The sequence below is a fragment of the Phyllostomus discolor genome, chromosome 1 (assembly GCF_004126475.2).
Source record: "Phyllostomus discolor isolate MPI-MPIP mPhyDis1 chromosome 1, mPhyDis1.pri.v3, whole genome shotgun sequence".
NCBI classification, from domain to species: Eukaryota; Metazoa; Chordata; class Mammalia; order Chiroptera; family Phyllostomidae; genus Phyllostomus; species Phyllostomus discolor.
Window position 1 is genome coordinate 211,700,375 of NC_040903.2, and position 141,247 is coordinate 211,841,621.

Sequence of the window (141,247 nt, forward strand, 5' to 3'; positions counted from 1 at the left end):
GGGACATCTTGGCAGGGAGGAGTCCCAGTCCCATACCAGGCCCCCCAGCCCAGTGTCCCAGTGCCAGGAAGAGAAATCCTCGTGACTTCTAGCTGGAAAAAAAACAGCAGAAATTGAGTCAGAGGAAGAAACCTCTTCTTAAAGAGGCAGTTCTTCTTAAAGAACCCACACACAGATTTAGTCAGACCCACTCCCTCGGAGCTCCAGCACCAGGGTCGCAGCTCGAAAGGCACCGGTGGCATACAGGGAGGAACTGAAGAGCCTGGCATCAGGGCAAGAGCTAGGGGACAGGTTTCTGCCGGACAGAAAGGGGAGCAGAGGCCACTGTCCCTTTTCTGAAACTTCCCTCCACAGAGCCTGCAGGTGGGTGCCTTATCTGAGACTCCATCAACCTGACTAATACTGCCCCACCCTAGGGATCCCCTGAGACTCCATCCCACCCAATTTACCAGCCCACCCAAGTTGCTTCCCCATGTGAATGGGTGGTCTTGGCTCAGGCTTCAGAATGTCCTAAATCGTCTCAAACAAGCAACAGCCAGCCTAAGTGAGCCCCCAGCCCACATACCTATTGCTAAGTGGCCTCACACCCAGCACGAGCAGCAGCCAGCCTAGATTCACAGCTTAGCTTTACCTGGGAATCTCCAAGCCCAGCATAAGTAGCAGCCATCTCAGATTGCTTTATAGCTCAGGCAGGGTGGCCCAGCTGAACACAGGTCGGGGCTGATCTTGGTCTGCACCATCCGGGAAACTCCAGGGCCTGCACACCCAGTGGAGGGCTATAGACCATGTCAGAGCACCACTACCCTGCCCCCACACAGCTGATCCTCCACAGAGGATGGAGGTTGGTGGTCAGTGGTCACAGCCAGTCCTTGCAGCTGACTGACCTGGGTAAATCCCCCCCATCAACTTGACAACAGCAATCAAGGCTCAACTACGAGAGCACTTGTAGTTGAGGTACTCAGCCCTCACACTGGGTGCACCTTGGGTACCCAGCTTGGGTGACAGGGGAGGCTGTGCCACTGGACCCTACAGAACACCTGCTACATTAGGCCATACTACCAAGAAACAGAGTCATAGCAGCTGTATCTAATAGATAGAAATCAACACAGGAAGGCTGGCAAATGAGGAGACAAAAAAACATGGCCCAAATGAATGAATAGATCAAAACTCCAGAAAAAGAACTAAACAAAATAGATACAAGCAATCTATCAGATGCCGAGTTCAAAACATTGTTTACAAAGATGCTCAAGGACCTTAGTGAGGACCTCAACAGCATAAAAAAGATCCAGTCAGAAATGAAGGACTCACTAATTAAAAAACAATTTATAGGAAATAACAGTAGAATGCATGAAGCCGAGAATCAAATCAATGATTTGGAACACAAGGAAGCAAAAACAGCCAATCAGAACAATAAGAAGAAAAAATAATTTTAAAAAAATTAGGATAGTGTAAGCAGTCTCTAGGACAACTTCAACAGGTCCAACATTTACATCCTGGGGATGCCAGAGGGAGAAGAGAAAGAGCAAGAAATTGGAATCTATTTAAAAAATAATGAAAGAAAACTTCCCTAATTTGGTGAAGGAAATAGACGTGCAAGCTCAGGAAGCACAAAGAATCCTAAACAAGATAGATGCAAAAAGGCCCATGCCAAAACACATCATAATTAAAATGCCAAAGGTTAAATGTAAGGACAGGGTCTTAAAAGCAGCAAGAGAAAAGCAGTTAGTTACCTACAGGGAAGTTCCCTTAAGGCTGTCAGCTGATTTCTCAAAAGAAACTTTGCAGGCCAGAAGGCATTGGCAAGAAATATTCCAAGTCATGAAAAGCAGGTCTACAGCAAAGATTGCTCTACCCAGCAAAGCTCTCATTTAGAATTGAAGGGCAGATAAAGAGCTTCCCAGACAAAAAGAAACTAAAGTTCATCATCACCAAATCATTATTATATGAAATGTTAAAGGAACTTATTTAAGAAAAAGAAGGTCAAAACTATGAACAATAAAATGGCAATAAATACATATCTATCAACAATTGATTCTGAAAAATAAACTAAGCAAACAAGAACAGAGGCAGAATCATGGATACTGGGAGCATTTTGATGGTTGCCATGTGGGAGGGTGTGTGGGGATTGGGTAGAGAGGGGAGGGGATTAAGAGGCACAAGTAGGTAGTTACAGGATAGCCAAGGGGAAGTAGGGTACAGAATAGGAAATGAATTAGCTGAAGAACTCAATTGCCTGACTCTGGACATGAACAATGGTGTGCGGATTGCCTGAGGGAGTGGGGTATGCTGGGAGGAGGGGGACAAAGGGGAAAATCAGGACAACTGTCATAACATAACCAACAAAATATTTAAAACTAAATACAATAAATAAATAAATAAATGAAGTTAATGTCATGCAAGGGGTCAGGCCTCTTTAGACTTGAGGAAAAAAGTTAACTCCGTAGTTCTTGGCATCTCATCTTTGGGGGTGACTTCTAATTCCATCGTATCCTTCCCCCCTCCTCCCCCGGCCTCAGCAATGATGCCCTCAGGTGTGTTTCACTTAGAACTGAAGGACCCTGACCTTCCAACCGGGTGACACTTTACCAGGGAACGTTACCTAAAACCACCTTCTGCTAGTCCCCAGGACCCTGACGACCCCTCCTACGGGGTTTCAGTGTTTTCTCACTCCTCCAGAGGAAATAAAACGACAGAAAGATTACCATCACGCAGCAACCCTCTCAGTATCGCTGTGTGACTGATTTCCTTCCCCCCTCAACTGAAATAAACCATTTCCCGAATCTTTTTTATTGTTTTTGCTATTACAGTTGTCCCTGCTTTTTTCCCCTTTGCCCACCTCCTACCCCCAGCCCCCACCCTCCCCGCCCTCAGTCAATCCCCGAATCATTGTCCATGTCTGTAGGTCAGCACGAATGTTCTTTGGCTAATTCCTTCCCCACCTTTCATCCTGTCCCCCCCAGCCCCTCTGAGAGCTGTCAGTCTGTTCCCTACAGCCATGTTTCCATTTCTGTCTTGTTTGTTAGTTCATTTTGTTAATTGGACTTAACATACGAGTGAGATCGTGCAGTCTTTGTCTTTCAGCCACTGGCTTATTTCGATCAGCATAACATTCTCCAGGTCTATCTCTGTTGTCACAAAAGGTAGGAGTTCTGTCTTTTTTACTGCTGCCTAGCACTCCGCTGTGTAAAGGTCCCACAGTTTTTTAGCCACTCAGCTGCTGATGGGTCCTTAGGAACTTTCCCATTTCTTAGTATCAGCCTTTTTTTTTTCATTTGGAAAAAAAATACTGTAATCTTAATTCATATTGAATTTTTTAAAGATTTTATTTATTTATTTTTGGAGAGAGAAGGGAGGGAGAAAGAGAGAGAGAAACATCAATGTGTGGTTGCTGGGGGCCGTGGCCTGCAACCCAGATATATGGCCTGACTGGGAATCGAACCTGTGACACTTTGGTTCGCAGCCCGCGCCCAATCCACTGAGCTATGCCAGCCAGGGCTCATATTGAATTTTTATTCAGTAAACAACAATTGGGCAGCATTAGTACTTCTGCTAAACGTATTTCTAAAGAAGCTTGGAATTATAAAATCAAGTTTGCCCAGACTTTTTTAAAGCAGTTAAGCAGAACTGCTATAAGACTTTATCATTGTTTTAAGTAGTCTTACCCATTCCCTCTCTCTACTACATTCACCAACCTGGACAAATGAAACATCCTGTAATTTTCTCTCTCCGCTCTCACGGTCCAGATTTCCTTCCAGCCAGTTCTCTGACCTTTGCCCCCTGTGACATGAACCAAGCAAATGCAATAAGGCAAATGCTCCCTGCTATGGTCTGAATGTTTGTGGCCCCAGAAACTCCTATGCTGAAATCCCAAGGTGACAGCACTGGGAGGTGGGGTGTGCGGGAGGTGGGTGGGTCTTGAGGGTGGAGCCCTCGTGAATGGGATTGGTGCTCCTTGGAGTGGGATGCCTGGGAGCTTGCTCGCCCCTCCCACCATGGGGGGGATGCCGCAAAGACTCAGCAGTCCACCACCCCAAAGAAGGCCGTGACCACACCCTGATCGTGCTCACGCCCTGGGTTTGGACTCCCAAACTCCAGAACGGAGCGCGCTAAGTCCCTGTTGTTATTGCCAGTCCGAGGCATTTTGCTAGAGTGGCCCAAACAGACCAGGCCACTGCCTGTGTGCGACCACTATCTGGGGTCACTTTGACACACGGCAGGTATGAGGCTGCTGGGGCTGCCATGGCAAAACATGACAGGCTGGGCGGTTCAAACGACAGAAAGTCTTTTCTCACGGTTCTGAAGTCCAAGGCCAAGGGGTCCCAGGGGTTTGGTTTCTTCTGGCGCTTCTCTCCTTGGCTCACAGACAGTCACCTTCTTCCTGCGGTTTCACGGGGTCTCTCCACTGCGCACCCACTCCCCTCGTGTCTCCTCTTGTGTGTCCAAATGTCCCTTTTCTTACCGTGTCGCCGCCCACACTGGTTTAGGACCCATCCACGTTTTACCTTAACCACCTCTTTCAAGACCCTGTCTCCAAATAGAGTCACCTTCGGAAGTACTGGGTTAACGCTTCAAATATGAATTTTGTGGGGACACAGTGACACCCATACCACCTTCCAGTGCTTCCGCCATCGGTGGGGGATCAAGATGCCTGCAACTGACCCCTGGAATGCCACCCCGATCTGAACACTGGTGGGAGACACCTTTGTGCTTATTGTCCAATCGGGGTCTTTCCTCTCACCTAACAATTCAGAGGAAAAACAGGGGCTACTCCGTGCAAATCCCCTGGGACCTCTCCAACCTCGAGACTCGCCCCTCTTCATCTCACGAACCATCCTGCTTCTAGGCCAATTTCCCTAACACTGAGATCTGATCGGCCCATTCCGCCGCTCCAAAGCTTCAGCTGCCCCCCATGCAAACTCCCCATTTAGTGTGGCATTCAAGGTGCCCCGCAACCCAGCCTCTGCGTTGGTCTGCGGCCTCCTGTCCTGCTTCCCTGAACTCCTGCCCTCTGTCCCGGCAACACGGATGTCCTCCCGCCGCTGTGAAAACACTCTTCCTTCCAGAGACGGGACAGTTGGGGCCCTTACCAAGCTTCGGCTTGTTAAGGTAGTTATTATACTACTACTGGTACTTGCTGGAAAGCTTTCTCCCCTTTCTCTGTCTGGGGAGCTCCTTGTCCTTCAAGCCTTCCCTCGGACAGCACTTCATCAGCCCACCTTCCCTGACTCCTACTCCCCAAACGGGCTACTGTTCCCCCACTCTGGTGTTTCCATAGCAACCTCACCAGGTGTGACGTTGATCACGTCCATTTGCTGTTCTCTCTGCCTCCCCCGCTTCAGCTCCAGCCACTTCCCCACAAAACAGAGCGCCTCAAGGGCACAAATGGTGGCGCTCGGGTCTTACTGGACTCCGTTTCTCCGAAGGACACACACAGCAAGAATAAAAAAAGAGAGGGAGGGAGGGAGGGAGGCGCGAAAGAAGGAGGACAAAGCCCATGTCTCCATAGGATTCCCTGTGGCTGAAACACATGTTCCCCCGCGTCCAAACCGGGGCCATACGGAAACGGGGCGCCGTTAAAAAGAACATCGGGACAGCACGCGGCAGCGGGGACCGTCCCAGGCAAGCGGGATTCCAGCCAACCCGCACGTCTGTGTTCTGCGACTTGTCTCCTCGGGGCTCCGTGTGCAGACAGCTTGCTGAAAGCGAAGAGTAAATAAGACTCGGCAAGGTGTTAATAGATAATGATGACTTCTGCCCCTGGGAGGTGTGTATTCGTGCTTGGAAAGAGATCCGCAATCACGATTTAACTCCAGAAGGGAAAACCACAGATGGTATTATTTCCAGCGTGAAGAGAGCATGGGGGGTAAGGTGGCTGGGGTGGGGCCATGAGAGAGCAGGGAATCGAAGAAGGAAAGAGATATACTTTAGGTGGAGGGCTTTCTAGACCCTACCCCACCCCATAAAAAACTCCACATCCATAGAAACCCCCTCTGCACATCCCGAAGATGAGTCTTAGGTCTCCCCACCTTTGCTGCTGGTTGACTGATGGCCTGAACTTCAGGTGGTCATGGACCTCAGCAGGGGACTGAGGGAAGGGCAGAGAGTAGGACCAGGATGGGGGGTGGGGCACCCATACGCTGGAGCCAGCAAGGTTCCCAGGATCCCAAAGAGGCGGACAGGCCCGGGCATGGCCCGAAGACAGCCTGTTGGGTAGCACCCAGCAGCAGGCGCGGTTCTTGGTGAGCATCATGACTTCACGTAATCCCCCAGGTGTGATCCAAACTGGAGTTCGATTGATAAGTCAAAGTATTCGGATAATAGCTTTGGGCTCCCGGGAATGAGCTAGAAAAGGTTGAGCAAAGTATCCAAGTCTCAGCCTCATCAGCAGGATTCAGGGCTGCTCTTGAACCTTTGCCTAGGGAGCTGAGGGACAACCAGGAACTTGGGGAGAAGCCCAGAGCCATAGTTTGGGGAAACAAGGCTGGAACATGGAGGAAAACTGCAGATCGGTGGTCAAAGGAGGGCCATCTGACCAGCCATCGAGCTCGGAACATCACCAGTGACAGAGGCTCGGGCAGGGCCCCTCCCACCGCCACCACGCCCGACTCCACCGCGCGGTGGCTTCCCCCAGGACCAGTCTTGCACTTGTGGGGGAGGAAAAAATAATGTTCTTTTTGACTTCTGAGGTTTGGGCCAGGACTCCTCTACTAAAAGACAGATGAACAAGAGAAAAACAAGGATTTCATTGACACACGCAGGACACACCCCGTGGGAGAGATGGAAACGCAAAGTAACTCCAATTGGTGCCTTAGAATCCCAGCTAGGCAGCCTCTTCAAGAAAGAACAATGAACTTGTAGTGAAATGACTGGACCGAGGAAAGCATCTTTAGGCTCCCAGAGTAAGCAAACTTGGAAGGTGGGGGGAGGTATGGATACAAAGCAGGAAACTCAGGGGATAAGGGTTGCTGGCAGATTCCTTTGGCGCTATCTCGGGGCTGGTAAGAACATCTTCTTTCCTCCTAGTGCAGAGAGGGGACCGTTCACAGAATCAGCTACCCGAGCTACACAGAAAGGCAGACGTAGAGAGAGCGCAGGCTGACGGCTGGGGGGTGGGGGTGGGGAAGGGGGCTCGGGGAGGGGTTGAGCAAAACAGGGAAAAGAAGAGAAAGACCTCCTGGACACGAACAGTAGTGTGGTGAGTGCAGGCGGGACGGGGTGGGTGGAGGCAGAAGAGGGAAGACACACAGTGATGGAAGAATTGACATTAAAAAATAAATCATTTTGAAAAAGAAATAAAAAGGAGGGCCAGAGTGCTTGTATTGTGCCTGCTGTTTCTTAAGTGCCTATAATTCAAAATAATCCACAGGCTGAAGCAGCAGCTTGGGGAGGGGGGAACACAGTGTAGGTGGCTTCCCTAGAGCTTGGCGTCTGCAGCGCAGTAGCCAGGGGCACCCAGCTCCGGGCCTCTTGCCCGGGTGGTGTCGCAGTGCCCGCAGTGAGGTGCCGCGTCATGAACCTAGCCTTTCCCCAGCACCTGGAGGGTGGTTTCCCGCCAGCTCCCCAGTGCGGCGCCACAGCGCTGCTCTGTCATCCAGTAAGCTGGGACCTGCCTGCCCTCGGACCACTTCCGGACCTCATCTCAGCCCTCTTTAGAGCTGCAATTACTATATTCTTTCTTTCTTTCTTTTTTAGATTTTATTTATTTATTTTTAGGGAAGGGAGGGAGAGAAACATCAATGTGTGGTTGCCTCTCTCGCATCCCCTGCTGGGGACCCGGGTGCCCACCCAGGTATGTGCCCTGACTGGGAATCGAACCAGTGACCTTGGCTTCACAGTCCAGCGCTCAGTCCACTGAGCCACACCAGCCAGGGTGCAATTTCTGTATTCTTTACGTCTTACTAGTCAGCCTGTTGGGACGTGAGTCCCTGTGGTCGTTAGCCATGCTTTGTTGTAAAGCTTCCCCTTTCGATTCCCCTGTGGCTCCGTGTCCTCCTTGAACCCCGGTTTGTGTCGACCGCAGAGCTGGGCGTGCACCAAAATTCGGGGTGTGGCCGCACGATGTTAGCGTGCCCTGGCCCTCCGTTCATCTTATTCTACCAGTGGGGGCCCTTAAACTGGGTCTGCAGACCCCGAGAAGCCTTTGAGTAGAATTCGTGGCGTTCATGCACCAGGATGAGAGAAAAAAATAAGCCCGTCTTCGCTGTGCCTGAGCTCTAGCTGGAATTCAGCTGTGTCTTCCTCCATCACGTAGGCGGGAGACAGGCACGGAGGGATGAACAGGGCCTGGGACTTTGCCACCAGAAGGGATCACAGATATTTGTGTGTCACATCACAGTGGTAGATAGTGTGACGTTTTGTTTACACTCGTCACGACTTGGGAGTTTAGTTACCACACTGGCTGCCACACTCCTTCTTCATGCAATAAGAAGCATAATGGCAACGGTTTCGCAACAATTTTTAAATGCAAATATTGTTGAGGATACTTTTGAGAATTCGGAGAAAGGCGTCCAGGGCATAGGAAGGTTAAGGGCCCCTGCCCTATAATGAGAGAAGTGTTCGCCGCGCATGTGGGTAGCCCGCTGAAAGCTTAATTTCTCAGCCTCCTTTGTAGGGAACGTGGCCATGTGACCAGGGTTTGTCCAATGAGCTATGAAAAAAAAAATAGGTGCAACTTCTGGGTGAGACTCTTAAAATTAAAGGAAGGTTCCTCCCCTCCTCTTTCCCCCACTTTCCCGGGGCTGGAGAGCTGGAGCCACGTGAGACGAGACGGTAGAAGGAAGTTATGTGTTGAAGACAACAGACCCACGTGGTAGAAAGGACTTGGGTTCCCCACACCTTGGAGCCCCAACTCTTGGGTGAGAAACAGGATCTTGCATCTTGTTTAAATTGCTGGCATTTTGGGGTTTGTCCTGGTAGCGACATCAACTTTCTAATACAAAGAGCCTGTAGAATGTAGAGAGATTCTCAACGCCATTAGAAACGGAATCCAAATTGTCTGCAGGTGAAGCCTGCCCTCTTGGGTAAACTCACTGAGCTGAGGGGGCTGCTCTGGAGAGGGGGCGGGCAGGGGGCTTCCCTTCGGCTCCCCGGGGCAGAGAGCTGGCCCGTGTTTGTCGTGGATTCCAGTGTGTCCCCCTGCCTTGTCGAGGGGTCATTCTGTTCACCCCTTGGCTGGATCATTGGAGCAATTTCCAAGCATGATACGCATAATACTGGATCCAAAAGAAGGAGTTTAAAAGAAAGGATTTAGTGATTTTTATCGTTCCATCCATCCATCCACTCACTCATGTATTCGTTCATTCTTCATCACTGGGCTCCAGAGCACTGCCGTGGTCCGAGGTCCCCCTACAAACTGGGCACCCGATGGCGCAGGAGTCATGGACTCTGCCTTTGGGAAGCTGTCAGGCCAATGAGAGGGCAGGACCCAGAAGCAGACCAGGCGCAGTGACGTTCCCATGCTTTGCAGCGAGTGGCTTGGTGGGCCAACCTGGAGCACACCGAGTTGCAAAGGCTCTGATTTGCGCATGAATGATCTGACACGCAGTACAGCGGTTTCTCTAGTGATCTCTGCTATTCTGCCTCCTATGAAGAAACCTAATGGCAGGACTTCCCTAAAATTTATCTATGAAGAGGAGCACCTGAGAAGAATCACAAAAGATGACCATCCTTGAGATGTATAAGAACAGTAACGAGGGTAGTAACAATAATCAATAACACGGACAGAACGCGTTCAGTGTGTCACGTACTGCGCCAAGCGGTGGATTGTAATCAAACGCCCGAAAATTCCTTCTCCGAGTGTCCCGTCTTGGTTCAAGATGTCACGCGGCCCAGTTAGGGGCCCAGTGCTGGCCATTTCAAAGGTGAACTTGAACTCCCTCTTGTCCTTCTGTTTCTGCCGCTTCCCTGCCCCGGTTCCAATCCTGCTTCTCTTCTGACCGCAGCACAATAGCCTCCTAACCGGTCTCTCCGACCGCTGCGTCCTGATGATTGGTCCCTTGTTTCTGCCCTGCTTCCGAGCTCCGCAGGGCTCCTCAGTGTCTGCAGACCTTTCACCCTGGAGGTCAAGGTCCCGCAGAAGCTGGTCCCTGCTTCTGTAACGTCTCGCCCCGCCGTCTCACGAGGCGTTAGCTGCACCAGGCTGCCCTGTTTCCTAAACCCATGCTGAAATTTCACACCTCTGTGCCGCTGTTCATGCCGTTCCTCTCGCCTGACATGCCCTTCCTCTCTCTCTGTGCCCTAGAAACCCTCCCATTTCTCCGGTGTTGGCCTCCTTCTCTGTGCGGTCATCCCGTTCTCGGACCTGGTTCCCCACGGCCCCAGCCCCTGTGCCCTGCGGCAGATTGAGAGCCTTCTCTTCACAGAGAAGGCACTTTGCAAATGCTTTCATTCCGGCATTTACCGCGGGGCATGGCTCTCACGTGCACACCCTCTCATCGCCGGGTGGCAGTCCCTCAGGGCTCCCCCCGCGCAGCCTGCTACCTGGCCTGCGCCAGGCGAAACTGCTGCACACAAACGACCTTGTGGGTCACAGAACCGTCCCCTCGCACCGTGCCCTTTCCCTGTCTCAACACGGGAGACCCCCAGGGCCCTTCTTACCTGGCCCCTGGATTTCCACTTCTCTCCCCACCTCTCTGACACTTCCCTGAAGTCCTTTCCCTCCTTGACAGCAACGTCACCCTTCTCCAGCGACTGTGGCTTCGTGCAAAGCAGAGTAACTCCGTCCACATCTGAAACCTCGCCCTCTCAGTCGGCGCAGTGTCTGTGACCGGGGAACGTCAGCCCGGGCCGGGGCTGCCTTCCACCTGCGCCACGAGTAGACCCTGAGGGCAGCATCCTTGCGTTAATCATGTCAGATCCCTCCGAGCCTGGCAAACGCTCCGAGCGTGGCGCCCCTTATAGAATCCTGAAGAAGATCCGAGATGAACGTAAACTGAGATCCACACAGGACAAGCCCAGAGGCGGCCGATTCAGAGTCTTTACAGCAGATGGAGCTGTATGTCTCCCTGTGGTCTGCTCGGAGTCTCATCCATCCTGCGGGAGGATTGCCGGCTTGGCAGCTACTCACGATACGTTTTGCTGAAATAGACTGAAAGCCACGCGACCCCACCTGCCCTGTTCATCCTCGTGAGCTCTACATCGTTAGAAAAGGCCGTGAAAAAGTTTCCTTAAAAATCGTGCTGTGGTTAAAATCAATTGGTACAAATAATAGGCTTTATTAAAAGCCAGAGGCAAACCCTCATGGAAACCACGGACTCCGGGTGATATTGAGATATCCGTGGGTGTTCCTTAGTTGTAACAAATGTCCCACTCTGGTGGGAGGTGTTGATGCAGGGGACAGGTTTTTGTGCGGGGGGAGGGCAGAAGGTATGGGGGAATCTCTGTACTTTCCTCTTATTTAATTGTGCCATGAACCTAAAATTGCTCTAAAAATAGTCTTAAAAAAAAAGAGCCAGAGACACAATATCTTCACCACTCCGATACAAGAATTAATTCTGTCCCTTCGTGTCGGTCTCAGTAACTGGGACGTGGCTGCCCAGGGCCAGAGAGGCCTGGAGTGTTGAAATGCTGCAGTCCGTCCAGAACATTCGAAGGCTGTCGGGACCTTCCAAGGGTCAGGGCAGTGGCGCAGAAAAGTCCGCAAGTGAGGAATGTTGGGTAGGAGGGGTTCAGTTCTAAAAACACAACAGTCGAGGCTTTAAGACTCTGTTGTTCAAGAGGCAAAGACACAAGACTGCAATGATGGCCAATCACCAGGAACATGCGCCCTTGGGTTCTTTCTCAGGCACTGTCACGGGCAGATGCTCATTTCAGACCTCAGAGCAGGGCTGTCGGTATTCCCACTTCACATTTGAAGAAACGGAGGCCTGGGAAAGCGAGGGGAGCTCTCCTGTCCCGTTTTCTCCCGGATCCCTGTCTGGGAGCAGCCGGGGCTCCCAGCCCCTGGCCATGTTCTCTGGCTGGGGTGAGCAGGGGGACCCCTTCTGGGGGCAGAGAAGGCGGGGCAATGTGACAGTAAAGGTCTGGTAGCCCCGGGTCCTTCTCCTCTGCTGGGCACCACGGGAATGAATTCATTTTTCCCACCCTTAACCTTCCCGTGGGTGGGATGGCGCTGCCCACCTCCTGGGGTGCTGTGGGGGCTGGGTCATCCTGTACCGGGTCTCTAGCTGAGCGCTGGGGAGGGCAAGCAAGCGATGGTGGCCCATGCACAGCACTTTCTGGCTCCTCCAAGCTCCTCCAGAGGACACAGCTTACCTTAGTCCTGTATGCGTCCCCAACATGTTCCGGATGCGTGTTGCATGCACACGCTGTCTGCATCTGGCCCGCACTGACAGCCCAGACTTAGGCAAGTGCCACGAAGGTGGCTAGTTGCCTGTCCTGCCTACAGGTGGTTCAGTCTGCACAGGGTCGGGTCAAAGGACATCCTTCCTGATTCCCTGGCAGCTGGGGTCAGCGACACGGGTCGGCAATGAGCTGACAGCCAATGTGGTGTGCAGTTCTTCTGGAAGTCTCAGAGGCAGGGGTGGCCTGTTCCCACAGCGAAGCACACGGACGTGTGGTTTGGAGGGACAGACAGATACCAAGCTGCTGGACCAACCCTGGATTTGATGGCCTCTCTCTTCAGAGGCAAAAATGAAACTTTGTGTTTAAGCCATTGCTTTGATGGATTTTTTTTTTTTTTTTTTTGGTCAGAGGCAGCTGAAATTAATCCTAGATGTTACGGGCAATTAATGGAAATGTGAAGATGTCACCCCATTTTCACATCTGAGGTTTTTGTGGCATAATGCCCTGACCAATATAAGACTTAAGCCGTGGCAACCAGGATTAGCCTGCCAGAAGGTCAGTCAACTCAAATCCCTCCAGGGGGTCCCAGCTCACTTAGCGGGGAGGCCAAGCCTACTACGTCCCCACCTGACCTGCCTCCCTTCGCCTCCTCTCCCGCCTCCCCCTCCCCCTCACTGCGTCAGCAACCGGGGGCTCTTCGTCCTCCTTAAAAACACGAGCCATGACCTCAGTGCCTTTGCATCTGCTGCTCCCTCTGCTCGGAAAGCTCTTCCCGGAGAAAGTGGGGTTGTTTGTCCCCGCATCTTTCCAGACTTTAGCCAAACACCTCAGAGACCTTTTCAGACCACTCTGTGAACATCACCTCCCCTCCCCAGTCTAATCTTCCTTCCCTGCCTTTCCTATAGCACGCACTGACACGTATCTGATGCACTGTACGGTTCACTCACTCTGTTTCCGTCTATCTCCCCGCTCCCGGATGTCAGCTCTGCGAGTACAGGGGCTTTGGCTTCACTCGTCACTCTATGTACAGCAGCCACACGGTGCCCGGTGCCTCGCAGACCTGCCGTGCATCTTCGCCGCACCGCCTCTCACTCGCTTTCGGTCCCTTCTTGCCTCGCTCTCGCTGCCCTGAGACCACGCTCACCCCCCAGCTCACCCCCCAGTGATGCCTTGGCACCCAAGCTCGACTTGGGCTCTGTTTTCTGGGGACCTCAGGTGACCACAGGGATTTGCTGTAGGTCACACAGCTGGTAAGAGACCCAGGCACCTGGGCAGGCAGTCTAACTCCAAAGCCATGGTACTTCTTCTTTTTTTGTTTAATTTTATTTATTTATTGGAGAAGGAAGGGAGGGAGAAAGAGAGAGAGAGAAACATCAATGTGGGGTTGCTGGGGGCTGTGGCCTACAACCCAGGCATGTGTTCTGACTGGGAATCGAACCTGCGACGCTTTAGTTTGCAGCCTGTGCTCAATCCACTGAGCTACGCCAGCCAGGTCTCCATGGTACTTCTGCTACTATTATTACTACTGCTGCTACTGCTATTACTAGTGCTAGTACTACTACCACCACCACCACTATTACTATACTATTACTACGACTAATAATTCTGCTATTTCTTCTTGGAGCTTCACATGCAGAGGCTCAAGGCAAGTTAAAAGGTAAAAGAGATTGTTACAATCTCTACGACCAGCTGGTTTCACTTTTACCCTGGCAACAGTCCTCTTTGTCAGGACAAAGAAAAGACAGCGTCCTTTCTGGCTGGCAGAGACACAAACGCACATGGAAATAAAAATTATCAGTGAGGCAGTCGGTTCATGAAATTTATACTCAAAAATTTTCTTAAGAATACATGTAATTTTACAAGACCATTCATCGTAGCACCAAGCCTAAAATTCCTTAATAGAAAACAGTCAGCAAATACTCCAGTTAATTTCCCACAAGTATAAATTATGCAAATAGTCATTTATATCTTCATTTACAGTCATCAATAAATAAGAGTGCACATTCACACCAGGTTTTACAAAGATCCCCTTTTACAAAGCTACAGCTATGTATATACTAAGTAGACAAAATAACCCTTGTACCACAAAATAACATTTCACTGTTTTCAATAGTTCTCTTAGAGCTCTCAGTAAAAAATTTCGCACACTGTCCATTAAGTCTTGCATGGCCTTGAGAGAAACTGTGGCATTAACTCTGATACACACGTTACCGACCTTGAAAAAATAAACACATATTACCATCCAGTACAGTACACCCTGAACAAACCCCTGATTCCACGCTTAGTGACCCATCCCAACCGTGTACAGGAGGGCAAGACCACTTTCCCAATTTCACAGCGTCTTTGGCTGATGTGACCAGCACCAATGCACACGGTGCAGGCAACTATTTCGTGGTGCAGTTTCAAGGGCGAAGGGCTGGTCTCTTCCTCACGGCAAACCTCCCTGACCAGTGCCAGGCCACCCCAGGGACATTCCACACCAACGGGCCAGCCTTTGGCATAAGGGGTCCAATGCTAGACCGCAAAGGGCCTTGGACTCCGAGGGGACTCTCTGTGTCCAGTATTTTGGGTCTGCTTTGGGGGCGGGGTGGGGGGAGGAGGGAAGGAACAAGACGGGAGAGGCAGGCAGGTCCGGTCAATCACCGCTATCTATCCCCACAGCTGCACACCTCGATTTGATGCACTCCCCCCGGGAAGCTGCCCCCGATGCTGGCCGAGGAGCCCGGTTCGGTTCCAGGGGCCCTCGGAAGCAGATCTCCCGCGTTCTACTCCCAGATTCCATCCCCACGCCTCTAACATGCTACCTTTCATGTTACCAAACCTCCCTAGGCACCTTTCTCGGATACAAACGCCGCAAGCAATGCTTTAAGCTTTGGAATTCACTTACAAATACAGAGGTACGTTATTTTAAGCGAATAGGCCACTGACTGAGATTTTATAAAGATAATCTAGGTTGCTAACCTTTGGATTTTTAAAATCTAGGACTTTTCAAAACAGGTCTCCCAACTTCCGGCCCAGAGAGGTGGATTCAAGGCGTCACTGCAGATGAACCACAGCTAGGATGTGGGTCCCTGACGCCTGCGGGCCAGCTCGTCCTCCTCCGGAACAAAGTCAGCTCTCCGGGTTACAGACACGCCCAGTGTCCCCTTTAAAAAGGGTTTCCAACCTTGTGTGACATCTAGGAATCCGGGCTTTGGGGGCTGTCCCTTCTCGTAGCATCATTTGCAGAGAACAGGCTCGTACTGCGTTCTGGTGGGATTACTATAGAAGTGGTTGCTGTTGCGGAAGGAATACACCTACCAAAAGCTTTTCCTATTTGTTTTGTTTTGTTTTTTTGCAACAATGCAAAAATCACCACTTTTAAACTTAAAGGGGAAGTTACGATCCCCATCTCAGACCAGCCAGTCAGGGCTTCATCCAAGCAATCCACGTTCGCGGCCCCACTTCCACTGTGGGATGCCCGGCCCAGTGGAACGGATGTCTTCTGAAAGGGAGTGCCGGACACCCTACTCAGAAGAGCGCCTGCTAGTGGTGGAGCGGGGAGTAGCAGGGGGTGCGGCAGGACGCAGACTTCACTGAAGTCCCTGAAATCATTGATGTTGAACGCTGAGATTTTACTACCACAGGCCCTGCTGAGGCACGTGGTTGCAAATTCGCCACCACGGGCTAAAACAGGAACCTGGGGCCTCCTCCGTCACTGTCACGTGAGTACTAAGGAGCTATTTAAGCAGTCTGGATAGGGGGCTGGGGAGCCAGGTGTGCAGAACCGTGGGGATATTGGATGCACGGCGGGCGGGGAGCTGCAGGGTGCCCTGTGAGGTCTGCCCCCTTCTCACCCCTGAGACTTTCCACCCACCACTTGCCCAGGAGGCCAAAGTCACCGAGAATCAGAAATCTCATTAGGGCACAGCTTTATTTGCTCAGCAGTGCTGTCTAGGGTGAAAACTGGCATCTGAAAAGGAGTCCTGTGTTCCCGGGCCTGCCGCGTCCTCGCCCGTGACCTTGCTCTCTTTCCTTCCTGTGCTCTAGTTTCCGATCCGGGCTAACCACCTCCCGCGATTGTTGTAAGGGTCCGATGACTTAGCGGGCACACGATGGCTTCAACTTCCTCTTGTAAAAGGCGTGCGTTAGATCTGACCCCCAGCAGCTGGCCAGATGAGGGTGGGTCGGGGAGAGGTTCGGAGGGGCCACAGAGAAGGAATGCCAAGAAAGGAGGGGCATTCAAAGCCTGGAGAGGAGGGAAATGGGGACCGAGGAGCTACCGAGCGTTTCACATCCTGTCAAACGTGCCAGGGAGCTCCAGTTCATTCAGCAAACGCACACCGAGTGTCTGCTCCGCACCCAAGATGCTCGGAGAGCTTGACTGGCCCTGATCTCCCAGCTCTCTGGTGACAGAGCCGAGACGCGAACTGAGCTCCGGCTGACTCCCGTGCCTGCCCTCCTTCCTGATCCCACAAGACGTCCTGCAGAAGGAGGAAGTGATCTTTTGAGAAAATGGGTTCAGTTAAAGAGAGCCTGCCAGATGACAGCTGGACGTGACACCCGAGTGGCAGGGAGTTTTAGAAGTTGGCGGAGGGATCAGGGCCAGAGACGGTGGCACCGTGAGTGCATTGAAAGGCCACGTGCTCCCACAGCACAAAATACTGGTTGTTTTTTTCCCTATAAACAAGAATGTTTTCTGGCTTGAAATCACAGCCCCGGGCTGGGAAGAACTGCCACCCTGAGGTGTTTTCTCAAGATCCTCAGAACAAATTGTAAACACGAGTCAGTCCCCCTGGCACCGCGAGGCCTGGCGCTTGCAGGAGTGGGAGGAACCCCTGAGCCGAGGGCCTCTGCCGACTCTCGGAGGAGCCAGAGCTCCGAGTCTCCAGGCCCCGATCCCCGATCGAGCTCCCTCTGAGCCCAGGCCCACGCACAGCGGTGGGGAAGAGACGAGGCCTGAAGACCGCCGTGTCCCTTTGAAACACCAAGAGCAAGGAGGGCCGAGCGCTCATGTGGAGCGTGAAGACATGGCGGCGTCTGATGGGAATGAAGGATTCCGGGTGCAGTTCACACAAAGCCCACGCTTCTCGTGCATCGGGCGCCCCTCCCCGAGTGGCTGGCTGTCGTTCACGCACGCACACGCCCCACGAGAGGCAGGGCGGAGCACAGCGGTGGGGTGCAGCGTCCAGCACAGAGGCCGCGTCATTTCCTGGCTCCCGCACGCTGGCTGACTGTTAAGGCAAACTCTGCAGCGATTTCTAGCAAAGGAGCATGATGTCACCCATGCCAGCTCGCAGCCGTCACCCACCCACCCCAGCACCTGGACCTCGTTGCTGGAGCAGCCCCGCTCTGGAGCTGGACGGGCCAGAGGAGGCACCTGCTCTTTGTGGGGGATCCCAGGGCTTTAAATCTCCCCCGAAGGCAGTTTCGGCGGGGACTGTGCAATGTCGGGGCCGGGAGAGCTCTGTGCCGGCTCCCTGGCCAGAGGGTCACCGAGAGGGTTCTGAGAAGCCATGTCGGCTTGAAGCTTGGACACAGCCCACTTTGGGGGCCTTGGGTGGTAAAGCTGACTGTGGGTGGGTCCCTGGGCAGAGGTCCCCGAGGGAGGTCTCCAAGCAGAGAGGAGCGAGGCCACGTCTCAGAACTCTGGTGGGGTTTCTGGAGACCTTCTGGGCATTTGAGAAAAACTGGGCTCGCATGCAAAGGTTCACAGGACCACAGTCCAACGACGGAACCGCACAGACCCGTTCTTACCCAGAAGCCGTGAGGCACTGTCCTGAGTAACACCCGTTCTCCCCTCGGTCACTCTGGCCTGTGTTTGAGAGGTTCGCCCTGGGCTGCTCTGAGTCCTTGGCCAGAAGCAGAGGGCAGGCGAGCTTCAGGGCTGGGGCTGCAGTTTTGCAGAAAACCTAACTGGGAACCTGGCTGTCCCTCCGAGGGGCACCTACTAGCAGTGTGACTGTCATCTCCACGTCCCGGTCTTGCTTTCTCATTTCTTAAACGAGGCGCTGGGCCCTCACACGGTCCCTGAGGCTATGGAATAATCTGCACTTTTGAGGAGGGACTCCCCAGACGCCTCCAAGTGCTTCTGCCCCGCACCGTTCCACCTGAGAGCAGGTGGGCACTGCACGGAGAAGAGTGGAGGGAACGACGCTGAACCCCAGACAGGGAGACGCACTGTGTGTCCTGGGTGGCTGTCTAGAAGGCAGGGAGGACATCCTTCCCAGTGCCCGGTCCCGGTGGGTCTGGCCAGGAGGGAACGCCCCCCAGCTCCGTCACAGAGGGGCCACCCTGTTGGTTCGCTGGCCAATGGCAGCATGGACTGCTGGTCTCCGAATGCAGTGGGGGTGGCAGAGAAAACCTATGAACTGTATGAGCTTGTGCAGAGGCGGGAGATCTGAAATTTGTGGGGGGAGGGGTGGAAAAAGGGGGTAGAGAATAATTCTTTGCAGTGTGGCATTCAAGAGAGCCTGCGGGTGCTATTTCACCCTCCTGCACGGCATTCTACAAAGGCACCCAGAGGCCGAGGCCCGGCAGGATGGACATCCCCAGTCCCGGTCGGACGCAGGGCAAGTTCACAGACAAGTCCACAGCGCACGGAGCCACCTAACAAAGGGAGGAGAAAGCTCAGATGGGACCTGGGACTCAAGTTGGTGTGTTGAACACGTGGGCTGCTTTCTTCCCGGGTGACGCCCCACGCAGAGAGCAGCAGAGGTATGACGGTCACACAGCTATGAAGACCAAGGGGCGGGAAGGAGGCGGCGGCAGGCGGAAGGTGCCGGGGCAGAGCTGCTGGAGTGAGCAGGGCAGAGGGCTCCTGCAGGGGCGTGTTGTGAGCAGCCTGTGCAGCCGTCCCGCTCCATGGAGGGTCTGGAGGAGGTCCAGCCCAGGGACACCAGGCCCTGCCAGGCGGGAGGAGCTCAGTGAGCCCACATACCCACTCAGATGGGACGGCCTGCCCAGAGCTCAGGTGCCCAGAGCTCAGGAGCCGGGCACTCGGCTGTGCGCTGGGGTCTCCGGGCACCACGGCTCTGCACAAAGGTGCTTGGCTGAGGTGCAACGAGGAGCTAAAATCTCGCCCTTTGCGCTGCTCCTCAAGCCTTGCTCAGGGCTGCGTCTTCCTGGGGGAACGGGCAGTAGGTGCCCTCTGCCAATCAAGCCAAGTGCTTAGAGGTAGCTTCTGCCCGATGTGGGCACCTTTTTCCCTGAGTCATCCACCCGAGGGGACGCCTTCTTTGAAGATGCCTGAGGGCACCGCCCAGGCTGGGAGCAGCCCTGCGTGCGCCCCTCCCTCCCAGGCACGAAGAAGAGGCAGTATCTCTGAAGACACACAGTGAGCCCCGGAGAGGAGGCCTGAAAATACTGCGACACGGGTCCTCCCCTGAAGACTCCGGGTGCGCCCCTGGTGACCCCACAGAAATGCCCAGCACCTGCCACAAAGAGCTTCCCATCCATTCTCAGACGCGTGACCCTTAAAGATGGCCGGGTTCAGGGGATCGCCAGAGGTTTGAGGGAAAATAAACTCATTACATGCAAGTCAGAGGCTAAGACTAGCTGAGAAAGCCGAAACGGGGAGGAAACCAAAGCGCAAGGAGAGCAGAAAGGGGCTCCCCAGAACCCCGCTGTCCCCAACACCCACAGACATGCACGGCCTGCACCCGTGCAATGAGGACAAAGCGCTAGGAAACAGAAACAGGAGGCGAAGGAAAATGATGTGGAAATAAAAAAAGACACGAAACATTCATCGGGTGTATTGAGAAGATAAGATGGAAAGATTATCCCTGGAAGCAGATTAAAAAACAGACGAAAAATAGAGAAGGTGAAACATACTAAAGGGTTCACCAGAGAGGTCCCACAGGGGAGACACAGGTGGTTTGGAGAGAAAGGTGAACAATCCAAGGAAACTGAAGACCTTCCCCAGGAGATTGGCACGGGGCACGCCACCAAGGGGACGCCACCCTAGGGACAGCCCGGAACACTAGCCGTGAGGAGACTGTCCATGGTCCCTGGGCTTGGGAATCAGAGGGTCATCAGAATCTCAACGGCCACGTCGGGGGTGGGGGGATGGGGAGAAGGCATTATATTATTCCCCCCCTCCCCCTGTAATTCTATCCCAAACCACACTTGGGTGAGGGCAGAACAAAGGCATTCTAAGTTATACCAAATCTCAAATTATTTACGATGTTTACTCTCAGGTTCCTTTTCTGAAGGAGTTATTAAAGAATGTGCCACACATTTGATTTGGAAAAAAAAAATCAAATCCAGGGGGAACAAGTGGACAAGAGCCCAGAAGCATGGCGCACCCCGAGGTTCGAGCGTTAAGACGTCCTCACACAGCCGCACAGAGCAGAGGCGCACCGACACCGCAGTGCCCACAAACCATGATGGGGGGCAGGCGGGGTGTGAGCCCCATCTGCCACACTAGCTGGCCAGTGGATGCTTCTGAATTAACTTTGAAGATGAAAGTATGTGCGTGTCACATAGGAATGCACAGGTAAATATTCGAAAGAGCTGAAAGTGTTACTTCCAGAGAGCAAGACTCAGGGGGCTGCTTTTCATTAAAAGCCTCGCAGTGTTTGTTTCATTTTAAACTACGAACATGTATTGCTTGGATGAGAGTCTAAAACAAATTCTTTTTTTTTGAAAAATTATAAGCCACGGGGTGGTGTATCCAGCAGGTTTCTCTATCCACCATTAATATCCAGCTTCTTCCGTAGGAGCCTACACTCAAATGAGACATTTTATTGTTCCCTTACAAAAAAAAAAAAAATCAGTTTGCTGCCAGCCTGAACCAAATGACTTTCCGGCATCTTGCCAGTCGATGGTTTTAAACAATGTTACAAGTTGTACCGGGCGAGAAGAGAAGCCTGCAGAGCTTTTTCTCAACCAAGTCTAGACCCATAAATGAAACGATTAGCGTTTGGGTCAGCTCTTCCCCGGCTCTTTCTAACGGAGGTGCACGCACCCTGCGTGGTGTTGGGGGTTATAAAACATCGCACGTGTAATCTTGATCGTCTGCACCTTTGAGCTTCCCGTGATGCCAGGGCGCTCGCTAATGAGCTCGTTTTCCACGGGACGCCGTGCCCTCCGAGATGGAGCCCCTCCAAGCTCAGCCGGGTTTGCGGAGAGAAGGCGGGCTCTGCAGTCAGTCCAGAGCCGGTCAGGGGCAGGGCGGGGCTGTCGGCACGCACACGGGCTGTGCTAGTGCTCTTGGCCATGCTGCAGTTCTGCAAACTTGAACCTTACTGCTGGAAATAAGGGAGTCCTTGGCTTGCTGAGAGGGGAATGTAATTCCTGGAGCGAGAGCAGCGCCGGCACGTCAGCCAACAAGCTGTCAGAGCTGTCGAGGGTCCCCCGGACGGGGGACGAGCCTCAAGTGAACACAACTTCGTGGGAAAAACGTGAGAACAAAGCGGGGGTGGAAGATTGGCATAAAAACTCTGGTTTTTGGTTTTTTTTTTTTGAAATGAGGCTGTTTTTATCTAGTGATTTTATCTTTTGTTTCCCCCAGGACAGCCATGGGCACAACGGAAGTCCCCTAGATGGGTGAGAACCCTGGACTGGGTGCTCTGTGGCCTGTGCGGCGGATGACCTTGGACGACCCACACTGCCGCTCTGCGTTTGGCTGGACAAGATGCTGTCTGACGGTCCCCTCTGATCTGATAGTGGGTGACTTCATACGTGTCACCTAATTCATGCGCACTGTGGAGAGGATGATGGGAGGAGAAGGCAATGCGCCATCACCGTCCCCATGACCCTCATCTCCACAGGAAACGGGGCGCAGAGGGAGCCCAGGCTGGAAGGCGGAAGGGCTGGTGGGTGCCTCTGTCCACTCACACACCGCCTGCCTGCTCTGGTCCACTCCTCGGGGCGTTTTCCAGAAAGCAAGCGTTTCCAGGTGACCCCCCGTGAGGGACCCCGGAGGATGCCTGAGCTGAGGCTGCGCCCCGAAGCAAGGCGCACACAGCCTTTCCCGGGGCAGGAACCTGCCGGGCCGCGGCCAGCTCTCACTGCAGCCGGACTGGTCCTGAGCCAGCCCCTTCCGCTCTCCTCCTCAGGCTCTGTCTGGGGCTTTGCAGGGCCCGGGGTGGGGGGGTCTTAGGGATCAGCACAGATGCCGCAGGAGCCAGTGATGGAAGCCGGGGGGCTGCCACAGCAAAGCAGAGGGACCCCAGTCTGCCCCGCATCTCCCAGAGCTCCGCTTTGATCTGTCATCAGGACTGGCCCCGCCCCGCCCCAAGACTTCCTTCGAAAGGAGGGTTGCTGTGTGGAAAAGGTCTGAAAGTCCCGCCTTACCCCGATTCAATCAATGCTAAAGTGAATTTAAAATGCGTCCCCCTTTCCCCGCTCAAAACCCCGAAACCGAGGATGAAGAAGCTCACGACACGGCGTTCACTTTCCTGCTTGGATGCGGCCGTTCCCAGATGCTCCCTGCAGCTGGCAGCTGGGCGTCCCTGGCATGTCCCCACCCCACCGCCAGACCACACACGTGCAGGGACACTGGGCACCTTCGCTCACAGGGCCCCTCCTGGAGGAAAACGTGCCAGTTTCCTCCCCAGCAGAGGCGCTGCCGGGGGCATCCACCCTCTTTCCCATCGGGGGGACCCTCAGCGGAGGGGAAAGTAACTCAAGTCCATCCAGGACCTTAAGAACCTGTGTGTGGGATGGGCTGAGACGGGGTTATGGCTAGAAACTAGTAACTGACAGAGCAAGGCACACGAGAACAGAGCCCACCCAAGGGTCCGGCATACCCCTGAGTGCTGAGCACGCAGCCAGAGAGAAAGCATGCTTAAGATTCACGAGAAGAAGAGAAAAAAAAAACATAAAAAAAAAAAGAAAAGCAAGGAGTCCAAGTTTCCTGGGAGATCCTCAACCGTCTGTCGAGGCGCCCTGTCCGGACCCCGAAAGAAAACGAAGTAGAGAGGTCTCCCACCCGGGCAGGGTCCTGTTCTTTTTATTACGCAGACGCGCGCATCAGAGGCGGGTGACGTCCAGCTGTGGGAAGAGCAGCAGGCAGTACACCAGGAGCCAGAGGAAGAGGATGAAGTACACCATGTCCGGCTGCTGCACGAGCTGGGTCAGCGAGTCGCTTTGCAGGCTGGCGCTCTCCTCCTGCACGGTGGCTTCGCCAGAGTGGTTGGCCTTCCTGCAGGGGCGAGACACGGGCAGGGCTGTCACAGGCGGGACCCCGGTGCAGCGGACCCTGCTCGCTCCCCACACGTGAACATTGCCGCCCAGCGGGAGAGCTGAGGGCGGCCCAGGGAGGCGGCCGAGAGACCCCATGTTGCATGTGTAGTCACAAGGTGGGGGGCCGGGGGCCTAGAGGCCCCGTGGGTGCTCACAATACTCAGTTGGTCCCCACGACGTGGAGAGGGAGGGGCTGCTAGCCCATTCCACAGGTGGGCACACTGAGACTCATAGGGCGGTGGACGGGCCTATCCTAGGCCACACAATGACCGTGACAGAGCGGGGCCCTGGCCCAGGTCCCACTCCCAGGCCAGGACAGTGTCCTTGCCACCGAAGTACCCTCCACACGGTTAGATACTGGCCGTTGTGTTATTACTGAGGAACAGAGGGGACTTCCTGTGTCACCCAAAGGACCGGGGAGTTCCCCAGTCACAGAGCGTTTGAAAACAGCCACTAGAAACCAAAACCAAGATAACCACCACCCAGTTCGGTTTCTGGTGGTTAAAACAAGGGCTAGATCTGGTTCTGGTCAGATTCCTCTTCCTTCTTTCATGTCACAGAAGGCAGAGTTAAGGTGACACTCAGCTCCTCTCTGGAGGACAGAGCCCAGGAGGGCGCCCTGGGGTGGTGACAGAGCCCAGGAGGGTGCCCTGTGGTGGCGACCAACCAACCGCAGGGCCGAACTTCCACAAAGGGAAGGGCTGGGGGCGTGCTCTGACTGGGAGGGGCGCTGGGAGCCTCTGCTTGCAGCTGCACTTCTAGAAGCCGAGTGTGAGCTCCTTGGGGTCCCTTGGGACTAGTGATGGAGGTTATGAGTCAAAAACCCCGTCACCCGCAAGTGTCTCCCGACCCGGGGACAGCCCAGGCCCAGAGTGGACCGCATTTCCTCCCTGCTCTAGAAACCGGGGGATTCAGATGCAATGGACAGGATCGCTTTCTTTGCCTTAAAACTATCCTGAAAGAAAATTTAACCTGTGATTTTTATTGCACAGGTAGTAAGTGCCCCCAAACATGGAAAACACGACTGATTGCATTTCTCAACCCTGCAGGCTCAACGTTCAAAGTTTCTATCTCATAAAAGCCGCAAGTGCTCTTTTCCTATGAGTACGTCAAGCCTCATGGAAAATGTGCATGAATGTTTCCATTTGACGGCAGGGGAGGGAAACAGAAATCGCCTCTTTTCAGGAGCCAGAGAGGTGGAATTCGAGGGATCACACTCCTGGGTGTTGGGCACTATTCTGGCAAAGGTTTTCGGTTCCAGTAATTGAAGTCCTTCCAAGCCAATTAAAATCCGTGGCAAATTTAAAAAAAAATCCATAAAATTAAGTGATTGAGTAACGCTAACAGGCATGGGGGCAGGCGAGACTTGTCGATTTTAGGGATTTCTCTGGTTTTCTATGTCCTAAGCAGGCCGGCACCGCAGCGGGCCTGGCCTGGGCCGTCCGGCTCTCCAAGAATCAGAGATACTTTCATAGACTTCCTGGCATGCCTGCCTTCCCTCTTCTTGTCTGCTCTGATGCCATAGAACTGTAAGATCAGCTCAGTGAGCTTCTGAGTTTTGTACCTGCAGTGGCGACAAGGAAGGAACGTGGTGGTCAGGCGGGCGGGGGGGGGGGGGGGGGGGCCGCGGGGGGCACTCAGAACACAGAGCATCACGTGGCTACCTCTCCTGCCTGGCTCTTCCTCGGACAGACAGCTGATACACCCTCCCCCCGCCCTTATTTAAATGCGGTGTGTGGCCCACCCCCATCTCTAAGGGGAGCCATTCTTACTCATTCACATCCACTTTTCCCTCTCACGCATATTCAATTTACACCCATTCTCTCTGAGATGGTTAATTCTTTGCACTAGCTCGGACTCTTAATCTCGCTGTCCACAAAGCACAGCTGGAGAAGAGCCACCTCCCCAAGAAGGTAGGCTGCATAATGAGACAAGAAAGCAGTTTTTGCGAGAAAGCGCACGGAACTCGGAGTAAAGCCACCCACCTGGTTGACATTCGATTTCTCCTGTCATCCTGATCGGCTGCGTTCCGCAATTGAACATAGCTAAACTGATCCTACAGTGAAATTTATAAACAAAACCCCCGCAAACCCAATTAGTAAAGATGGAATCTCTGAAACAGAAAATGAAACAATTTTAAACATACCAAGCCGAGCATGCCACGTTTTCTCAACACTGTAAACATCTAGGACCCAAGTCAAATTGCTAAACGTTACTCCACCCTCTCCCCTGGCCCCCCCCTCCCACCACCCGAACCAGGGGTGTGGACCACAGGGCTTTGGGTCCCAACACAACCAGAGCTAAATTGTTGCAAATGTAGAGCACACCCTCCCCTTCGGTTGCCCCTGTCTTCGAACAGGATCTTTCTGGGTGTGTGCACAGGGGTGGGTGTCTTGGATACATTTTTTTTTGTATAACAAAGAGGCCTTTAGGCTTTAAAATCATCATTTTATTTACATCCCCTATTGCCCAAACTGGACACCCGACTGGACTGTGCCTAACAACAAGATTTCAATTTGCTTGTCTTCCATCCAAAAGTATAGCTGTTGCATGTTAGTCATTTCAAAGCTCTGGGCTGGGGAGGAGGAAGGACGGAAAGGGACTGATTAGCAGGGCAGCGGGGAAGAAGAAATTCACATACTAACCGATTCCAAAGACCTATTGGTATGTCGCCGGACATAAATGCTGGAGTCGCTGTGGCTGGTCCTGAAAGACAGACACACGTTTGGAACCGGTGCCGCCACCGAGAGCTCCTCGTGGCGCAGCAGGCCCATCCCCTCCCGAGGTTTCTGCGTGCGGACTTCCGCAAACCACGCCTCAGGCCCAGCGACAGAAATGAGACATGTTACCCAAGCCATCCATCCATCTGTGGGCTGGAGTGTGCTTACAAACGTTAGGAGGGGTATGAGAGAGACACATGGACCCTCATCAACAAGAAAGCACAGGGAGTTTTAAATAGAGAGACGACCACACATTCTTGAAAGTCACAGGACCGCGCACTGGGAGGGAGTCCCTGTCCCCAAGCATCCCTAAGTCTGGGCACTTGGCGGATGTCCACAGCTGGCTCGGGTCGGACCTGGGCCAAGACCTGGTACCCAGCCCCTTGCCGGGGCTCCGCTCTGTGCACGAGGCTGCTCTCCACTCGTCCGACGCTCGGCTGCACCACCTCATTCATGCACGAGGAGGCTACTGCGACGGCCTTGTCTTTGAGGCAGACGTTCAGTAGTTCTCTGACCTTCTACTGGAGCTGGCTTGCTTAGGACCCAGGCAGACAAGACCCAGCCAGAGGCCTGGGCTGTCATCCTGGCTTCTCGATTCACTGGCAACCTGCCTTAGCCAACGCCTCTGATCGGGTTTCCTCATCTCTGAAATGGTTCATCGTTCCCGCCCCCGCTTCACGGAGCTGGTGGGGACGACAGTGTGATGGAGGTCAAGGTGGCCTCATCTGACTGCTCAACAGGAGAGCTAGGTGTTGGGTGTCACCGTGCCCGGGCAGAGAGACAGGCATCTCGGCTTCCTCCATGGAAACCTCCTGTGTGGCATCCTGGGGTCCAGAAAAAAAGGCATTTGATACAGAAGTTTGTCCCAAACGTTTGCATCGTGGGCAGCCATGGTTTCTCTACCCACTGTTGTTCTGAAAACTTTAGCTTTTCCTTTGTATTGGGCACGCTGCTAATGAATAGTTCCTGAACACCTACTATGCACCAAGTGCTTGGCCAGGCCTAGGGGAAACCTCAGTCCTTGTCCTTGGTCTGAAGTCTGTGGCTGTTTTTGCTGGCTGGTCTCACAGCACAGCAATGAAACGAAATGCACCCACAAGGATACAACCCCTGGTGTGGTGCCCGTCAGAGCTGACTCGGCACACCGAAGGACCCGGAGAGGAAGGGCAGCTCTCCCCGTGTCTGTGAAGTTTCTGGTAAAAAGCACATCCCCATTAGCAGGGGCCTCTGCCCCTTTCCCAGCATGCTCTGTTTCAGGTAGTTTCCCTGTTACAGCACAACCCACAGGAGACTTCTGTAGGTTTTCATTCCGAACTTCATCGTCTCAGCAAGCACTAACGCTATCAAGAGCCTACTGTGTGCCAGACCCTGGGCTAGGTGCCGAGGACCCGGCTCCCCTAGGAGCCAACCACAGACTGAAACCTCACATTCGTTCACGTATTCATTCACCCAAAGAATTTGTCCCGAATGCCAAGTGCAAGGCAGGGGCTGGGCTAAGTGCCAGGGCAATGCTGGTGTGCCCTCCCCGCCTCCAGGGCGCTGGCTCAGCACCTGGGAGGGGAGCGCATGATGAATAATTATGCAAACAATTAGGAAAACTAGTTTTTTGATAAGAGTAGGGACTATGACAACATATAAAGGAGGATTGAAAATAGCCTGGAGGAATCCGAGAAGGCTGCCTGGAGGAAGTGAAAGTGAGGCTGGGACCTGAGGGGGCAAGGCAGGAAACAGCGGGGGGATAGTGGGTCCTCAAAGGGGAAGGGCCTGGGTGAGGGGTGAGCATTCAAGGGTCTCGACTAAGAGCAGGGGACCTGGAACACTGGGGATCAGAGGGGAGGACGACCGAGGGCGAATGGAGGTGCAGCCGGGAGACATACAGGTCACGAGGGCTCCAGCAGGCTGTGGCACAAGGGGCCTTTCTGCCTAGACCGACAGGAAGCCACAGGTGGGGCCTGAGTCAAGGTCCAGCCGGGAAAACGTCCTGGGAAGAGAGGTGTCCAGGGCTCAGTCCCACTCAGTGGCCTGGGGCCAGCACTGGCTGAACCGAGCACGGCCTGCCCACACTGCAGGGAGCCGGAGAGAAGGCCTGGCCCACGGGCGGGGCTCTGGGGTCCTCACACATTCCTACCACTGAGCACACCTGTGCACACCTGCCTGGCATGCAGTTCCCCTGGCTGCACTGCGTCCCCATCACTACAGGAGAGATGGGGGGGGGGGGGTGGCTGCAGGTGGCTGCCGCCTGCTCCATGAGGAGCGGTCAGGGCAAGGTCCACCAGGTCTCTTCCCGCACACGCCGAGATACCGGTCTAGGTTTCCGTCTCCATCCGTGTCTCACCCTCACAGGGACGGGTTTTGCTGCTACTTCCCGATGCGGCATGCAGCCCGGACGCTCCCCTTCCCCCCACATCGCGTTTCTCCTCCCACCCTCACATCCCACAGACATTTGCGGAGCGCCCACAGGGTGCCGGCTGCTTGCCCTGGCCGTTTCTCTCACCTGGAATGCCTTCTCCCCCTCTCCCAGAGCCACACCCCGAGTCCCCTCAGTGCTCCACGCAAAAGGCAGGCCAGCCTCTGGGCAGTCCTGACCCCCTCCCGTCCGGCACCCCCTTTTCTCCCGCTGGCTCTGAGGCCCCGGAGGGTGGCGCTGTGCCCGAATGATGCCGCGGCTGACCTCTTCTCAAGTCCCCGAGTCCAGCAGCCTCCACCACAGAATGGCCACGCACAGGTCACTGAGAACTGACTTGCTCGGGAGCCCCCTGGCAAGTGGCCAGCGGGCCCCCCCCCCCCAGGTTGTGACGAAGTAGGAGACGGCCCCGGGCTATCTGCCCGTAAGTGTTCGCCATCACCTGGAGCTCGGCCAGCTCCACACCAAGACACTAATGTTCGCTGCACAATCACGAGAGGGGCGGGAAGAGGGACTCTGGGAGTCACAGTCAAGGTTGGCAGTGGCCTTCCACTGTGCCTTGCCCCTCCCCACCCAGGCTCCGGGCTAACCTTCTTTTGTGCCCCATTGCTCCGGGCACGGAAGCTGGGCAGAGGGGGGACAGAAAGCCGGGTGCCCACCAGCTCCATCTTGGCTCTCCCCGTCTGGGCTCCTCCCCACGCACTCCCCAAATGCACATCCCAGCCACGTCCCTCTGCAGCCGGTACGGCCCACCCTCCACAGGCAGCGAGGGGTCAGGAAGGGAATGTGGGTGGTGGGGCTCGACAGGGCTGCATCCAAGACCCCCGCTCCGCCACCTCCGGAGCTGAGAGGTGCCCAAGCCCCCTTGTCTGTCATCACGGCGGTGTCCGTGACGATTGATGAGGAAATGCACGGGAGACGCCTGGACATGCAGGGGGTGTACACAGTGACCGCTGTGACGAGGAGTGACAATGGGGAGAGACCAGGGTCTTCTGAGAGGCAGCAGCGTGAAATTTCCCCTGGGACAAATCTGGCCCATCCTGTGGCCGTGGAGTGAGTGACACATCACATGTGCGCTACGAGACTCCTGCAGAGCGGTTCAAGGTCGTTATCCTCCCTGAGATGAATGAGCCATAATATTCAAGTCCAAATTTTATGTGGCGGAGCCGAGAGGTCCCCTCAGCACGGAGGCAGCTCGTCCCTCCCGGTTCTGCGGATGCTCATGACCAGCCAGGTCTGGCTGCCCCCAGCGGTCCCCCAGGGCCGACACAGCCTCCGAGTCTATTGCTCTTCACACCCCACGCCTGCCTACGGTCCAGCCGTTTCTCTGCTCACCACTAGCTCCCACTCGGGGGCACTGGGGGCGAGGAGAGAAGGCCAGATTCCTATCTTCCCGCTGGGCTGCTTCCCCGCAGGCCTGGTGAAGGGGCGGCCGGCTGGGGGGACCCGGGGGTAGGGCTGAGGATGCATTTGTGTTCCCAACTCCGGCAAATGACCACCTTGCCGGATGAACTCTGTGTGGGTCTGTATGAGCCTTCTCACCAGGGTCCCTTTGCTGTCAGCCCGAGCCCTGCCACCCACCAGAAACGGACAGCACGGGGAACCCCGGCCGGGCCTCCCAGGGGAGGGGACAGTGATGAGATACCTGGAAAGGACTCGGTAGTCACCAGCGTCGTCTTCTAGGTCATCTGAGGATCGAACAGTTCCAGGTGCTATAAATATTGAACTTTCTACGTGGTCCACATGTTTCTTTTTCTCCTTTTTTTTACTGCTGATGGCTTCTCCCACGACCTTTTCTTCGGAAGGGTTTGCTAAGTTTTCCGAGTTTGGGGATGTTTCCTGGGCCTGAAGGACAGGACAACCACACTCAAGTCAGCCCTTCACGCTGCGGGGCCGGAGGAGCGGTGCCCCCCAGCTGTGCTCCACTCGGCTCCGCCTCGACTCCAAGGCCCAGCGAGGGCGCCCCTTCTGAAACGGCCTCTCCCGGGAATTCCTTCCGGGGCAGCCTGCCTCGGAAGGGAAGCCCACCCGAACTCCTGCCCCCTGCGCGGAGTTCAGACACTGCAGGCTGGTGGGGTGAAAAGAGACTCTAGCATGAGGCCCTGAGTCTATAGTATCTAGTTTAAAATCCTGCCTGAGCCCTGGCTGGTGTAGCTCAGTGGATTGAGCATGGGCTGCAAACCCAAGCGTCGCAGGTTCGATTCCCAGTCAGGGTACATGCCTGGGTTGCAGGCCATGATACCCAGCAACTGCACATTGATGTTTCTCTCTCTCTGTCTTTCTCCCTCCCTTCCCTCTCTAAAAATAAATAAATAAAATCTTCAAAAAAAAACCCTGTCCGAGCCAGCTATCGGACCTTGAGCGACTGACTTTATCTCTGGTTCTCAGTTTCCTTTTCTGACAAATGGGTATATCAGTCACCAACCTCTCTATGACACCACAGTGTTTCCTATAAAAGACGTCCCTCGCATGGGCAATGAACCCTGGAAGCTGGGGGGGGGGGGGCACAGGGCGCAAAGGTGGCCCCGGAGTCTAGAGAGGTTCAGGCACAGGCAAACATGTAGTTGGTGGGATGGCGCCTCACTGTGCCTCTGGCTGAAGGCGGACTGTGGTGCCTTTCTAGCGTTTATGTGACAAGAGATAATCTTGGACCCCTGTCCACACCAGATGCTCCAAAACCCACCAGCAATGCTCCTGAGTGAGACCAAGAAGTGTGGGAATTGTTGGAGCCGCCTCGCAGTAATTCCTTCCGGGGCCGGAAGAACCCACTCAGCGGGGCCGGGATAAGAGGGTTCCAGTGGCCGGGCCGCGCACCCACGGAACAGGGCTCCGTGCAGACATTAAAATCGCTCTCGGCAGTTTGAACCTCCGGTCCCTCCTCCATCATCAGCGGGATTGTTCTGAGAGGTGAAACGTGGAGGTGACTTTTTTTTTTTAAAGACTACAAGAACTTGCCGTTTTCTAGGCTCTGTTGAAGATATAATATATGTGTTTAAAGGAGGGCCACATGCCAGAGAAATGGTCCATCCGGCGCTGTGTTGTCTGCCTGGAGGCCAGACTCACAGACCTCGCCTGTCATCCAGGCTGTGCCCCCTCCCTCCGCGTCCCCACAGGGATCCAGGCCAGGCTGCCCTCGGGAGCCGATTGCAAGGTGGGCTTGCCAGCAGCAGGCACCTGCTGGGCGGACCGGTGAGAGCCGGAGGCAGCAGATCAGAGCCCAGGGTGCAGAGCACACAGTGCCGCTTCCACACAGCACTGGGGCTGCCTGTGCTCACCCCCAGCTCGGTGTAAGGATGCTGAGCCCCAGGGCTGCCGGCTCCCCTCCCCGCCCCACATCACCTGTCCGAGTGCTGGTGCACAGCCTACTTCTGGAAGGCAGCAGGGAGCGAGATGCCACGTCTGTGATGCTGTCGGCCGAACTCACTCAGCCGGGGAGAGGGACTGGCCCTCTAAGTGGCCACTTCAAGTGACACGGCAGGCTTTCTTCCCACCACCCACTCAGCCCCTTTCTTTTGTCCTAAAGGAGGTTTTTGGCCCATAATGTCCCAGAGAATCATCCCAGTTGCTGTCATGGTCCCCCAACCTGAAGATCCCAAGACCTGAGCTCACTGAGGGACATTTCTGACCCCTGGATCTTGGGTAGAGCTGGCTTCCAACAAGCCTGCAGACAGTGCGTGGGGCGGGAGGTGGGGGGCGGGGCCAGGACTGGGCTCCTCTGGGTGCAGGCAAAAGGGAAAAGCAGCAGGTGGGCCCTGGCCCCTGCAGGACCACCCGGCCCTCCATCCAAAGATGAACACAGAAGTGACTGTCCCCCACCCCAGAGGGCCCAGTGGCCCTGCCACACTTGTCCCCTAGGCTGCTACCGCCTGAGACCTCTGTCCCCAGCAGCTATCCTGGCAGCTTTGCACTGCCATCCAGAGCTAGCAAACCAACCAAAGCGAGCCACCGTGGCTGGCCTGTCTGAACCCTGAGTGTCTCCTAAGGCTGCTCGGACTCCCCTCTCTCCCATAGGCCTCCGGGCTGCCAGCCTTCGCATCGCCCCGAGCACCCTGGGCCTCTCCCTCAGCCCGGCCCTCCACTGCCATGAGCCCGAGCGTCGCCCTTTGCCTTGGAGTCCAAGTCACCCTACCTTCTCCTTACGCCCCCAAATCATCACACAGTACACCTTTGATCCCTACTTTGCAGGCCCTGTCAGGCTGGTCTCTAGGGTCCAAACCTTAATACCCCAATGCTCACCCACTGCCTGGGAGAGCAAATCACAACCCACGAAACCCAGCTAAGCACTAGGGTAGGAAGGATGAAGATTCACTGGCTCCAGAGGAGCTGGGAGGGCTCCTGGGAGGAGGCGCCATTTGCGGGAGGTGTTGAAGGTAGGGAAGCACCTGCTAAGGTGGGGGGAGGCGCTGGGACCAGATCAAGCAAAGCCTGGAGGCAGAGGAGAGGCAGGGTGGCAGGGTAGCCAGGAGCCACGGAGGGAGCTAGTATGGCTGGAGGGGAGGGAGAGAAGGGGAGCCAGGAGGGTCAGGGCCAGGCGGGAGAGGGAAGAGTCTTAGAGGTCACCCTAAGGTGTGTGGACTTTATTCTGGGGATTGGCGTAGGGGAGCGACAGGAGGGGATTTGGGCTTCAGGAGTCACTGCCCGATGGGGCGGGGCTGCACTGGGGGAAAGCCCGGGAAGAGCCAATGGGATGGCGTGAGGGGTGGGAAGGATGAAGATTTATTGGCTCCAGAGGAGCCAGTACGTGCACCCTTTCTGGACCTGGGCGGGGGTCTCCCTCTGAAGGACTCCCTCTGAATTTCTCTGCTGGGCCCCATCCCTTACGTGTGATGCCAAGGCCCCTCCTAGCACAGTTACTGGGCACGTGGCATCGAACGCCAAAGGCAGGTTCTTCTTTTTGTTCAGCTGGCTTTGCACACTGCCTGGCACAGGCGAGACTGAGTGGGCAGGTGGGCGCGCCTGGGGGCCCTGCTCCTCCCAGGCCAGCTCACCCCGGGTGCCTTGTCTGCCCTGCGCCTGCAGGGGCCCCGTCAGCATGGACGGGAACCCTGGATCCCCAGTGTTGCCGTGGGCGTGCTTATTATCAGGGCACCTGCAGCAGGGCCCCGTCCCGCTGCACCCTGATAGCATCACATCAGGCACCCCCACCCTCTCCTGCACACGCCAGTGGCCCCTCTTGAGCTGCTGGGCCAGATGTAATGAGAACCTCAAGTGGCAGGTAAGTACACGTCAGCTGCTTCAGCTCAGAAGTGCGTGTGCCCTCCTTGCCTTATTTACACACTCCCCTTCAAACCACAGGGGCCAAACAGTGACAGTGCCGAACAGGCAAAAGGCCTTTAAAAGTCAAGGCCAGAGCCAGCCGTGAGGTCTCCCTTTGGTTTCCTGGGCTGCAGAAGGAGGCGGGGGCACCCAGCGTGCAGCTGTGGTCACTATGGAAAATGACGGCGGTGTCTGCTATGCTGGACTCCCAGACAAAGCCTCGCGGATCCTCCTGGCAGAGCTGTGGGCAGGGTCAGGGCTGGGGGAGGCCAGCGAGGCACCCGGGGCATGAATTTGAAGGAGCCATCCCTCCCGAGGGCTAGGGCCGCCCTTGCCCGAGCCTCAGCAAGCGCCTCCTTAAATGCGCCACCCCGGACGTCTGGGAGGGACCCTGTTTTACGACGGGAGACGCGGAGCTCAGGGAGGGCAGCACTCCCCACGCCGGGCAACCAAGTACCTGCTGATTCTCCTCGGGGGCACTGTCCTCGGCCTCCCTCTGCTGGTGGTCCTGCTGGGCGGGTGGGGCAGTGGGCTCCGAGGCTGGTTTGGCACCCTCCGCGTCCCTGTCCAGATGGGGTTCCTCGAGGGTGGACGGGGGCTGGTCCTCGCCCGGCCCCACGGAGCCGCAGCTGCTCTCGGACGCCTCGGGCTCCTCCACCCGGGGCCCCAGGTCATACAGGTAGCCCTCTGCCTCTTCGAGGTCCAGCTCTTCGTTTTTCAAATCCTCCGCGCCTTCCGCGTAAGCCTCTAAGACCGCAGCCAGGGGAACCTCGTAATGCGGGTAGTAGAACAGGTCGTGGGGGATGACGGAAATCTTGGAGAGGGGCGGGGAGGGTTTGAAATCCAGGCCTTCCTCGCTGCGCGTCACGAGTGTGTCCAGGCTGACGCGGCTGCAGGGCGGGTTGGAAGGCAGCTCCCTGCGGGGCTCCCGGGGGCTTTCCGCCTCCCCTTCCTCCTCCCCGCGCCGGCGACGCGGGGATTTGCGCTTCGCTTTTTCATGCACCTCCGGCTTTTTGTCCACTGGTACCGCCTCAGGGGCCAAGAAATAGTCTTGGTCTTCTTGTCCAGGGACCTTGTGAGGGTGTTGCTTGCCGGGCTTCCCCAGGGGCTCGTCTGAACCCTCCTGCTGGTGGGCAGCGGTACCCCGTCTTCTCCCCAGTGTCTCAGCGGGCTCCTCCACAAGCTCGCCCTCCTCGGATGTTTTCTCAGGGGGCAAAGGGTCCTCATCGAAAGCCTGGCTGGTGGAGGCAAAATCGGCTAGGTCGCTGTTAAATTTAGAAGCTTTTAATGGTATGCCTTCAAAATAGTCGTCTTTATCCATAGCTTCCACAGTCTGCAGCTCAACCTTGATCTCCAGGGAATCAGCCACAACCGTATCCTCCCTAAGGGGTGAACGGGGTCGACCTCCCGCCCCGGGGCTGGCTGCCCTCTCCGATGATGCCCTGTTCCAGGAGGGAGAACCCTGGGAAGTCGGAGGGTGACCCATCTGACCGTCCTCCAAGGGAACATCATCCAGGGCCTCGTCAGAGGCTGCTTCTGGGACGTTGGGGACTTCCTGTTTTGGCTTTTCCTCAGCGACCTCCAAGACACGTCCATCCTGCCTCGACAACTCCTTTGCCCCCTTGGGGCTCCCTGCAACGCCGGTGTCCTGGCCGTGGAACGTGCCTTTGCTACAGGACGCGTCGTGGTAGGTGTCAGCCTGGAAGTGCACACTCTTCTTGATGGGCAGGTGGTTGGACGCCCGGTTGTCCTTTCTGGATAGGATGGAAGAATCCGAAGACGGCTCACCAAGGTTGCTGGTCTTACCTGGGACGTCTTGGAGGACCCGGTCGATGACCTGGTGGATGACTTTGGTGGCAGTGTCCGACAGCACCTGGCTGGACACGCCGCCCAGGTAGGGTCCTGCCGCGCGCCCAGGCTTGTCACACACAAAGACTTTGGAGGGCGGCGGGTGGCTGGTTTCGTGGTTGACGGTGTAGGCGCGCTCCCCGTCTTCGCTCAGAAACAACACCGTGCTCTCCCGCTCAGAAGGCGCTTCCTTAATGCGGACGAAGGTGGACTCGATGGGGGCTCCTCTGTCCGCATCCACAAAGTCCTCCTGCAGAGGGACACAGGGCAACCCGAGTCAGGTTCGCGGGCAACGGACACTCCCCTCTCCCGGAACAAGACCCAAGGCGGAAAGAGCCGCTTCAGAGCCAACGCTGAGTGTTCTAACTAGGTTGTGGATGGTTGCAGAGGACAAGGGACACTCCCCTCTCCCGGAACAAGACCCAAGGCAGAAAGAGCCACTTCAGAGCCAACGCTGAGTGTTCTAACTAGGTTGTGGATGATTGCAGAAGACTATCATTTCTGCTAAAGTAGGGGTTTTTTTTAAGATTTTATTTATTTATTTTTAGAGAGGGAAGTGGGGGAGAAAGAGAGAGAGAAACATCAATATGTGGTTGCTGGGGGCCGTGGCCTGCAACCCAGGCATGTGCCCTGACTGGGAATTGAACCTGCGACACTTTGGTTCGCAGCCCGCACTCAATCCACTGAGCTACGCCAGCCAGGGCTTCAAAGTAGTTTTAAAATACTATTTTTTTCCAAGCTGTGGATACAAAGAACTCTCGGTGACCTAAACTGTAGAATGAGCCCTTCTCAGGGAGTAGAGATTGTCAGCTACTTCTTCCCTGCGGGCCAGGCCAGTCTGGGGACAGACAGGAGAGCTGGCCCACCCGAGACCGGGAAAGCTCAGCCACCTTGTCGCCGACGGCGTGGGCCGGTGTGACGGAGTGAATCCAAAGGGCCCCAAATGCAAAACCAGATCTCCGTGCAGGCGGATTCCCCCACACGGGCACGTGTGCTGCGTGGAAACGGCCGTGGGCCGGGCTGAAATGCAGGGAGTGGCCTAGGGTCACAGCTGTGGTTGGCTCCCAGTGCGCCAGTGGGCTCGGGGCGGTGGCCTCACCCTCAAATTATTTGAGACCAGAAAGCTGAACTTAAATAAAACTGCAGCATATCCCTTACGGGCTCCCAAGAGGGCCAAAATGATGAGTTCCGCAGTGTAAATCCTTGTTTGGGGGAGCAGTACATTCTCGGGGGTGGGGGTGGGGAATGTTTACTTATACACCAGGTCCAGCATGAAATAAGAACTTTCAAGATCCCAAGACGCAGGGGAATGAGACCCATAGTGAAGAGGAACAACAGTCATTAGGAGAAGACCCAAATAAGACCCAGGGTTAGAACTAGCTAAGAAAGACTCTAAATTAACTATTTAACCGATGCTACAAGAAATACAAAACTAGTTCTTCATGTTGAAGAGAAATGGTCATAGATGGAAGCCAGGATCTGAAGGAGGGAATGAAAAGTACCTGAAATAGTAAATATATGGTCAGTATAAAAGACTGAAAAGTTTTCTTAAAAAGTCTTCTGACTGTCTAGAGCACAACTATAACAATGCATTGGGATTAAAACATATACAGAAGTGAAGTAAATGACAATAATAGCACAGAGGAGTGGAGAAAAGGTGAGTGGAATTAAATGTTTGCATATATAAAAACATAAAATATGCACTTTACTTGAAGCGCTATAACAGGAATTCAGGGTAAACTGAGGTATGTTCAAGATGGGTATTATCATCCCTAGAACAACTACTAAAAAGACAGAATGAGGAGAGGTGGCTACAAAGCTAGTAGCAGAGCTAAAATGGAAACCAAAAAAAAATAATCGAGTAATCCAAAAAAAAAATATTCAGGGAGGAAAGACAAAGAGGTATAACACAGATAGGACCAGTAGAAAACTAATCAAAAGGGTACTTAAATCTCTGTAAGTGAATGAAAACACACTAATTAAATGACACACTAATTCTCATCAGAATGGATAAAAACCAAGACCTGACCATCCACTGTTGATAAGAGATGTGTTTGCTAGCACGCACACAGAGAAGAAAAAGATGAAAAAAGACAAATCACGCAAGCAGCGCGTGAAAGCTGGTGCGGCTAGGTGCCTCTCAGACAAAGTACGCGACAAGGCAGGGAAAGAAACTGCCTAAAAATAAAATCACCGAGTCACCAGGAAGATACAATAGCCCTAAATGTGTATGCATGTACAGCAAAGCTTCAACATACATAACACAAAAACGGACAGAGCTAAGAAGAAAAATAAATCCACAATCATAAGCTGGAGATTTTTGTATGTCTCTCTCACACTCCTTGCTAGGAAAAGCAGAAAAAAATATCAGTGCGCCGACAGAATATGAGAACAGCACATTAACCCACTCGACCTAACTGGTATTTAAAAGATGTCAGTTCTTTCAGTACAGGAGACCCATTCTTTTCGAGCGCATAGGGCACATTTCACCCAAAGAAACCGTATGCTGGGCTGTAAAGCCAGGCAGGGTCTGGAACCCCGACGGCCAAGGCTGAAGGGATGTTTATGGCAATTCACTAAACTCAGCAGCGGAGCCGTTCACGAACGGTTCAGGGGGTGCTGGGACGTAAGCTGGGACTCGTCATCCGGAGTCCCCTTGGGGACGTGTGTGGACTGACCATTCTGCGGTGACACACTGTGTTTGGTGACTCGGGATGACTTTCCCAGGTCTCATCTCTTGCTCCTCACGTCTCATCCCCCTGCCCTACCCGACAGCCCTGGGGAGACCCAAGTGTCGGATTCGCTGAGTCCTGGCTGCGACTCCCACAAATACCGCACGTTTTAGTTTCAGCCTCAACCTGCGTCTTAAGGACTTGAGGCTAATGAAATGCCTGATCCTAGTATCTCTGAAGTTAGTAATGGGCAAGGGACATTACAAAATATTATTATACCATACATTATATTGTATAATGCGCACAATTACACACATTAGTATAGTATACTACATGCTGTATTATTACAAAAATAATAACAACCAGCACCATTTGCTGTGCATCAGCTGTTCTGCCAGGCACGGGGCTAACACCTCATACGGACGTGCATCAGAGAGGTGAAGTAAGCACCTTGAGGTCACACAGCTTCAAGTGGCAGACTGACGTTCCAGCCCATGGAATTTCTGCTTCTGACTTACTGGGAAGTGATCTGTGGCTCAGGGACAGTTGGGACACACACACACACACACACACACACACACGTGTGCATGGCTAGGGGCTGGAATGAAAGCCACACGTGGGTTCAGCTTCAGCCTTTGGAACCACGGAGACCCGGGGTCACACAGCTCTGGAGCTGCTGGCTGTGCGACCTTGGATGGGGCCTGAAGTCTCCGAACACCCGTGTGCTCATCTATAAACGAGGATGATGAGGCGGAGCCAGGTGGGACTGCAGGAGGGGCCGTCAGTTACCTGCCCAGCCTCCAGCTAAGAGAGCAGCGCAGCCCTGTGCCCCTGGGAGCATTAGCTCTTTGTGCTCATGGTTTTGGTCTATTACTTACAACTACTTCAAACTGTAACGTGTTTGCTGACTTGTTCACTGTTCTCTCTATCAGAGCAAAATTACTCACGCTCAGGGGCCTCGTCCACTCAATTAATTGCTGAGACCCCCAAGCCAGCAGGAGGTGTTCAGTAAATTACCAGTGAATTCATAAAGGGCTGTTGATATTGTTGTACTTGTCACCCTTACTATGATCATCTCTGGACTGGGCGGAGAGTCAGTGGAGCCGTGACAACCTCTAAAAGGTCTCAATCTGCTCCAAAAAGAAAAAAAAATCTGTCGCCAAGTACAATCTGAGACTCTGGAAAAGGTGTTTTTGACATCGTCTTCTGTGGTTTTTCAGGCTCTAACAAAGTCTGGTAGATTGCTAAAATGTTCCATCTGCTGTCTACGAAGTTAAGTAAATGATCCATAGGACACGCGAGCATCTTTTATAATCTAAACCAAGTTTGGTGTGGGAAGAGATTTGAGAGAGGGTGGCTGCCTGACTTCCCGTCCCACTGTTGAACGTGATACACGTTGTATATGATTTTGGAATTAAACTGTGGCAAGGCAGCGCTCCCGGGCTTGAGATCAACTTTGGATTATCGCCGCCCCCAGACCACCACGGCCCAGGCCCGGCTCCGTCTGTAGAAATACAGTGTCAGAGTCAAAGGTAACGAAAAGCAACATACGGCTTCCAGCTCCGGGAAATGTTCTAGAAACTGGGCCACGTACGTCACAATAGACTGCTCGTCCGGGGTGTCAACCATGATGTCTGTTGAGAGAGACACAGGCGTTAGAAGGACACACAGACATGCAATCTTTCAGGAGGACCACGGGACGCTGGCCAGTGGAGGGCCCCACAGACCACGGAGGTTTTCTCTTCCTCTGACACGGGAGGAAGTTTAAGCCCAGACGGGGAGGATCCTTTGACTGAAGGTGGATGAACAGAGGGGCCGGGGTGCAGGGTCCAGGACTCATTATTCCTGGGACCACCTGCCCTTCCTCATTGCCAGAGGGAGCCCCACACTGGCTCACCCCACGTGGAAACAAAGATAGCCAAGCGCCTTGAAAAGGTGTCCCTTCCGACTCTGTCACCAGGCTGAGGGGACCTGGTCGCAAAGGCGCCTCACGCAGTGAGATGTTCGCCACAGTGCTGTGTATAAACATGGCTACTTCTGAAACAACCTCGATGCCCACCAGTGGTAGAAGAGCCTAGTGAATTCTGGTATGCCGCAAGATGGACCATTGTGCAGCCCATAAAAATGTATAATGAACACGTTATAGCTATATGCAAATACTTATGTCAAAATTAGAATGTTAAATTAAAAAAAGAGGCTAAAACGATACATACACCGAATAGTCCCGATTATGTAAAAAAAATTGTGATGAAATGCATGGAAAATGCTGGAAGAATGATCTCAGTGGCAGGAGGACAGGAAATGTAAAATGTCTTCATTGGGTCTTTCTGTGTTTTCTAAGTTTTCCGCCTGGACAGCAAGTAGTAGGCACGGGATGGAAATCATTCACAAGGAAGGGACAGAGGGAACCACTGTTACCTTCCGGCTCCAGGAGCCTGGGAATGTGAAGGGCGTCGTGCGCGATGGTGAAGGCCTTCTCCAGGTTCTCCCACATGGAGTCCTCCAGGGCCTGCTTCATGTCCACCAGGCTGGGGTCGATGGCCTTAATCACAGCGAGGAAGGCCAGCCCGCTCTTCCAGCTGCCCGCAAAGTCCTGCACCGCCACGCCATACCTGGGGAGAAGCAGCAGGGCAGCCGCGGGCAGCTTAGTAAAGAGACTCAGTGATGAGGGGTCAGCACGCAGCAGCCTCGTGGGCCTCCGAGTGGGGCTGCGAGCTGCTGATCTCTCGAGGCCGGGTGCCCTGGGCCCCGAGCCCAGGGAGAGCAACACGGAACCATCCCACTTGCATTTCTGGACGAGCAGAAGGAGGAGGTACGCGTCGTACAAGAGGGCAGGACAGGACCTTGTGTTCCCCAATTTCCAAACAGATAAATGAGCAGATCTATACCCTGTTCATCTTATCAGCGATATTCGAAACAGCAAACAGGAAGTGTTGTGCAAGAAAGCAGAGCTGGGGAGTCCCATGTGCACCCCCGGCTGCCCTCTCCGGACTTCCTGCGCCGTGACCTTGGGCAGGCCCTGTACCGCCCTCGGCCTCAGACTCCTCAATGGTTAAACAGGGATGCCCTCGCCGTGACCTCCTGGTGGTGGCTGTGGGGGAGTACCGGCTTGAATCCACAGGAACGACCACGGCAGGTGGACCCCTGTGGGCGGCCCATGGAAGCCCCCCACAAAGTGGGAGGGACAAAGGGGGCTACTCCTGCCAGGCGCCCATTTCCTTTAGAAACCACCCCTGGAGACCTGCCCGTCTCGTCTCTGTGGTCACTGAATTCTCTTACAAACAAACAAACAAAACAAACGAAAAGCCTGTTTTATGTAGAAACCACACTAGACTCCTAAGCAGTTGCAAAAGCAGAGAGCAGCGTGCATTCCCGGCGTGTGTTATCCGAGCTGGGACGCTGGGACGAGACTGTGAATTAAGCCCCAGGCCTCATCGGGTCCCACGAGTTCCTTCTGCACGGGGTGATATACGGACCGTGACACTTTAGCCCAAGCACAGCGTCCCGGAGCCACGGCCACAATGGAGAAGCAGAACTGCTCCATCGCCCCAAAGACACCGCCGCCTCCTCAGTCCCCCTGACGACGCCCTTTCGGCCAATTCCTTCTCAGACAACCTGTCCTGACGGTTGGCGTTCATTGACTCGACCACCGTGTTCCACCCTTCAATCAGACTCCGGAGACCCAGCCTCTCTTCCCTCTTCTTTCCTTATTGGCTCATTCCCATACACTGGGGAGAAGGAATCTGGTATTTGTGAAGCGCTTCTGATGGGCTGGTCCTATCAGACGATGCCAGGCACATTGTTCGTGGGGTCCACATCATTTCATCCTAACTGTGCTGCCAGGCAGCGGATGGTGAGCCGCCAGCTTGCAGACACGGCCGGTGGGGAAAGGGACCCACTGGGATCTCACCCCGTGCGTGCGTGGCATTGCTGAGGTGGCCCTGAGCTGGTGTGGCTCACGCCACTCGGCACATCCCACACGCTGGGAGCCCCCTTGATTTGTACTCAGATCCTCTCAGCAGCTTCCTGCAACCCGGGGTGACTACAGTTTTCTGGGTACAAAGCCTGAGAGATGTACAGCATCCCCCCCTGAGGGGGGTCCAACCAGCAGCCCGTGGGCCTCATGCGGCCCAACACGGAATCATACATTTACTTAAAACATTGTGAGATTTTTTTTTTGGTGATATACGTGTCATAATGTATTTAAAGTGTGGCCCAGGACAACTCTTTTTTTTTCCAGTGTGGCCCAGAGACGCCAGAAGGTGGGACACATCCCTCTACGTGAAAGGGCAGGCTAATACCTTGCATGTCACTGAATAAGTGTTCACGCCCCTTTCCTTCGCCCACTCCAGAACGGTCCTCCCCCCTCTGCTTGGCCAATAGCATGGGGGTCGGGGGTCGGGGGGCAAGGCGCGTGGCTTACTTCCTGGTCTTCCTCTGCACCCACGCCAGCAGGGTCCTGATGGCCTTCCTCTGGTCCTTCACCGACAGCGCCGCGCTCCTCTCCGCGGTGGGCGTGGGCGGGAAGGAGGAGTCTGAGTCCGTGCCCCCCGAGCCGGGGGACAGGCTGGAAGACGGAGAGTTCCTGCTGAGGTTGCCCGTAAGCTCCTTGATCTGCAAGGAAAAAGTCCCTTCAGACCCAGAGCGAACCGCGTCCGACCCCAGGGACCGAGGGGACCCTGACTGGAGGGACAGGCTCGTGCAGAACCGGGTCCCCGGATACGGGGAGACCCCTCCCAGTGGCTGCGTGTCAGGGGACAGGGCAGGGCCCATGGTCGCCTGACCCTTTGGTGGGGCCTGGGGTGCCTGCGAAGACGCCCCACAGCGGGGCGGGGCATCTTTCCCTGGTCTCTCTAGCCCTGGCCGGCCTCTGCGCAGGCGTCTTCCTGACCTGACTCCACCTCCCCCTGTCCCCTCCCGGGCCGTCCCTCCCAGAATGCACCACGTTGTTTCAGGCCCCACTGCCTACGCTCATCCAGGTCCCGCGGCCTGGATGGCACCTTCCATCCTCGCTCAATTCCTGGCTGCCCAGAAGGGGGCGCCCATCACGGAGCACTTGTGAGCAACACAGAAGCTGGGGCCCTGCCCCAGAACCCACAGAATCTGAGTTGGAATCGCATTTCATCACCACCTCCCCATGGTTCGTGCGCACAGTCGAGTCTGAGACGCTCTGGTCTAACGCGCTCCTACTCACCCTTCAAAACCCAGCTCTGCTGTCACTTCCTGCAGAAAGTTTTCCTCACTCCCCTCTCCCCCTGAGGTCATTGCCTTTGCTCAGCGCTCTTAGAACATGCTGCTTATAACTTGACTGTGGCCTGCAGCGCAGAGCTCTATAATATGGGGCTGATTGATCGGTAACGCCCGAGAGCCATGGATGCAGGACTTTGCATGTGCAGAGCCTGGCCCACAGGAGAAACTCCTCAGACACTGCACTCAATGAATGAATGAAGGTCTCGGGGGCACGTCCAGCCTTGACTTTCTACGCAGGCTCGGGAGACCTCCAGCATGTACCGGGGGACTGAATGACGGCCACCGGTAACAGACGCCTGCACTGAGCAGCCCAGCTGGCCACGGGCTGTCCCACAATGCACCTCCGCATGCTCAGCCCCTATTGTAACCCCTCTCCCAGGTGTGGAAACGGAGGCTCAGGGCAAACGCCTCTGGTTTTTGAAGTTGAAGGCTCCCCAAGAACTACGTCCGTTGTCCCCAAAATGTGTTTGTGCTCACCCTTCCCTGAAGCACAAACATTGAGCCAAAGCCCCCAGCAAACCACCTCCATGCAGACCAATTTTACTCTTGGGCGAGGGGGGGGGCAATTAAATGATGAGCCCTGATGTTCTACTCCAAAAGAGGGGGATTTAAGAAGATGAAAACATCAGCTTCCCCCCTGCTACTCAGGGAGAAGAACTGGAGTGTGATTTTAAAGGCCGCCTTCATGCCCTGCCCCCCCACCCCCGCCCCCACAGATCCCGTCTGTCTCCATGACACCTGCGTTTCCAAACACAGGCTGCCGTTGCTAAGGATGGAAAGGGGCGTCCCCTGTCGCACACGCCTCTTCCTACAGCTGTCTCGCAGACAAGCCCTTTAATCATCTCTGACAAACCCAAGTCATTTCAGGAAAGGAACTCCACCAAGTTGAGTTCTTGGAAGTCTTTCCCCTGGTTCTGGTGACACTGTAGAATGCAATTCCTTTTCGAAGTAAATATTTCATCCTTTCATTCCCACGAGAATACACAGACTCCTCTGGACAGAGAGGGCTCCCGCCTCTTTTAAAACCGCAGGGAGGCAAACCTCTAGCGACCAGAGCCCTGTGGCTCTTTTCCAGGAAAAAGCAAAGTCCAGCGTCTGTCAGAAATGGAATCTCATGGTCGCCCTTGACCTGCCCCACCCGTTCTGTTGGCCCTCAGGGGACACAGGGGGACCAAGGCTGTGCGTCACAGGAAGGAAACGGTCTTACCTGGAAGAAGAGAATTATGTTCCATATCAGCCCAAGAACCAGTGAGGGGTTGCCATCCGCTATTTCTGCCGCGTCTATGCTAACCAGTTTTACCTGCAGAGAAGACATTCATGAGCTTCCCCGCGGTGGCCAGGTACACTGAAAACAGGTGGTTTTCTGATGCCCTCACGGACCTGCTTCCCTTTCTCACCTGTGCTGTTCGGGGTTGCCCAAGGCCACCTCTCAGGGACCCCCGCGTGCAAAAGTATGTGTGTATTTAAAAATCACGTACATCGGACTTACCAGGCATAGTTACTATGCTAAGCTCTTTGCAAGTATCAACTCAGTTCACCCTCGACAATCCCCCCAGGCAGGTACTTTTATTATCTCTGTATTTCAGGTGAGGAAGTTCCAGAGAGGTCACATGGAACGTCCCCCAGGTCAAACACTGACGTCTCGGTCACCTTGTCCAGGGACAGGCGGTGAGTGCCCATTAGGTCTGGGTGCTACACTACCCACCGTCCCCAAACCTGCAGATCAAACACGTCTTTGGACAAACCGAGAGCGCTGCCATCAGCAATCACGGGCCGAGATGGGAACGATAATTATCTATTGCTTATCAGAAACAGCGAGTAGGGATAAGACCGATGTCCAGAGTACCAGCATCATTACACAATATCCCCCCGAGTGGTTAAAACTGCCCGTGTGAGAAACCCTTAGGACCTTTTCCACTTCCTTAACCAGGGTGTGGTCACAGGGTGATGCTCTGAGCAAATCCCCGTGGCAGCAGTTCTCACAGTGTGGTCCCTGCATGGACCTCCTGGGAACTCCCTAGAAAGGCAAATGCTGCCCCAAACCTACTGGATCGGCAGCTCCAGGAGGGGGCACTTCAGCCAGAGCTCCCGGCGATGCCGCTGCCCACTCCGGTGCGAGAGGGGGCCCCCTGCCCTGAGTCATCTGGGTGGCAAGCAACACCTGAGTACCTAGCTCAGGGGCCTGCGAACTTCTACAGAGGGACACAGAGGGTAATGTTGAAGACTTTGCCGGCCACCACGGTCTCAGCCACCCATTCCTCAGGAGGAAGAGAGGAGAAAGTCAAGGAAAATTTTCAAACGTACCCTGCCAAGTTCGGCAGGGAGACCTGGGGAAGAAAACAGGAGGCTTCACACAAATACTCCTTTCTCCCTTCCCCTCAGGGCTTTTAAAAATGTTTGACAAGGGTCTCTGATGCTATCGGCTGTCTCCAGTTTCTGAAAACACCGCTCAGCAGGGCCTGGGACTTCCTAACCCAGGGAGAGAGTTCCCTGGCTCAGGGCGTTTTGCAGGCTGATGCCAAGAATATCGTTCAGCTAGTGCTCGCTCATCACGGGCGGGCTGGATCCAGGGCGGAAGCTGTCAGTATCGTGAATAGCTCGGCCGATCAGGTTCGGGCGAAATCCATTTCGCAGATGAGGAAGCCGAGGCTCAGAGGACGGAAGTCACGGGGTTGGTCCCGCAGGGCAGCCAGTCTCTGACAGTGGAGTCAGGGTGCTGCTCTGTGACTCAGAGTTGTGGGGGAGGGGGGGAAGGACATTGGCCGGCCACACCGCACAGCATCTGAATCCTGGGGCACAGGGGACCTGCTTGGCATGGATCACCCAGTTCTGGGCCCTTCTTTGGCTCAGCAGAGCAACACTATGGCCCGTCCTCCCTCCCTCGAGCTGGGACATTAGGACATGGAGGGGCCAGTAAGGGCCCATGAGTGATGTGTGGCCTCTGGGAGTGGGACACAGGTGGCACCTGAAATGTCTGTTTCCTCCTGTGTCCCTCCCTGGTGCTCACACCTCCCTTCCACCACGGGGTCACTCACCTGTCCTGCCTGCCTGGCCAAGGGGGCACAAAGATGACAAAACACACCCACAGATGGCATATATCCAGATTTTTAAATAAAAAAGAAAGGGAGAGGGGGGCTTTAATGCTCTGTCATACCACAGGCAGCTGCTGCAGACAGCTCAGGGAACATTTAAGGGTGGGTAAGAGCAAGCCAGCCAGGCCTTCAGAGTGCGGCACCACCACACCTGGGCGGGGCCAGCCCCTCCTGTTATCACAAACACACGCCCCCTGGAGTTCAGGTGCAGATGCCACTCAGGAAAGCCCGCCCGGCGGCCCCTGCAGGAGCAAGGGAGGGAGTAAGAGCCTCGGCTGAATACTGTCTGCACAGGCACCCCCAGTCCTCGGTGACTCTGAGGCAGGCTCGCTTTTCATCGCTTCTGTTTCACGGACCGGGAGGCTGAGGCTCTGGGGGCCCACGCCACCTTCCAGCACTGGAAGCTGCCGCCACAGCCAGGCCCGGGACCCATGCCCTCCGCGGCCACGTGGGAGCCGAGGCTGCTGGTGAAGCCGACTCCGCAGGGACACCAGCACTTTCACGAACGTGCTCCTTCATGAAGCAGCTCTCCCCTGATAGAATTTATATTCCGTCCAATCTGCCCACTCAAAGGATGCGACTCGACGGTCTTCAGTGAACTCGCTGAGAGGCACAGCATCGCCAGAGTCAGTTTTAGGACATCGCATCACATCAGAAAGAAACCCCATCCTTGTCAGCTATCTCTCCCCGCACCCCCTCCTCCCCCCGACCTCACCAACCGCTGATCTGTCTCTGCCTCTAGGGATCTCCCTGGCCTGGACGTCGCACGGGAGTGCAATCACAGAATAAGCGGCTCTTCATGTCTGGCATTTTTATAAACTTTTCACCTGGCTGGTGTAGCTCAGTGGATTGAGTGCGGACTGCAAACCAAAGTGTCGCAGGTTCGATTCCCAGTCAGGGCACATGCCTGGGTTGCAGGCCATGACCCCCAGCAACCGCACATTGATGTTTCTCTCTCTCTCTCTCTTTCTCCCTCCCTTCCCTCTCTGAAAATAAAAATAAATAAAATCTTTAAAGAAAAAGTTTTCGGTGTTCATCCATGCGGTAGCCTGTACCGGTGCTTCGTTCTCTCTCACGGCCGAGCAACGTTCCGCAGCGTGAATACACTGTGTTCTGTTCATCCGTTCATCATCCACGGACGGACACGGGGGCTGCTTCCACCTTTTGGCCATTGTGAGCGATGCTGCCGCGAACAACACTGTGCTTTCTGGCCACCACCGTCTGATCGCCCTCCCACGTCTGGGGCTTCCCCCACAGCACGGGGGGCAGAGCCCACCTCTCCTTGCGAGACCCCAAAGTGCTTCCCTCACCTCCCCCCCACCCCCCGGCAGCTGAGATGTGGGGTGGGACCACGGCTTGGAGATCCGGGTCTTTGAGTCTGAATGTGTGACAATGAGCTCATTCCAGGGGCTGTGATGTCCTTCTCTCAGCAGCCGTGGGGACAATGCACAGGGGTGGCCATGCCCACACAGGTCCTTGAACTGGGGGCATGGGGACCTCTGCGGTGGGCCCGGCGCCTGCCACCCCTGGGTTCCATCCCTGGTTTCCCCGGGGCCCTCTGTTAGCTACTCAGCACCCTGTCAACAGCCTTTTCTGCTGAACTCAGCCGGTCTCAGCCTCTGCGGCCTGCCACCCAGAAGGCCAAGTGCACTGCACTTTATGGCCGAGTTTTACTGTCGTGCAGGCCGCGGTGTTTCCGCCCGGGATTAATCGCGGGCCCTTAATGAAAGGGGAGCCCTGGAAATCTCGTCCCCTGGAGCCATCCGCTCCCGTTTCTGAAGGGCATGAAGCAGAGTCCAACACACAGAAAAAGATCATTAAAGTCTAGAGAGTTCTATCCAAGAGGGGAGAATTTTGTAAGTTTCCCTGGCTCATTTAGCCTCCCCTAACCCCTCGGGCTCCTCCCGTCTTTTGAGTTCGAAGAGACAGTTTTAAACTCTGACGTGCTCCCTTGCACTCTTATTCAAATAAGGGGGAAAAATGTCAATAATCCTAAAGGGCCGAGCCCCGATCAGCTGGCCTGCCCTTCCCAGGACTGGGGTCCGGGGGGGTTTTCCTCCCAATGGAGATGGAGGGAGGGCGGGGAGGCGGGCCGAATCCAGTCCGATTTGACCGTCTGAGCAGGGCCCGCTCCACACTTCTCCCGTGACCTGCTAGCCCTCTCCTTTGCCGCAGGGCAGGCCTGTGTTAGTTAACCAGAGGCGCTTCGGATACTCACATTGCTGTCTTCCAAAAACTTAAGGGCTTTCGCTATGTTGTTCAGCTGAAAGATGCGGTGGGACGAGGACTTGTACTCGTGGAGCTGCGACACAGAGCAGAGCAGAGCCCGTCAGACCGCCAGGACCCCACGGCCCCGCCCCCTCTGTCTGCACCTCAACCTTCAGAGAAAGTCGGGGCTCCCGGCTGAAACCCGCCCCTTATTTATGGTTCCCCAGGACTTCGCTCAGTCAAGCTGGTGCATGGGGGACCCAGGGGTGAAACCAGGGGCAGATGCGTCAGGCTTTTTCTCTCTGACCCAGCTCCTGGCTTTTGACAGCCCCCTCCTCCAGAGCCCTGCAGTGACACCCTGTCCTCGCGGGCTGATGGTTTCTGTCAGAGCAGGAGCTTCCGCCAGGAGCGTCAGCACGCAGCTGCTAAATCACCCGGCGAGTCCCTCCCTGGGGTGGCAGATGTTCCTGCTTTCTGGCCAAGGGCTTTGTGAGCAGCTATCCCAGGTCGGGGAGGGGGGGGCAGCGAGAGAGGGGAAGGGGTGGGGAGAGAGAAAAAGCGAGGGAGAGGGAGGGCAGAAGGAGGCAGAGAAAGACAGAATGGGGGAGAGAGAGTGAGAGAGAGACAAGGAGACGCAGACAGAGACTGAGGCAGGCAGATGGGGAAAGACAGGCAGAGGCAGAGGAGAGAGATACAGAGAGAGGCCAGAGAGAGAGCAAGGGGGGGAGAGAGAGACAGAGGGAGAGACAAAGAGAAGCGGGGGGGGGGAGAGAGAGAGAGAGGGAGGTGCCCGCAGAAGTTAAGCTCTGACAACGATGTCAGCGGCCCATGCCGGGGGTGCCATCAGGGTGAACACCTGCAATGACGCCTGTGATGCCCCCGGGGAGAGGTTTACATCCCAGGGCAAACCAGTGGGCGCCAGTCCCTCCTGGCATGAACCACGGGGCCAAGCTCACGGGTCACCGCCACCCCGCCGTGTCTGCCACACCACGAATCAACTCGCACCCCGGACTCGAGAGCAGGGTTCCTCAGCATCAATACGACTGGTATTTTGGCCAGACCGTTGTGCCCCATCCTGGGGACATCTGGCAATGTCCTAGGGACGTGTTGGGTTGTCTCACTGGGGGTACTGCTGGCACACAAAGTGGGCAGAGCCCAAGGGTGCTGTGGTGCCGATGAACACCCCGCAGTACACAGGATGGCCCCACCGCGAGGACCCACCGCACCCCAGATGTGGACAGCACTGATGTGGAGAGCCTGCTTGGAGAAGGGAGGAGACAGGGCTCCCCTGTGCACAGCGTGGCAGACACGCGCCACGTGAAGAGGTCTGGCTGAGATCAGAGTGAAATAAGCCTCGAGATCGGTGGGTTCAGTTCAATTTTGGCCATACTTACAAGAAGGTTCTAGAAGATAGCAGTTCTCATTTTGGCCTCGGCATGGATGCCAGAAGGTAGTGTTAAGATGCCTTCCCTATCTTCCCAATTCTTAGCTACCATTCTGGTTTAATGTACTGGCTGGGCCAGTTAAGCCATGATGTTCAAGTTCTGATCTTGAGCCTTAACAGACTCACGGAAAACACCGGGCATTTATCCATTTACTTACTAAAGTGAACTTGCTTTGAAAAAAGATACAGCTGAGTTACACGTGATTCTATGGGTCCTGGTCACTGAGGAAGGAGCGTGACCCTTCAGTTCCTTGTCGCAGGATTTACGCATGGCCGGGGCGTGCACACACATACAGATCTGTATCGAATAGAAACCTCCCTCCCTGTTTCCCTCGGCGTTTTAGTTCTTCCTGGCCCTCTGTGCCATACGTACCAGATTTCGCCCAGACAGGACTTCTAACAGAGCCATCAGGATCTTGCCATCTTGTATGTCAACAAATAAATCTTTAACTTCTAGAGGAGGGTTGCACTGTGGAGGAAGGCAGAGAAAGCAGCTGATCAGCTAGGCCTGTGTGACCCACGGAACTAGTTCGCAGCTGCAGGTTTCGCTCAAGAGAAAACTGCTGGACACCCACTGCTGTCCACAGGCAGCAAGGCCCACCCACGGAGGCCATAAGCCTGTCCCGCTGGAGGTGACACCTGGGTGACAGGTGCGCTGGGGAGCTGTGGACGAGCCAGCATCAGGGGCCCCATCAAACATGTGACCCTTGGGACCCTCCTAATGTGGTATCTCAGACCCCAGAATCCTATTACATCCACGTTTCTGCTTACGGGTAGAGAGAAAGGGCGTGTCTTCATTACAGACTCCCACTGAAGGAAATGATTCCAGACACAGGGCTCACATCCAACCCCCTGGTGCAAGCCCTTCCCCGCAGATCGGGGGCTCCCTGAGGCTCCAAGAGGCTGGGTGACACGCCCAGGGTTGGGAGAAGTCAGCTCCTTGGTGCAGCCCTGTGCCGCATCAGGACACGCTGGCTGACCACAAGTGCAGCTCGGACGGACACCGTGACGACATGACCCTGGTGGGTTACCCTCTGGGCCGGGGTCCCGGGGGCGGCAGGGCTCCCCCATCTCCAGTACTGCGCAGTCAAAGCACACGCGCCTTCCTGGGGGGCCGGCTGTCACACCATCCACATTCAGCCCAAGTCTGCAGGTGAGGTGCCCTTGGCAGAGGACGCCAGGAAGGAGGCTGGTGTGGGCAACTTGGGAGGGGGCGGAGGACAGATGGACACACAGCTGGCCCGCGGACAGCCGGGTGGTTCCGTCCACCCCCACGTCTGCAGGTGTCAGGATCCCGAGGTTTGAGAGGCTGATTTACACGCATATGTTGATGCATATTTATGTGGCTGGGCGTACAAAGTAATGCAGGTTCATGATAGCAAATCTAATGAAAGTTGTATTGAAGTGCTAATCCGTGGAGGGTTACTGCCTCTTTCCCCCACAGCACCCGGGCTTCCTGAGACAGGCCCTCAGCTCAAGGTGTGCCTTTCGCCTGTTTCACTCAGAGGCACCTGAGTTCAAATCCAGGTCCTGCCCTCAACAGGACTCGGCCCTGGGCATTTTCCGTAACCTCCCTGGGCCTGAGCGTCCTTGGCGACAAGGTCGGGTTGCAGAATGAGACTCCCCCCCGTAGAGGGCGGGTGCTGCCAGGGCATGGATCGTGCCGGCAGAGAGACCGGCACGGCGCCTGCTTTCCCGGATACTCCCACACCACCAGCCAGACCAGATTACTACCGAGCGGCGTCCTGCAGACTCTTGGGGAGCCCTTTCGTGTACGGCACTCCTGCCAGGGGTGCACCCTCCCGGCTGTAAGTCCTGAGGGGCAGATGTCCTTCACTGGTGCCCTTCCCCCCACAGAGAAAGCCCTGGACGTGTCGTCTCTCTGCCCCATTTGCTTCACTTCCTGGGCTCCCTGGGTCAGCAAAGGGCACCCTCGACCCCAGTTCGCCGGGCTCTCCCCTGTCCCTGGGGGGACAGACCGCTCTCCACACAGGATCGGGGCTGGGAAGGGGCCTGTGCTGGAAGCGCGGGGAGCACCCCCGCCCCCAGGTCCTTCTCTGAGCCGAGACCCGGAGAGGCCTGCCGTCTGTGAGCGGACACTGCGGCAGGGTCCACTGAGAGTTTGGCCCGACCAGGCCTGGAGCGCACGGAGCTGGCTGCAACTTGTCGGTCAGATGCTCGGGCCCGGGATCAGCAAACCGGGCCTCCCAGAAACCCAGGCTTCAGGGGAATAGTGTCCTAGCGGGGCCAAGGCGCATTGAGAAGGAGGCTGACCTACTGCAGCCCTTTCATGAGAGATGTCCAGCTCCTACGGGCCTCTGTCTGGGGTCCCAGGCAAGACTTGCCTTGAAGAAAGGTTCCTGTTGACAAAGGCTGGGTGGTAAGTGCTTCCACACGGCACGGTTAAGACTTCCCGCAGCAGAATCTCCAGGGGCGGGGCCATACACCTGCACTGTTACTAGGCCCCCACTGTAGCACAAGGTCTGTTTACCTTCAGCACGGGGCCTCCCTATTAGAACAGTAAGGCCGGGCGCTCTCCACTCCCAGGTACAATGAAAGGGGGTGTTCACAGCGCAGATGAGGAGACAGTATAAATGGGGAGTGGGGGGGCAGCAGTAACCAGCCAGAGACCTGGGCTTAGGAGGGCCTTGGACGTGTGGGGGGAGATGTGGCCCGGGCTCCCTGTCCCCCCGGCAAGGCCTCCTTCCCCGAGAGCCTTGGAGGGCCCACGTGTCCTTTTTTTTATTAAGGAAGGTGGCATTTCCTGAGGCCTTGTAGGAACCCCTGTCTGCCCCCGCTTGAGTCAAAATACGGGACGATTCCACCCACAGGTGCACAGAAAAGGACTTGGCTTCAAGGGCAACCGTGACTTTAAACCAAAAGGCAGATTATTTTCTTTTCTTTTCCTTCTTTTTTTTTTCCTTTGCAAGCTCCCGCAGCTCCTTGGGCACATTCCAGGCCGAGCATGAGGGCATCAGGTTACGGAGGCGCTTGAGGAAATACTGTTCCCGCTCATGTGAGGCAGAGATCGCGGGGCCCCGAGCAACACGCCCCCTGATCGATGGCCTAACGCAGTGTCCAGTCTCCAGCCCCGACCGGGGCCGAGCCGCGGGCTGGAGGGGAACCCGGAGCACCATTCCCGAGCACAGTGTGTGTATGAGCCTCGGCCGGCGGCAGCCGCCGCCCACGGGGCCTTGGCCGCGGTCCACCCTGCGAGATGGCGGGATGGCGGGATGGCGGGAGCGGAGATTGAACCGGCTCCAGAGCAAACACTCCTGGGGCCCCCGGCTCGGCTCCGCGGGCTTCATGAGCCCGGTCTGGCCGTGCAAACGGCACCCCGAGGGTTTTCCTCATGATCTAACTCCTTCGGTAAATGAAGGAATTTTTCCAGAAGCCAGAGGCTCGGTAAATATTCCTGACAGCCTTCAGATGGCAGCTAAGCCCAACTCCCCGAGGAGGTCCCGGGTTTCCTTCACATGAAAGGTTGCTCTTGAAAGTCTCGAGGTTGGAAACGCGGCTGTTAATTTTGCCCTGTTTATTAGGCATCAGGCTCAGGTGCGATCTGATTTATCTCCAGAGCGGGCGCTGCCCACCTGCCCCGCGGAAGGAGGCGGAGCGTGGCCGCGGGTAAAGCCCGATAGGACACATGCTGACAGCGGCTCACTTGGGGTGGTGCGTGAGTGCATGGGTGTTTGCTGTGTTACCCTCCGTACATCCCTGTATTTATATTCTAATTTAAAAAAAAAGAAGAAGGAGAGAAAGGCACACTCTGTCCACCGGGAGGACTCTGCAGCGACCCCTCCACACATCAGGCTCCCGTTTAGGAGCCCAGGGAACTCAGGGTTGGGCAACTGCCTTCCTTTCCTCCAGAAATAACACGTCACACGATGAGCCCCGCCCACAGTCAGAATAACGGGCAGGTGATGTATCCCACCGCGTCCCGACAGGCAGTCTTCCACCTGAAGAATCCGGGAGCCTCCTGGACTTCATTCCACAGTGCGGGGGCGGGGCGGGGGCACAGAGGTGTGGGTGGCCCAGGGCTGCTCAGGAAATATCACAGGCCCCAAAAGTCGACTCCGTGAATGGCAATTTCGGCCAAGGACTCCACTTCCTAAAAACCGCACTTCTCTTCTCTGCTTTCTGATCATTTCAGTGATTTCCTCCAAGAACGTCCACTTCGGTTAACTCTAAGGTCCACCAGTAGTTGGACCTGCTAAGGGGCCGGGAGGGAAGGGAATCCGCCCGCCCGCACCACGGTGGAGTTCTCGGATCCCGCGGGTTTGGGAAGAAATGAGACTGCTGGCCGGGCCTGGTGGGAGAAGTGGGTCATGGAATTCCGGGAGAAGGAAGCGACGGGAGGGGCATGAATATCGCTAGGTCAGCTTTCCTGTTAAGAGAGACAGAGTCTCTCCTGCCCTAGCCCCGGGCCACACGGAACATTCTGGTCAGGGGCAACCCCAGCGTGCAAGGAGGGCTGGGACTTCTCACTCCAGCTGTGCGTCCAACTCACGGCTCGTCCTTTTTTTCTGCTTCACAGCCTGAGACACTTGCAGACAAAATGCAGTTCAAAACCGGCTGGCCGGAGAACGTCAGACAGAAAGAAAAGGGGCAGGAAGAGTCACCGAGATGGACCCGCAAAAGCCGTAAGAAGAGTTTCCTTCTCAGCGGTGGGACACCAGGACTCGTTAAGCCTGTTTCCTTATTCATAAGGGCGGTGGGAGTGGGGGTAGGGGTGGGGGTAGGGGTGGGGGGGAGGGGGGCACTGAGACTTGTCATGGGGATTAAAGGAGACGTCTGATGCACTAAGAAGCTCCTGGTACGTGCACCTGAAGGGCCAGGTAATATTACTGAGCAATAGCAACAGCATGGAATTAACGAGGGAATCTGGTTTTGTTAACAGGTGTCAAGGGTTCTTGTATAAATCAACCCAAACCCCCACAAAAGGCTCCTCATGAGAACCCCCCTCCCCCACACTGGACATCAAGAGCCCTCTCGCCTCCTGTCTGTGGAAGTGTCTGGGTTGTGCAACAATGAACGTCTTCTAACCTTCGCTCATCGTTTCTGTTTAAAGGTAGACTTTTTGGGGAGTGGTGATATTCGTTCCTGGGGTTCGGTGGTCTTGGCTGGTGGGCGGTCACTGAGCTGGCAGGCTGCAGAGTCTGCTGACCCTTTATCAGCTCGCCCGGGGGACCACAAACACCTCTTCATGCGGGGAGTTTGATGGAAAGTTCCAGAAAAGCCAAAGCTACTTGAGGAAGATAATGGAATTCCAGTGCGCAGATGACCTCCTGGGTGGAGCCACCGTGATTCCTGCAGCTGGTGGAGCAGCACGCACCACGTGTCAGCTGGCTGTGGCGTCCCTTCCCAAGAAGCAGGACCGACGTCCGTGTCTCCTCCCAGCGATCCGCTGGTTCAGTTTCCCTCGGCTCTCTAGGGGCCAGTCAGCTGATCGATGACCGGGTTCTTCTTTGGGGGGTCAATATGCATTGACGGGTACTAACAGCCACCAATAAAGCTGTCTTTGCCATGAAAAATACAAGACAGGCCTTTTCTCCCCCAGCCAGACAGACTCACAACCCCAGGAGGACAGAGCCACACCTTACTTACCTCCGTGTTCCCAGCACGAGAATGACAGATGTTTCAGTGAATGAGTGGCGATAAAAGCAACAACGAAAAACACAGAGCCACCGCGTCCCCTCGCTGGGCTACTGAACCGTGCTCGGAGTGACGGACAAACCCATGAGTTCCCAGACCCAGGCGCCCCGCCTACCTTCTCTAGGTGCAGGTTTATCCACCGAGTGAAGGTCCTCTTCTGCACATTTTCCCTCTCAACTGAAAACAAAGAAATGCCATCAGCTGGGCAGAAAGAAATATGTTGCAAGATCCTGCCCTCCTCTTCGCAAGGGGGATTCTAGGCGGATGGCAGGCAGAGCCCCAGAGGGTCCCGTGTACGAATGCAAGGGGGGGTGACACGGGGTTGGGGGGGACCTACAATCCATTTCCCCCAGCCCTGCCCCCCAGCATCTTAAATGGACGGAACATCCACGACTTCAGACGCAGAGAACAAGGCGTTCTACACGGCCGGAAGGCGCACATGCAGGCACCCGGCCGCCCAGCTGGAGAAGCGCTGGTGGCTGAGACACAAACTGAACCCCAAGGTGACGGTGCTGCACCCCTGCCCGGAAGGAGAGATGCAGCCGAGGAGCTGGGGTGCAGGAGAGATGGGCGAGAGGGGAGGCCAGTGACGAGGAATGGGGGTGCGGGCTCTGGAATGTGCCAGAGTGTGGTGGAAAGAGTAACAGTCCTGGGCTGGATTCTCCTGGGCTGGGCGTCTCCCGGCCCCACGTCTGATCTGTGCACTCCCAGGCTGCTGGGAGATCCCTGCGATCCTGCAAGTCAATTAATTCAGCACGGTTCAGGGCACAATGGCTGCTCTCTCCCTCTCTCTCTTTTTTTTTTTTTTTTGTCACTATGATTTCTAGAGCCAGGGAGCACTTGACCTTGGCCCGGAAGGCAGAACTCGGCAGGAGTCTGCCGCAGGGCCTCCATAAGCCGGGAGGACATAAACCAGACGCAGGTCCCTCCTCCCAGGGGACAGCCTTTCCCAAACAGTCTTCTCAGGAAAGATCTTTCGTTTTCAAGGGTTACTGCCATCTAGCCAGCACTAATTGCGTCCTGGACACTTTGTTTCCATTAATCTTTAAACCCGACGACACCTCCTGCAGAGCAGAGATTTATTTCACAGATGAACACAACGGGGCTCAGAGAGGCATTGTGACTCGCCCAGGGCACCTGCTGCAGAGGCAGAGCTGGGCGAGACCCCCAGGTCTGTCTGCCCCCCATTGACCACCTGGAAATGGGAGGTCGGGGTCTGAATCCCAGGAATTCCCATGATGGCAGAAGCATCTGCAATAGCAATGATAATGACTGAAAAACATTTACCGAGCACTCCTAGGCGGCAGGTACCCATCTAGGCACTGGACCGGCATTCACTAATTTACTCCTTCCCTTGGAGGCCGACGGGGAAGCTGGGGCACCTGCTGTAAGTCCCACAACCGCTAGGGTTAATGCTCCTCGTTTGCATATGAAAAAACTGAGCATCGAATAACCAATAAGCATCAGAGTTGGGACTTGGGGCTGGACTCTGGGCTTCTCCCATTCCCTCCCCAGCTCCATGGCCTGAGCTGGCTTGGTGCCTTAGGACCCGAAAGGAATCTCGAGATGGGTGCCGGTGCCAGTCCCAGGGCTGGGTGCTCGGTGGACCTGGCAGCAGGCCTGCAGCTCCCGCCGCTACGCCTCTTAGTAAGCTTGAAATGTCGGCATCACCGACTCCCGGCTTGCCAAGTTCTGGATTCCAGCATGCTGGAAGAACACATCACACATGCTTAAAACCATTTCACATTTCTTTAGCAATAAGAAAATGAGAGGCCATTTATCTCCTGGGGGAGCCAAAAAAAAAAAAGGCTACAGTTTTCTGTAACGACTGTGGTTCCTTTTTCCTCTCAGCCTCATTATTGGGCAGATAGTGGTGCCCATAAATCAAATTTTAATATTGTGCCTTTCAATCTTTCTAATTGAAGAGGCAGCAGACAGTCATTATGCTTTCTATGACCGGCTTTCTCTTGTTTTCCTCCTTTTCTGTAAGGGGAGGGTGCTGCCGGCGAGCAGGCACAAGGATTGAGTGCCTCATTCTAGTAGACTGTTTCGAGGGGAGGAAGGGGAAGGAGAAAGGAACAGAAATTGAGAGAAATGAGGTAGGGAGGGGGGCGTTTGCTGGGAGCAGGAGTGACGGAGTCCCAGAGCTTTCTGGGAGATTGGAGACGCCCTCCCACACCCCATTTTAGCCTCTGCGGCTTTTCCATAGGACGGGTGTCCCCCGGCCCCGCGGCCACCCCTCTGGAGAGGGGCACTCGGCTCCCACCTGAGTGTCGCTGTGAGGAGCAGCCCTGCTCAGGCCCCCGGGAGCGCGGCTCTCGGTGCACGAGCCGACGGGTAAGTTTCTCGGGCCTGAGAAACAGCGAAAAGTGAAACTGCCCGGCCTCGGTGGTAGGCACATTTAAAATTTTAATAGCTACTTCCAAACTGCCCTCCCCAAAGGCTGCCCCAGTTTATACTTTCACCCCCAACTGTCTTTAAACAAGTTTATGGGGATTGTAAAGTATTTACACACACATTCAAACACTCAGGCTGGCTTCTCCATATGGCTTCAGAGAGAGCAAAGTATGAAACAGAAGTGCATTCAGGGAGAGCCTGAGAGAGCCTGGGTTAGCTGCTGGTTTAACTGTGCGGAAAGGTGTAAATGAGGAAGTGGGTGTCCGTTGGTCCGCATGTGCTTCATCCATCCATCCATCCATTCATCCATCCATCCATCCATTCATTCATCCATCCATCCACCCACCCATCCATCCACCAGTCTGTCTGTCCATCCATCATCCATCCATCCATTCATCCATTCACCCATCCATCCATTCATCCATCTATCCACCCACCCATCCACCAGTCCGTCTGTCCATCCATCCATCCATCCATCTACTCATCCAACCATCCACCCATCCACCCACCCACCCATCCATTCATCCATCCATCCATTCATCCATCTATCCATCCACCATCAATCCATTCATCCACCCACCCACCCACCCACCCATCCATCCACCAGTCCGTCTGTCCATCCATCCACACATCTTGATACTTCATCACTGATGATTACATGCCATACTCTATGCCAGACCCAGCAGGCAAAATCAGAGATGAGGAATTAGGCAATCACAGCATCGGCGCTCCAAGAATTCACAGCCAAGTAGGAGCGAAGGCACGGGCACCACAAAGCACGCGTGGAAGGGGAAATGAATCAGAAACTTCCAGGACTGAAAGGATGGGAGGAGGTGACCTTAGACCCCACGGGGATGTGAGACCTTCCAGGAACCGGAAGAGGAGGCCACGGCAGAAGTGGGACATGGCGGGGCTCCCGAAGGCAAGGGCACCATTCCCAGCTCGGCCCCGATCCGGAGCCAACCTCAGGGAGGCGTCAGCTCCATCCCAGCCACAGCCAGGGGGCAAACCCGGGGCCAGACTGGCTTTGACAGCAAGGGTGACCCATGCAAAGGCAAGGTGGTGGCTGAAGATACAGGGGGACCAGGAGACTGAGTCATAAGTAAGAGACGAGTCCCAAACTGAAATTGGGCAGAGGCCACCTTCTCTGAACCTGAAACTGGGACACGCCACTCAACACACAGGAGAGAGAGTACGTGGCCAGGCCCGGAACACCCACGTGAGAGCCACACGCCATGAGCTGGGCGACCTTGAGCAAGGTCATCATTTTCCAAATACTTTGCCTCAGTGTCCACTCTGCAGAAAGAGGATAACTGTGCCTCCCTCACAGGCGGCCACCCCAAAGGCACCCCAACGACCATTCTGTAAGACCTCTTTCCCCTGGGCCCCACAGTCCACGGCACGCCGAGGCCCTGGGCTGTGTTGCCTGGTGTCCGACACGACAGTCTGACGCGCTCTCACGGATTTCTCCATTTCGAAACCCCCACCCCCACCCTTCTCTACTTCTAGCCTGCCAAGACTCCATAAACTTTATACAGTTTCCATAAATCCAACGGCCCCTTTTTTCCACCGCACCTATCACGTTGTAAAGGTGTAGGAAACCATTTCTCAGGAAGGGTCTGGCCCTCTCACGCGGTGTTGGTGGGGCCCGGTGTGGGTTTACTGGGCAAGAACAGAGTCGTAACAGCACAGTAAAAGTGCCGCCGTCCCCGGCTCTGCCTGGCCGGCTGGGGTGCCTGAGTGCCGGCCAGGGTGGCGGACGCGCTCAGCGGGTCCAGGATGCCGGGGACAGAGACGCAAAGGGAGGCCCCGCCTGCAGGCCTCACGCCACCATCTCAGATCCCCAGGCGTGAGTCCGGCCTGGCCCCGCCCACAACAGACAATGGGAGCGTGAACGGCGTGACCTTCCCATCTTCCGCAGGAGCTGGGAGCCACAGAGAGAGGGACACGGCCCAGAGCTCAGAGAGCTTCACCGACACGTGCAGTCTCCGTTCCCTTGTCCACACCCCCGCCCACCCACATCCTATGTCACAGCACCTCTACAGTGTCTGCCCTTCCCGCCCGGGGGGAAGGCTTGATGGCTTTATCGGTTTATAAACATTGTCCACTCGTTAATCCAACCCAGACAGGAAAGCATAGAGAAATGTATCTAAGATCTCAACAGCTCGCCACCCCCAGAGTCCAGCACTATGGACACTTTACTAAATATCCTTCCGGAAACACATACACACACATGCGTGCACACACACACACACACACGGAGCCAATGTGTGTAGACAGATACTCCTGTCCACAGTTTCCATGTGATCCGTCGAAGACTCCGCGCTTCTCGAAGCAGGGCCCACGGATCACCCGTGGGGAGCCTCCGGGTGACGGTTCGCAAGCCAGTTCCTGGCCCCCTCCCCTGACCTACTGTCGCACTCTCGCTGGGGCAGAGGCATTAAACCAGCTCAGGGGGAGATGGCAGTGCCCCGACAACCCGGGTGCCCCCTGGGAAGACACGTGTGGCACAATTCCTGGGCAGAGCAGAGCGCGCCATGGGCACGTGGCCTGGCCCAGGGGGGACAGACGGCACAGGGCTCCCCCACAGACCAGGGGACGCGACTCCCAGGCTCGTGACGATCACGTGCGACACTGCTTACCGGCACCGGGCAGGAAAAAGCCACTTCCTTTCCTTCTCTGTCCAAAGGGCTCTTCCTGAGAGTGACTGAGTCCGTGTGGTGGGGACGTCTCTGAGTCCCCCGAGAGAGAAGCCAGAGTTCCCCGAGAAGGGCTGAATTCCACACGGGGGACTTAGGCTGTGACGTCTGTCCTGGTGGGTCCGCGGGGAGCGTTCGCCTCCGGCTTCAGGGGCGCTGCCCGGGTGGGAGCGGGGAGGCAGGTGGCAGCACCGTGGCCCCATCGCCGTGCGCTCATTCCTCCGGGACACGGGACAGGAGGCCGAGGGCGTCAGCTGAGCAGACCCCCTGCAGCCCGCCCGAACCTAACGCCGGGGCAAAGGCTCGGGGCGGGGAGCCACAGGAGCGCACTTCCCCTCCGCCACCGAAGCCGGTGTGCAGCAGGGAGGTGCCGACTGGGGCGCCCGCCGCGGGGAGCAGCAGAGGAGCCCTCGAAAGTAGCCGCGGGGGGGCCTGGGAGCAGAGGCTGCTACCTCCTGTGTGCAAGCACCAAAGGAGTCGCCCTGCCGTCTCTTTTGTAAAGACATCCCCATAAAACTGGCCCGGAACTGTCCCCATTTCACAGATGAGGAGACTGAGGCACAGAGAGATTAAGTTACTCGGCCGCTCACTGGAAGACTGGGATTTGAACTTGGGCTCCAGGTGGCGCTGCTCGATGTACCCCCCACACCTTGGCAGGGTCCTCCAGGTGCCCTCTGTCAGCTTCTCTCATGAGTGCCCTGGGGGTTCTGTCCCTTGCCCAGGCAACTGGTCTCAGTGTCCCTGCACTAAGAACACCCTGTACAGGTGGGAGCCCTCAAGGCTACCTCTCAGCCAGGGGTGCTCCACCAGGGTGACTCTGCCTCTGGGGGACATTTGGCAGGGGCTGGTGACATTTTTGATTGTCATGACTTAGGGGACATTCTATTGGCACCCAGTGGGTGGAGGCCAAGGATGCCGCTCAGCACCCTACAATGCTCAGGACAGACCCACCCCGCCGCTGACCACAGAGAATGATCCAGCCCAATGTCAGGAGCACCAGTGGTAAGCAAACAGGAGAGATCTGCTCTGGGTGACCTTGAACACGGGAGGTTCTGCTCTCTGGGCCTCAGTTCTCCCATCTGTATAGTGGGAATCATTGTACCGACTTCAGTAGTTTCCAGGGTTAAATGCATTCAACCTGTCCTTACCACACCACGTGCAGGTGAGTGACAAAAAGCCACCAGCCGACTGTCCCCAGCCCATACACGGGCGCCCATCCCCACAGACAGTGCCCAAAGCAGCCGGCACTTGGGCGGCCCCTGCCTGCCCCCTCCCGGCCCTCGGCGCGCCGGACTCCCCGGAGCCACTCGGGGGAGAGGCCCGCCCCGTCTGGACGCGGCCTGGCCCTGCCCGGTGGTTTCGCTCCTTTCCCATCTTTCAACACCTCCCAGAAACACAACCTCATTACATGGCCCCATGCTGGTTCACTTGAGAAATAAAACTCAGAAACAAATTAAACGGCAATTTCTTTTCAAACAGGAGAGGGGCCAGGCTTCGGGAACACCAGGCCGACGTCCTTTGGTTCCGGCTCCTGGGGACCACTTCCCCCCACAGGCTCTGGCGGTATTAAAGCCGGGGCCTCCATGGGGTCTGCACCAGCAGCGATTTTTGCATTTAATTTCCTTTGTTTTTCCTCCCTGAATGTTTGCTCTGACTCGAGTCCCTTTTATCGAGGCTTTGGTAATAAAATGCAAAACCCTCCGCGGGACCACAGCCCAGCGAGCAGTGTGCACCTCCTCCAAATAAACGTGCGGCGGAACGGCGGGCCGGGGCTGGCGGGGCGTCCCAGCCGCTCCGGCTCCTCCTCCGCAGCCTGCTCCTCTTTGTCCCTGTGCAGGTTGGGGACGTGTGGACCGCGGGCATCGGGACAGAGGAGGAGGCACAAACCGGTGGTCTGCCAACCCACGCCCGCGGAGAAAAATAAAACTGCCAAACTCATTCTAGCTGGGGACTTAAATCCAATTCTCTCACAGGTCCCAGAGGCCACCAATTAACATACCAGGTTCTGCACGGCTCTGCCCCTGCTCCTCAGCTGCTCCAAAACACATAACCCACGGCTCCAAAGGGCTAGTCCCAATTACACACCAAATTAAGTTTTAAGCTATATATATATAGGGCTGGTGCCTGTAACTAAAATAAAAAATAAACTTGCTCTAGTTTTTTTTTTTCTTTCCTGAGAGGGATTCTAACCTCAGTGCTAACCCTCAGCCCACCTTGATTTACGACCGATGACGCCAGCCAGCCATAAAAACCCAAGCTTAGGAAAAGAGATTTTAACGTCCACCCAGATGGGCATGCCGGGGTGACCCGAGCCGTCCAGGCCGGCTGCCCAGACGCGAGATGCTGAGCCCGAGACAGGGATCTGTGCGCTGCCACGCGGTCACGCACACCCATGTCCTGACGGCGAGGACGCCCCGCCACAGATCAGAAGATGCGGACCCCTGTTCTCCGGGGCTTCCTTGGCCAGGCTCCAGAGGGAAGGACGGAGAGAGGGGGAGAAGGAGGGAGGGCAGGAAAGGAGACAGGAAGGAAGGGTGGTAGAAAAGTACTCTCTTCACAGGCCAGGGTGCCTCGCCTCACGCACCCCGGACACCGTGGTCCCCGGGGGTCTGAACGTCCTGCTGCGGACCACAGGATGGTGGTGATTTCTTTACACCCGTGTTTTCTTGAAAGTATCCTGGTTTCTGAGGATAAACTTGGGTAACTTCTAAATTAGGGGTTTCCAAACCCCACTCCTCGGAGCACGGGCTCTAAACTGCCTCTCAGAGGAGGAGCTGGTGTGTCTGGAAAATACTGCCTATCTTCCCTGTCATGGATGCTTGTGATCAGCACATTAAAGGCTGGGAAGTCGCACAATAGGGACTTTGGTTCCACTTGTCATGGGAAGCCAGACCCCTCTTCTGTGTACACAGTCTCCTTGTAAGATGTTCACGCGTGGGGGGTTCACTAGTGCACATTTCACCCTTGTCAGACGTACAGCCCGTGGGGCCCACGCAACCAGGGAATCGGGGAGCCACATTTCCTATGCCACCGGTCCCCCAAACCCTACTTCCTCTTCCCCTTGGGCGCTCGGCCAAACTACATTTCCCAGTCTCCCTTGAGGTGGCCGGGCCAATAGCAAGTGGCTGGGTGCAAAGCATGCCACTTTCAGACCCTGCCAGCAGAGTCCCCCGTGGCTGGTGACCACTCACAGGGGCCATGCAGAGGACGCAGAGGAAGACAGAGCCACGAGGGGGAAGGAGCCCAGACTCCTGAGTGTCCCCTTGGACAGGGGTCGGCCAGTGGAGGCACCGCCTTGAGGAAGAGCATTGCTGGGCCGCCGGAGTGAGAAACACACCATCCCAGTCACGTGGGGGCTGTTGCTAGAGCACCTGCCCACCCGGCTCATACCTGTCTTAGGTGGGCTCACACCCACCAGGCCCCCCTCCTGCAAGGAAGGAAAGGAGAAAGCCACCACTTACAAAGCCTCCTCCAGGCAGTGAGGACCCCTTGATGCCCACTGTTTCATCCTCACGGCAACCACGGCAGGCAAGAGGTGACAAAAAAACTGTCTCGGATAGCAGGTGACTTGCCCCAGCGTTGGCCGGCATGGCTCAGGAGAATCCGGCTGAGACCCCCTCCCAGGCACCGCGCTGGGCTGGCTGAAGCAGCCCTGCAAAGCCCATCTCAGCGAAGGACCTCCACGGAGAATCCGTCCCGTGCCCAGGATGGCTCAGCTGCCAAATAGAGGCTGGCCTGGTGCTTGCCCCTTAGGAGCAGAGTTTAACAAGCCTAGTAAGAATTAGCCCAACCTCTCGGTTCAGCCACTTTTTAAAAAGGACATTAAAAACACTCACTGCATACAAGTGACCTTGGTTAGCATTTTAAGGGCATCTGTCTTAAAAAAAAAACCCCGCACTCACCATTTGAATACCATTATTTTTATGGACATGCAAATGCCCATCAGCTGCTTGAACCTCTGGTACTAGGGTGACCCACCATCCCAGCTTGCCCAGGACTGCGGGGGATCCCGGGGCACAGGCTGCTCAGCGCTAAAACTGGGACATCCCGTGCAAACTGGGATGAGCTGGTCATTCTAGTTAGCAGACCCCCGAGTGTGTCCAGGGGAGCAGACCCTCAAGGGACAGCAGCAGGGAGGGGCAGAAGGCCCCGGGTTCCCCCTAGGAGAACAGACACGAAAGGCAAGGTGGTTAATATTCGCAAGGTGGCTGGTTAATATCTGCAAAGGATAAAACAAACTGTGAAATTCCCATTTACGGCTTCTACCTGCCAACGAAAAGCGACACGGGCGCGAATTGAAATTCCCATCCTGGGCGGGAGAGGTAATGACTGGAAACTGTGATGGGGAAAGGCCAGAGGCGTCAGGCTCTCCCAGAGCGCGAAGTGTCACTGGCGTTTCTTGTTCATTCACAGGAGAGACCAGAGGTTGCCTAGGCCGGAGCCGGGGAAGGAGCTGCACCCAGAAGACAGATACAAAGGTTTTACACACCACCGGTTCCTTTGTGAAGCACATTTGCTTGAAAAGACAAAGGTATTACTTACATAAACCGTCCAGATGCACAGAGTCACGCGTGCCCACCTGTGCGGCATGTGCAGATGTACACAGACACACACAGACACATGCACACACAGAGACACATGGACACACATGGACATGCACACACACAGACACATGGACACACACAGACACATAGAGACACACACATCCCTCGCCGTAATGTGGCTCACCTTCAACCCCTCTTTGGGGACAGGACCTCAGGGTCACTGGGGAGACACATCATTACAAGGTCTCCCTTATGCCACAGCACAGTGGTTCAGACCTCAGGGGCTGCACTCTGACCCTGGGGTCAAGGTCTGGTCATTGTCACCGGGTGGAAACTCTTAGAATGGCAAATTCCAGCTCTGTAATCTTGAAAAAGAAACCCACTGAGACCAGACCTGTGACTCACAGCCCTGGCTGCACGTGACGGCCACCTGGGGAAACCTTTCAAAATACCCCTGGGCTCCGCTCCAGACTAATTGCATCTGAATCCCCGGGGCCAGGGGCCCAGACCTCTGCATTATGGGAACGCACCCCAGGTGACCCTGACACTGAGCCGGCACCGAGAACCACTTTTCTAGGCCAGGCATTGGCAAAAATTTTCCTGCCAAGGCTCAGACAGGGAATATTTTAGACTCTGTGGGCCCTCTGGCCCCAAGGACTAGTCTAGTCCACTCTGTAGCACCCAAGACAGCAGCCAAGACAACACCTACACGGGCCTGACAGCAGCCAAGACAACACCTACCAAGACAACAGCCAAGACAACACCTACACGGGCCTGACTGTGTTCCAATAAAACTTTATTTATAAGAACAGGCGGTGGGCTGCCGTTGGCCCAGCCCCACTGCCAGATGCAAGCAGTCTTTCTGGATCTTACTGGTGGTCGTTCCCCTCACGGCCCAACTTTTAACGTTCGGTGTCAGGCTTCGGCAGCCCGGGTGTGTGAGCTTCTGCTCACAAGCAAGTCGAACAGCAGCGGCAGGGCAGCAGGGGGCCGTAGGGGTGTGGGGGAAACGAGAAACGGAACACTGAGGGTTCGGTCCCCGCAGGTCAGAGCAACCACCCTGGGTCTTCTCCTCCTACCACCAAAACCAGTTAAGAAAAGTCACATTTGGGCAACCAGCCTTTTAACTAATTCTTGCTTAATCCTTTGATTAAGGATTGACAAAGGAAAGCCTTTGATTTCCTTCTTCAGCAACCCACGCTGTTTCAAATCAAGTCACATCAACTACTCCTTTTCACTCTGCTTCCCTGACTAAATGCCCCCTTTGTCTGGAGAATCCAAGGGGATGTGGAGAGGAAAAACGACCCCAAACAATCACACGATCTTTTCTTCTCCTTCTTTTGTAAAGTTTAAATGGAAACAGATACAAAAGAAAAAGTCAAACACAGCTAGTTGTAGGTAAAATTTCCCAGAGGATCAAATTCTGTTCAAGGAGAGCCATCTCCCCCATTTTCTTAGCACCACAAGGAACCCAGACTTATTCTGCCTGTCACGGCACTTGGCGATCCTTTTTTCTGATTGGGCCGAGCTTTGGATACCGAAGGTCACTCCCAGCCAACAATGCCATCAAGGCAGTCATCCGGAGTCTGCTTGAATGCCTCCCAGGATGAGGAGCTCAGCATCTATCCAAACCCAGGCTTGCAATATCTCAAAGCTCTCCTTGTGGAAAAGGGGAGAGTTCAGGAGTACAAGGAGGACCAACAGTTAGCAGGCAGGGATGACAGGTTTCCGACCTACCACGCCCTGCCCTTTGGGATCGGGGACCCCCATACTTTCCCTAAAGTAATTGCAACTTTGTAGCTTAACTGTGCTCCTGTGGGCTTCTGTTGGCTACAGTTAAAAGCACCCTCACCAATTTCTTCAACAGGCAAACTGCAAGCGAGAAAAGAGAAATGAAGGGAAACCTGTATTTTAGGAAAGGCTTGGGGACCCCAACCCATTGCCATGTGTGGTCCTCACTTAGCTCCTGATTCAAACAAATTATTTTTTAAAAAAATATAATTGTATTCTGAAAGCCTGAAAATAGAACTAAATAAATTTTTAGGAGAATATAAAATGTCAAAACTGGGGCAAGAAGGAATATGTAATTTAAATACATCAATAAATGTTAAAAAAACAAAACAAAACACCATGAGGAGTTCTTCATGGGAGCAGTCCTGTGTTCCCTCTTCCAGAGGCACTGACCAAGGCAGGGACAAGTTAGGTCCCCGTCTGGTGAGTGACAGAGCAGGTCTCACACCCAGGCCTGGCCCGCAGCCAGAGTCCTACCCATGACCCGGCACCGCCTCCTGACCGCGCCTCTGACGGGCACCACAGGCCACAGCCGACTGACCGAGCGCCTCCCAGTAAACCAGGACGAAGGTCATTTGCAGAACTATTCTTACTCCTTCCAATTTAGGTCACTGCCAAGTGTACCACGGCCTGCCACCTGGGGGGGGGGGGCGTCCCTATGCAGGTAGACACGCACACTTTCGGCAGCAGTGTTATTAGTTAGCAATTTCACACGTTTAGGTCAGTCCCCCCTCTCTAAGCCATGACGAGGCAGAACCCTGTCTTCAGGGGCGAAAGCCACACCAGGGCTTCCGGTGGGGGCAGGCCTAGAGGCGGGGAGAGCGGGGTGAAGTCTCCTGCTCTCATTGTCAGCTGGTCTGCACATTTTATTTTGTAAAATATTGTGCACATAGTTCATTGCAATTTCAAGTTTTACTTTAAAGCGTTACTAAGTAGTCAATCCTGGGCGTGGTGCAATGTTTCTTCTGATCCATTATCCCCAACACCATCGGGGGAAGTGTTGAGCAAGGTAATGTTTGACGAAGGAACTTTCTGTTTACGAAATGGATAGACACCGATAACAGGGAGAAAATGAAACACACACTGGAAAGAAAGTCACACGGGTGATTAAGTGATCCCAAGACAGCCGACTTCCTGCCATTCTTTCTTTGACATGCTTTTCAGCATTCCTGCTGGTTCGCCTTAACGTGGTTCTGACCATTTTATACACGCGATGCGGCATCGTGTGGTGGGCGCTGCTGGTTGCCTGCCCGCATCTCTTCTCCCCTTTCCTGAATGGTAGTAGTTTGTTGTTGTTACTATTATATTTATTTGGCTCCGTCTCCATCACTAGGTTGCCGGAGGAGGGCAGACAGCCTATCAGTTTATAGACACAAGGAACCAGACACTGTCAGACTTGAGGGGGACGTCGGCACAGCCCCTTGTGACCCTGGCTGTGGAGCCCTGGCTGCAGCACCGCTGTGGACCCTCGTGTCCTTCCCCTTGGGAAGGAGGAGCGGGAGTTCTGATGTGAAAAGAAGGTATGTGTGCACATGAGGTAGCTAATGGGGCGGGTGGACTGGGGCAGATGCCACTGGCTGTGTCCCAAGTACCCACCCTTCCCTTCTTCTCGACTCACAGGATCTTAATGCCGAGTCAGCAATCTGCCTGGTGTCAAGATGATCATCCCCCAGCCTGCTCTGCAGTTAGGGGTGGTCATGTGACAAAGCTCAGCCCATGCAGGGGAAGCAGAAGGTAGGGGGTGGGGCTTCAGGAGTGCTGTGTAATGGGAAGCAGAGACCACTGGTGTGCACCCCTTTTCCTTGAACCCTCTGGTTCCTGGGGTGGAGCTGAGATGCTGGAAAGCCCAACGGCCGCTGCTATGAATGACTGAGCAGGGGACACAGGTGGCTGCTACCCCGATGGCCCTGCTGGGCCCCAGAACTGGCCCCAGGCTGCTTATCTCTAGGCTTTCTTGCAATAAATCCTCCTGGGTGAGGTCACTGTAAGCTGGGTTTTGCCACTTGAGGCTGAGCACAATCCTAACCAACACAACACCCATCTTCTTGCACATATAAGCCCATCCTTTTTTTTTTAATAAACAGAACATCTACTGAACCTCACCCTTGTTGCTGGATAGGCTAGTCCCAAGTTTGTTTGTCCGTTTGTTGCCTGCTGTGAACACTCCAGTCATCAGCACGTCGATGCATAAACCCGTGGGCCCCAGCATGTCTACGGCACTTCACAATCTGCGAAACCCTTTCCCCTCCATCCTCTCGGGCAGCCAGAGGAGGAGGATTCGCGATGTGTCTCAGCAGCCACACCATGGGCGCCACCTTCTTGTTCCCCCAGCATCTATCTGGGTTCCGCTCAAAAAACCAGCCGGCCTCGGGAAATAGCGACTGCTGGGTCTAACGAAGCGAGAAATGAGAAACAAGGACCCGTGGTGAAGAGCTGGGCCTGCGTCCTCCAGTTTCGAACCCCCGCAGATGAGTCCTGCTGGAGGTCACCCAGGGAGGCCAGGGGGCCTGTCTCCAAATGCAGGCTGCGTGGGGGGGCCACGGGCAGGAGCTCGTAACTGCTGCATATTGCTCGGGGCCTCTGCACTCGGAGGGGGATTGGACTAAATCCCTGGAGAAAATGAGACCAATCTGTGTGTGTCGGTGGAGGAGGGGTGGGCCGGTGGGGGAGGCGGGAGACTGGGAAGGACTGGCATCAGGAAAGGTGGCAAGACGGTGAGATCTTGAAAAGGCATTATTAGGAGAGGGCCGTTCACAGCGACGATGCAGGAAATCTGCCGCAGGGGCCACCTGGAATGGCATCGCCCTGGCTAACCTCTGGGTCTCCTGAGCGCATTTGATTTCCCACGTGGCACGTGCGATCAGGGTCTGCACACAGGGACCCCGTGGGGGCGGGGGCGGGGAGATGCGGAAGGGCCAAAGACAGTGTCCGCCTTTCTCAGCTCTCAGGGGCGAGGGTCAGCCACCACCCAGCATTCTGAAAAAGCTGGGGGCCCTCCCTGCACTCCTGTCAGCCTTCCGACGGAGCCCAGTCATTCTGGCCGTTGAGCAAACCCCGTATTCCTGCCGACCGACCCTAGGAAACCAGAGACCCAGCAAACGAGGCTCGTCTCCCAGTCGAGGGGTCTTGGCAGGTGTTTAAAAACACTTGTTCCTCACTGGCCCAGCTCCGAATGCCTTCGATCCTACACGGAGCATCACTTGTTAGAGAACAGGGCGTGTCTGGTGTCAGAAGCAGGAAGGTCACCTGTCCCCGCCTTGCCCGTGAAAATGGGGAACCCATCTCCGTTCCGTGCTGGGCACCGCGAGGTGGGTGTTAGCACAGCTGCCCCAGTTAACTCGGGCGGAAGCAGGCTCAGAGAGGGGAGGGGACTGGTGCTCAGGACCTCGAGGGAGATGGAAAAGGAGTCCCAAACGTCTTTGGTGGATGCGCTCTAGTTCCTGGAGCGAGGGTGTTGCAGACAGAGCCGCAGGGCCTTCGCTGGTGAATCGCCCCGCCTCCCACCCACTCCACCGTTTCTTTCCTGAGTGGGAGCCCTTCCGGGCCTGGTGTTTTTCCTGAGAGACACACCACTTTACTTCTGCTTCTTCTCGAAGCTGCAGGCCCAGGTTTTAAACGCAGGTCCGAGGCCCAGAGCCCGGTCTCTTCACGCAGAGAAGATTTCTGCCCCTGGCCGCTGGGGAGGAGAAGGATTAGCAGGCAAAGCCCAACTTGATTGGAAAATAACGCCCCTCCGAGTGCTTTATGGTTTTGCACCTCTTCCTCCCAGCGCCGGTGGAGTCTGACCCTGGGATGGGTGGGATCAGCACCGCTGCCGTTCCCTCCCAGGGGCCGGAAATTGCACCAGGGGGTGCTGAGCAGGCCACGGGATGCAGGGCAGCAACTTAGTAATGGAAAGTCCAAAAGCGATCGCAGCCGGACGGTGAGGGGTCATGGTGCTCTGGCTCCACCACGCGCCAGCTCCGTGACGGTGGGCAAGGTGCCTCCCCTCACCGTCCCCATCTGTAGAGTGGGGGGAGGGCACGGTCCACGGCACCACGGGGTTGACGTGAGGGTGAAATAACTGACGTGATCCCACAGTGTTTAGAACCGGACACACGGCGGTGACAGCAGGCGGGTCACCCCTGTCCTGCGTCTCAGGGGGCACATGTGCATTCCCCAGACCAGACGCAGCCGCTTCCGCCCCCAGTTCTGGATGGTGCGGCCTTTGCCCTCGGCTTCAGGGAGGTCATCTCCATCACACCCGGTAGGAGTGTCTTTGCTCAGGGCAGGCAGGAGCTGACCATGCGGGGCTGACCGTGCCGGAGACCAGCATGGTAAACAGCGATATAAACGAGGCCACCGAACCTGGCGCCGGAGCTGCCCTCCCAGAGGAACCGGCTTGCATGTCTTATGGCCCGTGTGAAAACAGAGCAAGATAACCTTTAGACTGGGCGTAAGCAACCTCGGACCTTGTTAAAGAACTGTTTGCCAAGATGGCAGAGAGCAGTCACCGTGACTGTTGGACGGATGACTACCGGGCAGGAGATTAAAAACACTGCTCAGAATTCACATCTCTGCGTCACGTCATCTGCACCAACTGCACCAACGGAAATGCCGTCCTTCCAATGATACATTGTTCCCTCCCCGACTCACGAACACCCACGGCCTCTGGCTCCTCGTCGGAGCGCTGTCTAGGCTTCTGCCTGAACAGCGTGTCCCGCGGACCTACTCTTACTGGTCTTCGCACATGAGTGTCACCTCTCCCTTTGGAAGGCCCTTTCATTTGTAGGTTTCCGTGACTTGGGGTGGGGGCTGTGTGCCACACAGTGAATACTGGGTGCCGGAGCGTCACGTGAGCATAAGTGAGTACTGTGTCTCTCTAATGAGTTACCCCCCCTCACAGAGTCTGGAGAACGCCTTGAACTTGGGGCTGGGGTCAGAAGTTAGAGTGGTCTTGTGTGAGACTGTTCCCTCAACCTTGGCAGTCTGGTGAACTCCAGGCAGCTTCCCAGGCAAAACCCCTCCCGAGCCAGCCCCCTGTACTGTCACCCTCCTCCACCACCCAGGCAGGAAGGGACATGGGGACACAGGGAGGGAGCTTGTGCCCACGCAAGGGGAGGGCTTTCCAGAGGTGGTGTCATGGGGGTCTCAGTGTACACACCTGTAGAATGGGACCCACCGTGCTTGCACCTCGTGGCTGTGAGCTACCCAAGAGCTCAGAGCCGGACTCCGTGGCCTGAGCCCTCTGCATGCAGCCACACTATGTGCCAGGGGCCAAGCTCAGCGTGGGGCAGAGACAGGCCCACCTTCAGAAGGAGGTCCCACTCGAGTGGAAAAGGCCACTTTATACATTTGAATCATCACAGTTACAAATATGGATCAAGTCTTGCCTCCATGCTGGACACAGGTAGGGCAGTGTCACCTAACTTGCTGAGTCACGTGGAAGAACCACGTGGATGCTCATTAGCACGGCTTCCTAGCCCAGGCCCGACTGGCAGAATCCAAAGGCCAGGGAGGAGCCTGGGCAGCTACATGGTTGACAACCCAAGTGGGTGGCTCTCTCAGGGCAAGACTGGGGGACACGTCAAGGTCAAAGGGGCCTCAACAGGCCCCCCAACCCCATGTAGGCAGCACCTCGCGCTGCTGGGCGAGTCCCAGGGTCTGGCTTCCCCGTCTGTGCACCAGGGGCGAGGTGGGGACAATGACCACAACTGTCCTTTCTCACTCGAGGTACGGCTGTGAGGATGATGTGCTTGGGCCAGACCAAGCACTGTGAGCCAGGAGCCAGCCACTTACCATGCGGCAGGGCGGCCAGTTCTGCCACAGGTTTCTTAGGACACACACGTGGGTGCCAACGCAATCGATATTCTGGGGAACAATTTCAGCACGAGGCGAAGTTTGAATCTGCTGATGCGCAGTTTCTGCTTTAAGAAACTCCAGATGTGCACACTCAGTGGTCCGGAGCAGAACAGAGCCACGCAGAATACACGTGCACACACACACACACACACGCATTCATGCATGGGCACCCCCAACACCCACCAGCTCCCCTGGGTCACCGCGTGTGCCGGAGCCACACCACCCGCATCTGAGGTCAGCCCGTGCTCCGGCTGGCTGTGTCTCCCACCAAAGTCACACGTCAAAGCCGTGACCCCAAGTACGTCAGAAGGCGACTTATTTGGAAGCAGGGTCCTTGAAAGAGGAGACTAATGCCCTGGCTGGCGTAGCTCAGTGGATTGAGCACGAGCTGCAAACCAAAACATCGCAGGTTCGATTCCCAGTCAGGGCACATACTTGGGTTGCAGGCCACAGCCCCCAGCAACCGCACATTGATGTTTCTCTCTCTCTCTCTGTCTCCCTCCCTTCCCTCTCTAAAAATAAATAAAATCTTAAAAAAAAAAAAGAGGAGACTAAGTTAACAAGAGGCTGCGGTGGTGGCCCCTGATCCGGTCCGACCGCTGTCCTTACCAGAGGAAACCTGGGGACAGAAAGACAGTGGAGGGGTGTGCACAGAGGAAGACCACGCGAGGACACGGCGAGAAGGTGGCCGCCTGGGAGCCCAGGACAGAGACCTCGGGAGAAGCCAAACCTGCCTGCACTCTAGTCTCGGGCATCCAGCCCCGGAACCGTGAGAAACACAGCCCTGCCTGCTGTCCACAGCCCCCCGCCGGTGGCGCTTTGCCCCGCAGCCTGGACTCGCTGTGTCCCCTGTTCCTGCCTCCGTGTCGGTGGGACGGCTCCCGGAGCATGGACGCTGGTCACAGCACAACTGGCTGCACCGCTCTGTGCACTTCGCTTACATGAGCTCTTTTCATTCTCTGAGCCCCACGGAGCAGATACTGTGATCCCCCCATTTTACAAACCAGGGAGCGGGGCACAGAGAGGTTGATTAACTTGCCTACAGTCACACAGCTGCAAGGGGGCAGAATGGCCATTGGAGCCCCCGGTGGCCAGGCTCCAGGGCCCGGGTTCTTGCCCCCCGGGGTGGGCTGGGGTTAAACGGAGGGGGGCTACGTGGCCACCCTCACGGAGTCCCCACCACTCACTCCTCTGCCCTGGGTCGGCAGGGGCTCCGCGGCCCTCATTGGAAAGCCAGTTCTAGTCACCAAACAGCACGAACCCATCTGCCTCACGCAGGTTTCGTGGGAAGGAACTCGGCTGGTTTGCCAGCGACAATGCCGCTCGCCCGAGGAAAAGGCAGCCGTGTCCTCGGGACTCAGCAGATAATTACAGAGCCCGAGTCTTAGGAAATGCTTTCCTTATGAATGGCGTTTCCTCTCAGTGAGGAGGCCGGCCCCTAGCACGTCCCACCTGCGGTGCCCATGTGCCTGCGGACTGCTCCCGGGGGGCCCCACACCTCCCTTCTCAACCGCCTCTTACATGCTCACTTACGACCCCTAAGTGACCACAGAGAGGACCAGGTGGCTCCTGGCTCCAAGTCCCTTAATTTATTCACTTAAACGTGAAACTCAGCAATGCACTGGGCGCACAAGGTGCATTTGTGCTGGTCCAGGGGGTGAGGGGAGGAGAAACTGCCAAATACAGGGCCCCAGGCCGCACCTGCGGGGCGAAGGGACACAGGACACTGGGTGGTGGGCGGGACAGGGCTCTATTGCAGATCCGGGCCGCTGGCCTCAGGAACTTTCCAGATGAGGGCAGAGCTGGAGCGGGCTCTTGCAGACCTGTGGGACGGCCGCAGCCGGGGGAGGGGGACAGGGCATTGCAGGCAAAGGGACGCTGACAGAGAAGGCTGGAGGGTGACTAATAACAGACAGTGTGTTCCCAGACGTGTCAAGCCCACGCTCCCTGGCAAGCAGGGGCGCTCGGCACACCGGGTGACAGAGCCTTGAACGCCGCCCGAGGGGTTCCTTTGGCCCAGAACCACGACGAGGCCGTTATTCACGCGGATTCCTCGCCTTAGAACGGATGCGTGCTCCTTCGCCCTGGGCTGTGGCTCAAACACGTTAGCATTGGAGAAGTCCACCGTGGGCAAAGGCGGCAGTCAAACAGGTGATTTACACTGTACTCTCTCCGTCCAGGGGGACTATCGTCGAGCCCCTGCCGCAGCGGCGTCTAGACGGGGAAACACCCGTCACAGTTTTCACTCGTGGTCCCGCCTTATCCTCCGCGAATAATGGGCTGGAAGTCATGCTCTCGGGCGTGAAGGGTGCCAACCGTAAATGAGAGTGTCTCTCCTTTGCCAAAGACCCAGCGGCAGCCATGCAAAATATTTTGTTAATGGAATGTCTCTGTGCTCGGTGTTTAAAGCACTTGAGCCGCACCTCGTTAATTCATATTCATCTCTTTCAATTAACTTGCCTTACGGAGGGGGTGGGTAGGGGAGAGAAGGGCTAGCATTTCTGGCTAAGAGCGCCCGGACTACCATCTAGGTTAATTCTCGCAGCGGTGGGGCAAACTCCCTCCTTGGGACATGGCCTCCTTGCTCCCCTGCCCCTGCCGGGCTGAGGGGTGCGGAGGTACCACACTCCAGCAAGACCCCACACCCCAGGCCATGCCCCTGCCCCATCTCAGAACCCTGCCCACCCCGGTCACGGGTGGACTGGCTGAGAGGGTGGGAGGCCCCCGCTGGACCAACGAGCTTCTTCCCCGGGAGCTTCCCTCGGACTCGGGCCTCCAGGGACCGTCGGGGATGCCTGTCCCCCGTGACTGAGGCTGTGACGGGAACTGGAGGGCTAGTGGTGGCTCCACGTCCCACTCGGTGGAGGAGAAAGTCAGTCTCCAGGATGAGAGACTCAGGCAGAACGCAGGGAGGAAGGACCCAGTCGGGGATGCTTCAGTCCCGGCTTCCTCTGCCCCTGGGGCTCGGCACCTCTTCCTGGAAACCCAGAGCAGACGGAACCCCACCACCCACAGGCGCTCAGGGGCCCTTCGGTTAGGTTTCTGTCCCTTGCCACCACGAGTCCCAACAGGCAGGCAACGTTATCAGCATCTCGCCAATGAGGAAATGAGCCCGGGGGTGCCTGCCCCCCGCCTTGCTGCCGGAGAGTTTCAGAACCGGAGCCTGACCTCCAGGTCTCTGGCTGTTTGCAACACACCTCTGGGCGTGTGCACGAGAAAAACCGCCTCTGTGGCGTGCGTGGTACTGTGTGGTGTGTGGGTGTCTGTGTGTGGTGTGTGGTGTGTGCCTGTAAGTGTTTGTATGGCATCTGTTTGGGGGGGGTGTTTGTGTGTTGTACGTGGGAGTGTCTGTACACTGTGTGTGTGTAGTGTGCACATGTTTGTAGTTTGTGGTATGTAGGTGCATGTGGTGTGTATTTGTGCATATGCACAGTGTACTTGGATGTGGTGTGCAAATAGTGGTGCATGTGTGTGGTATGTAGATGCTTATGTGTAGCATGTATGTGTGAGGTGTGTGTGAGGTGTGTGTTTGTGTGTGCATTTATGTGGTGTGTATTTGTGTTGTGTGTTGTGTGTGTATTTGTATTTGTGTTGGTGTATGGGAGTGTTTGGGTATCCGTGTGCATATGTGTGCAGTGTGTGTGTTTGTGTGTTGTGTTTGTGTGTTATGTGTGATATATGTGGGAGTGTCTGTGTGCAATGTCTGTGTGTGTGCAGTGTGTGTGTTGGTGTGTTGGTGCGGCGTGTGTACGCCATCAGGCATCGCTGCCGGACCTGGAGCCAGCAGCAACGGCGGGCCCGCTCACAGGGCTGGGAGAGGAGAGGGGGCCAGCCCGCCAGCGCCTCCCTCCTGTGGACAGGGACGGAGCGGGTGGCACCAGCGTGTTTATTGTGACACAGCACAAACCTGGGGCGCGCACGCGCTGGCTGGACCCTGGCCAACCTCCGGCCCCCCCGCCCCTCGGCACCAGGCCCGACCTCAGGGGCAAGGGCAGGGAGGGAACGCCTCACGGACGAGCCTGGTGGTGCCAGAACACACGCCCTTAACCGGGACACAGGAGGACACCCCCCCACCTCTGCCCAGCCCCCCTGGGGTTTCCAGAAACATCTGGGAGGAAACGAAAGGCTGCGGTTCCCACAGAGCCACTGGGAGCAGGCCAGAAAAACCGATCTCGGTGTTAGGGGATCCTGTTTTTAGGCCTGGCCGCTGAGGCTGGGAAAGGAGTCACTTACGAGGTCTCAGGTCTGGGTACGACCTCCTGAGGACCTCAGGCTGCCTCGCCCCTTGGAGCCTGCTCACCAGCCAGCACAGGGTGGTGGTGGGGGGTGGGGGGGCTCCCCCCGTGTGTGTGACTTGTGGAGCTAATCAAGGACCAACGCCCTGCCCAACCACACACTGCAACTGGTCCAACCCCTCCACGTAACCCAGACAAACACGGGGCCCCTGGGGCCTGCACCCACCCATCGTCCAGCTGCGCCTTCCTTTCCTCTCCCTGCTCTCACTCCAGACCGCAGTGCCCTTTGCTGCTGCCCATCTTTGTTGCCCCCTGACAGGCCCACTCTCCACACGCTGTGCCTCCAGGCCTTCGCACATGCTGTTCCGGCTGCCTGGAACACGGTTCCTGTACCTCTCCATCTACTGTCAAGTTCCCCTGGATGCCCACCCTGCCCATCCTAAGGAGGACAGGTGTCCCCTCCCTGCCCCCTAGTTTGCACCACCCAAGGGTCTGTGGATAGTGACTTCCTCAGTGTCCCGGCTTCACTGCCTCCTGTGGGTGCCCAGCACTCAGTGGGCACATCATCCAGTCTTGTATCTATTTGTTCACTGAGAGAACGAATCCAACACACAGGTCAGATGAATGAGTCACATGTTTGTGGAAAGAATCATACACTTCCTGTATTGCCTACTGTAAGTAGAGTTCAAAGAATTAGCCACATCACCAGCATTCAAGAGGCTCATCATATTGTCACTCAATAAGATAAGCGTCTGGGAAAAAATGACTCATCACTCACAGTCCGTATCGCGTGTCAAATAATGACAAACACCACACATACTGTAGGGGTGAGACGGGGTAGGGCAAAGGCCATTAGAGACTGGAGAGACCATGGGAGGCTTCCTAGAGGCGGCGGCTTTGAGTCAGGTGTTAAGTGACTGCATGACCCCATGGATCCCTATGGACCTAAGTCCAGAGAGCTGCTTCTTGTTGTTCACGGTGGTTATGTTCTAGGAGGTCGCCGCGAACCCCAAATCAGCAAGCACTAAACTACCACTCCTAGGCGAAATAGGGTGAGGTTCCTAGGAGCCCCCGGACACAAAGTTCTTGTCAACCAGTCAGTACGTGTCTTGTTTCACGTGTCTTTGCATCAGAAGAGCTCGTACCGTGAATACACTGCTGACTCGAGCTCATGGCCGCAGCGCTGCAACTCGCGCCTCCACGAAGCTGACCTAATGCGTGCGTGTCCTGCGAAAGCGTCCGGTGCTTCAGCGCCACATGCAGCTCCAACTTCAACTGCAAACTCGCCACCAAAAAGCACAAAAAACGCCACCGGTGTGGCCCGAACGAACCTCGAAGAGGACACTTGTGGACAGGGTGAGAGCTGACACCAGAAGCCAGAGGGCCGCTCTGTCCCGCTCTGTCCCAGCTCAGCTGGGACCACGTGCGCTCGGTGACTCAAACCATGTACCAGTCTGTGCGCATCTGCGACGGGCCGTGAAAGCGCCCCGATCATTTTAGGGGAGCTGCAATGGATTTCGGTGAGCGGGTGAACGGCAAATACGGAATCCGTGAATAATGAGCGCTGACTGTCACTGATGGTCCCTCTACCTCACTCTCAAAGGGCGGAGAGTCCCCAAGGCCCTGGGGACCTGAGCCTTTGCAGCGGGACCCCAGCAGAGCATGCAGCTGCCATCAGGCGGAGGGGCTCTCCAGCCCAGGCCGTCGTGAGCAGCCAGCCCGAGGTGTGCCAGCTCCCCCCCCGCACCGTGTGCCCCGATGGCAGGGGAGTCCCCACAGCCCATCTCCCAGCAGCAGCAGGAACCTGGGAGTCAGGCATCCCCATCCTCTCGCCACGCTGGCCTTGGAGAGCACCCACCCCCTTGCTCTGAGAAGGAAGGAGCCCTGGCGACCTGCGCGCAGCCGCCTCTCCCAGGCGCTTCCCTGAGAGTCCCTGCTCCCTGGGGCAGCCGGCTCCAGTGGGCTTGGCACAGCTGGCATCGGGAGCCTGGGTGACAGGCACTCACTGGAGCTGGGCCAGCGCCGGCGTCTGTGTCCCCGTACATCCCGGGACCTGGCTCTGAACGCTCCACGTGTCTCCCCGTGTGGTGTGGAGTGTCAGCTTCAAGTGTCCTCACGTGCTGAAAAGCATTAGAGCCATGCTTCGCGCCAGGCTCCAGGGACACCCTCGGGGTTGGTGTTTTCTCGGAGCCCCATCCCCCTCCCCGACCCGGGGCTGACCCAGATTTTGGCCTGGCTACTGAACACTGGCTTTTCCCCGGCTGCTCTGCCACCAGAAGACCAACCTCACCGCACCTCCCCCCCCGCCACAGAAGACAGGCAAATACACTCCAGTGGCCGGGGGGGTGGTGCAGCAAGCGATGACCTGAAAAATAACCAGAGCAAGTGGAGAGCCAGCCGCAAGGTACCGCTCGGCATTTATTAAATGCCTAATAAAAACAGAGACTATTTCTTCTTCATGAATGTTGAATTTGATTTTTAAATTAATTTTATTTTTCCCATCACCATTTATCCCCATACCCTCTTCCACCCCCACTCACCACCCCTCGTCCCAGCAATCACCACACCACTGTCTGTGTCCGTGAGTTCCTTTCTCTTTTTTTTTCCTTTTGCTCAACCCCTGCCCCCTCGCCCCGCCCCTCCCCCCTGCCAGAGGAGACTGTTTCCTGGGTGCTTGCTGGGTGCCCGGCGGGCACTGGGGTACCGGCTTGCGCTTTGGAGATCTATCTTACCGAATCTCGCTAAGTGTGAGGGACGGGCTATTCTCTTCCCCACTTTCCCGATGAGGCCAGCCAGTCTGAGGACTCAGGAACACGCTGCAGGTCACAGCTGTCCCCCTGGGTGGCAGGACGGACAGCCGGGCCTGGCTCTGAGAGTCCCGCTCTTAACCACACGCAGAGCGTACCACACTCTGGGCCTGGTCTGCAGCGGCCAAGCCCGCTGCCGGGTGGGCATGTGGCTCATCGGGGACAGGAGCCCAGCAGGCCTGGGTGGCCCAGATCCTGCGGACAGAACGGAGCAGCCAGAGAAGTGGTCTCAGGTGGCCCAGGAGAAGGTGCCTGAAGGATCCGCTCGCCTCCCCGCAAATGCAGAATTTCAGCTACACAGCAGCCACATTTACTGGGCGAGTGTACACACACTTAGAATAGCCAATGTTTGAGTTGGGTGGGAGGGGACAGTGCTGGGGGTTGAATGTCTGTGTTGCCCCCAAATTCACAGGCTGAAACCTAACCCTCATGTGATGGGGTTAGGAGGCAGGACCTTTGGGAGGCAAAGACGGTGGGGGTCCTCATAAACACCATCAGTGCCCTTATTGAAGGGACCCAGAGAGCTACCTAGTGAGGACACAGCGAGGAGAAGCCGTCAGTGAACCAGGCTTGGGTCCTTGCCACACACCAAATCTGCCGAAGCCTTGAACTTGGACTGGCAGCCTTCAGAATAACGAGAAATATGTGGCTGTTGTTTATAAGCCACTTGGTCCATGGTGCTTTGTGACAGCAGCCCGACCTGACTGAGACGAGCAGGCTCTGCATCATTTATAGGCACACGGGGTGAGGTAGGGGTGCCGGGGGCGGGGAGATGAGACCTTGGGGACCAGTCACAGAAGCTGAGCCTCAGCCTTCTGGAAAGTGGGGGCACCGGCCACGCCCACCTCCTGGGATTGCCGTGAGGACTGAATGACTCAGTGCCTGTGAGGAGGAGGTTAAACAAATGGCCAGCACGGCAAAGGCCCGGGAAGTGCTGGCTGTCCCTGTCACTGTCACCACATCACCATGGCCTTGGATTCTGCAAGTCCAGAGTACACACCACCATTCCCCATGGGGCCCCAGCCAGGCCAGTGCCAGCCTTGAGCTCAGCATTTCAGGGCACCTGAACTTCCTCTAACCAAACCCCCCCAGTCTGGTGTGCGCCCCAGGCTGGGTGCGGCGGAGGGAAGGCTGCAACCTCCATGCCCAACCTGCATTCCGTGCCCCCCTCTTCCACACAGCAGCTGTACAACCCTGGGACAGTCCCTTAGAATGCCCCGTGTCTACCTTGGAGAGAAGCACGACTCTACCAGGCTCAGTCACAGACAGGGGCTCAATAGGTGGGCGGCATTTTAGCAAGGCCACGGAGGCTCAGGGAGGTTGCAGTTCCACCCCCGGGGAATTCGGGAGGCGAGAACCACAGCCAGGCCTCCCGGCACCAAGGCGCAGCCCAGGGCAGCCTCCTGCTGCCGTGGGCGCGTCCGGAACAAACACGGTCACATGGTCGGAGAGTTAGTTCTGTGAGTTGACTTGACTAGGCCGTGCACCCAGGTCCTGAGTCAAACGTTATTCCGGGTGTTTCTAAGAAGGTGGGGTTTTTTTTGTTTTTTTTGTTTTTAAAGATTTTATTTATTTATTTTTAGAGAGGGAAGGGAGGGAGATAGAGAGAGAGAGAGAGACATCAATGTGCGGTTGCTGGGGGTTCTGGCCTGCAACCCAGGAATGTACCCTGGCTGGGAATCGAACCTGGGACACTTTGGTTCCCAGCCCGCGCTCAATCCACTGAGCTATGCCAGCTAGGGCTTGAAGGTGGGGTTTTTTGGGGGATGAGATTAACATTTCAATCCGTGAATCCTGAATAAAGCAGACTGCCCTCCAAAATGTCTGTGGGTCTCATCCAATCAGTCGATGGTCCACGGAAAACAAAAACTGAGCCCCCTCGAGCACAGAGGGAGCTCTGCCGGCAGACAACCCCTGCACTCTAACTGCACCTCCAGCCTGACGCCCTGCTCTTCAGACTGCGGACTCGCCAGACTCTGTAACCAAGCGAGCCAACGCCTCAAACTAAACATCTCCAAATACACCCCGTGTTGGTTCTGTGTCTCGGCAGCACCCCGACTCACACACACAGGTGTGGGAGGCGGCACGTGCAGTGCGGGGGCGGGGGGGGGGGGGGGGGGGGGGGAAGGGGAGGGGGAAGAGGAGGAGGAAGGGGAGGGGGAAGGCGCGACCTGTGAGTTGGACTCCCTGTCTGCAGCCATCGGCCCTTGGTCCCACCGTACCGGTGTCCCAGTCCCATTCTCCCCGCGCGGTGAGTCACGTTCCCGGCAGCGGGCTGGGCGCCGAGGGAACAAGGGGCCCTTTTCACACTCAGACCCGGCACTGCAGAGGAGCGCTCACCTTCCCGCAGCCTGAAGGAGGCGGCAGGCGGAGGGAGGGCCTGGCCGTGATATTCTCCAGCCCTCAGGAAAAAAGAACATTCTGATTTAATGAACTTGAGTCTGCATATAATCAGATTTTCTCTCTAGCAACAGCCCCACAACACAGCACAGCCCTCTCCACGGCTGCAAGCCCCAGGCCACCTCTAGGCCTCGGCTCTCCATCAGAACAAGTGGGGATAAGGGAGAAGCACTATAGTCCTTTCATCTAGTAGTTTACAGGGGTTTGTGTAAAAACGTGCTTCCCCTCCGACGGACAGATCTCCTGGAAAGGAAGGTGGTCAGATAGCCTGAGCCTAGTCGGAAGTGGTGGTCATTACAGAGCTTTGTGCCACATTCTGCCTTTCAGCTCATCCAAGGGCGTGACGTCTGTGGTCCCAGTGGATAAGTGGCCGTCTGACTGTGGCCAACAGGCTCTGCCACCCTGAGCCCCGGCAGGCTCCTCTCCTGCACCCCCGAGCCTGGCTGCCTGCCACCGAAGATGCACGCTCCCCTCTAGGGGTTAGACATGCCCGAGAGGCGACTGCAGGACCCGGCCCCTGCATCCAGGTGGTGTCATGTGACCGCGTTCTGCCCCACGGAATGGGGCGGGGAGATGTGCGTCACTTCTGACCGTGCTCCTTCTGATCGCCCTGCTGTGGGCTCCTGCCCTTTCTTGCTCCCTTTTGTGATGGGTCAGCAAGAGTCACGCTGCTTCTGCCCTCCCCGGGGGGGCTCCTGGCAGCGTCCCGGGAACTGAGCAGCCTTGACTGGCTCGGCCTCCCCCAGGGAGGTGCAGAAGGAGCAGAGGAACGTGAGCGTGGCTTCGATCTGTGGTTCTATAAACGCTGTCCCTGCCCTCACCTGCCCGGTCTCCACTCTGCCTACCCGCCTCAGGGCAGTAACAATGGTAACGACACCCACAAGCTTCCGAGTTCTCTCGCCCTTTGCCCGAGCCGGTCCTGCGACAAAACTGTCTAAGATCCTCAGGAAACACCCCCCCCTCCCCCGCAGGGCCTGGGGCAGACCTGCCGCCCGCCCAGTGGAGCCCGAGCTTAGCCTCTCATGCCTGCTGGGCCGCTGCGCCCCGCCATCCCAGTCTGAGCTCTCACCCTCTCTGGTCGGTAAAAAGCGCAGGGACCCTTAACCCTCGTGGTCTGGGAGTCGTTTCACTTCCTGCCCCCCAGCCCTGTTTGCAGCAGAGAGAGGCAAGGGAGAGCCTTGCCCTTTCACCTCCTCAGTCTCAGGATTCGGGATCTGGCTCACCCATCGCTTTCACGCCACCCTTCATTGCAGTCCTTGCATTTCCCAACGATTAGCATCTTCTTTCCCGCATTCGCTGTCCAGTCCCTGTCCCTGTTGCTTTTATTTGCTCCGACCTCTGACCTCCTGCGAACGCTTAGCCATTGGATCGCTGCGCACCCGCAGCCTGCCCTCCCTCCTCTGGTCTCTCCTTCCATTGCTCCGCTTGGAAAAACGCCTGCTTTCTTTCCTCCTCCCCCGCCAGACACCACACGGCACAAGCCACGCTTATAAAAGCCCAGGGCCACATGGCATCCAGGACCATGAAATCAGTGGGTATTTGAATTGCCACCCATGTCCAAGCTTGGCAATCAGGGAACCCTGAGTAGCCGTCACCGTGGCATCAGTGGGCAGCAGCAAACGCAACCCTGGGGAGCTGCCTGCCTCTCTACCCAGGTGTCGTGTCCTGTCAGGCTCCTGGGCACGCGGCCCTGGCCGCTGGTTGGGAGGGAAGTGTGTCCTCAGCCCCGGGAGCTGCCGTGTGCAGCGTGCTGCCCAGAAGGGCGTCTGCACACCAAGTGCAGCTGCTGGCAGGGGAGACCGGACTGCCTCCTTCCTCCGGGTTGGGGGTGTCTTCAGTATTATTGCAAGACAGCCATTTGTTCGTGCAACAAACATCCACCGACCCTTCCCGCGGGCTGCACAGCGGTCTAGGCCCTCGGGAGGCAGCAAAGATGAGTGTTTTACAGCCGACGCAGACAGAAGTCGCAGACACACAGGGCACTTGCAGTCTGGGACGGAGAGGCCAACAATGGACTGGATAAACCCGTAAACTGTCTAGTCTGTTAGCTGGGGATAAGGGCTAAAGTGAAAAAGATAAAAGAAAGAAGAGGCATGGAGACGGTGGGTGAGGGAGGGATGGGTGGAAAGTGGCGATTATTATTTCCCCCGATTTAATTCACATCAGTGGTTCTCAACCTGGGCCGACCAGCCCCCAGGGGACTCCTGGCATTTCCTAGACTCGGTTTTGACAACACAGCAGGGGGAGGCAGCCACTGGCATCTAGTGGGCAGAGGCCAGGGGTGCCGCTGGCATCCTCCTGCGCACAGCAGCCCAGGACACAGAATTATCCGGCTCAACACGTCCACAGGGCCGAGGGCCAGAACTCCCGACTCCAGCGCCGTGGCTAGGGAAGGCCTCGCTGAAGAGGTGACGTGTGAGTAAAGACCCCGAGGAGACGAGGGGTGGCAGATCCAGGTGATCGCACGCACACACAGTCACACACGAGTGCACACGCTAGGTGTCTTTTCGGTGAGACTCAGCTCTGGAGCCCTGTGTCTGACAGAGCCACAGACAACGGGGGACACTCAAGACACAATAATATAACCCTAGGAGTAAGGAGGCACTGTCACATGAGGTGGCAGGGCAGAGTGACGTGGTCCTACACAGCTCCAGGGGCTCACGCCGGGTCCATGGGCTGGCGGGGTCGGTGGGCACCCCACCCCTCTCCACCCTCCAGGAATCCCCGAGCCTCCCCCTCTGAGCCCCTCGAAGAGACCTGGGATGGAGCGAGCAGGTGCAACGTGCGGCCTTGTTTGGACCTCGCCTTGAACCATGAGAGGCAAAAAAAACCCAAACCAAAAACTGGTGATGGGACAACTGGGGACACATGAACACTAGCGGCCTTTGACGGTATTAAAGGGCTTTGGTTCTGTTGTTCAGGCGGGATGACGCGTTGGGGGTTAGGTTTAGGAGGGCATTCCCTCTTGGAGCTCTGGACTGAAAGCCGTGGGTGAAATGATGTGATGTCCAGGATTTGCTTCAAAACAATCAGGTCAGGCGGGGAGCGGGCAGGGGGCACCGGTGACGTAACAGTGGCCGCAGCTCCACCACTGCTGTGGCTGTGGAGGGCACAGGGCCACCACTGTCCTATTCTCTCTACTTTGGGGAATGCCTGAAATATTCCACGTTGGTTTTTAATTAATAGAGATTACAATATACAGTAGCTCTAAGGAAAAAAAGCTTTGGGGATCATTTCCATGCCTCCCCCGCCCCCCGCCAGCACAAGTGACTGAGGGTATCTGTCCTGAATGGGTATGTACTTACAGGGGCCATGAATACAGGGGACGCAAGGGGGGAGGGGCCTGCCACAGTGCTGAGGCCCCTGCCGCTGGGACCCTTGGTTCCCTTCCCCGCCGAGCAAGGCCTGGACCAGCGGCTGGCCTCTCGGACGGGCCGTCTGAAGGTGCTCTCGGAATAAAATGAAGTTTGTGCCAAGGAGCCTTCGCCAGGCGCCCAGGAACTGGGCCCCAGTTCCAGGCCACCAGAGTGTCTTACGGACCGGGACCTCGGCCAGGCCAAGGAAGAAGCAGCAAGCTCAGATGTCGGACTTCTGATGAGCCCACGTTCTGGCTTTGCGAGCGGGTGGGGAGCCGAGGAGGCGCAAGTTCACGTCCGGCCCCGACCGCTCTGAGTCCCGCCCAGGAACGGCACCCCACGCAGGCCAGTGCGGGCCATCGGCACCGCTGCTCCGAGCGGCACGGCTGGTTTTAGGGACACAAAGCGCATCTCCTGACGATCCGAAGCCCGTTGGGTGGACGTGTTTGTCCTCTCACCCCGTTCTGATGGTTAAACAGAAGGTGGCGGGCCCTTGGGTCTGGCAGGTGGGGGCAGGGTTAGAGAAAGGAGTCACAGAGTCGACGCAGAAAGTAAAAAAGATGAAGTGGGGCGATGAGGACACATCCCAGAGAATCAGGTTGGGGGACAGTCTGGCAGGTCTCCCCAAAATCTGGAATGATCAATTGAGTGATTGATTGATTATTCATTCATTCACTCAACAAACCAGGCGCACTGCCTCCGTGCCCAGCGCCGTGTCAGACACAGGGAACCGCGGGATGGGAGTGCCTCGCCCTCCGTCCGGGAGCTCGTGGGCTGAAAGAGTAAGCCCACGTTACAATCTCCGGTAGCGGCCAACTCCTGAGCCCTCGACCAGGAGGAGCTGAGGAAGGCGCCCTGCGGTGATGCCCGGCGGCACTGAGCTTTGAGGGACACGTGGGTGATTTGCCAGCAGTGCTCTGGCTCAGCCTGGAGCTGCGGCTCCCACCGGAGACCACTGCAGGCAGGGGACCCTCAGCCCCTCGAAGGCAAAGTGGTCTCCCTGTTCAGAGGGGCTCCATCAGGACCCTGGAACTATAGGTGGCAGGGAGTTCAAGCTCGTAAACATGTAGTCTATCAGCACGCAGGGCCAGAATCAAGTCCGCCACCGGAGGCATTTCTGAAATTTCTTGTAACTGGCTATGACGGCATTTCTTGACCTAAAATCAACATGATCCCATTCAATTCCACTTTTTTGCTGAAATCTTTCTATTCCCAGATGGAAATTTGGAAGCAAGCTTTAGGAAACCTCTGATAACCCTTTGTGACAACATGCTGTTTTCTTACTCCAACACTGGCAAATGAGAGAAAGAGATAGGGGGAGAGAGAGAGAGAGAAAGAGGGTATATGTTCCACTGTTTCCAATTTTCCAGAGAACTGATTGTTCCACCTTCATCTGCTGTGGGCCACGCCTTCTGGACTTGGTCGTGTGTCCCTGGCCACAGTTAGCACTTTTCCTCAGAGCACCAGCTGCATGAGAAGGTGAGAACATGTCAACTGGGTTTTGAAGGATGAATAGGAGTTCGCCGGGCCAGCTGCTAGAGAGGAGACTGTCCAGGGCATAGCTTGTACAAAATGCATGGGCAGTTCGGTTTGGCAGGAGCAGAGGACAGGCAGAAGGCAGATGCCAGATCTTAAATGGCTTTCCTTCCACGGACACTTGGACTTCTAGAGAACCATGGACAATAGCCAGGCTCAGACTTAATTTCTAAGAACACACCCCTGGAGGCATAAGGAGAAAAGGCGGGAGTGGCGGGCAGGTGCAGGTCAAGAAGCCCATTTGGAAGCTGTGTCAGTCCAGACAAGCTCAGGAGCTGGGGGTGGGGTGGGAAGGGTCACATGATGATTTGTTCAGACCTGATGACCTGTTCAGAGGTGACCATGAGATAGTGGGGAGTGAGGTGGGGGTGGGGCAGGCTTCACAGGGCAGCTGAGTCCAGTGATGGGGGGCAGACAGTTACTCCAGTGGCCCCGGGGATCCGGGATGGGCAGGATGCCACAGCAGCAGCATCAGGAGACCTGAGTTCCAAGGCCTTCCCTGCCTTGGCCCTGAAACTTTTTACATTCCTCCTGACCGGGGCAGTCAGCCACACAAAACGCTAGAACAGGTCCTGAGGGCAGACAGTGGCAATTTCTCCAACCTCACTCCTTCTTTGTTTCTTAATGCCCTCACTGCAGCAGGAGGAGCCTGTACACTGGCGGCAGGTGAGGGACTGGCAGTAGGGGCGGGGCCGGGGGCTCCAGCTCCAGGGCTGTTTTGCACAATGCCCCGACTTTCAGACTTTGATTCTGAATAGGGTAAAAATTAACCCCCAAGCCATCCATCCTTGACTGGTGCCTGAAATTATACCCGTTAGAATCACTTCTTTAGGTCACTGAATTCTCTCCAGGAAATGAGAGTATGAAACTTGTGTGTGTGTGTGTATGACAGAGAGACAGAGAGAGAGAGAGAATGTGAATGAGAACCTGAGCGCGGGGCCCACGTCTGAGTGATGGGGCTTCTGGGGAAACAGTGTAACTCCTTTTGTGCTGTGGACACAGTGCTCGGAAAACACTGGGTGAATTGTAGAACGTGCCTTCCTTTCCTGGAGACACAGGACAGGACCCACGAAGTCCAACAGAGGAAAAATTATGATTGAGGGATTCAAGAAGGTCTTTCAGAACATTGGGTGTTTCCGTTGGGTATTGAAAAGGCCAAGATCTTGAGTGGGAGGGTGGAATGTCAGGGAGAGTGGGCAGGGGGCTGGATTCCTGGCATAAAGGCAGAGAGAACCTCGGGGACAGGTGGCAAAAGTGTAGGCTCCATGGTGCGCCCACACCCTCCACCTGCACCCATGGCAGGCATCACTAATCAACCACCACATTCTTTTTCACAGATCCCAGATCTGACCCTAACATCCTTCTGCTCTGAGCACTCCAGGCAGCCATTAACAATTGCTCCACGTGAGACCACGTGACAAAGTCTACACGAGATCGCTGCTCTGTGGGAGGAGGAGAAGGAAGAAGAAGAGGAGGAGGAGGAGGAGGAGAGGAGAGGAGAGGAGAGGAGAGGAGAGGAGAGGAGAGGAGAGGAGAGGAGAGGAAGCAGGCTTGGGTACCATATGCAAGACCAAAAAGCTTCTTGCTCTGGCTATTTGATTCTAAGGACTATCATTAATTGTTTTTGGTGCAACCATGGTACTGTGGTCCTGCTTTATAAAGAGTCCTTGTCTTTAAAGAAGCATAATAAAATACTTATGAATGAATTGGCCCAATGGCTGGAACCTACTTTAAAATAGTCAAGTCCCAGACAATGAGGTGGGAGAACAGAAGGGGGAGATTTCATAACCACACCACAGAAAATCACTCATCCATAAGCATGAATGAAGTGCTGATACCGGCCACAACACGGATGCACCGAGACAGTATTATGCAAATGAAAAAAGCCAGACATGAAAGGCGACATATATTGTGTGATTCCACTCACATGAACTACCCAGAACAGGGAAATCCACAGAGATAGAAAGCAGATTCGCGGCTGCAGGAGCAGGGAGTGATGGGAGACACTGCCGATGGGCGGGAGGGCTCCTTTCAGAGCTGATGGAAACTTCTGGAGCTAAACCGAGGTGGTGGTTGGACAACACTGTGAACGTATGAAAGGCCACTGAATTTTGCACATTAAAATGGTTAATTTTATGCACTGTAGTTAAAAAATAAAAGTCCCCCAAAATAAAGATGCCGTTCTTCCAAATACAAAAAACAAACTAAAATGCACAGGAGTAAAACAGGTGAAGACGAGCGTCTGAAAGGGGAAGACACTGTCCTCTGGGAAGAGGGGGAACAGCACGTTCAAAGGCCCAGAGATCATGCACATCATTTGGGGATCGTTAGGTTCTCACTCATCACCAGCCTCGTGCCGGCCTCTGCTTGCCAGGGGACCCCGCGGAAAGCGTGCAGGCAATTTTGTAGCCAGCCAGCCACCCACCATGCAAGACGCACGTATGATGTGAGAGGAAGAGTGAGCCGCTCACGAGGAAAAAGGCCAGTGGCCTTACCTAAGCTGCCTCCCAGGTGGTGGCCCCCGGGACCATCGAGCTTTGCATCCCTGACCCTTCCTGGGACCCGGGCCCTTCCCGCCCACATGGCTCTCCACGGATCTGCAGAAGCAGGAGTGGTGGATCCAATGGCTGACTCTGCAGACCAGACAACGACCAGGACTTTTGAGAGCATCCAGGTCTGCGTCTACACAAGGAAACCAGCACCCCTCCACCCAGAAACCCTCCGTCAGGCAGGCAGTGTCCCTCAGCCCAGGCCTGTGCTCAGGCTCCATGGAAGCTGTGTGCACTGAGCAAACCAGAGGGCCAGGTGCGCTGGGCCTGTCCACCCTCCTCCGCTCGGGTGTGAGGCCCGGGCATCCCAGGGGATGGATGGATGCATCCCCGAGCAGCAGCAGGATTCACGTTTGTCACTGACTCAGAGGAGAGAGGAGAAGCTGTGAGGGCCTTTCCCGGAGCTCGCGGGTTGTCAACATGGCTCAGATCGGCGGGAGGCGGTGCACAGGCAGATTGCTGGGCCCCACGCCCAGAGCGCCTGATGCAGAAGTCCGGGGTAGGGCCCGAGAACCTGCGTTTCCAACAAGCTCCCAGGTGATGCTGAGACTGCTGGCCTGAGAACCACAGTCTGAGAGCCACTGCTTCAACAGCTCAGCGTCGTGAGATTTCCAGGAAGCTCAGACAGCAGCGGAGCACCCAGGGAGATCCTGGGATTCCGGGTCTCCCACGGGACCCTGCAGCCCACGCCTCACATCCTACGTCACCAGCCTCTCCACGTGCCCCGGTGCTTGCGGAGGGCAGAGGGGCTCCACGCCGGCTCTCTGCATTTTCCCTTCCCCATCAGCCCACAGACAGCTACCAGTTTACAGAAGTGTTTCCTGTCCGTTAGCTCAGGGGCCTTTCAATGATGCTGGGACTCAGGGCAGGTTTGATGCCAATTTGCAGCAGACAAAACAAACTCAGAGAGGCGGTGACCCGTTTAACAGTGGGGCCTGGAAGGAGACACAGGCCTCTGCCTCTAAACCCTGAGCAATTCAACACCCACTAGAGCAGTGTCTCCCATAGAAACCCAGTCTTTAAAAGCAGGGCCTGACTCACCCAAGGCCCCCGGGACTTAGAGGGCTTACATGGGCAGCTGTGGCCCAGAGCGGCAACAGCGACAACCCTGCTGGCCCAGGGGACAAAGGAGCCCAAAGAGGGCGCCCGATGAAGTTGGGGAATCAGAGGAGGCTTCTTGAAAGAGGAATTAGCCAGAGTGAGGTGGCTGGGCTGGAGAGGGAACAGTATTCTAGGTGGAGGGAACAGTCGATGCAGAAGCCTAGAGGCAAGAGAGAACAGGAATGCCTGGACAGCAGAAAGGCGAGCGCCTGGAGCGTAGGGCTCCGCTGGGAAACGGAGGCCAGGGACCCCGGCAGATTCCGGGTGTCAGGTCTCAAGGCACACAGAGAAGCCTGAGCTCCTCCCCCACGTCTCCGGCAGTGGGGGACGTCCGTGAGGCTCTGAAAACTGTTCAGATGCATTTACAGAAAGTGACACGTGTGCCGACCACCTCGGAGTATCACCCAGAAGAAAATGTGCTTAAATCCACCTTCCTGCTTGTCCCGCGGGTGAAACGACACAGGGTAACAGAGCTAACGCGAGAGCGATGCCACTGACCAGGGGCGGGGCCTGCGTGGGGGCGGGGCCTGCGCGGGGGCGGGGCCCGCGCGGGGTCCGCTTCTCTCCGAGTAAAGGGTTGTGGGCACAGAAGCCATGAAACCCAACAGCTGACATGTGAAAACTCTAAGGCAAAGCTTCTACTCTCTGGGGAATGTCTTTTAGGGATTACAGCTTCAGAATAATGCAGCCCTCCAAAAGGAAAAGCTGGATAATCCTCTCATTAGAGAGAAGCTGTCTCAAATCCAAGGCTGTTCTTCTCAGCTCTTGTAGTGGTAAAATCTGCAGGGAGCAGGGTCTGCTGGACGGCCAAGGGCTCCTGGCAGACGAGCCGGCACTGCCCTAAAGGGGTGTCCTCAAGACGTTCCAGGTCCTCGGGGTCCGCTCCCCACCCCCACCCCTCAGCATCCTGGCACATGACCATATTCTGTGGGCAAAGAAACAGCTTTAATACAGAGAGCTTCCCCTTGACATCGCAGAGCCCTCTAAGTTTGCAGGGCGTCTCACATACGACAGACTAGAGTGCTGAGCCCCGACAGTGACCGTGGGTCAGCCCAGTTTACTGGTGTCTTCCGGTTAGCATGCTTTGAGACCCAGCCCCACCAAAGGCATCCAGACCCCAACCCTCGAATCTGTGGATGTTACTTCTGTGTGGCAAAGGGACTTTGCAGGTGTGATGAAATTAAGCAGGGGTCCTGAGATGGGGCGATGTCCCAGAATTCTCTGGGTGGGCTGGATGTAACCTCGGGGTATGCGTGAAGGGGCCAGAGGGAGGTCTGACCCAGAAGGCAGAGGGGAAGCTGCACATGAAAGCAGGTTAAAGACAGAAGCCGAGATGCTGCTGGCGCTGAGGCCTCTAGAAGCTGGAAACGGCCCAGACGTGGATTTTTCTCCTGAAGCCCCTGAAGGAATACAGCCCTGCTGGGACCCGGGCAGTGAGGCCGCATCAGACTTCTGACCACCTGCCTGGACGGTGAGAAATGTGGTCTGAAACCAAGTGGGTGCTAACGCGTCCCAGTGGCCACAGGAAAGGAACAGCCCCTCACGATGCTGGGAGGCAGTGACTGCCGGAACAGCCTCGCTGTTCAGAGAACGCCCCACGCCCACCCGGCGGTCTGGCCCACCGGCCACACCACCCACATGGCATGGGTGAAGGAGGCCTCCGGGGGAGGTCGGAGGCACAGGCCTGGAGACAGACAGACAGACAGACGGACCTGGGTCAAATCCTGGTTCTGCCCCTTCTCAGCTGACCTCTCGGAGCCTCCGTGTCCTCGTCTGCCCAACAGGCGTGGTGTTATCTGCGCTGGTTTTGCTCTGATGCTACGATCTCATGGAGGTGCATGTTCAGCACAGGGTCAGAGTGCTGGCGGCCCGGGAGCAAGGGCGCAGGGAAAGGAGGACCAGCAAGGAGGTGCGGCGCCCATGCGTGCAGGGGAGGCCCCGTGAAGACGTGCAACAGAGCGCACGGGGCCCTGAACTACCGGCCACCGGCACTGCGGTGATCATTACAGCCAGGCTCCGACCCGACCGGCCTGTGTCGGATTCTCCATTTCCGAAAAAACAAGAACAATTTTAAAAAGAAGCCACCTCGGAAAAGGCCTTGGCTGGCTACAGTGGAACCGGGCTGCAGACGTGCCCTTGGTGACTGGTGACGACATTCACTAGCTGAGCGGGAGGCGTGGTGCCCCTGGCTGCCCGGGGCTTGGCTGGCCACCCCGGAAACCACCACCTGCTCAGTGGGAGCCGAGCAGCCCGGAGCTGGCTCTGCACACAGGTTCCTCCTCCCGCCCACACAGGCCTGCGCCCTGCAGCTGCTGCAGCGCCTGCCCTTCCCGAGCTGACGGACTGGGACTGCATGCTGCCGAGGCCGGGCACAAAAAGCCAAAAGCCCAAAACACCTGCATCCTCCCTGGAAACGTCACTGGCCAGAGTGACTGCCTCTCCATTCTGTATGGGCATGGCCAGTGCTAATCACAGTCACAGGCAGGGCCAGTGCGAATCCCCTGTGAAAAGAGGCATCGACCCCACCAAGAACTCCAATGATGGGCTGGGGGTGGGGCTGAGAAGGCCTCAATCCTAGCAAGTGTGTCTGGGAAGCTCGAAGGGGACCACCCTCCTGAAGACCACCCTGGCCTCACATCACCCCGAGCCCCGGAAATACATTCCCCAGGAAGCCTGGGACCCGACGTGTTTATATCTCGGTGTTCCTCCCGTGAGATCATCAGAAACACGGACGAGAGTGAATGGGAAGGGAGTCCGTCACCGCAGGCGGTACCGAGAGCGGTGAAAACCTGGAGAAGCCCTGAGCGGCCACAGTGGCTGAGTAAACCTTCAGGAGCATTCTCACGCGGCCACAGACATGGTGTTTACCCGACGTGTCTGGCACGGGAAGATCCTGAGGCCAAAACGCAAGAGGAGAAGAGGCAGGATCCCAACTTAATATCCGTGAGATGGACTGAAATCACTAAAGGCGACAACAAGCATTTATTGAGCACTTACTGGGTGCCCGGCATGGTGCCAGGGCTCGACAGGCGCTCACGGGACATCGGTCAGCTGCACGTGAGGCCAGCCTGCAAAGCAGGTCCGACTCCAACCCCATTGTACAGATGCAGGGACTGAGGCCTGGAGAGCACACGTTGTTAGTGTGACACTGCTCGGCCTGTGAGCAGTGGCACTGGGGCCAGAATGCAGGTCCCAACGACTGTATGTTGCAGTATTTAAGGTAAAAACCATTTAACACACTTACAGGGAAAAAAATCCTAAAAAGCAAAGGTATACGGAGATGTTAATGGCAGTCGTTTCTGGGAGGGGCCATTTGGGATGACTTCTATTTTCTTCTCTATGTTCTGGGTATTTTCCACATTTCGTGCAGTGGACATGGACTACTTTTAAAACCAGAGCCGACGCTATTTTTAAGGAGCCTCCGGAGAGTTCATAACCTCGCCTAGAACAGTTTAAAATAACAACACAAACAAAGACCAGTAATGAGAGCAGATCCGTCCTCCCAGGACCGCCCACCCCCTCCCCACCCGGCACCCACGCCCACCCCTGGGAGGCAGGGGCAGAGCCTCACTGTCCTACACATCGATTTCCCTCCCAGGACACTGTGCCCTTGACTTCAGACAGCTTCAGGTCAAAAGCCTGAGAACAGCTCTCCCCTATGTACTCTCAGGGGGTACAGAGGGGTCTCAGAGGGGACCCTCTGGCTGCACCTGCTCCCTGGATTCCCAGGCCAGTGGCGGGGCGGGTGGGGGTCACTGTGCTTGCACCCCCCACTAAAAGCAGCAGCTGTCCCAGGAGCCAGGATTCGCAGGGAGCTGGAGAGAAACTGTCAGGGATTAACACAAAGAGGGGTGGGCAGGGCAGGCCTGTGAGTGCACTGGGCACCCCTGAGGGCGTGGGGACAGGAGGCCCCGAGTCAGTGCCCCTCCAAGGACACGGTCAGTTCGATCCCAGCACACCCAACTGGCCACCGCAGGTCATCAGACGGGGGCAACCAAGTAGCAGGCAGGAGTGGGTGATGGAGAGCAGAGTGCACTTGTGCACGTGGCCTTTCAGGACAGTGAGGGACAGTGTGGATGACCTTGAGAGACAACTGGGAGAGAGAAAGTGTAAGTGAACTTGAGAGACGACTGGGAGAGGAAAAAACCCCAACAATGGGCTTGAAGGTAGCTTTCTTTCTCCCTCCTCCCATTTTCCCAAGTTCTCTCTAATTTGTTTATTTTTTAAAGATTTTATTTATTTATTTTTAGAGAGAGGGGAAAGGAGGAGAAAGAGAGAAACAACAGCGTGTGGTTGCCTCTCTTGCACCCCCTACTGGGGACCTGGCCCGAAACCCAGGCCTGTGCCCTGACTGGGAATGGAACCAGCGACCCTTTGGTTTACAGGTTGGTGTTCAATCCACTGAGTCACCCCAGCCAGGGCTCTCATTTGTTCTTAAATCAAATCAAATAATGATATCTTTGAAGCCTTCCTGGGGGTTGCCCAGGCTCTGCTGGTCACTGTTCTCGCTGGACCCAAGGTCAGGAGCAGTTTCGAATTGAGTGCCCGAAGGCAGGAGTGAGCCGCGCCAGCCCCCGCACCAGCTGGGAAGAGGAGGGCCAGGCTGGACGGTTGCCCCCCGTGTGGCCCTGTCCGGCGTGTGAAATGAAGAGAGGAGTAAATCCATGGCAGTGACAAATCCCTGGGCTCAGCTGTCCCTGTGAGGCTGAGAATGCGGCCCAGGCCCTGCCCCCCTCACCTGGGGCCACCGGGCAGACCTGTTGTCTGTAGAAACCAGGCCAGGAGTTTGGAATGATAAGCAAGGAGACAGCGGAAAGAAAAAAGAGGGAAAAAAAACCCTTCCTACTCCCTCCCGAGCCTCTCAGTCTCTCAAATGACGCTCCAGCTAATGCTTGCTGAATGCCAGCAGGGAAGGCGCCAGGCCCAGGCCTGGCTCAGGGTGGGCGTGGGCTGCAGGCGCTGTCCGAACCCTCACTGAGAACAGACTGGTGGGATGCGGAGGAGGAGAAGGAGGCAGGGGAGGAGGAGGGGGAGGAGACAAGAGTCCGACCCTGAGGGGCTGTCCCACCTCTCCAGGCACCCCCCTTCCCAGCCACCTCACCCCAAACAGCCAAGACAGTAGGGTCATCCTGCCTGCTGGAGGACCTAAGGTGAATGGGTAGGATTCACCCATACTTCTAGCGGTGTTTGCAGAGCACCTACTATGTGCCAGGTTCTGGACAAGGCTACAGGGGTGAGCAAAGTGCATGCCCCTGCTTGCCCGGGGGAAGCAGATGTTCATCCAAACACAGCCACAGAATGAGAAACAGCGACTGCTGCAACAACGAAGGAGAAGGAAGCAAGCGAGGCTCTGGGAGACGAGATCAAGCCCAGGACGCCTTGGAAGGAGGGGCAGGCACGGCGCAGGCCTTGCATATAGTTGGTGGTGCTCGGGGCCCTGTGCGGGCTGACCTAAGCCCAGCGGCATCTGGACAGAAGGAGCACAGAGGCCTTGGAGACAGAGCTGCCTCCGCATTCCGGCTCCCCCTCGCTCCCCTGTCCTTTCCCAGTGCAGGGTCCCAGACGAGTTCCTTCCCGGTCTCTAACGCCATGCAGAACAAACAGGAGACTTCTTGCAAAGTGCTGGGTGAGGAAGAGGGTGCAAGTCCCTGTGCTGTTCAGTCTGCATTTGCACACCCCCCTCCCACCCATTCGTCCCCCATCCGGGGGGGCTGGTCCCTCTACAGGCGGCATTGCCGAGCACCCTTGTCCTCTCCCCACCTGCTGGGTTTGGCCAACGGGAGCTGCTGGCAGGACAACGGGGCAGATGACTGAGCCACCCTTGCCTCCCCGGCTGTGGCTCCAGCCAGGGCTGTGTCCATCTACCTTGGCCCACAGCTCCTGCAATGGACCCCCCACTGTCTCAGGCTTTTTGGGGGTTCCCCCAGCTCCACCCCCCTCTCCTTGCCTGTAGCAGTGCCCCGCTGCCGCAGCCAGGGGGATGCTGCCCTCGCTTGCCGGGGTCCTTCGCTCCTGCCCCCTTCTGTACACAGCCCTCCACCAAACCCCGCACCCACCCCCGTGAGTTTGCTGCTGGGCTCCTGACCCTCGATAAAGGCAATCACCCTGGCCCTGACTGCAGGGTACACCACGTGCCCCTGGGAGACGTGTGCGCAGGTGGGTTGGCGAGTCTAACCCAAGAGGTCAGTAGCTGGAAGGGACATGGGGGCTTCAGAGCAATCAGCGGTGGGGGGGTCAGAGTTATCGCTCACTGCCAACCGTCTCACCCCTGCATGCCAGGCACTGTGCCAGGTGCTGGAGGTACAGGGTCCACACGAGACAGCCTCCGCTCCTGGGAACAGTCCCAGCACAGGTGACAGGTGCACACACAAGGGACTGGAGCACAACGGGACAAGTACGATAGGAGCCAAGAACTGAAGGTGGTGGGTGGCGGAGACGCTGGCCTGCAGGGGGTGCTGTCCAGAGAGGCTTCTCAGGGGTGACCCTGGGCTGGGCCCCTGCGGGTGGGTAGGAGTTTGCTGGCTGAAGGAGCACTCGGGGAAGAGGAAACCCGTGAGCAGCTGGGTGAACAAGCACCGGCTTGGCCCCACCCTTACCTAGGAAGATGCAACCAAGGGATGGGAAGAAGCAGCAAAGCCCACCCCTTCGTTTAACGGGCCGGGGAGCAGGGCCAGCACACGGAGCTCCGCCCTCCGGCTGGCCGACGTGGAGGGCCCCCGGGGAGCCTTTGCAAACCATGAAGCCTGAAGGGAGATTGCTGCAAAGCCTGTGCTCCTCGGGTGACTCGAATCACTCATGAGTTTTACCGAGTCCCACCCCCACCTCGCAGGCTGAAACGGAGACACCGAAAACTCCAGCTGGCGGCCGTGTCTGTGGGGAGGCGGCCGTGGGGGGCCAGGGCTCGAACGAGAAGCGCCGCCCGCCCACCAGGCAGAGCGCTGGAAGCTCCTTCTTTCACCACTGTGTGCTTCTTATTCGTACAAACCCCACCTACCGTCGGTGGAAAATTAGGAAACACACACAAGTGAAAAGAGGAAACTAGCAGACGCCCACTGGTCTACCACACGGACAGAGCCGCTGTCGGCGGCCTGGGGTCCGCCCGGCGGCTCTTCAACCAGGCAGATGCTCCCCGTGAGTGCGGGAACGGCCGGGCAAAGGCCCTGGCTGTGACCAGATGTGACAATGACGAAGTGGGGGGCCTCCTCCTCCCCGAGGGCCTGGCTGACCCCTGGGGCACTGACCACCTGGGCACAGGGGCCAGGTTCGGAGGCCGGCCACGGTCTTGCTCTGGACTCCAGGGAACGGGCACTGGGGGTCCTGAGGGCAGAGCAGACCCCCGCCCTGGGTGCAGAGGATGCCCCCTGGGGCAGGGCCTGGGAGGGCCCCCGGCCAGGAGTGGCCGAACGGAGGACGGGCTGCTGCCACTGGTGCCAGGCACTTCCCGAGCGCGTCGGTCCAGTCCTCCCCGCCAGGCCTGGCGCAGGGCCCATGATGCGGGGGAGAAACGAAACAGAAGCCCAGAGAGCACACGCAGCTGGCAAGCGGCAGGGCTGGGACTCACTTCACCCTGTGAACTCGCTGTCAATGACACGCCCCACAGGCGCACTTGCTCTGGAGTAGAACAGTCCAGTGGAGAATGGAGTAAATCGCCGTGACCTCTCTAGACCATCCCCAATGGGCGTGCCTCACTCTCTCCATCATCACTACCTCTTCCCTCTGCCCAGATGCCCCCCACCCCCCAGCCAGCCTCTCTACTGGGCTCCTTTCCTTCAAAGGGGCATCAATGCTAGGGATCCCAGGGTCCCCTGGAATGCGCCTGGCCACTGTCCCCCTGTCCTGCCCTGATGTGCACATAGTCTGTCCCTGAACCGTGCTGTGGGCATTTAAGGAGACCAGGCCCTTCCCTATGCCACCTGGTCTCACACCCCAATCTGCCTCCATGGGCCATGTGACCTTGGGCAAGTGCCTAATCTTCTCAGTGCTCAGGCTCCCCCTCTGCCAGCGGGGCTGATGATGGCGTCACTCCCGTGCACAGAAAGGCACTGAGCTCAGCACCTGCAGCCGAGTCAAGTTCATGGTGATTCTGGTGTATGAGTGACTTGGTCCCGCGGGCCTGTCAGAGTTAAGTGTTGAGTAAATACGGCCGGACCACTGGATCTCGGGTATTCCAAAGTGCGTCCTCTCTCTATGGTGTTCTCCCACCATAACGTGCCCAGGTATTAATAACAAGAGGCCATTAATAGAAAACACAGTGGCGGTAATAAAAATGGTTACCATGGGGAAACTGAGAGCCCCAAGGATTATCTATACATCATCTCATTTAACTTCCATAACAAGCAAGAGAGGAAGGAGTTACTGTGCCCATTTTACAGATAGGAAAGCAGACCTAGAGAGGTTACAGACTGCTCCAAGGCCCCAGAGCAAAAACATGGCAAAACTGGGTGTTATGCAGAGACTATTGGCTGTCTTCCCCACCTCAAATGTCTGTTCTCTCTTTCCTTCATCGAAAGAGAACCACCTGTTCTGAGGTGGGCACCAGAGACTCTGTTTCTTAGCCTCCTTCACAGCTCACTGCAAGCATGTGACCAACTGCCAGCCAATAAGAGGTAAGCAGAAATGTCATAGGCAGCTTTTTGACTTGTCCATTAACAGAGCTGGCATTTACCCCTTGATCATTCTTTATTGTGGCTTCCTCATTCCTGCTGCCTGAAACTTAATGCAATGGCTGGAGGTGTAGCAGCCATCCTGGGCCATGAGGTCACGAGCTACACAGGGATATGGCAGTACTATGAACTAGGGAGCCTGGGTCCCTCAGATTTTGTGGTGCACAGTTGCCATGCCAGTTTGGACTGCCTGTGCAGAAATGCATATCTGTTGATGAGACAGTTTTGGGGAGGTTTCTGTCACTCATAGAGCCCCCCCAATCAAGACTGATCCCGAGTTACCCCCAGGCCTGTCTCTCAGAGGCAGAGAAAGTAAAGGCAGGCCAGCTAGCTGCTCCCAGGGCGGGCTCTGGGCTCGGCGCCTGCTGGGGGCCGGAGGGAGAGGGTGGCTGTCGGACTCCTACCTGGGGCGCTCCCCGCAGGTCTCACTTTACTGGGCTTGAAAGAAGTCTGTAAAGTCTCATTTACAAGGTAAGTCTATGCCCGGGGCTCAGTGGGATTCCTGTGGCTTTTATGAGGAAGAGATTTCAAAGATCAGTGTAGAAAGTACTTAACTTGCATCAGTGGTCACAGAACCAAAACAACAAAACAAGAAAGCCCACTTCTGTGCGGGCCTGTCTCAGCGGACAGGCCAGGGTTGGGAGAGCAGGGTGGAGAAGGAGGTTCCCGGCGTGTCAGGGGCCCCTCCCTCTCTCCTTAGATTTACTGAGGGGTAATTTACATATAGTAAAATGCACCTTTTCTGTACATGGTTCTGTGAGTTTTGATAGGTAAAGTTATATAACCACCACACTCAAGCTACAGAACATTCTGTCACATTCTATCACCCCAGAAGTCCCTCTGTGCCCCACAGTAGCCAACCCTCTGCCCTCACCCCTCAGCCTCACCCACAGATCCGGTTTTTGTTCTGACCATGTTGCCTTTTCCAAAACGTCATGTAAATGGAATCGTGTGCGGAACCCTCAGAATCTGGCTCCCTTCACTGGGCAGGGGTTTAAGGGCCCTCTGTGTTGTGGGTGTTGGGACTCCTTTCTTTCTTTCTTTCTTTCTTTCTTTCTTTCTTTCTTTCTTTCTTTCTTTCTGTGTATTTATTTATTTTTAGAGACAGGGGAAGGGAGGGAGAGAGACAGGGAGAGAAACATTGATGTGTGAGAGAAACATCAACCAGTTGCCTCTTGCACGCATCCCAACAGGGGACTGGCCTGTGACCCAGGCATGCGCCCTCACCCCTCACCGGGGATTGAACTGGTGACCTCTCGCTTTATGACGCCACCATCTGCGCATCCACTCGCCAGCTGAGGGATACTTGGACTGTGTCAAGTCTGGGGCTCTTGTGAATAAAGCCGATATCTATCTACCTATCTATCTATCTATATATATATATATCCATATGGTTGCCTGTGGACGCATTCCCGTTTCTCTTGGTAAATACCTACGAGGGGAACTGATGGGTGGAATGGTCGCATGCGTCCCCCTCTATAAAAAACTACCAAGCTTTTCTGAGGCCACCGCACCATTTCGCATCCCCACCCGTGGTGCACGAGCAGCCCCCTTGCCCCACGGCCTTGCCAGCGTTTGCCCAGGACTGTGGTCAAGTCATGGCACCCAGACATTCCACGGTGTCCATCACCCCCAGCCCCGCCCCCCGACCACCGCCATCACCCCCAGCTCCCTCTGCGTCCTCACCCACAGCGCTCTCTCTGCTCCCACTTGCCCCCAACAGGCTCCGCCCCCGCCCCCCCCTTAACCACAAAGCGCAAAGAGAAACCTGTCTCTCTCTCTTCGTTACAGAGGGAACACCTGCCTGACGGCGAGCTGGTGGGTTCCCCTGAGCCTGTCCCAAGTCACATCACGCAGCCACAGAGGGTCCCTTTGTAGCCACAACCTCCACAACCTTGTCTCCTCCCCTCCCTTCCCCTCCCCTCCATCCTTCCTTGCCCTCTGTCACACACCTGCGCCCTCATCCCTGGCATCTGCCAGAACTGCCCTACCCGCTCCCCCGTCACCATTTTAACTCTTAAACCTCAGGCCTAGCTCTGAGCCAACTTGAGACCCAAGCAGATGGAGCCGTGGGGGACCTATGGTCACTGGACAGAGGATTCCGGGCACATCCTTGGCCCATTCGCTCGGAGGCCGCCGGCTTCCCTGCACCAGGTGTACAGAGTCGGATCAAGGCCTCTGGCCCAGGTGGCTGCCTCCCAGGGCGCAGGGCAGGACCGCGCCACCCCATGTCCGTGAGCCATGCTCTGCCCGCCTCAGCATCTGGGCGAGTAGCTCCCTCCGCGTGGGATGGTCCTCTCCCCTTCCCATTTGTCCTTCTCATTTCAACCGTCCTTCAAGGGACCCGCAGCGGGTCCCCTTATTAGACGCTCTCCCAACAGTCCGCCACGGCAGCTGGGCCACGGGGACTGACGCCCTGCCATGGAGCAGAGACCGGGCCTGTGTCCCCTGGGGGCCTGGGAGAGTGCCGGACACCGAGCAGACCCTCGATAAATATTGCTGGAAGCAGCTGCTGCGTGAAGTCACCCCAAGAACCGCAAGGGCTCTGGCCGGTTTGACTCGGAGAGAAAACGATGTTTTGGAAAACAGACACAGACGTGGCCGCATCTGCACCTGGTGCATGAAGCAGTCTTCTGGGGAGTAGCCCGAGAGGGCTGTGCGCCGTTGCGTCACTTCGCCGGGTTCTTCCAGCGACCGGAGAGGACTCGGCTGCAATGGATGCAATTCACAGAACAGCTATTATACCATCTATTGATTGCCCAGGGCCTCGAAGCCGCAGCTTCGTATCAAAGGGTCCTTTGAGAGAGGGACACACGTCGTCACCACCGTTCTGCGCAGGAGGGTGGACAGCTCTCTGGGGGAGCAGCCCCCCCCCTTTTGTTTGCACACACATCACCCCACTGATCCTCCAGTGCTAGGAGGTTTAGACCATCTTTGTGGGCTCAGCCCAGGCTCCTAAGCCTCCCGTAACATGTGGAACATCCCACTCAAGGAAGACCATCCTGCTCCCCAAACCAAGAGAGGCCCCCCATTACTCACACATGCAGGAATGCTGGCCGCAAGCCAGCCCAGGCCGTGTCCCCAGGGCGAAGGGGCAGCCGGGGTTAAATGAGTCAGAAAGGCCACGTCATTACTGATACGGACCCACGGACACCGCAGCCCCGTCCGGGATTTCTTTCTGCCTTCCGCTTCCTCTGCTTCCACATTCCTGCCTCTGCACCGCGGCTCACGGGAGCTCCCTCGCTCCCCGGGAGGCCCCCTCCCCTCGCCAACCCCCACCTTCCCCAAACCCCACCCAACACCGGGTCCTGCTACAGGGCACCTTGTGGATGGCTCACCCCCAATCACCTCTCCTGTCTGCAAAGGAATCCAAGCCTCCAGCCAGACCACCCACCGAGGGCTTGTCGGCGGCCGCCCTGTGGTCTCCACAATGTGGTTCCGAGTGCAGACATCAAACTTGACCTCAAAATACTAAGTCATCGATTCGTTCACATCGCTCAGTTGGACCGCTGCCAAATAATTGGCCCCCATACCCCCAAAGTCTCCTTCTACTGTAAGTGAAGAAACGTTTATTCCAAAGGTCCCGATCGGGACGGGGCACTCGGCAATCAGACTTCACCGAATCTGCCACACAACCCTGGGAAGGCGTCGCTGTCACTAATGCCGAGTCACAGACAGAAGAGACCCAGACTCCACAGGGGCGTGCAGTTGGGCTAAAGTTCCACAGCCTCGAAGGGAAGGGGCTGAGGTTCAAGTCCACACCCGGTTCCCAGCACCCTCGCGCTCCTCTGCGGCCAGGCGGGCTCTCCTGCCCCCGGCTGTTCTTGCTGACCAGCCGTGCTTACTCAGCGAGGGTTTTGGGATCAACGGGCTTCATTTCAGAGGCCCTGGAGGGTCAGGGACTGATTTGATCTTTCCTGGAATATCCGAAGGGCGTGTCTACAGCACTCCCCCCCCCCCCCACACACAGATGATCTGACCCACTCAAAAATCCAGAAGATCGAGAAAAGTCGGCCTGGCTGGTCTGACGGAGGTCCAGGCAGGATAGATAATCTTTAATCTGGCCACGAAGCCCAGCTTAATTTTAAGAGCTTGGCGCCAGCCAATTCTCCCCTAGGTAGCCCAGTGGCTCTGGGCTGGGGCAGGGCTCCGACATCAAACAGTACAGAGATCAAACTACCTGTTCCTTCGGCGGTTCCGTGTTTCTCTCCCAGCGAGCCAGGGCACCCCGTGGGCAGCACAGGCTGCAGCTTGAAAACAAGGACAGCGGCGACAAGAAGTGAGCAATGCTCAGGGTAGGGAGGGGGGGATCCAATTAAATGCCCACCTGCCACACTGAGAGGTGCTTTGGGCCACGGATGGGGATCTGAGGCCTGGGAGGACCTTGGGGTAAGTTCACTGGAGGAAGACCCTTCACCTCTGCAGCCGCACCCCGCCTGGACTCACCCCCAGGCCTCGGGGCCCCAGCCCCAGGTAACCAGAGTGTGGAGCTGGGAAAAGGACCATGAGGTGTGACCAAAACCTTTCTGTAATTTCCCCAGTTTCCCCTGGTGACCCGTCTCTGGAATTCGGCAGCGGCAGCCTCTGGAAAGCAGTCCGAATGGAAGGGCCACAGCCAAGCAGCTCCTCGGCCAGGGTGGACGCAGCGCCCACTGGCCAGCCTCCTCCCCCTCTGTCCCCGGACACTTGGAGATGCCAGGGCGTGACTCCTCAGAGAAGGGGACCCACTCGGTGGGGGCTTCTCGTTTCAGCCCATCCTGAAGCTGGACTGGAACCTAGCACACAGGGGCCGAGCCGGTCATACGACTGTGCAGTTAGAAAACCAACCCTCGGGGGCGGACGGAACGGAGGGGAGGGCAGGAGCCGGGTTCTGCCGGGGGGAGAAGACAGGCCCGCGGGAACTGAGCAAGCTCATGGAATCTGTACCTGGCACGGCTTCAGGAAGGACAGAAACCCACCCGTTTACGGCCCGGGGGTCCCAAAGGTTCAGGAGGGGGTGGTGACCGGTACCTCAGGGACTGAGCTCGGGTGGGGGAGTGCAACGAGAGGATTATAGGAAAGAACCAGTCAGGTCCCTGTGTCCTCTCCCCACGTCTCCTAGCTGGGTGACTGTCCCCCACCACCAAGCGTAAGGTGGGAAGTTCATTCTCTGAACAGGATGAAACAGAAGGTCTCACTGCTAAGTGTATGAACATGGGCCAACTAACTGATTTCATGCATGCTGGGTGCAAAGGGCCTCCCTGCCCAGGCCTTCCTCCTTCACTTAGCTCCCAGGCCCGCCTCCTCACCCCTAGCAGCGTGGCCTTGACCCTCCCGCAGGATACTCCCATGGGGAGTCTGGCCAGCCCAGTGGGAAAGACCCAAAGACACTGACCTAAAGACGTGGGGTTCCCTGACAAACCAGCAGGGCACCCATCGAGGAATCTGCGGGTCCAGAAGCTCCCCACCCCCGTGCTCAGAGGTAGCCCCAACTCTTTAGTCTGAGGGCACAAGCAAGGGCTGCAAACAGCTAGAGAGAGAGAAACTTCTCACATGGAAGCTCCAGAGCAAACACACGTGGAGGGAGGAAGGGAAGCAGGAGGGATACACCCAGTAGGGGCCGGCACGGCCCTGAGCACTTGTCTCAGTTCTGTTGTTCTCATTCTATAGACGAGGTGTTTGAAGAACAGCGAGACTGAATAACTTGTTCCATGTCACAGAGTGAGTCCGGGGCAGCGCTGAGATTCGGGCCAGGCCGCTCGGCTCTGTGCCCTCAGCCACCACCTGCCAAGCACCACCCGACCCTCGCCGCCCGGCACCAGCGCCCTCCGCATGTAAGAGAAGGTGCCTCGGCCCCCAGACCAGACCGGGCTCCTGTCAGGAATGAGAAAGAACCCCTGCAGATTAAAAAGGTGGTAGATAAGAACATGGAAGAGAAAATTGACAAAATCTGCCAGAAAGGAGAGCCAAAGGCAAAAGGGGTGGCAAAGGGAAAAGATAAGAAAATTGGAGGATTAGTCCGCAGAGACCAAGCGCTGAATAAAAGGAGCTCTGGGAAATGGGAGAAAACCAAGGAGCAACAATCGTGATGGAATAATCCAAGAACATTTCCCAGAGCTCCAAGCCTAGGTTCTGGGCGGTGCTCAGCAGCACGGATGAGCAGAGACCCACGCCAGGCAAGGGCACCCTGACGTCTCAGGGCGCTGAAGACCCAAACGGGGTCCCGAGAGAACAAAACAGGGTCACAGCAAGGATCGGGAATGGCCTCCACTTCCCGACCGCACCCCTGGCACCAGAGGCAATGGAGCAAGACCTTCAGCCCGTCTGGAGCGAAATGCTCTCCCGCCTGGAACCGGCTGCCCAGCGCGCCCGCCCACTGAGAACCAGGGCAAATCATGTCACCTCCCCACGGGCAAGTTCTCAGGGAGCTCACCACTCGGGCCTCCCCTCCTCAGACGGATGTGCTCCTGTACTCAGGGGGCTGAGCCATCGCAGGGGGATGGGAAATGGGAGAGCTGACCCAGGAGACAGGGGAGGGGAATCACAGGTGTTGGGGACAGAGGGCCCAGGTGACAGCCTGGGAGAGCTGACCCAGGAGACAGGGGAGGGGAATCACAGGAGTTGGGGACAGAGGGCCCAGGTGATAGCCTGGGAGGGCTGACCCAGGAGACAGGGGAGGGGAATCACAGGTGCTGGTGACAGAGGGCCCAGGTGACAGCCAGGCGCAGGTGCTCAAGAAGTCTAGGAGCTGCCATGCTCAACAAGAGGACACTGAATTTACTTGACGCGTCCGGACAGCTTGAGGGGCTCCCTGGGACACCAACAGAGTGCGGGGTAATGACACCCCCGACAGCGGATGAGCTTGACCCCATGGGAACCACAGAGCGGAGCGGAGCGGGGCCGGAGACGCGACCACAGGCTCCCCCAGGACTGAGCGCGGTGGCACGGACCTGGTCGTGTCGGCGTAAACCGCAGTCATTGGTCTGTCCAAAGCCAGGACGTCACAGTACTGGGAACTGGGGCGGACAGCAAAGATCTGAGGTCAAGCCCTGCATCCTCACCTTCCACGGTTAAGAAATCGGAGCCCAGAACCAAAAAAGACGAAGTAACACACGCATGTGATTCAGAGACACAGAGGAACATACCCGAGTCATCAGCTCAAAACACCTGCAAGCCACCGACGGCCCCGGGGAGAGGGGCAGAGCGAGGGAACCACCGTTTCCCCTACAAACCCGGAGAACTGTGGTCACGCACGACTCGGGAAAGGCGAGGGGAGGGGGAGCAGGCGCTGGTGAACACGAGAGACATCACTGAAGGTTCTGACGACCGAGAGAAGCTGGGTGGTCCCTTCTCACTGAACAGACACGGTCAGCTCAGACATCCCCCGAGAGTCGATCCTAAAACAAGGCTACACTAAAACCCAGTCCCGCCAGACGTCAGAACACGCCCTTGCCCTCTGAGTGTGCACTCGTGTGTTCAACAGAGAGTCTACACACACGCTGAGCCTGGGACAGGGGGCCAGGCCCTGGGACACGCTGGTGACGGGCCGGGCCCCAGGACCGAGCCAATGAGGCTTCTGGTGGACTAGGGCACACCGGCAGTAAAGCAGGCCAACCCTGACAACAAGCCCAAGTGCAGCAGTGCCCATCCCGGTCAGTCCCATCCATCGAGGGTAACACCTGTCTGGTTCCTGGCCTCCTCTGCTAGCCCCCCATTGGTCCCGTGGCTTCTCGGAAGCTTGTCCCCTTCATTTCCTCCCAGGCGAGCCGCCACATGCCATTTCATGGCACTTCTGGGAACTCATCGGGCCATCCCTCCAGGCCCGCCTACGCCCCCGCCTCCGAGGCCCGAGGCCCAAGGCCCGAGGCTTTGATTTGGAAGGTATCACATTTTGTTTTGTTGTAGGTCAGAGTCGACCTCCAAGGCCAGGCCGGCTCTCCAAAGGAGAGCTCCCCACAGTCCCTTGCGTACGTGCAAGCACAGTGAACACCTTGCTCAGCCCTGCCTCCGGCAGGGGCTGGCAGGTACGGAGGGGCGGGGAGCCTCGGGTGCCGGATGCCGGAGTGAGGAATGGAATCTCAGCAGCCGCGGGGCAGGGTTGGGCTGCTGGCTCTTCTGGGCCTCAGTGTCTCCATCGGCGGCTCTAACGCCGACCTCAGAGGGCTGCGGTGGAATCAAATGACACAGTGGCCATGATGGTGCTTGGTAACCTGCCGTCGCCACGACACGACCCAGGATGAGGATGACAGGATGGCCTCCCAGGATTTCACCTTGTCAACCTCTTAAAACGGGGTCCTTGTCCCCGCCGTCCTCAGACCTGCCCCTGGGAACCACTAATCAGGAATCATCGGCTAGGCATTTGGACTTTGTTTTGTCACAGTGTGGGACACCCAGCGTGTAAGGGACTATGCACCACGGAGTCCCGGACCCCGCTCTGCCAAGGCGTGACGCCCAAGGCTGGCTGACGTCTTGCCCAGCGCCCCTTCGCCCGGGTCAGCTTTCTCCACAACTGCCCTCTCCACAGCCAGCCGGGCTTCGACCTAGTGCCCACCGAGTCTCTCTGCCTCCCCCCAACCTCAGTCCCATCAGCCCCCCTCTTCACAACCCCCTCTTCCCCGACTGCATGTTGGTTGGCAGCTCCACCCCTTGTTAACTCAGCAGCTTGGCACATGGGATGCTCTAGCTCAGCCTTAGTTTTGGGGGGCATGGATAACACCCAACACGGGGGCTACCTGGGAGATGGGGTGCAACATACAGCAGGCGGTCACCTCCCCATCCCCGCACCCCCCACGTGCAGGACCTCGGCCCCCTACAACCGGTTAAGACGGCCCCCGACCGCACTGAGTTTCTCACAACCTGTGCCCTGTATCGTTCAGGCTCCAAGGACAGCGCCCCGGATCACCGCCCGTCACTCCAGGCGGGACTTGGCTAAGTCAGCCTGCCGGCGAAGGGGCCAGGCTACCGCTCGGGGGGACTTCCATTACACTGCCGTCGTCGTCACGGCGCTGCCTGTTCGGGACATGACGGGGCCACCCGACTGCACTGCATGCGTGTTTTATAAAAATAAGTAGACAGAGAAAGGAATATTGTGTTCATACACTCAGTACCATGGAGACAACAATGGAGCCAGAGCAGGGAAGGTTACGGGCCGACCTTCCACCAAGAGGGGAGGGGAGTTCATGAAATTGCATGAAATGACAGGGGTGTGGTACGGCGTCACTCGACCGTGCTTCAGTGGTGAAGCACAATTAGGGTTCTTCTCCTACCCTCTGGGAAGTTCGGTTTCTCACACCTTGTCTGTCTGGCCTTTGGCTCTTGGCGTCATGTGACCAGATGTCGGGAACGGCCTACAAGCCAACACTCTCGTTTGCTAAGTGACTTCGACATTTCACACCGAGTGCAAGGCCGTTTGTCCAGAACACACGGGTTGGACGAGCGCTCTGGCCTGGCTTCCAGAGCCCGCGGGTGTGAACTCGGAAAGCACACGGGGGTTAGAGTGGAGATGGTGATGCTGCCAGGGCAGGCGGGTCCCAGGGTCCGCACAACAGGGCGTGGACCTAGAGGCCACTGTGGTGCCACCGTCTTCATGCCAGGACCACCGAGCACAGACTGGGTCCGGTGACACTGGTTCCTGGTTGCTCAAAGCCCTGCATGTGTCTGTCTGAGATCACGCCACCACCGCATGAGGACGGCTGGACAGAGTCTCCGGTGGCCCAGCTGGCCCCCGCTCCTGCCCCTTGTCGGGCAGCCTGCTGGGGTTCCACAACCCTGCAACGAGAGCCCAGGTCTCCACTTCCACTCAGGCTCGATGCCCCTACCCTGGGTGTCCGTCAGACCCCTGGAACCCAGCGGGCAATCCAGGCGTGCAAGTATCTCCAGGTGCCTCTCCCAGAGGGAGAGGACCGGGGCCACTGCAATTCGCATTTCCTCATTCCTGTGGCTACTGTGACACATGACCACATGCTCAGTGGCATCACACAACAAAAGCTGCTTATCTTCTAGTTCCGAAGTCCAAACTGGGTTTGACAGGCTAAAATCAAAGTTACTGGCAGGACCGTGCTCCTTCTGGAGACTCTAAAGGAGCTTCCATTTCCTCCTCTTTCCAGCGTCTAGAAGTAGCCTGCTTTCCTCAGCTCAGGGCCCCTTCCCGCAGTGGTGTCCCCCTGACCTCTGCTTCCCTCGGCGCATCTCCTGCCCACCCCTGCCTCGTTCTTGTAAGGACACTCGTGATAAATCCACCAGACTCCTGGGCGATCCAGGCTCCACCCCCGTCAGGACGCCTCACTTACACTGCATCTGCAAAGCCCCTTTCCCCAGGTTCCGGGGTTGGATGTGGACTTTGCTGGGGGGCTGTTGCTCAGCCTGCAACAATTTGGTGAAAGGTCGTGAAGACCTACTACTCTCCGAGACCGACTCAGGAGTGGGCCCCACAGCACCCAGGGGAGGCTGCTGTGAAATCCACCCAGGCGGGCGCAGGTGGGGTTCTGGGAGGCCGCCCTAGGTGCGCGGTCACAGTCATTCCCTGCGGCAGGAGCCTTGCAGACAAAGGTCCAGGGACAAGAAAGGGCACGGCCTGTGGGGGAAACAGGAAGACGTCTGGGTGCAGCTGGGTCTGGTGCCCTCCAGGAAGGCCAGGAGAAGGGAGGGCCAGGGCACACAGTAGGGCGTCCTGGGAGAAGACGGGTGTGGGGAGAGAACCATCTCTGGGGGGCAGGGCCGAGGCAGGAATGGAGGCACCGAGGCAGGGAGACGGTGGTCTCCCTGCTACTTACTGGCAGCAAGGATGCGCCCAACAGCAGGCGAGGATGGGAAGGCGTGTGCAAGAGGGACACTGAGGGCCAGGGCTGACGGGGCACGGGTGGCGAGGGGACGGTGAGCGGACGATGCCATCTGAGGGCTAAGTCATTTCACCGCCACGTTGGCAGGTCATGTCCGTGCCCCCTCCCCACCCCCCGCCCCAGTTCCCAGCCAGAAGGCCCCAGGACGCTGCTCTTTAAGTGTGTCATGCCGTACAGGATGAAAATAGTTTAAAAGAGGGGAGGGATATAAATATCGCAAAGGCTCCTGCCCGCATGGAGAGCCCCGGGAGAGGCAGGCAGCAGTGGGCGTGATGTTGTCAGAACCCTAAAGGGCCTTCTGATCAGGCCCCCAGACCTCCAGCAGCCGAAGGGCCTGGTGGTAGGTGCCAGAATGACCCCAGGGCTTCCGCAAGTTCCCCAGATCCCGCCTGGCTGTTCCTCCTCCTCAGGGGCTTTGAACCATAATCTCTTGGAGAGTGGGGGGTTGCGGGGCTCAAGAAGAGCGAGAAGGAAAGGGGAGTGTCACCTGTGGGGGCCACCTCTGGGACGCACTTCCAGGTGCTACACCCCCCGCCCTGGCCACAGTGCTACTGAAGAACCCGCCGCCACACGCTGCCTGCTCCCCGGTGTCACACTGCCCGACTCTGTGGTGACTGATTTCCCACTGCCGCCCCACCCCGACTCTTAGAGCTGGACTGGACCTCCCTTCTCCCTGCCCCTGCAGCACCCACCCATCTGCGGCACCCTCAGTCCCAACCAACACCCTCGTCACAGTGTCTCACGATGGCTCAGCCTCTGGGACCTGGGGACTCCTGGCGTGTCTTCCCTGGCGGGAAGACTCAGTAACGGCTGCTGACCAAATGGCCAGGCTCCAAGTGCACGAGTCCATTTCTACATCAGCTACAGGACCCGCCCCCAGCACGTGCCGGCCTCTGAAAATAAGGCTCGCCCATCACACGTGCAGCAAGCATCCCCTGCTGTGGTCATCACAAGGTCCCCTCCTCGTCGTGTGTCCCGAGGCGGAGCTTAGTAAACAAGGAAGCACCGTGGATTCCCATGTTCCGAAAGAGCCCGTCAGACAGTAAATCTTCCTGGGCTTGCGGGTACCTCTCTGTCACAACTACACTGCCACTGTAACACGAATGCAGCCACGGACAACGTGCAAACAAACGGACACGGCTGTGTCCCAATAAAACTTTATTCACAAGAACAGGCAGCAGGCTGGATCTGGCCCGCAAACCATAGTTTACCAATCCCTGCTCTGATGTTCAAAAAACAGCAACAACAAACATTAAGTAAAGGAGACAGACCATGAGGAGGGGAAAAAAACAGCAAAAATTCTTTAAAGCTACAGCTGTGATTTTGGATGTGCTGCTCCCAAGTCCTTCCGTGATGGACACAATTTTTTTAAAGAGTGCAGGGAGGGGCGGGGGAAGTGAGGAAAGGTTTCTATGGGAACAGGGAGTTTACTGTTCATGGTTCCACCACTACACAGACAATTCCTTTATTTTTCGCTCTTTCCCTCCGAGGCAGCGCAGGTGCAACCTACAGCTCGTGGGGCGGGACCCTGCCCACTGCCTCAGCTGTTTGGTCCTACAGTCAATGCCGGAGCTCTCGCTCCATTGGCCAGGGTGCTGGACAGGGTCAGGCAGCCCTCCTCCCACAGGCTCAAGGTCAACAATGCAAGCCCTGGCTGCTGACAAGCGATTCTGTGGTGGAACCTCCGAGGTCGGCTGCCCACTGGACCCAGGGCCTCCCTCTCTAACTACTCAGGCGATGGGCTTCCGTTTCACCCGAGCCCCAACACTCTAGTTCCTCGGCACAAATGCGCACGGGCCAAGGCAGGAGCCCCCCTCCCTGGGCGCCTGGCTGGGTCAGAGCAGGGGTCCCGCACCTTCCCTGGGCTTGGCACCGAGACCAAAACTGACCTGCCCAGAATAAAAGAATGCACACCATTTACCGATATGTGGTTTCATAGCCGAGTTTCTGAACTGCCACCTTTGCTACGCAGGACAAGGGAGCGAGCCGCCAGCACCCAATGGTGAAAAGGACCCAGGAACGCAGCCGGCCGTGCTCAGCGGCACCCGGGGCCCGCACTGGCCGCCCGCCCACGAGAGCCAGGAACTGGGACGCGGTGGCTTTCTGTGGGCACGCTCTGTCCTCACAGCACCTTCCGGGGCACCCACCGGAGCCTGACAGTCCTGCCCTCCCCTTTTGTAGGTACGGAAACTGAAGCACAGCACGGGGGAAAGACTTCCCAGAATCCCAAGCGGGCGAGTAACAAAGCCAGGACCCAGACCCAGGACGTCATAAGCTGTGTCCGGGCTGTGGCTTCCCCACTGGCACGACCCACACGACCTGCTCCACCTGGCAAGGCCCCTGGAGAAGGACCCACACCCCAGGTGAGGGATGGAGCAGGACAGAACATGGCTCTTGTGGGCAGAACCCAGAGCTAACGCAAAGTTATGATCTGACTCCCGCCAGGGACAGAGAGCAGTGTTCCACACGGTGAGTCACTCTCGCTCTCTCTGGAGTGGGGCCAAGCACACGGCCCGGGGCCAAGCACACGGCCCGGGGCAGGGCCCTGGTAGGCAGCAAGTTCCTGGAGGACACGAAACCTCTGCATTTGGTTTTCTTTGGTTTTTATCCAGAAACCTCCCGCGCTCTTGGGAGCCAGGTGAGGGGGAGCCAGGTGAGGGAGAGGCAGGAACCGGCCGCCCGGGCTCCTGCTCTGCTCTGGGGGCTGATAACTTCGGCCACGGCGATGGCCCCGATCCCTGCTCCTGTGTGCGGCGGAGATCAGGAGGGATGAGCATGGGACCGGGAGGAGTGGCGGGTAGTTGTGGGAGAGGAAGCTGGTGTGGCATCCCCAACTCGACCACAGAGGGCCCGGCAGGCCAGGCTAAGGGCCTTGGACTTGGTCCTGCCAGCCAGGGCAGCGCAACCTTTTCCCCATCTCGGCATTCGTGGATGATGGTGCTGTTATGAGTCCAAGGAGCTGCTCTAAGCCCATGGGTTAACCATGGAGACCCAGTGAAGGGATGAGCAGGGACGTGTGTTGGGTGGCTGTGTGGGGGGCAGCATGGAGGAGGTGAGGCGAGGCCCAGAGCCACAAAGAGGTCACGAGGGAGTGTGGTCATCCGTAAAGAGGGCCTGCGCCTGGCTCTGAGCCAGCGGTCCACTGAAGAACGGCAGGGGCCGATCTTCAACCACACAGGCACAGTTCTGCCTGAGCCTGCCTCCCGGCTACCCCAGGCACTTTCCTTCATCTTACGGGCAATGTCAAATTCACACAGTCACGTGTCTGCTTAGCCCTCAAGGTCCCATTCCAAAAGCCCCTCCTCGGAGAGGTCTCCCCAGCTCCCAGCCACGAGGCTACCAGCTTTTTTACGGGATTCACAGAGCAAGCGCACCAGGATGCATGGGCTCAGCCTGAGTTCAAATCCCACCTCCTCTTACAAGTCCGTGACCTTGGGCAAGTCATTTCCCCTCTCCGCTTCAGCAACAAGCACCAACCTCAAAGCCTTGTGGGTGGCATTAAAAGAGACGCGGTTAGCCCTGGGCACCCACGCTGCTCTCAGACAGGTTAACTGTCACCATCTCTGCTTGGCAGTCAATTCCAAGTGTCCCAAAACACAGTTCCTGTTTGCTAACCCCAGGCAGTACCGCTTCCTGACAAATTCTCAAGGAGACACCGCGACAGGGGTAGAGAGGCCACTGCGGGGGTGGGGGGGGGGACACCAGCCAGCAGGGCTCAGCTGGTGGCCGTCGACACGCCCTCACGGCTCTCCCCCAGAGCAGCGGTGGCAACAGCTGTGCATCTGCTCAGCCCCACCTACCTCCATCCCCCTCCAGATCCGGGTGCTCTCATACGCACAACGAGGTCAAGGTTCACAGCATCACAGACGACAGATGCCAGGACAACAGGAGACGGCCCGAGCTGGACCGCCGTCTGCGCTGCCAGAAGTGGCACTCTGAGCCCCAGTCTGGCCGGGTGCCCGTGACGGCTTCACGTTCCTTCAAGGCAGGAACAAGAACCCACTTCGCATCCCCCAGTGTCAGCAGGGGGCTGCATGCTTAGCACACGTTTGCTAACGTGAGCAGAGAAGGGCTGAGAATTTGGGGGGTGGCAGGGGCTTTTACAGACACGGGAGCAACTTCCAAACCCCGGCCTGACACTACCCTTTGACCGGCGGTCAAGTGGCCCCAGCTGGACGCTACGCCAAGTCCAAGAGGGAGAGGAGACGGCCAAAGTGGCCTTGTCATCAGCGAGGCACCGGAGCCCCTGTTGCCCACAGCAGAGATCGGTTCACCAACCGCCTCTGTCCTCAGTTCCATCCTACGTGGCTCCGAGGAAGCAGGGGCCACTGGGGGGGGGGAGGCTGCTCACATCCTGTGATTCTGCTTTCACCTCTCTGAGGAGGCCAACAGCTTGTGCCACCCCCGTTTCCTTGCAAGGGACACTGTGAGGGCGGCACCGGCAGCCTTGGCCCAGATGGACACCCAGTGCTGTCCACCAGAGTCACTCGTTTATGAACAATTTTATGCACCACCGGAGTGAACTCAGCAAGAGGGACTCCACCCGCCCACGTAAGTGCAGCAGGGGTGTGGCAAGCCGCCTGGGAGAGGCCATGCCTTCTGCCCGGCTCCTCTGGCCTCCAAGACAGGCCACAAGGTCTTCCTTCCAGCACTCCCTGGGGATGACCTCAGTTGCAGTCACAGGGATTCCAGGACCCCATGGTTCAGGACCACAGAAAAAGGGTCAGATGAGCAACTGAGCAGAGGGCAACACACCTCCCCGTTAATGCAAACACATACATAGAGAGAGAGGCGTAGAGATATAGGTGCGTCATGGGCTCGCTTTTCCCTGAAATGCAGGGTCCCAGGCCCATGAGAGTCAGGCTCTCTGGGGAGAGCCAGGACCCGCTGATCACGACAGCAGCCACTGCCTGCCCACAAAGGCTGGGCGGTCTCCTCCTCGGTCCCCACAATTGCAGAATCCCGAAACCCCTCTGTACCCATCCGCCCACCACCATGACCACTGTGACTACCTGTGCTCGAGTAAGCTCACGGTTGGAGAAACAGCCCTCCTGCCTGGACTCCTCCCACCTCCCCTGGGACTACCACCCGCGCAGAGTTGGGAGGAATGAGGCCCCGCCCACGGCCCGCACAGCCCGCAGAGCTGACGGTCCAGACCGTCCAGGGCCCACTGACACCCGCCCGCCGGTGGGGCGGATGCTCTCATCTAAGCATGGCTGGCGTGGGTGCCTTCTGGACTTGGCCCTTTGGTTGGGACTTCCTGAGTATCACAGACACAAGGAGAAGATGTCTGTTAAGCGTCCAGTCACGAGAAAGGGAAGCCAAGGGGAAAGCAGAGATAGACAGAAGGCACATTCCTGCCCTTGCCTCCTCCTCCTCCTCTGGCCTCTTCTCAGCAACACCGGGCAGGGCAGCAAAGCCATGGCCAGTAGGACCGACAGCCGGTTCCCCCTCACAGCCCAAAGGCCTCTCCCTGACGGCCATAACTGCAGTGTGAGCATCTGTGGTGGACGGGTCCTCAGCGATGACACGGAACCACGCCCAGGGCTGGCCCGGGACTGGACGCTGAGGCGGACCCACGTGCAAAGGCCTGGGGTCCTTCGCAGGCAACAAACACGCTGCTGAGCTGGATTGTTGCGACGTTGGCACAACTCTGTAGATTTACTAAAAATTGTTGAATTGTAAGCTGAAAACGGGTGAGTTTTATGGTACGTAAATTAAACCTCAGTAAAGCAGTTTTCTAATCCCCCTCAAAAGTACTGATGATGCAAGCAAGGGCACGGGCCAATTGCTTCGTTGTCACGCAGAGCAAGAAAGGCCAGTTGAAAGAGGGCACGCCGCTCAACTCAGTGGTACAGGGAGTTCTGGAGGCGAAACGGCAGCAACGGAGGTCCGCACAGTGGTGGCCTTGTGTGTGCGTTGGGGGCGCTACTGACCGGGAGGGAGACGAGGCGCCCCTCCAGGGTTACAGGGATCTTTTGCATCTTGGTCCAGGTAACGGTGTATCCGTATGTTACAAAGTACTGGGCTCATCCTTAGGGTGAATGCGTTTTATAGCCACGTATGTAGTCATATATAATATATACTGGGTTGGCCAAAAAGTCCTGTTTTTCCTGTGAAATAAAAGGCCCATTTTTTTTTCATTTTCACCAATATCTTTATTGATTCGGATGTTTGGAGTGTGTCAGCTGTCTCCCATGTGGTAGAACACTGGCTGTTCTCAGTAACGGTCTCGATTTGATCACTATCCGCGTCAACTGGTCTTCCCGACCGTGGAGGAGTCTCCAGCACGAAGCTTCGCAAACCACTGTTGACACATTCGATCCGTCACAGCACCTTCTCCATACGCTGCACAAATCTTCTTTTGCATGTCAGTTGCATTTTTACCTTCCTTGAAGTAACACGGCATAATTTGCCAAAAATGTTCTATGTTTTTGCCATCTTCGATATTAAAATAGCTACACAAAAATTCACCAATCTTGATAAGTCTTTTTAAACGCACGCTGATAAGGCAGCTGCCACAATACAATCTAAAAATTGTACCAAATGAAGTTAAAGACAACTAGGTGCTACTAGAATAGAGCCACGATGGAAAAAACTAAACAGACTTTTTGGCCAACCCAATATAATGTAGATACATAAATTGATTTTTTTTAATGGCAAAGCTTTTGATGCTGAAATCGCAACTGGCACTGCCTAAAAATGAAGACAGTTCACTGGGAGCTGGGAGCCCGGAGCCCACTCAGAGAACTCCTACCCAACCTTCAGAACCCATCTCAAATGATCCCCACTGGGTGAAGCCTTCTCTCACAGTTCTGGGTGTAACTAACTGCTCACAGTGCTGAACATCCCTTTACAAAAATTGATCTCCTTTACGGTGGGAGCTGATCTGAGGGGCATGCAGGAAGCAGCACCAAGAATTGGTCAGAGTGTGTTTATTAACACCCACTAATTGCCTAACACACACACACACACACACACCCCTGGCAGCCCAAACCAGATGCCATCTCAGCAAAAGATACTAATCCCAACCCCTCAAATAGGATGTCAGTTCTCAGGCCACAGGATCCAGGCATGAGACATCATCAAAAGGAATCATTCTCAACATCTGCAGCCTGATCCTCCTCCTTTTACACAGATCACAGCCAGAGGAGATCCGGGGAGCAGGGAGCAAACTCAGCTCCTACTGGCCAGTGCGGCCGGCTCCCTCTCCTCTCCAGGTCACCTCTGCCCCACTGTCCTTGCCCAGCCTAGGGGCGGAGCAAGTCCACGTGGGCTCCCAGGGAACATTCCACCGGGTGTAATGTTTAAACTTGACGGCTCGGCCACCCCCAGCCTGCTCCCTGGCTGCTGAGGCTCCCTGCCCCCAGAGCAGTGGAGTCGTGTCAACTGCTGGGGGTGGGCGCTGGGGGTGACAACAGCCCCGCACCTCCGTGTCCAGGCCTCCCAACTTCTCTGGGCCACCCCCAACACGGGAATTTCTGGAAACCCAAGTCTGTAGGGAAAACTGCTACAGTCACTCGCCCTGCCCAGGTCCATGGGCAAGAAGAGGGACCGGAAGTGGAATTCTGTCCAGTTCGGCAAAGTTCACGTAGGAAAGAGAGAGGTCAGAAACACACCTCCGGGGAAAGGACCTTTGTTTTGGTGGGTGCGAGGGCTAGGAGGTGATGGGGGGTGACTTTTTCCTTTGAAATACGTTTGTGCTAAGTTTCCACAATGAACAAACTGCTTTAAAAGACGTATGCACGTCATCTGTGGCTGGAGCCACCCCCAGCCCTTGTCAGAGGCGCTGGCCACAGAGTTTCCCTTTCACCTGGTCTCAAGGTAGACGCTGCTCCCGGCGCCCCGCGTCCCAGTGGGCGGGGCCTCTTGCCCTCCCCTAAGTCTAGCCCGGGGCTAGGGGAGGGGCAGCTCCTGGAAGACAGTGGCCGCCCTGGGCTGGTTGCCCTTCTAAAACTCACAGAGCGAGCCCCCCTGGAGCCCCCGGCCCCCTCGCCCAGCCTGCCCGCAGAGGCGCCGCCCCATTCAATTCCCCCAGCCTCAGAGGTATTTAGGGAGTGTGCGAACCCACACACACGCACATGGAGTGGGACTTTATTCTCCCTTCCGTGACCTGGGCCACCCCGAGAGCCCACATACAAACTTCTCCAAACTCGCAGCCATGGCTGGAGGAGAGCCGTGACGTCCTGCAGGGAGAAAAATGGGACCCTGGCCCCAAACACACACACACGTGTGCCGCCCCACCCCCGGGGCCGGCGATTGTGGGGTTTGGGGGCGGGTGCCTCAATCCTCCCCTCCTCCTCCCGGTAAGTGACCGAAACGAGGTCGGGCCGGGCAGAGGGCGGCGCGGGTCAGAGGTGCCCAGTGTGGGAGCCGGTACGGAGCGACCCCAAACCGGCGGCGTTCCTGTCCCGGGAGGTTGGGGAGCGTTACCTTGTAGGTTCTGGACTCGGATGTCGCTGATCTGTCCGATGAGCTCCTCGCGCTGGAACCAGTCCCATTCCTGAGCAGCCATGAAGCGCGGGCGGAAGGGCCGGGGCGCCGAGCCGGGCGCGGGCGGCAGGCGCTGGGAGCCTGGCGGGCGGGCGCGCGAGCGGCACGCACCCGGCGAGGGCGCCGCGGAGCGGGAGGAGCGGCGGGCGCGGGCGGGGCGCAGGCGGGGCGGGCGTGTTCGTGTTCGGGCCGCCCCCACCGGGGGCAGGCAGCTGGCTGGCGCGGGGCGGCGGTGCGGGCGCCCTGGTCTCGCGCTCACTCCCCCATCTGGGGGCGGAGGCCCCGGGGGGCAAGGGGAGGGCTGGGAAGGGAGGCTGGGCTCAGGCCGATTTTCCTCCCCCCCCACACCCGGTGTTTGTTAGGTGGATTGTTTGGTTGCAGACAGGCGGTGATGAAGCGTGGGGTCCTAACCCCCAGATTGTGATGTCTCAGGGGGCGGCGGGCCGGATGACGCAACCACGGGGTGAGCCTGTGGGTCCCAGGACCTCGTCCAGAAGGGCCCACCCCATCCCCAGCACAGTCCCTCGGGCCCAGTCCCGGGGGTGACCCCCTCCCACACACACGCACACGCTGTCCCCTGTCCCCACGCAATTCCGAGAGGCAGCCCCCCTTGTGGAGGGGAGGGGCTGAGCGCTCGGTGCCCATCCGCTGCTGAGGGCACCTCTGGGAGAGGCTAGGGCCTGGGTAGGGGGCGAATGAGTGTGGAAATGGAGTTGGGCGAGGCTCTCCTCTATCTCCCCCCTATCTCCAAATTCGGGGGTGGGGTGGCTAAAAGGACCTCTTTCCTGAGTTTGGATATTGGGAACTTTTCTGCTGGGATCCAATGCAGACATGGCCCCAGGTTCTGGGGGGAGAGAGAGGCAGCGGTCTCCCGGGGAGCTAGGGTGCCCCATCAAGTAAGTCCTGGGCCATGGAGTCTCCAAGCGACCCCGTCCCGGGCTTTACTGAAAATGAGTGTGGGCCTCTCTGGTAGTGTGTCTTTTCGCTCTGGAGAGTTCTGGGATCTTATCTCGTTTGGGGCTCACCACAAACCTAGGGCAAGGTATTTACTGGTTTTACAAACAGGGCAAAAGTGACTCTGGAGATGTGGAATTTGCCCAAGGCTGAGGAATGAGTGGGGGGTATGAGGGTCCAGCCTTCAGCTCAGGGCTGTGACCCTTTCCGGGAGCAGGCGCATGCACACACACACACTCACGAGCGCACAACGGCCTATGCATGGGATCTTCCAGGAGGAAAAGAAAATGGCTCGAGCTCACCGAGCATGTAAACGTGGGCTGTGTTCCTCATCGCTGTGCTCATTCTAGTGAAATACTGGCAACCTGGATGGATGGGCTCCTCCTTCCCTAACGAATAACTACCAAGGCCCCGTTAGTGAGCCTCCCTGGGCCCTTGCTGCAGGGCCTGAGGTGAGCGGATGGACCCTCGGGGAGAGGACTGGCGGGGGGAGGGGATGGGCAGCCTGCACACAGGGAAACAAGGTAATTACAAATGCTAGTTAGTTCCAGGGAGAAGAGCAGCTTGGGATAAGTAACTGGGGTGGGGACAGAGGGCAGGAGAGGTCTCTGAGGCCTGGCCTTGGAGCCTTGGAGCCTTGGAGCCGAGCAGGGGGATGAAGGGAGCCTCTGGGACAGCCTCTCGGACAGGTGTCATCGGGATCAGGACCTGGGTGGCTCCCTGTGCGCTGCCCTCTCCCAGGTGCCAGGGGCACAGCCGAGGACAGGCCGTCACCGCCGTGTGAGCTGGCACTGTGATGGAACGTTTATCCAAAGGGTGGACAGGAATATGAGGCCAAGGTACAAAGCTCTCGATTGCTTTTTTTCTCTCTCTCTTTGTTCCCCATTTGCCACATTTCCCATCACGAGCACGTATTTTTACCATCAGACAGAAAACCAGTAGGTTCTTTTTCAACCTCTCTCGGCTCTCTCCAGGAGATGCCCTCACCTGCAGGTCAGGAAGCCCAGCGGAGCCCCGAGGTGCCTGTGGGGCTCATGGGAGCCCCGGCATGTGCTCTCCTGACTTCTGCCCCTTCTGCTAGGCATGCCCGTTTCTACACTTTATTTCCCACAATTGCCTCAGGGTAAAGTCAGGCCGAAAGTCACTTTCTTTCCAAAATCAAGAGCCAGAAGAGTGAGCCTTCCTCTCCATCAAGAGTCAGGTCTCAGGGGACCGAAGGCTTTGAGCAATGGGGTGCGGATGTCAGCTGCAGGGACAGGCCATTTTTTACGATGCAATGATGGCCATTCCTTTTTCAATATAATTTTTATTGACTTTATGGGAGTGACATTGGTGAATAAAAGTACATAGGCTTCAGGAGTGCAATTCTACAACACGTCATTGTTATATTGCACTGTGTGTTCACCACCCAAAGTCAGGTCTCCTTCCATCACCATTTATCCCCCTTTACCCTCTTCTGCCTCCCCTACCCCCTTCCCTCTGGTCATCACCACGCTGTTGTCTGTGTCTATGAGGTTTTTTCTTTGCTTAATCCCTTCCCCTTTTTCGCCCCCCATGACCCTCCCCTCCGACAGCTGTCAGACTGTCCGTGAGTCTGACGATTCCTGTGAGTGGATCGCTGCATCTGTGGGGAACATCGCTCAGGTAGTAGCAACTCCCTGGAGGGGAGGAGCCACGATCACCCCTGATTGAGCACCAGCTGTGTACCAGACGTTAGATCACCCGCCTGAGGGGCTCTAAAGAACTGCTTTTTTCGCATCAAGGTGTGAAGAGAATTTTAGGGCCGCTCTAAAGTGGAATAGCCCGAGCCAGCGCTGGCCTCTAAGCTGTGGCCCTCCCTGATGGGTCTCTGAGCCACCTCCTGGCCCATCAGTCCTGGTTTTACACCCTTTGACCCAGTGATGATGAACTTCCTGCCAGTCCTGGCCACACCCTGTCACCTCCAGGCCCCTGCTCAGTCTGTTCCCTTTCAAACACCCTCCCCCTCCGCTGCCCCCTCCACTTCACCTTTCCTTGCTTATTCCTGCTCGGTGGGGTCCAGCTCAAGAGAACCTTCTGCAACAGCCCTTTGCCCAGCTGCTGCTCGCCTTGCACAATTCATAACATTCGGTACAACCTCCTAGTAGCCATGACCCACTAGATCCCGTTTCTCCATTGCATCGTAATCACGTTTGCTTGATGGCTCCCCCGTAAACTGTGAACTCCTTGAGAACAGGGCTGGGTGCCGTTAACTCCTCTGTCTGCGCGCTCGGCACGGTGCCTGGCAGAGACGGAGGTCTCGACACCGAATGAATGCATGCATGCATGACTCTGGAGGCCTGGACTCAGAAAGCAGGGACCCAATACCAGACAGTCACCCTCATGTCCTGCGTCCAAGTAAACTTCTGTGAAGGCGATCAAAAACAGGTTCGCCTGTTGGCCCCCGGCAAAGCACATGCATGCCCCACGCTGCGCTGTGCCCCTTCCCCCGGCGGGTACAGCCTCCTGGGCCAGAGGGCGTGTGACTCCCGAGGGGGGTCAGGTTATTGGCCCTCTTGCATGAATGGGCAGCACTATTTTTCTTCTGCACTTTTATTTCAGGGATGAAAAAGTGCTCTGTCTGAAGGCTTGGTTTCCCGGGAGTTTCCAGAAACAGATTTTCTTGAAGTGGCCCAGTTCTGCTAGAATCCGTGTCTTTGTTTAAAACTTGAGTCCCGCCAAAGGACGGGAAGAGGATCACAGAGAATCCCTGGTCTGAGCCTCAGTGATCCCCGACTCCCACAGCCACCCTTGTGGAGGGGATTCCGGAGAGGCTGGCCCGGTGCACTTCCGGCCTCTGCGCGTGGGGACCGCAGGCCTCGGGCAGATAAACTGGACGGACGGTTCTTGCCTTACATCCTAGCCCCCCTTCAAGAATGAGAACAACAATGGTAATCCCCTGTGCACACTCCCAGCCCCTTCCAGGAGAGGGTGTGGTGGCAGGGGCTCCCCTCGGGGAGGCACCACTTCCTCGGGACGCCGCCATGGCCCCTTCTGTGTGCCCAGCCCCTTGGGGTTTGGACAGCCCTTCCTCAGCCAGGGCTGCTCTGGTCTTCCCCACGACCTCCTTAGGCCGGTGGGCAGGGGTCACCTTAGAGGGACTAAAGTCTGCTCAGGCAGCTGCCCCAGGGCACAAAGACTAAGGCCAAATCGGACGTCCTACCCATGCACTTCAACCCCCAGCATGGCTGGCCTGCAGCTATGGTGCAGGCTGATGCCCCAGTTTGACCCTAGCCATCCCTACCCATGGGCATGTTCATACGTTTCTGTTTTAAAGTCTTGGCTCCATTAAAGTCATAGTTCTCATCAGCATGTAAACACTGCTAGGAATTTCAAATTCAATCCAATTAAGAGGTTGTCCTTCAGAGCCCTGGCTGGCGTAGCTCAGTGGATTGAGTGGGGGCTGCGATCCAAAGTGTCGCAGGTTCGATTCCCAGTCAGGGCACATGCCTGGGTTGCAGGCCATGACCCCCAGCAACTGCACATTGATGTTTCTCTCTCTCTCTCTCTCTTTCTCCCTCCCTTCCCTCTCTCAAAACAAATAAATAAAATCTTTAAAAAAACACTTAAAGAAAAAGAGTTTGTCCTTCATATAGACCAAGATCATCTCCGGGGTAAGGGTCTGCATTATGACGTCACAAGGCTGCACCACAGCACAGAGACTCACCCCACGCCTGGCCTCACACAGCCCCTAACACACCGGTTGAATGCCCGCCTGTGGCCAGGGCTAGGGCCCAACAGTGGACAACACCTGGAATCGGCCTCCAAGGAGGCGCCCCGTCCAGAGAAGAGATACATCAGCCAGGTTCTTCGGTAAGATTCAGATCATTTCTGTGACATAAAATGAACCACACACAGAAGAAAAGCTACCCCTGAACTTGGGAGGTTACCTGTAGTATAAAATAGTAACGTGTCCTCTGGGACGTCATCCCTTTGTTTGGTGAGTGGAGGTGTTGATGGGCGGTTTGAAAAGTCCTGCCTCCCTAAGCAGAGCCCTGGACGTGCCATTTTCCGCAGGGAAAACGCTTCAGTTCCCCCGGGTCTGAGGAGCCAAAGGCTGCTTCCGTGGAGACACCCTGCTGGGGTTTTTTCCTGGCATTAGAACACCAGGGAGTGTACATTTTGCAGGAAAGCAAATGAGAAAAACATTTTTCCCCATGAAGGGAGAGAGATTGGCCCATGTAAAGATGGGGGTAGGGACAGGATGCAGAGGGAGAGAAACATTTCAGAGTCAAAAGCAGACTCTGTTGATGGTAATCCCAGGTAGGGTGATGTAAAATCCACAGCTCGATGAAGAAAAGATACAGTGAAATCCCCGGGGCCAGGTCCTTGGGCTGACCTCCCTGCACGGGCTAGTCGGTTTCACCAGAGGGGTTGTGTGAGCGTGCCCGGTGTCTGCTGTGCAGGTGACGCTCACCGAGAATGCGCTGCTTGCTGAGGGCTGTGCTCAGCGCTTTGCACTCTCTCATGTAATCCTCGCAACAGCCCCTTGAAGGAGGTACTATTGTCACCCTGACCTGACTTGTTAGAAACAAAGGACAAAAGAGAACTTCAGTAACATCCCCGAGGTCGTGCAGGTCGTAGATGGGCAGAGAAGGGACTTGATCCCAGATATTGTGCAGACGTCAAGTCTGATCTTTCTGTTCCACGTCAGCAGCCTCTGACCCTTCGGAACTGGCTCAGGGAGGTTCTAAGTGGAACTGGTCATGTCGGAGATGCCCTGGGAAGTAGGTCCAGCCAATCCACCCCCGGGGGCCGGTTTTCCCTGCTCAGTCAGGGATGCAAACCTCTCTCCTTTTCCCTCCTCCGCAGGCAGGTTTCTGAGGTTCGCGTGGAATGCTGGGAGGTATGTTCACTTCTGACCCCGGGCATCTCAAATGACGTCACATACCTCTGCGAAGAAGGCCTGGCGTGGCTCTGCTGGGAATGTGTGTGTTGTTCATACTGTTCAAATGGATGGCAAGTGTAGGTCCAAGGGCAGAAAGGGCTGGGTGGGTCTTGCTCTGGCCTCACCGGGACTCGTTCACGTGTCTGCTGGCGCCTTGGCTACCAGATACTTGAGCACGTATCCAGCAGGTCCTGTCAACATTATCGGATCTCCAGGCCACCCTCGGGGGCTGGTGTCCAAAGCCGGCCGTCATCCTCAGCCTTGCCTCCCGGTACACGCACGCTGCTCCTCATGTGAAGAGGGAGGGTCTCATTCCCCTTCCCTTGAACCTGGGCTGGCCTGAATGACCTGCTTGACCACGGAAGTGCGGTGGCCCCAGTGATCTGAGACCTTGGAGGCTGGCTCATAAGAAGCCTTGCAGCATCCGTCCTGGCCCCTTAGAATCCTCGCTTGGGGACAGCCGGGTGCCAATGACTCCGAGCTGCCACGCTGTGAAGGAAGCCAAACCAGCCACGAGGTGGGGGTGGGGGTGGGGGGTGGAGAGAGGGGGAAAGCCCAGCCCCTCCAGCCAGCCCAGCCCCAGTGCAGGGTGGGAGTTAGAAGAGCCACCTCATCCGGAGCAGGAGCTCATCTTCGGTCCGGCCGAACTTGAATGACTCCAGCCCCAGCTACTGTCCAACCACAGCTGCACGAGAGGCCCGCACGGAGAACCTCCCAGCAGGGTCCAAACGATCCCAAATTGGGGGAGAAAATGCACCGCCACTTTAACCCACGAAGGTGTATTTCGCAGCACCAGATGACCAGAATGCCACCCCTGCATCTCCATCTCCGCAGTGCCCTGGTCCAGGCCACCGTCTCCACCCCACCTGCCCGCTCCCTCGCTCCCGGTCCTATTCCTCACGCAGCCCACAGAGCCAGTGTCACTGTCACCCGAGCCTGTCACCACCTGGCTTCTCCCTGCCCTTTCCAGCCATCACAGCCTCCGGACCACACCCTTGGCAGGGTTCTCTTCTGCCCTAACACACTTGCCCTGTTCAAGACACCTCTTCCTTAAGTTCCTCGAGAGTTGCTTTATTACATATATGCAGACCCCACAATCCAGCAACTCCACTGCTTGTCTGCACGGGACAGAAAGGTCCGTATTATCTTCCTCACAGGGTGGGTTTCAGTATTCCTAGCAGCATTATTTTTCATAGCCAAAATGGCCCCAATGTCCATCAGGCGGAGAACAGATAAATAATGGAATTCATCAACGAGGATGACAGAGCAACACAGATGCACCTTGAACCCATAACGTGGAGTAAAGAAAGCCAGACACCGAAGAGAGCAGGCTGCGGGGTTCCGCTGGTAAAAAGTTTAAAATCTACGAAGTCCCGAAGTGAGAAGTTCAACGACCCTTCCCCTCTCTGTGCTTGCAGAAGTCAGGACAGCCGCCAGCCTTGGAGGGAGGTGTGGAAGGGACCTAAGCGGTGGTACTCTGGGGTGCTGGCCTTGACTGTGACTTGGGCCCGGTTACACACGTGTTTATTCACTGTGTGACAGTTCACCAGGGTGCACGTTTTTCTGGGTGTGCGCGCAGTGAAGCGTTACAGCATAAAAGTGCAGCTCCGCCTCCCGCCAAGTGGCTTCTGCACACACAGTCTGCTCTGCCTGGAACCCGCCGTCCTTTCTTCGTCTGCCCCCCGTTAATTCCAACCAGGTGTTCAGAAGTAGCCCCGACCTCCCTTCATGTGGGAGCCCTTTGTCGTATCAGTTTGCCTTGGGTGTGTAACACGCCACCCAAAAATGTAGCGACGCACGGCAGGGTCACTGGGTAGCTCGTGGCTTTGTGGCTGCTGATCTGGGTGGGTCTTGCTCTGGCCTCACCGGCACTCGCTCACGTGTCTGCTGGCGCCTTGGCTGCCAGATAATTGAGCACGGCCTCCTGGGCTGCCTGTTAGCGCACGGTGGGCGGGTCACCCCCGTCCTCCTCCGTGTGACCTCTCCTGCAGGCCAGCTCGGGCCTGTCCCATCACGATCTCAGGATTCCGAGGGCCACCAGAGAGGGCAAGCCTCGAATTGCAAGTGCTTCTCAAGCCGCTGCTGGTGCCGCCTTTGCTAATGTCCATTGGCCAAAGCAAGTGCCCTGGCCAAGTTCAGATTCGAGACGTGAGGGAATAAACTCCGCGTCTGGAGGGGAGGAACCGTGATGGCCTTGCCTTCTGAGCAGTCTGCGCCCTGCCCCGCCCCCACCCCACCCCACACAGGGAGCACCCGCCTGCCACACATGCTCACCGGCCCCTGAACTCGCCCTTCACGCCACTCACCCCACGGCAACCGACTGTTTGCACAGTGACTCGTCCCTTGTCCTCCTCTCCCACTTCCCTGATTCTCTGCACAGCCACAGGCTGGGCTGGGCTCACCGTGCCCAGCACAGTGGCCGGGAATAATATTACTGATGAGTATTTGGAGAAGGAAGCAGAGAGAAAGAGAGAGAGGAAGGGAGGGAGGAGGAACGGAGGGAGGGAGAGAGGGAGGGAGGGAAGAAACCCTGGGGGAGCAGGAGGCACACCTGTGGCAGAGGACCGTCTGGACCGTCTCTGGGAGGCTGGGGGCCCTCCTTACCACACCCCCAAACTCACTGTTCTCATGGCACCGTTTGTGTCTCGGCCACCCCGTGCCCTCCCACCTTCTGCTTGCTCCATTCTTGGTTTCTTCCGTGGGTCGCTCAAGGCTCCTCCACCCCACCCCACCCAATCCCACCCCACCCAACCCTCACCGCCACGCCTTCCTCCTGAGGATCCCAGTGGCTCTAGCCATCCCTGGTGTTCACTGTCCCCGTTGTCATGAACGCATGGCCCCTCAGAACCTCGAACACCCCACCAGCCCCGTGAGAAACCGAGGTCGGACGCACTGATGTTTCTATCAAGTGGATGAGAACACGGGGCTCAGGGAAGGTCTGTGTCCACAGTCAGCCACCAGCAAGAGGTGGCGCCGGGATCCATCCAGCTCAGCAGTCCCCAGACCGCCCTGCCCACGGTGAAACTCCGCATCCCCGAAGGGCGGGGCCGCCTCCTGCCTGTCCGGTGGAGGTGGATGCTTTGGGGGCAGCAGGAGCTGAAGGAGCCCTGGAGCTGGGGGGCTGCCCCCACGGCAGCTGGGGCTGGAGGGCCTGGGGTGCTGACCCTGGACAATATGGATGGAGGCAGCTGACGGGGTGAAGAAGGAGCCTGCCTTTTCCCGGCCAGCAAGGGGCTGTCCTGGAGTGACTGGGCCCTGGGGCAGAGCTGCAGCGGCCTGGGTGACACTCCCGTGGGCTGCGAGCCGCCACGTCTCCCATGGAATGTCAGAGGGAGCCCAGCCCAATTCTCAAGAGGGGAAGGGGTTTCCAAGGTCACAGAGCAACTCAGGGCAGCCCAGACCCCTGCACTGAGGCAGCCTGTCCTTTCTGCTGGCCTCTGCAGCCCCTCCCCCCCGCCTCCAGGCCCAGCCTCCCAAGCCCAGGAGGGTGAGCTCAGTGGTTTGCAGGGGACCAGGTCAGGGCACTCGAGCTCAGGGGATGAGGCCAGTTATTGAGACAGCCAGGCCCCCAAGGCCAAGAGGGAAGGGACACGGCATAAGATCCATCCCGTACTAAGCCTGTCGCACGCCTGTGCTGTGTTTAAGACCGCGCTTCAGTGCAGACTGCTGGAGGCACGTGGTTGGTGTTTGAAGTAACACAGAAACGAAACAGCCCGTGACAGAACCTCGCAAGAGGGGGGCTTGTGGTTGGAGGGACGGGCTCCCATGCTTCCCAGAGCTTCTAGGTGAGGCCGCAGTACCAGAAAAATCTGCAACCACACTGCCGACCCACAAGTCTGTACGAATGACCCTTCCTCCACTGGATGTCTGTGCCGGGAGGGCCTGCGGCCTTGGGAGGGGGCAGACGCTGGCCACTCAACAGGAAAGGCTGGCTGCACACACCGGTGCCCAATTTGGGAAAGAAAGGCAGGCAGACACTCTGAGAAAGGGTGACCTTTTCCAGCGAGGCCATGTGGCCAAATTTCAGTAACACCTTTCCTCTAAAATTGATGTTCCTTTTAACCAGCAGTGATGCGGGGGGGGGGGGGGGGGGGGGGCGGGGATTGTTTCTTAAAAGCTGCTAAATCCGGCGACAGGTCCCAGGTGAGAAGGCAGAGTTCTGGCTAATTCTGTGCCGGATGCTCTGCAACCGAAAGTGTCTCTGGCAGCCCCTGCGGCGAGGAGGGCTGCTTCCGGAGGCCGGCTGCTGTGCATCTGGAAACTAGGAATTGTCTGCACGCTGCCTGCGAGTTCTTTTTGATTTTACGTGTCCTGCTGCCCCCGGGACCATTATGGTTTAAGAAAAACAAAAATTAAAGCCTCTTACCTTTCAGGATGAATAAGGGGGATGCCGTGTGCCAGCATCTGGTAACTCGTTGGCCCCCAAAATGACTCCTCCACATGAATCCACATTAACCCTGTTTCGGAGGAACAGCAGAACCCTCTGTAGGGCCCAGGGAGTGTGGGACGCATGGAGGAGTTCCACACCAGGCCCTCCTGGGGGCAGGCAGTGTCACCAGGGGATGCCCGGGAGTCCGGGTGCTCCCTTTGGACCTGCGGCCCCCAAACGGGGACAGCCACTGTGACTCGGTGCCACACAGACCTCAGCTGGACCTGGGGACACCCGAGACGGGTGAGCAGTTTAGCTTCTCTGAGGCTCGGCTCCCGTCTGGGAAACGGGCTGCTGTGAGCACTAACAACGCCGAGTGTCTGTAGGACCCACCCCTTTCCTCATGGAAGGAAACACCTTCTGGAAAGAGGCCTCCGTCAACCTTGAATCCTTGTCCGGTTCCAACGGCAGGAGGATCCGGGCGGCATGACTGTCACTGATGTGAGGACCGGGCCCCGTATCTTGCACTGTCCCATGGGCACGACCCCGGCAGCGGCCATTTGCCCTGCGCCAGGCCCACACAGGTGCTCCGATGGGCACCACCTTCTGTTAGGTCGGTGATTTCCAACAGGAGCGCTGCAAGAATCTGTAAAACGTGCAATACCTGACTATGTAGTCAGGGGCACTGACCTCTTTTCCCTTAGATCGTCAAATTAAAAAGTAACAACAGTCAACACAACAATAGCCATTCAATGTGAAAGAATCAAAATTACAGCTACTTTATTTGTCAAATGGGCAAAAAGTATATTTTTTGGTGTGCCACAGAAAGGTTGAAAATTGCTAGTCTACACAGTGGCTGCTGCCAGCTGCTTTCTTCCTACATGAGCTCAAAATTCTAGACACTCACGGTCCCAGACTCCCTTGTAGATATCAGTAGCCACGTGACCCCCATTTGACCAATGAGATGACAGTGAAAATCTCTCTCTCATCTCATTGGCCCCTGGGAGCGAGCTGAAACAGGGTGAGAGGCTGTGGGCACAACCTCCTCTCTTCCCACCTGGGGTGCCATCCCACGAAGGTGCCCAGTGCAGAGTGGGGGCCGGGCTGGGGGTGGGCTGGCTCATGGGCGTGCAGCCAGTGCAGCTGCCGGGAAGGGCCCCCTTCTTGCTTGGGGTTTAATGTTCTGTGGCCGCAGTCTTAAACCCCCAAATAATGTTTTCTTTGAATTTGTGTTCTGTGAGTGAAGTCTGATGGCACAGTGGAGTGGGTGCGGGAGACTCGAAACCTGGGAGCCTCAGTTTACACGTGGTCCTGCCTCCCACTGCCTCCTGCTCCCTAGGAGGGGTCTCGGCCGCCTGCTCTCCAGCCCCTGGTGCTCCAGTCCCCAGCCTCGTCCTGAACATCTGTCCTGTGGTTGGGGGGACAGGAGCCCAGCGGCCAGCGTGCCCAGTCACAGGGCGGGGACCCCCTAGCCACCTGCGGGCCTTTCTGAGGAAGCACGACACAAAATAGCAAATAAAACCATTTTATATTTTAATACATTTTACAGTACTGTAGTCTTGCTTTTTAAAAGAGGGCTTTGCCTTTTCCCGGCACTGGGCCCCAGCTGAGTCAACAGGTTGGACATGGCAGAGGGCGAGGGTATAATGTGAAACTGAATTCTTGGTGTGTTGAGCTTTAAACCAACCCTGGAAGAGGTCCCCTGAGTCCCCCATAGCTGCTGGCCAAGACAGTTATTATCTTCATTGTTTAAGCCACTGCCAGTTAGGCATCTTGTTGCTCGCAGCCAAAAGCATCTTAACGCCAGGCCATTCTATTGCTTCCTCTGGGGATGATGCATCCAACCCCATTAACAGCTGGGTGACAGCAGAGACAGCGGTATACGTGTTTCTTGGGGACACTGAACGTGGGGACCCCTCTCAGGTCACCGAGCAGCAGATGACAGCCTTGTGCCTTTCATTAGCAGCAGTTAATAGTTTCATGACTCAGTTTGCAATTCTGATGTCCATATTATTTCCCTCACTTTTCAGATGGGGAACCTGAGGCTCAGAGAGGTTAAGTAGCTTGCTGGAGGTCACACAGCTCGTAAGCGTTGCAGGCAGAGTTCAGACATGTGACATTCCATGGCTGGGACGATGGTGGCCTTTCCATGACATCAAGTGTCTCTGGAAGGAGCAGGCTGCTCCTCTACCGTCCCCTCCCCTCATCCCTGGTCCCCGCTGGAATTCTGATATGTTGCTTTGGGGGTCCCTCCCTGGCTGCCCATCCTCCTCAGAACCCTCTCCCCAAAGTCATCGCCAGGAGAAAAAGGCAGTGAGTGGGCATCAGACAGCAGCAGGGCCCATAGCTTCGCTCAGAGTCCTGTGTTCTGTGGAGGTCCCCTATGCTCTGTTCTCAGGCCCGACGTGAGGGCTGCCCTGGCCCAGCATCCACAGCTGTGCCCTCCGGGCAGCAAGCAGCAGAGGGCAGAGGGCTGATACCCACCTCCCTGCCAAGGCCCAACTGTACCTGATGCCAGACAGAGCCCTGAGCCCCCCTGTATTTCCCTCGCTGGTCACTAGCATTCAGTTCCTCTCCCCACACGTATTTCCAGGACCCCAGCTTCCTGTTTGCCCAGAGAGCGCCCCGGGCTCTCCTTTGCTGGTCTCTGGGCCAGTCATCTGCGTCGACGTCAGCGTTGTGGTGGGTAGAAGGCAGCCCTTGGAGCCCTCTGCCCTCGAGCCCGTCCTGCAGGGGACCGCTGTCAGCAACGCGCCCCGCAGCCCTTTGGAAGAAGCCAGCCTGCCCTGCTCAGTAATGGCCACAACTGCAGCCAATTTTCGGTAATTGGTGGCATTTGCCGGGGAATTCCTGCCTGTCGCAGCAGCTCCTCCGGGCCGCCTTTGATCTCCGCCCGTCTCCCCGAGACACAAAATACCGTTGTCATCTTCAATTACTCCAAAGGGCAGCGTGGCCTTGACCTCGCCACCAGACGTCCCGGGCCCGCCCGAGGCAGCACCCACCATGGAGGAAGGCCGGGCAGGGGGTGCGGGGAGTCCCCTGGCCCACCCCTGGGAATCTGCCTGATACCATGCACGAGAACGGGGCTCCAGCGCTGCGGGCTGGGGTGACTGTGTCAGCCCACAATGCCAAGTGCAGGTGGCCGAGCACCTCTGAGTGCGCATCACACCGTTTCTCTAACTCTCCGAGCGTCCCCTCTGCCAGGCTGTAGCATCTCCCCCATTTCCCGGAGGAGGAAACGGAGACTCAGAGACAGTTGTCCAGCTGGAAAGGCACGGCCGACGGGTAGTGGTGGGAGGCGCGTGGTGGGGGAGGAGGGTCTGGCCCAGGTTGGCCGGGCTCCAGGTCAGAGTCCTCCCAAGTTGCCCAGCTCCTAGGCTCCAGGGGTGAGCTCAGGCTTGGAGCTGCCTGAGGACGGACCCTCCCGCAGCTCCTAGTGTGGCGTGGCGGAACTGGGCACGGTGCACACGCTCAGCCCCACTGGGGTATCCCCCAGGGACTAGCTCCTTCGTCTTCCTTTCCCATCACACTCACTCCCCCCAAATCCCGTCTTCCAGACTTAGTATGTGGGTACTCTGACCTTGCCGGGGACACCCTGCCCATTTTACCTAAAAAAAAGGAAAAAATTCCATTATTCAACTATTTTACCCACCTTCACTGCCATCCTCATCTCTTGCTGAGATTACTGCAGTTGCTTCCTGACTCGCCCCCCTGGGCCTGCCCTCACGCCCGGCTGCCGTCCAGGCTCAGCCCCGCCGCAGCCGGACGGACTGTGTCAATGCTTACTTCAGATGCCATTGTCTTTCTGCTGTAACCACCCTGAGGCCCTTCCCTCCCCCGTGGGGAGATCCTCTGAGGTCACGGACGCCGCCCCTGGCCTCTGTGAAAGGGGACTGCTACAACCAGGGGAATGACCCAGGCCCGTATCATGGGACCGTGAAGGCACAGGGCAGGGAAATGGGAAGGCTTCCAGGAGGAGGTGTCCTTGGTGCTAAGCTCTGAACCTGGACTCTGTCTCCGGTGCAGTCATGGGTTTGAGATTTGCGAATGGCAATGCGTGCAGGGCTGCAGGCTGGCAAGCGTGTCCACCGAGGGCCGATCCCACTGCTGACCCGGCTTCTGGGTGGACACCTGTTCATGCCCGGACCTTTTCTGAGCTCCTCCGGTGAGCCCACTCTGGGCAGGTTCTCGGGACACAGCCCAGGACCCAGTCTCCTCCCCCTCACCACTCTGAAGCGTGTGTTCCAGCGGGCAGACGATGAACAGCTATGCCAGAGAGAAGGCCCTCGGGGAGTGGCAGGGGGTTATCGTGACTTGGTAGGCAGTGAAAATACCTACGCCAGCTTCTTCCTCACCCACTGGTGCAACTCAACATGCAAATGACTTTAAAATTAGCTTGGACTAAGGAAGGTGCCCATCCAACCACAAGAGTCCAAATAAACAGGCATTCATTTAGCTCCACCCCTCCCCCTGCTGCTGCTCAAGCTCTGGGTCCCCTCCAGTTCCACAGATCACCCCATTTCTTCCTCCTGCACCGCAGGCACTATCCTCTGCGCTTCCCAGACCCAGGGAGGCGGAGCCCCTTGCTCAGGGTCACAGCCAGTTAAGGGCAAAGCCGGGATTTGAACCAAGCCGGTCACCAAATAGCCTGCACTTACAAAGACGGCACGTGCGGATTTGCAGTTTCAGGGCTGATGCAGGATCCACGGCCTCTGGACTTCCAGACCTGTGAGCACTGACCTGAACTGCTTGTTCCTGACTGTGTGTCCTGCCACCCCCGCCCCACTGCCCACTGCTACCCTCCCTCCCTCCGGCTGAGGGGCCCTGGGCGCACACCCAGAAACCTTTGTGCTGCAGTGGGTCAAGTTTTTAACGAGAAGCGTTTGCATTTTTCTTTTCCTCTTGCCAGAGGCTTCTGTACCCATAACTCTGCACACTGCTGTGCCAGGAGCCAAGGTGGTTTTTATTGTCCCTTTTCCTTCCATGTCAATTCCCTCTAAATAGGCCTATCACCACTTCCTCCTCCCTATTTTTACAATTATATAGCCTTACAACGATGTCTACATCTGTATTTATGGTTGCATGCGGGGTGCTATTCTCTGCCTCCGTTTAAGCATTTCAAGGGGAGGCTGGGATCTGAAGCTGCAAGTGAGAATTGTCTGTTTAGCCACCTAAGGCCTCGCAGAGAATGCACAGCTTCCATGCCACGCTTCCCCCACATCGAATTCCAGCCCCAGGAACACACAGTGAGGATGGAAGCGCTGACCCTAAGACTGTGTGTGTGTGTGGGGGGGGTGGCTCAGGGCCACAGCTCAGAGCCTGGGGGTCCCGGCTCTGAGCGCAGTCCCCTCTCTCCTGCTCTAGGCTGGAAACCGCATCAGCAGGACTGATTAGGGCTTTAAATGTGGCTCCACCAGTTGCCTTGGGTGAGTTTCTTAGGGCGCTTTAACCACCCTGGCTACTGTTTCCTGGGTAAATAGTGATGATGATGATGATGATGATGATGATTACCCCGGCAAAGTCTGCAGAGGATTGGTGTCATAAAGCTCACAAAGGGCCAACCCAGAGCCGGTGAATTGGCACTCACCCCGCTGTGCACCGCGATGAGTTGCTGGAAAGCTCAGGCGTGTGGGCGGAGGTTGGCAAACCCGCAACTCCGTGCAGACAGGCTGCTGCCTGGGGCGTGTTCTCTGCAGCGAGGCCCCAGGGAGGGCTGGGGGTGGGGGAGAGACCGGGACAGTGTGCTTTCCGTGGGCACTCACTGCTTCACACCCACCGCTGTCAGGACGGAGCCGTCTTCCCGAGAGCTGCCGTGACGGGATCTTGCAGCTTCTTTGCTTCGTTTTTTTTTCCCCTCCCATAACTATGAATGACTATGCTTTTATTTATGTATCTATTTTAGCGTTGGTAGACATTTGGGTAGTTTCCGGGTTGGGGTTATTAGTAATAATCCCGCCAGTAATAGTTTTGTTCGTGTCTCTGCCTCACACGTGTGGAGGCGTGTCTGCTAGGTGCACACCTAGGAGCGTGGACGTGAATGTCCATAGCAGGTACGTATGGTCAGCCTCCGTGGGTATGGCCCAAACGGGAAGTGCTGGAGATACATATAAATAACTGTCCTCTTCTCTCGCTTCGTGGCTTGCCTTCTGATGATCTCCGAAGTGTCTTTCGGTGAACAGATATTCTGGCTTTTCATGCAATTCAGTTTATCAATCTTTTTCTTTATAGTTAGCATTCTTTACATGCATTGACATGGGGGTGGTGACTCCAGTGAAAAGCAAAGAAAACAACCATTGTCCCTCAGAGGCCGGGTTGTAACAGCTTCACGACCTCAGGACCTGGAGAGTCGGGGCACCCAATGCTCGCTGTAAGCACCCGAAATGAGCCACACTCCTACTACCACTCACTGCATTGTATTTGCAGGTGAATGGCACTTTTTTTGTGTGGAGAAGGTCCTGAAATTAATTTCATCTCTTTATTTTTGTTGGTGTGGATTTTTCAAATTTTTATTTTTCCAGTATAGTTGACATCCAGTATTATATTAGTTTCTGGTGTGCAGCAGACATTTATGAAACTTCCAAAGTGATCACCCAGGTAGCCCGGCACCCACCTGACACCATACGACTGTGGTCGTTACAGTACTACCGAGTAGATTCCCTGTGCTGTGTTTTAGCCATTGAAGTCTCACTGAAATGCTCGGCTGTGGTAACTTGGGGTGAGATCCACTGAGGAGGAGTGCACTTCTTTTCCTGGCACGTTGATTGATTGATTTGTTAATCCCCTGTTGCGTCCATGCGCTCAGTCATTGGACCATTTTTGCTGAATACAGGCATGCTAGGGCTGCATACAAGTATAAGACCAAGTTCGAGGTTGTGTGTGTGTGCACAGACAGGGCCCAGGACAGCAGGTGAGGCCGTGCAGGGGTGGGTTAGCGCCAGGCTGAAGGCAGGATGGATTAGAGGCTGCGGGAGCATCGGAACCAGAGAGGGGTCAGCTTCACCTGGGGAGGCCGGACAGCCTGCGGGTGTGGCCATGGGCCGGCCGCAGATGGGGGCGCGAAGGGATCGGTGAAATCCTTCAGACTGCGATGGGAAGGGTCCCAGACAGATGGAACAGCATGGGCAAAGGCAGGAAAAGCATCTGGAGGGTTTCAACCGTAAATGGAGAGCAGACCTTCGAGGCCCAGACAGTAACGACAGTTCTGAGTAGCGATGATGCCAGCACCGGCTGGCGTGTGTTCAGGAAGTTGAACACTGACATTTACTGTGGCTGCGGTGTGCCGGGCCCTTTTCCTGAGGCATTTGTGCAGTGCTATTCTACTCTCTGTCTTACGCTCAAGAACGGGCTCCCACGTTCTGGAGAGGATCCCAGGTCACCAGATGCAACTTGCAAAGGAGGTGGCTGACCACTGATTGTATGTGCTCTGTCTGCTCATCCACCAGAACACCAAGGAGAGGCCAGGGGACCAGAGAACGTGGTCCCTGCACACGGAGCCCCTCCCCACGCCCCGACCCCAACCCCTCCTCCAATGAGAGGGAGGGGTAGTGCTTCTCTCTCACCTAGCCCTCGTGGGGGGAGGCTTTGAAGGGACAACAGTCCTGGGGTGGGGGAAGGTCTGGGTGCTTAGACCTTGCACGTGGAATGGAGGTGACAACAGGAACTCAGGGGATACTAAAGGTCAGAAACATGCCTCCGGGCGGGGACTGGGGAAAGAGATCGCAGGAAGACACCCAGGTTTCGGCTTTGGCTTCGGAAAGGAAGCAACCTCCTGCTTGCTTTAACCTCATTCGAAGTTCAACGGGAGAGCTCAAGCCAAACACCCACATGTCAGGAAGCCCCCAAGAAATAGAGGGGGGACAAGGCGTCTAGAAACATGAGCCGGGGAGCAGGGGTAGGAGGCTAGGGAGACAGCGCACAGTAGGAGTACCTTGGCCCCCAACAGTGGCCCAGCACCCTGCTCTCACAGCACAAGCTGCCTCCCAGGCACCTCCTCTGTTTTGTCTAGCTGTGTCACCCTGGGAAACACACCTTCGCCTTTGGACACCCTCCCGGTGTTTACCCAGGTTTGCGGTGGAAACCAGGGGCCCATCCCCCAACTCTCGCCACTCCCAGGGCGGCTGCGGGCTCCCTGACAGCAGCCGGGGCCGCCCCCGCCCACCCACGTCTTGCCTGCTTGGCCTGGACTCCAGGAAATGACCTGTAGAAATGACCGATCTGCAAGATAGTCCTTATTTGTTTAACGTCTTACCGGCCCCACCTGGCTCCAGGCCTGTTTACAAATGTCCATTGTGTGGCCAGAGAGCCCTGGCTAACCCTCCAGCATCTACAGCTGTGCACGTCAGCTTCCCCAACTGAAGAACTGGAAAGAACGGAATCAATTTATTTCTTTATTTTAAGATTTTTATTAATGTTTAGGGAGAGGAGAAGGGAGGGAGAAAGAGAGGGGGAGAGAAACATTGATGTGAGGGAGAAACACTAATCGGTCGTCTCTCACACACGCCCTGACTGGGGACTGAACCCACAGCTCAGGCGTGGGCCCTGATGGGGAGCCAAACCCACGACCTTTCGCTTTGCAGGACGACGCCCGACCCGCTGAGCCACACCGGCCAGGGCGACTGCCAGTGCTTTCACAACCCTGACCGCCTTTTAAGTCTTTCTGGTTAACGTGCTCTCTGAATTGTATCACACATCTCTCTGTGGCCCTAAATAGAACACAGACAACAAAACACTCGATTCTCGGTGCAAAGATGCCGCATGGAAATAACACCAACCGAATCTGAGTTCTCCCTAGAAGGACTGTCGTGGTGACAGACTAGGTCCCTCATTCAGAATCCAAGGCCCGATCGCTAATAGAAATACACATAAATGATCAAATACAATTACCCGTTAATTAGTGTAAATAGCTGTTAGAGCTCTAATATCTACCTAACACAGTGCCTGACACCTACTAGATGCTCAACAAACCTTTGCTGAGTTAATGAGGGCACAAATCTATTCTAGGTGACACACATCTATAAAATGAAACACAGCGATCAGTAAAAAGATTTGTGTACTCAATCTGCCAGGAGAGGGGCTGGGCACCAGGGAACCCTGGGATACAAGTGGTATTGGGCCTGGAGCTAGAGGGACAGGGAGCTGTGTGTGTGCGAGAGCAGGACTAACTAACTTCAGATGTTTCATTTCTTCCTGAGTCAGTTTCAGTAGACAGTGCTTTTCAAGCAAGGGGTCCCTGTCATCTAAACGGTCAAATGCATCGGCATGAAGTCATTCATTATTATGCATTCAGTGTTTGTAGCCTCTGTCGCTATGCTCCCTGTGTGTTTTCTCTCCCCCCTTGAGATTTCTTCCTCAATCTGACTAGGGCTCATGCATTCTGTCAATCTCTTCAAAGGCACACCTTTTGACCTTGCTGATTTGCGCCATTGTTTGCTTGCTATTTCAACAATTTCTACTCATCTTTATAACTCACTTTGTGTTCGTGGAAGTTTAATTTGCTCTTTTTTTTCCGTGCTTTTTAACATAAACGTTTAGATGCTTGATTTTAAGGCTTTATTTTTAAAAGTAATGGAAGCATTGAAATGTATACATGTTCTCATAGAGGTGTTTTAGCTGCCTCCCAAAATATTACTATGTTATATACTCATTATCATTCAGTTTAAAATATTTTCTAATTCCCCTTGTGATGTTTTGAGTGACTCATGGATAGAAGCGCTGGAGAGAATACAAGACGTTAAATAAACAGGGGTCAGTCTTGGGGCCCTTCTCACCCACAGTGCAGCCTGAGGCAGATGGAAAAACCAGGAACGCTGATCTTATTGTTATCAAAAATGTTGATGTTTTGTTCCAGATGGATTTTTTTGCATTAAATTTGATTTTTAAAAACATTGCTTTAAATATTATTAATCTTGATCATGGAGTTTCTCGGTGCCCCCTTAGATTGTGCCCCCGAGTGCCTCATGTCCCCGCCCCAGTCCCGGGCCGGGCTCTGTCGGTGATTGACAGGACGACCGCTAAAGATCTCCGGCCCTGGCTGTGGATCGCCTGCTGCTCCCTCAGACTCCTCGAATGTTTGCCGCACTGTCCTGAAGCTCTTCTCTTCATACCCCATACATGTAGGGCTATTAGGATTTCTGTTTATGAACGGATCCTTGGAACATTCTGGAAGGCTCCTCTTTTCCTCTGGTAATAATATCTCTTGTCTTGGACTCTACCTGTCACTAGCATGTTCTCCCTGGCTCGCCCACGCTTAGCGGTTCCGTGTTAGAGGTTTCCTGCCGCCGGGCGGACTCTCGGGCCCGTTTCCACCCACCCCACGGGAAGCCCTCCGTGGCTGGCAGCACCGCGCTGGGTCTTGCTTTCACTTTGCTGTGTCTACTCTTCAGTGCGGCCTGCCGCTGCCGCCCTGGGATCGGAGGCCTTCCTCTGGGGGTGATTGCCGATGTGGTTGGACACAAGCCCCCGCTGTCTGCCTGTCTCCTTTTTCTCTCTTTTCCTCTTTGCTTCTTCTTTCGGGGTGACAGGTTCATTCCATGTCCTCTTCTCTGTGGACATTTTAGCGTTGGCATTGTTTTTAGGGGTCCCTTTCAGCTTGAAGCCACCCAGCTGTGTTCCGGGATGGTTACACTATTTATATCCCCACCCAGAGTGCTGGAGAATTCCAACTGGTCCATGGCCATGGCAACACTGGACACAATGAGTCTTTTTAAATGAATGAAGAGAGCTGGGAATGATAGCTGTGTGGGTGACTATAAACCATATTTTTTCTTTGAAAAAAATTTCTTTAGAAGATAATTAAGTATTTAAAGTAGAAAGATGAACACTCTATGGTGGGAGTTATAACATATAAAAGTAAAAATCTTTGACAAGTTAGGAAAGAGGCCGGCGGAGCGGGAGTGGAAGGGCCGTGCTGCAAGGTTCTACCGCGGCCCGCGAGTGCGGGAGCCCCCGCATCATTGTAGGGACCAGAGGGCCCGGTGGAGTGACCATGCCTCTTACGGCCTCGGCGCAGCGCAGGGGCTCCACACCGGCGGCCTTCCCTGGCCCGCGGACCCTTCCCCTCCTGCCCGGGGAGCCTCGGCTGCTGGAGGCGCCTCCGGATCAGCAAGTGAGGATGTTTCCAACTGTGAATACATACTGACACAACCCGCTCTCAGTGTGTTCCTGTTGTGTGTGTTCTACCACGTGGCAGAGGCATCAGGGGTCCCATTTAAGGTTGCAAACACCGATCCTGGGCATCCACTTCCTATCACGCAGCCGGGGGCCGTGCCTGGCAGCGGACCTCCCAGCAGAGACCGAGGTATCTTGTGTAAGCTGTTGGTGAAGTGCACCCACTCGCTTTCAGGCGACCATGGAAAAACACCACGGTCTGGTGTTCTCTGTGGGCAGATAGAGGTGTGCAGACTCACCTGCCTCAGGTGAAGTGCGGCCTCCTGCAGACCAGGCATCGTCCAGTAGCCTCCTGCTAAATGGCTGGCTGGCTCAGCCAACGCCAGGCCCCGGGCTTCCGGCCTCTGAGGGACTCCCCCTCCCTTCTGTCACCTTCGCCGCCCTGCCCCCCCACACTCAACATCAAGCAAGGCTAGGGAGTTGCTGCTTCCGGAGTGTTTTTAGGAATCATCACAGATTTTGTTCGAAGTGTATGCTGTTCTCAAACTGACAGGATCAGGAGATGAGAATCCCACACATTCTAGAATCCAGGCTTGCAGACTCTCTTGAGAAGACAAAGGCCTGGCTGGGTGGAGGGCAGTTCAAGTGCAATAACATCCGGCAGGTGTGTTCGAAGGCCAGCA

The 141,247-nt window shown here is 56.4% G+C and overlaps 1 protein-coding gene and 1 long non-coding RNA gene across 4 annotated transcripts; one reads left to right on the forward strand and one right to left on the reverse strand.

The window, feature by feature from the left end:
• Positions 1–23,202: 23,202 nt before the first annotated feature.
• Positions 23,203–119,332, reverse strand: CLMN (calmin). 3 transcript variants are annotated; one of them, XM_028506927.2, is made up of 14 exons: positions 119,170–119,332; positions 56,116–56,177; positions 50,719–50,814; positions 48,912–48,995; positions 44,809–44,901; positions 42,775–42,965; positions 40,770–40,963; positions 39,903–39,985; positions 34,289–35,929; positions 30,221–30,420; positions 26,097–26,157; positions 25,437–25,507; positions 24,919–25,015; positions 23,203–23,406 (listed from the first exon to the last, which is right to left on the reverse strand). In XM_028506927.2, exons 1-14 carry the CDS (start codon positions 119,249–119,251, stop codon positions 23,239–23,241), a joined length of 3,123 nt encoding a protein of 1,040 aa, XP_028362728.1. In that variant the 5' UTR covers positions 119,252–119,332; the 3' UTR covers positions 23,203–23,238. The 3 variants fall into 3 exon arrangements, with proteins under 3 accessions (XP_028362728.1, XP_028362729.1, XP_035869601.1); XM_028506928.2 differs by lacking the exon at positions 24,919–25,015 and having other exon boundaries at positions 23,203–23,410; XM_036013708.1 differs by lacking the exons at positions 23,203–23,406; positions 24,919–25,015 and having other exon boundaries at positions 25,436–25,564.
• LOC118497847 lies at positions 50,704–56,316 on the forward strand. Its single transcript, XR_004900355.1, has 3 exons — positions 50,704–50,816; positions 53,843–53,849; positions 56,125–56,316. It is a non-coding gene; the product is annotated as an uncharacterized LOC118497847 (long non-coding RNA).
• Positions 119,333–141,247: the final 21,915 nt, after the last annotated feature.

Bases quoted from the DNA above. Each gene is read 5' to 3' on its own strand.
- CLMN (XM_028506927.2), bottom strand. From the start codon at position 119,251: ATGGCTGCTCAGGAATGGGACTGGTTCCAGCGCGAGGAGCTCATCGGA. The intron at 30,421-34,288 runs GTACTTGGTTGC...CCTGTCCTTCAG, and splicing joins CCCCCGAGGAGAATCAGCAG to GCCCAGGAAACATCCCCAAA. The intron at 26,158-30,220 runs GTATCTCATCAC...TCTGTCTTTCAG, and splicing joins GACTACCGAGTCCTTTCCAG to GACCAGCCACAGCGACTCCA.